Raw genomic sequence first — 144,179 nt, forward strand, 5'->3', positions numbered from 1 at the left:
TAAATATCGTAAATTAACGCATATATGTGGAACCTAGAAAAATGGTCAGATGAACTGGTTTGCAGGGCAGAAATTGAGACATAGATGTAGGGAACAAATGTATGGACACCAAGGGGGGAAAGCAGTAGGGGTTGGGGTGGTGGTGTGATGAATTGGGGGATTGGGATTGATATGTATACACTGATGTGTATAAAATGGATGACTAATAAGAACCTGCTGTATAAAAAAATAAATAAAATTCAGAAAAAAAAGCTGGATAAAGCCTTGGCTTGAGGGGCGGGGCTTAGGCAGGGGCTGGGTTTAGGGAGGGAACTATGCTTAGGCCCCACAGGGCCAGAAAAGCCCTGGCTGGGGAGTGGGTGTTGGGCTTAGGCTCAGTGCAGCAGGAGTGTCCCAGGAGTGCCTCTGCGCTTGGAGGTCAGAGGACCGGGTCCAGGACTGCAGCAGGCTCACTGGGCCTGAGTGGGTGGGGGAAATTCCCTCCATGCCTCCCCTGATCCTCCGATCCCGGAGGGACCCCCCGCCCCCCACATCAACCTCTCCTCTACTGACCCTGCCTCCCTCCTACACCCTTAGGACCAACATGGCATGAAGCGGGGCCTTGGAGGACAGGAGCCCCGCAGGCTTCCTGAGGCTAAGTGGGTGGGGGAAACACCTGCTGTGCCTCCCCTGATTCTCCGGTACTAGAGGGTCCCCTCTCCCTCTGTCTGCCTCTTCTCATACTCCCCTATCCTCCCTCCCTCCCACGTCCCTAGGACCCATGAGGTTGGAGGGGGTCCCAGAGAATGGAGGACCAGGCCCAGGAGCCCAGCAGGTTTCCCGGAGCCTGAGTGGGTGGGGGAAACACTAGGTGTGCTCCCCTGATCTTCCAAGTGCCCGAGGGTCCCTCCAGATGTGGGAATATTTCCCCACTCTCAGCCAACCCTCAGGGACACCGGTCCTATCTGGCCTCCACTTCTCCTCCCCCCTCACTCCCCCCACGTCCTACCCAGTCACTCAGGGGTTCCTCCTGTCTCCTCCATTTGGTATTAATTTGATGCCCATTTTGTGACTGATGCTAACCCCTCCCTGGAGGGGAAGGTATGGTCTGGTCTAGGAAAACCTCTAATACTTAGGCAATGCACGTGCTCTATAGTCAGTCTTTATAGAACAATCATTGCAGGTATTGTGCTAGCTGCTTTAAGTAGCTACATAGCATTTAAGCCTCATAGTTCATGGAAGCAGTTATTAGCATCCCCAATTTACAGATCAGAGAAGTAAAGCAACTTGCCTAAGATCACACAGCAAGCAGGTAAGTGGTACGGTGACAATTTGAAGCCAGGCCTAGTTGACACACTACATCACTGCCTGCCCTTGCAGGCTAAAGAAGATCCTGACCTAGAGAGGAAGCAGCAAGCCATACAAAGAAAGACTGCCACCTGCCCACACTAAATCTTTGCAGACAGATCTGGTTTTCTGGAAAAATATGATTGCTCAGAAACAGGGTCATATGTCATCACGGTTAAGGCCATCATCTAACTAATTTTGGTGCAAAAAGTGGAAAAAATCAAATTAAGTGTATTGTTTCAAATATGAAATATCTGGCTGTTTGATTTTTTTTTCGTCATCAATAAACCTAGCCACTTGCTTAAGTTTTTGACATATTTGTGGATGTTCCCGTTTGCACAGACCCTACATGCCTGTGCTTTCCCTTCTTTCTGGAGCTGTAACAGAAAGGAAAGATGAAAGTTATTTTTAATTTGGCCACTGAATGAACAGCCAAGTCTTCCCTTCCAGCAGCTAAGCCTATATGTTTTCTCAACAGGGTATTAATTACCTGGCTCTGGGAATGACCAGACAGGCTGTTCTGGAGGCTCTGGCTGCCCTGCTGGCCATAATGCAATTGCTTGTGGACACAGCAGGACTCAGAGGCTTCAGCAGGGAGTGCCCTCCTCCTCAATAAACTCAGACACGGTACTGGATAACTTGTTACACACATTTATTGATTTCTTGACAGTAACCAAACACAGTGAGTGACCATTATAAACAAGAAAAGAAAGGCATTCATTTGTACTTTGTGAGATCCAGCTGCACCTGGAGAAAAAAGACGCCCCTTTCCCAAGAATTTACAAGACAAAGTGCATTCCTTCAAGGGAGCATCACGGGGGTGGGGTGGGGTGGGCGGTGGCAGTTTTGAAGTGCAAGAAATCTGTCACCTACTATCTCAGGCTGAACCTCACCTCATATGAATGATCGAGCCATGGAGTGGAGTTAAAGTTATACTTGCTTAGCAAATGCATTCCCATTGCCACAAACTCAGTAAAAACTGGCTGCAAATGAGCAAAACATGTAGATGAAGGAACAAATGAAACCAAAGAATGCAGTTGCATGGAGCCAGGGCTTAGCCTGTAAGGAAGGAGAATAGACTATAGCCAGAAAAATGAAATTAACTTGTTAAACACATTTATTGAGCTCTTAACAATAACCAAACACAATGTATGACCTTTGGAAAATAAGAAACAGCAAATGGATCAATATGATCTTGGCAAATCCTACTACACATATATGACAAAGAGGGGTAATAATTCCATTTTTTAATAGTCTGTGGTGATATATATATATACAATGTGTATCTATTCAATGTCTGTCCTTTTTTCTTTTTAAATTGTTGAGTAAACAGAAGAATCACAATCTAGAAATGTGTCCTTGGCCAACTTTGTCTTGGCTCACCTGTCACCAGCACCCATAAAGGATCCTAGGACACTATTTGAGATTACTTGATGCAAAGAACAAAAGTCCACTTGATGCTGTCAGAGCTGTGTTTTCTCCTCTCTCTCTTTTGGAAGAATTTTGTAATATACAAGGCTGAAAGTTCTCATTCGGTAGATTTATTTGTTTCGGAAAACAGTGTCAAAATTGTAATCAGGTTAATTGGTTATTTTCTTCTAAGACCTCTTATGAATGAGCCTTTTGTTTCTAAAATTTAACTTCCCATCTTGGGGGCTGTATGAGTGTGTATGTGAGTAGATATATTTGCATGTGTGTGTATGTGTGTGTGAGTGCTTGTGTGTGTATTTGTGAGTGTGTGTAAGAGATATATTCCTCTGCCAAGGTTTTGCAGACAATTTTCATGAAGAAAGGGCCGATCCAAAGAGTGAATGAGGCTTGAGGGAGGAAAGAAAGAGAAGAAAGAAGGGGACAGTTTAGGTTACGTCAATTCACAGTTGTAGCATTTCACTGAGGTGGGATTCTTCTTGGCTTACTTTCCTATTTGAGGAGCCATTCATTTACTGGAAAGAGAGAGAAAAAAAACAAAACAAAACACACAAACAACATAAAACAAGGCATAATTGGATTAATTTACACACAGTTTGGGGGGCTTACTCCAAAGGGGAAGGGACAGTTTTCTAAATGTCTGCTTACTTGTATGTATCCCAACTACCCTCTCCACTTTCTTATGAACCTCTAGGCCTGAACTATCCAATAGGGTTGTCACTAGCTACATGTGGCTAATATAAATCTAAATTAATAAATAAAATTGAAAACGTAGTTGCGTTGTCACACTAGCCACACTTCAGACATTCAATAGCCACGTGTGGCTAGTAGCTACCCTATTGGACAATGCAGACACAGAACATTTCCATCCTTTCAGAAAGCCGTAGTGGATGGTGCTGCTTTAGACCAGGGGTGGGCAAATGACAGCCTGCAGGCCAAATCCAGCTGTGAACCGCTTTTGTAAATAAAGTTTTATTGGAACACAGCTACAACCATTTATTTACATATTGTCTATGGCTGCTTTCACCCTAAAACATCAGAGTGTGGCAGAGACCCTATGACTCACAAAGCCTGTATTTACCATCTGGCCCTTTGCAGAAAAAGTTGGCACTCTGGGTGTGTCCCTATTCCATCTACTTCATGATTGTCGTGAGGAGCACATGAGAGCCTGGATAGGGAAGCCCTTTTGAAACAATAATGTGCTGCCTAAATATGGGGACTATGGATGTTACCAGGCAACTTTAGAAGCAGCTACCACCTCTACCCTCCACTTTATCTCTCCAACTTCCTCCACATTTCTGTCTTTAATTTTCTCTCTCAGACACACCCAGAGCCCTGGGGTTAAATGATTTGGCTGGGTTTATATGGCTTGTTAGTGTCAGAACCATGGCAGCAACTTGGGTGTCCTAACTCCTGGTTGGGGGCATCTCCACGACACTGTCCTTCCTCCACCTTCCTTTCCATGTTGAGAGTTTATGACAATGATCAATAGGTACTTAGTGTGTAGAAGGGAAGAGCGAGGGCTGGGTGTGGACCAGAGGGTTATGGGAGGTGAGAGGCATCTTGAATGTCCCCTCTAGTAGGAATTATAGTCACTTCTAGGGACATAGCACTAGAAAGAGATGCATTCATACACACACCTCATTGGGTCCCAATGGCCTGGCATCCAGAATTATTTGCTCACCTTCTAGGGGAAAAGGGGATCTATTGTGTATATAACTAAAAGCACTAATGCTTCTAGCTGTCCTGTTTTAACACGTAACTTTGGGAACATCAGCCTCTCTGGGCTCTTCTGTAAAAAGGCAATGAAAATGCTGTCTTGCCTGAGCCAGACAAGATTTAAAGATTTGATCTCTGTCTCTGTTTATGAAATACAGAGTTTTTCAATAGAAAAGCACCATGTAAATGTCACTTATAATCATGACTCCTCCAATGGGAGATAGTGCCTGGCCTTTCAGTAGGTGTGAGCAGGAAGACTGGGCTTGACCTGTCTCCACTGCCCTCTGAGCCACTGAACCCACCTCTATACTGAAGCTTCTGGGCCCGGTTGTTTGGACAGTCCTTCCCCTGTAAACTGAAGTTGATGTTGGTGCGGATGCAACGGTTGTTGAGTGGCTGGACGGGCCTGAAGTTGTCACTCATGCTCAGAAAGATCTGAGATGGTTGATTCTGGCTGAGCAGGCGTAAGGAATGCATCTGAGGAGAGAGGAAACAGCTGTGAGATCCACCCATACCAGGAAAGAAGTAAGACCATGTAGACTGTGGCCAACCCGGGCAGTGCCAGCTGTGTGGGAAAGGGCACCTGAGGCTTCCACAGACCCTGATTCATGGGTTCAGTGGGAACAACCCACTGATGCCTCCATGCTTGGAGGGAGCCTTGCTTCAAGCTCCCTGGCTCCTGTGTGCCTCTGAACAAGTCAGTGATTCTCTTCTGTCCTATGACACACTGTCTGTCAAAGGAGGAAACCCAGCTGGGTGTTCTCCAGGGTCTCTTCTTTCTATCACACCTTGGGGTCCAGTAATTCAGGGAATTGTTCTCCCACACAGGTATTATTCAAACTACAGTGATTGGTCCAGGAGTCAGAGCTAAACTAAGCTGGATTAATTCAGTTCCTTTTCTGTGAATATCAGGATCTGGAGCTGGACTAAAATGTTTGCAGCCATGTTCCACCCAGGACTGTGAAGCTAAAGAATACTCTCTAGCAGTAGAGGAGAACGAAGCTACGGTGCAGGAGGGAGCAGGAGAGAACAGAGAGAAAGGGCTTCTGGGGTTCTGATTCCAGTGACTTCCTGACATCAATTTCTGATCTTAAATTCCATAAGATGACCCAGTATCTCATGGATAAATCCTTTTTCTAAGCTGAAGTTAGATGGAGGGGGTTGCTAGTCACTAAGAGTCCCAGTAAATACAGATAGCATCAGATACTTCAAATTGTTCAAATTGCTGTTGGGTTGTAAATACATATCCTGTAAAGGAGATTGGATTTGCTTCCTTTGCTTATCTTTCCTCTGAGTTTTTATAGACCCTTGCAATCATAGAATAGACTCATGTAATTTACCCCCTTCATTACAAAGAAGACAATTCACTTCAAAGAAGTGGGGCAACAGGCTTAGGCGCTCATAAGGAGCCATTAGTAAAGCTGGCCTCAGAGGCCAGATCTCCTAGTTCCCATTCAGTTCTGAGAAATGCTAGCCAGCCCAACTAGGAATACTGTGAGATGCTCTAAAAAATCCCACATTCAAATATGTTTATGAAATGTTACATATCATATTGCCTCTTCTTGGAGACTGACATGTATATCATTCTAAAGACCCTGAGAAACCTCCCAGCAATGAAATCGAATTAGCTCTTTTTATTTCTTTTTTCTCTTTTATTTCTACTTTTTAAAAAAAAATTTTTTAACATCTTTATTGGAGTATAATTGCTTTACAATGTTATGTTAGTTTCTGCTGTATAGTGAATCAGCTATACATATACATATATCCCCATATCTCCTCCCTCTTGCGTCTCCCTCCTACCCTCCCTATCCCACTCCTCTAGGTGGTCTCAAAGCACAAAGCTGATCTCCCTGTGCTATATGGCTGCTTCCCACTAGCTATCTATTTTACATTTGGTAGTGTCTATATGTCAATGCTTCGTCCCAGCTTACCCTTCCCCCTCCCCGTGTCCTCAAGTCCATTCTCTATGTCTGAGTCTTTATTCCTGTCTTGCCCCTAGGTTCATCAGAACCGTTTTTTTAACATTTAGATTCCATATATATGTGTTAGCATATAGTATTTTTTTTTCTCTTTCTGACTTACTTCCCTCTGTATGACAGTCTCTAGGTCCATCCACCTCATTACAAATAACTCAATTTCATTTCTTTTTATGGCTGAGTAATATTCCATTGTATATATGTGCCACATCTTCTTTATCCATTCATCTGTTGATGGACACTTAGGTTGCTTCCATATCCTGGCTATTGTAAATAGTGCTGCAGTGAATATTGTGGTACATGACTCTTTTTGAATTATGGCTTTCTCAGGGTACATGCCCAGTAGTGGGATTACTGGGTCATATGGTAGTTCTATTTTTAGTTTTTTAAGGAAGCTCCATAGTGTTCTCCATAGTGACTGTATCAATTTACATCCCCACTAACAGTGCAAGAGGGTTCCCTGATAAAGCTTTTTCAAACATATTTGACCAAACTACCCATTTTGCTCTGCCTTTTGAACACTAGAGCTGTAGAGCACACTTTGGGAACTAACCCTGCTGTCTTTTCTCACTCAAACAGGTAGGGTGCATCTATAATTAGTTCATGCTAAGCCTTTCCAGATGCTGATTCTTTTTATTTATTTATTTTTAAATATTTATTTATTTATTTTTGACTGTGTTGGGTCTTCGTTTCTGTGCGAGGGCTTTCTCTAGTTGCGGCAAGTGGGGACCACTCTTCATCGCGGTGCATAGGCCTCTCACTATCATGGCCTCTCTTTTATGGAGCACAGGCTCCAGACGCGCAGGCTCAGTAGTTGTGGCTCACGGGCCTTGTTGCTCCGCGGCATGTGGGATCTTCCCAGACCAGGGCTCGAACCCATGTCCCCTGCACTGGCAGGCAGATTTTCAACCACTGCGCCACCAGGGAAGCCCCAGATGCTGATTCTTTAAACATAAGTTTGATGAGCTGAATTGTGTACCCCTAGATTAAAAAGTTAAAGTCCTAACCCTCAGTACCTCAGAATGTGACCTAATTAGGAAATAGGGTAATTGCAGATATAATTAGCTAAGATGAGCTTACTGGGTTGGACCCTAATCTAATATGACTGATTGGGGTAGGTCGTAACCCCATTTGACTGATGTCCTTATTGTGGGGTGGGGGTGGGGGTTGGACAAAGAGACACAGACATTAAGAGAATGCCATATAAAGATGAAGGCAGACTGAGGTGATGCTCCTACAAGCCAAGGAACACCAAAGTTTTGCCAGAAAACCACCAGAAACCAGGGAAGAGGCATGGAACATATTCTTCCTCACTTCCTCAGAAGGAAACACCTCTGCAGACACCTTGATCTTGGACTTAGAACCTCCAGAACTGTGAGGCAATATGTTTCTGTTGTTTAAGTCACCAAATTTGTGGTACTTTGTTAAAGCAGTCCTAGCAAACTAATACAATAGGCACTCCACAAACCCAGCCAGTCTTCACATCATCTTCCCCATTAGCTAAAAGACCACAGAGAAGCTCACCTGCATCCTGGTTATATAGACAGGTTTGTTCATTATTATCCAGCTTGCCGTCTCATAGCAGGGTGGGATAGTCATTGACCCATCATAAGTAATGAAACTAGAGGTCTCTGGATATAGTTCCTCTATATTAAGTCCCTGTAGTAAATATGCATCATCTAGAGAAATAAAAAAGACTTAAGAATTAGATTTCTTGAGAAAGTGCTGGTGTTGCTGATAATTTTTTCTTTTCAGATTCCAGAAGACTATAACTCTCAGGATGGGCTACAGTAACAAACAGTTCCCCAAATCACAATCACTTTAAACAAAAAAATTTCTATTTCTTGCTCGGATACAAGTCCATTCTAGGTTGGCTGAGAGCTTCCTGCATGTCATTGTTGTCCATACTCTGGGACCCAGACTATCAGAGCAGCTGCTGTCTAGATCCTTGTGATTCACAATGATAGGAGGAAAAGTAAGCATGGTGGAACATATGTTGGCCCTTAAAACACTGGCACATGTTGGCACATGTCACTTCTGCTCACATTTTGTTAGCCAAAGAAATCATATGGCCAAGGCTGATGTTAGAGATTTAAGGAAGCACATTCCTCCCATAGGATGAGACAATGAATATTGGTGAACAGTAATGTGGTCTACCACAAGGAGAATAGGAAGAGCCAAGTCCTTGGTTATGGTCCCTGATACCTGGGCCCATAATATTATAGCCATAATGAAATACACAGTTAAAGGCTTTTAGGACCCGTTAAAACATTGCCTGGTCACCATCCTTATTTATTAGCATTGCTTAATTAAGAGAACATTAAGAAAATATTTTTAGAAAAGTAAGTCAGACCAAATCCTACCATGAGATTTAACTGTTAAATTCAACAACTGATTTCATTTTTGTGGCTCTCCTCTCCATAAGGCCCATACAGATAACTCTTTGTCCTATACCTATTCAAGGTATTCACACTCATATATCTTTTATTATTAAATATACTTTTTCAATTATAAAAGTAACATAAATACATATAAGACTATATGGAAAAAAGAAAGAGGAAAATAATAACTCTGATCACATAAAACAATTGCCATTAACATGTTGGTATATTTCGTTCTGATTTTTCAATTCAATGCATTGGTTGTATTTTTTTTTTTCATTGGTTGTATTTTTATAAAATTATAATGTACTGGAGTTTTCAAATGTCAATAAATTTCAATGAACTTCTCTCCTTCTCTTCTCATGATCCTTCCTCCCTTCTTTCTGCAGACTCTTTCTCTCTTCTCTTGGCTTCTAAAACACCATACTTGGGACTCCTATTTTTCTGGCCATTCCTTCCAGGATTCTGTTGCTGGATTCTTATTTTCTACCTGCTTTTCTCAATGTTGGCTTTTCCCAAGGATCAATCCAAGGCTCTTTCTTCCCTCAGTCCATATTCTCATCATAGCCCATCTACATTCATGGTTTCCACTGCTCTCTGTACCCCAGTGATCTCTAATCTATGTCTTCAGGAGTCTTGCACCCACTGGTTTGCCATGAGTGTCCACCACTGTGGCCGGCCCAAGGAGCCTGAAGAACACATGGCAGGGACCCAAAGCCTGGCTGGCAGAGGGATAAGACCTGCTCCTCCAGTCCTCCTAGGTTCACATACATTTTCTCATCCATGTGTTCAACTCCCAGTGGGAAAGGACTGACTCTTTGGTGGTTGATATAATGTCTCAAATTCAGTATTGTGTATGTATAATGGTAAAAAAGGACTTTCACATACAGCTGGAACCTCATACTGTCCTAGTAAGATTGGTCAGGCATATAATAACATCTTCATTGACAAGAAACTGAAGATCAGAGAGGCAGAGTGACCTGCCCAAGGTCAGAGTGCTAGATGGTAACTGCAGAGTGGAAAGTGGAATCCAGCTCACCTGACTTCCAGGCCAAAGTCATTCATTCATTCAAAAAATGTTCACTAGGTACCTCTTAGTGCTGGACACCGGGTTAGTCTCTGCGGGTAGAGCAGTGAACAAGAATAGATGCCTGCCCTCATTCTAGCTAAAGAGACAGATAACAAATTGCAAAAATATATATAATATGTTGACCTTAATATCAGGGTGGTGATGATAAATGCATCTTGGCCCAGGCTGTACCTACTTATCCTGAGCATTAATGCTGCTAATCCATTTTCCTGGGCAAAAATCCCTTACCTTCCCCATCTCTTCCTCCAGAAATTTCTCACTCAAGTTTCTCTGATAAGAAAGAACCATCTTTGCCAAGGAAATTTGGATTTCAGAGCTCCTTTGCTTGCCAACTGAGTTAAGGACAAGTCAACTGATCCAGTGGTTTGGAACAATGCAAATAAAACCAGTTAGCCTGCTTCATCCTAAACTGCCTCTGCTGGCCTCTGCCTACCCTTATAGGGTAAATGAACTTCTCCGGGGCTCTGTCCACAAAATGCCCATGAGAGAGATTGGTCAAGCTGGATTAGGACACCAACAGTAGGAGAATGGGCTTTCTTTCTCTTTCCATTTAAATGTTTCTACCTTTCTATCAAAGCACCAGGGAATCAAGACAAACCCAAGAGAGACATAGTGATTGGAATATAGCTGGGCTGGATCTGTACTCTGACTTGTGCAGTCAGATGGTTCCATGACAGAACTGTGGTGCCCAGAGTACACAATGATGTGATGGTCCTTGGAAGTTAGATCAGGTGTCAACACAACAAGCTTATGTTGAGTAGCCACCGTTTGGCTCTAACTATTTCTTAAGCCCCTAGTATGTGTCAGGCACTAAGCTAAGTATAGGCAAGCAGGATGTAATGTAAGTGAATACAGCAAGAAACCACAGAGATAGTGATATATATCTGCACTGGGTACATTGAGAGGCTGTCAGTTATGCCTGGGGGCGGGTGGGACTGCAGAGGATTAATTGAGGAGCTGACCTGAACTGTATCTTGAACAGCAGGAGGGAATCAGTGTGTGGCTGGTAAGGGTGGCTGTCAAGGGCACTGTAGATGGTCACAGTAAAGAAAGCTAAAGACACAGAGCAGCGCATACTCAGGACAGCTAGTACATGGGTAAGATGCAGGGGAAGGAGTGTTGTGAGGAATAAGGCGGGGGGGGGGGTTGGTCAGTACAGGCCACACCCAGAAGGTCCTTCTCTGTGCTGTTGGGAATTAGGGCTTCATCCTGTAGGCAATGTGGAGCCACGGAAATGTTTTAAGCTGAGGAGTAGCATGATCAAATTTGCACTTAATGATCTTTCCTCTGATGGTGGCTTGGCCTGAAGATTAACATATTGAATGAGAAAAGGAAGCATTTGGCACATGTTTATTAAAGGTCAATGTGATTTGTTTAACCAAGCTTGCACTTGGAGCATATTGGGTACTCTAGCATGCTGCTATTATTGTATTTTTTTTAAAACATCTTTATTGGAGTATAATTGCTTTACAATGGTGTGTTAATTTCTGCTTTATGACAAAGTGAATCAGTTATACATATACATATGTCCCCATATCTCTTCCCTCTTGCATCTCCCTCCCTCCACCTTCCCTATCCCACCCCTCTAGGTGGTCACAAAGCACCAAGCTGATCTCCCTGTGCTATGCGACTGCTTCCCATTTGCTATCTATTTTACGTCTGGTAGTGTATATATGTCCATGCCACTCTCTCACTTTGTCCCAGCTTACCCTTCCCCCTCCCCATATCTTCAAGTCCATTCTCTAGTAGGTCTGTGTCTGCTATTATTGTATTTTATTTTATTAGGGGTGGTGGGGAGGAGAGATGGAAGGAGACCGTAGAATAAGGGGCATTCCAGGCATGACTAGAGTAAAGAAAAACAACATTTATGTTTTTCTGAAACTATAATTAGCCTCTGTGTTTCATCTGTATTTGAGGACAGGGTTGGTGTGTGTGTGTGTGTGTGTGTGTGTGTGTGTGTGTGTGTGTGTTGGGGTCAGGGGGAAGGCCAGGAACAACAGGTTACATTCATGGATTTAACCCACATAGCAGGGGAAAAACCTGCTTCCAAAACACTCTTGTGCTGATATCCCAGGCTCTGCTGCTGTGGTCCTGCCAGGAAATTCCTCTTCACCCATGTCACCTGTGAGATGTGCAATGGTTGCCACAGAACATGGCAGCTTCTACCCTCCCACAGTCCTCATTCACCACTTTGTTCTTCCCATGAATCTGCTAATATGCATACTTCATCTTTGCCCTTTTAATTTCCTCACACTACAGAACTTGGAAAAACCCCTGTGTGAAGAATGTGAACTTTGGTCTCAGACTGGAGTTTCAGTGCTGGCTTTGCTGTTCACCATTTGCATGACCTTGGGCATGCAGGTAACCATCTGAGCCTCAGTTTCTCAGTATGCAGATGGTTGGAGTGGAGAGTGGACTGAATGGTTGTGTCTCCCTCAAATTCATAGATTGAAATCCTAATCCCCAATGTGATGATATTATGAGGCAGAGCCTTTGAGAGGTGATTAGGTCATGAGGGTGGAACCCTCATGAATGGGATTAGTGTCCTTTTAAAAACAACCCCAGAGGGCTCTCTCACTCTCTTTCTGCTATGCGAAAATCCAACAAGAATTCTGCAACACAGAAGAGGGATTTCACCAGAACCCAGTCATGCTGGCACCGTCATCTCATATTTTCATCCTTACTTAACTATAAGAAGTAAATTCTGTTGTTTATAAGCCACCCAGTCTATGCTGCTTTATTATAGCAGGCTGACCTGCCTAAGACAGAGTACTTGCCTCACAGAGTTGTTTGAGGAACAAATGAGATCACACTTTTCAAGTACTTGGCACAGGGCCTGCCTGGCCCATGGCAAGTACTCACCAATACTAATATCCTTGCCCAGCTTCCCTGAGATAACCATTGCTTGGCCTCCCCGAGCCTTCCTGGCTCTCCTGCACTGGGTTAGTGCCTTCCTTTTACACCATATTTACTGAATTAGCTTGCCAATAATTAACTAACCTATTTGAATGTCCCAGTAAACTGTGAGATCCTTTGGGAGAAGGGCTTCCATCTTTTATCTCCGATTCCCTAAGCCCTACCATGGGGTCCACTACATGGTGGGTGCTCATTAAACATTGGCTGCATGCATGAATGAAATGGTTTCTGCCCAGCAGCTTCACCTGCTGGTGGTTCTGGACAGACAATAAAGGAGGAAGAGGCAACATCATCTGTCAGATTATGGGAGAAAATCTCTGAGGCTTCAGTCTATACCATTAGCTTAAATACATGCTGCTCACCACTACTCCCAAATATGTCATACCCCAGATCTCAGAATGAGATGGAGACTGTTGCCTGTCTCCATGTGGTGTTACTGTTTCTGCACCAAACACACCTTTGCGTTTACATTGCTGAAACTGTAATGTGTGCATTTAACATATAACACTTGTCCTCATGACTCACCATTCTGCCTCAAAGGCTGACATTAAATCACTGTTTTATCTTTTAGGGATTGGAATTTGAGAACTACTGACTACCTTTTTATATCTTCTTTTCTCCCCACAATGACTTGCTTGATGTATTTGGCAGGAAAGAGGCAGTGGGACCCAAGAAAGTTTTCAGCCCTAGTGTCAAGGAACACTGGGGTGTCTTCCATGGCTTACCAGGTCAGGAAGTAATTATTACCCACAGACTACCTTGTCCATGCAGCAGCCAGCAGAAAACCAACAGTTTGTGCGTGTCAGTGTTATCCTCTGGTCATGGTAGACAGAAAGGAGCCCAAGAACTAATGTCCTGAAAGGTGGATTCTGCTCTCCAAATTCTCAAGGCTCTATTCATTAGTAAGGATGCCAAAGATCTAGAGGTCAGAGCTGTTTATAAACAGAGAGATAAAAATTTGGGGTGAAGCTCAGAGGCCAATAGGCTTATCATGCATGCCTCTGCTTGTTTTAAGGATATTTACTGAAAGGAAGTGATGGCATGAAATAAATTTTCATGAGTAGTTTTATAGAGAGGTTTCCTATCATCTATCTATCTATATCTATTTATCTATCTATCTATCTATCTATCTATCTATCATCTATTTATCTTCTATCTATCATCATCATCATCATATAGAGGGCAAAGCCCTGGACTTCAAGTAGGAGTCTTAATTCAAGTCTAAGTTCCAACTGTGGCTTTGCCAGTAACTTACTCTTTCTTCATGGATAAGTCATGTAACCTCTTACTTGTGGGCACAAGAACATTCTGGATAATTGCTAAAGTCATCTTTAAGTTAAAAAATAATCTATAGACCCCCAAATATCCTTCAATATAAACAAGCTTACATAGATAAATTTTTCTTCTGTAGGTCAAATTTTTGATATGACAGTGTTGTAACTTTTTCAATATGTTGGATATACCTCTACATCACAGGAAGACCCCTTGGATAACCAGTAGGTAGAGAATATTTATACACAGTTGATAGCCCCATTTTATCCTTTCAAATGATTGGAGAAGTTAACAGCTGTGCTTTTGATTTTATGACATGCTCTTGCTGAATCTATGCCTTATCTTATACTGAGTTCTTAATTTTGGACACAACTCCTAAAGCTGACTCTTTCTTTCCTTCCTTTCTTTCTTCCTTCCTTCCCTCCTCCCTCCCTCCCTCCCTCCCTCCCTCCTTCTCTCTCTCTCTTTCTTTCTTTGAAACACACCATGATGAAATGCCTAGTATCACATAGCGGGGAAACCTTTCCCTTAGTCTGAACTTTGATGGCAGCCTCTGGTAAATGCATTGTGTTAACTTATGTGACATTGATGAGATTTAACATCACCCGGCTTCCTGATTATGAAGTTCCCATTCAAAGAGAATGGTGTCAGTGAGAAAAAGGCACAGCAGTTCCAGAAATCAATACTGGACTAACTTCTGATTAATATGGAACTCTTTGGCAATTTTCTCATATGGAATGACATTTCCTCTTGTAATCTGAGGCAAATTCAACTGAAATGAAAAAAGGCAATTGCTAAAGAATAAAGTAATATGATTTTTCATTTTATACAAATGAAAAATGAAAAAGAGGGCCTCCGAGAACTGGATTCAATGGAGGTAAGATGTTCCTTTTCCTTGCTGACTATAGTTACTACTTGGATTGCAACGTGGGGAGTGGAATGCTGCATTTTGCATTCTGTGAAAACATTTCCAAATCCATTCATTTGAAATGAAAGCACAAGTTCAATTAAGCATAGAGAAAGTCACCAGGAGTAACATGCTTAAGCTCCCTGCTGATATTTCATCACATTTAACACTGTGTTCCTCTGAGGAGTGAGTGCACAGAACACTTCCCAAGGAACTGAGAAGTATAAGGCAGTTACAGGTTGGTCTATCCTTGCCTACACATTCATGTTTTAGTCAGGGTTGGGGTAGGGGGGGCTAAAGCAAAGTTATAAACAGGCAAGTTTGAAAAAAGATTTTTAAAGGGCTCAAAACACCATGTTTAAAAGCTTTCCTCAAAACAACTTGAGTTGTGTGCCTTTATTTCCTTGCTGGAAATATGTATTAAGACAATAATCAGACCCTTTCAAATTTGGAATCTATAATCTTTTGGATTCTTATTGGACTGAAGTTCACCATTGTATTTACTGTCTATGAAATGAATGGAGTATATGAAACTGAAAGAGAATGAAGCTACTAAAATACTCCACTGTCCTAAGACCCTGGAAGAAAGCATTCATTTATGTGTACTGTTCCCTCTTACCCATTTAAGAAGGTTCTTTGCTCCACTTGAAAATATAAATATTCTTTAAAAAAAAATAATGCTGGCCCCATGAAATCAGGTGGATAATCAAATGATAAGAATGTCACCTTTTATGTAATTGGGGCTCTGTGCCTACTTATTAATTAACACAAGGAAAATGGAGGGATATTGGCATTGTTCCAATACATTACACTAAACAATTAAAATACTTCAAGTAAATTACGAATATCTCCTCCAGAAAATCCATTTTTCAATGCCATGATTTCAGTCTCGACCCTTAATCTGTTGAAGACGAATTTAACTTTAATAAAATGGATTTTCTTTAGAAGACTTTCTAAATTCAGCCTGAAATTAATTCAGGCTGGTCTTTTCCATCGTCAGTCTGGGTTAGTGAGAGTGTTTTATAAGATTTGCTCAGACATATGAAATCCAAGCTTTCAAAGAGAGTGGAAGCTCACTAGGCTATTGCCATCCAATGTACGGGTCCCATGCAGGAGCTGGGTTTCATTAGAGTAAACAAGCTCTGTTGTTTGTGTGCCCTGTATTACATTCACCTTGACAATAACTTTTATTTAGTTTTATAGTGACCTGCCTCCCACTCTCCAGGAAGCTGGATTTGACCACAACATACCTAGGATAATTTAGAAACACATGTTATTAAGCACCTGGTTTATACCAGTCAACGTCCAGGCAACTGACTCATTGCCTTGTTTAATCCTCATCCCAACACTCTCAATGTCAGTATTAGTATCCTCATTTTATTGATGAGGAAATTATCTCAGAGAGGTTAAGAAACTTGCCAGAATCCACACAGAAAAGAGTGGTAGAGCCAGGAGCCCAGGTCTGCTTAGTTCTATATCTCTTCACTAGAACACATTGCATCCCATAATTATAGTGGCTTTTACCAGAATGTTGGCTTCCAAAATTCCCAGTCCTTTTGGCAAGATTCTCCTTCTTTCCTTCTTTTATGGATTACCTGGCATTGATTTTTCTCAACTGGCTCAATAGAATGATTTTGCACAATTCATTTTTTTCTCCCTAGTCATCTAATATATGTTCAAATCAAGCAAATGGATTGTGTGCCTACTGGCTGCCATTTTGTAGCGATTTCACCCCATGCTTCCATGCTTACCCCTGCCTCTTTGTACCTCCTGAGCCAGTTGATGAGACAGACATACCAGAGCCTCTTCCAGGGTAGGATTTAAAAGATATCTTTAGAAATTATTTACAATCTTAAGTCATGGGGATCTTTCAAAAGTGAGGATATGTCCGCCTCTCTTCTCTATTTATTCTCTCCCATGATCTCACCCAGGTTTAAATGCCATCTGAATCCCAATGACTTCCACATTTATATCTGTAATTCTGTATCCTGAAATCCAGACTCATATATCCACCTGCCTATACTCCACACCTCTTCTTTGATGCCCATCTTGAGTTTAACATATTTGAAATTCTGATTCCCTTCCTACCCATGAATATGCTTCATCCATAACCTTCCCCATCTCAGATGATGGAAAAGTCTTCCTTCCATTTACTCAGGCTAAAAACCTTAGTTATACTTGACTCCTCTCTCTCATATCACACACCCAATCTGTCAGTAAATCTCTTGGCTCTTCCTTCAAAATATACCCAATCATTTCTCATCACCTCCCCTAAGTTGGCCTGATCACGATCAACATTGCTGCAATCATCTCCCAACTTTTGTTCATGCCCCTATAGTCTATCCAAGCAAACAGAGAGATCCTTTTGTCAGGAGATCATGTCACTCTCTGCTCAGAGTCTTAGATTGACTTTTCATTACAAATGGCCTCCAAGGGAAAGACTGATGGAGAAGATTGACCCATCTAGTACCAACCTCTATGCCTTCTCTGGTTTCTGTATGTGCCTAATAATGGCAGTGCCACTGTGTTCCCTTGAATGACAGTGGTTTCCACTGGTAGTCCCATGCCAAGGGACAGACAGGAGCTGCAGGGGGCTTAGGATGGTATGAGCCTGAACTTTTAAAGTACCCACAAGTTCTGTGCATAATTTATGTCCCTTCCAGAGTGGAAACAAGTGCAAAAAGCAAAGAGATGGCTCTTCAAACTGAACTAAGGTTGGAATTAAGAGAAGAACATGCCGATAAGCTTCATGTAATGTGAAAGTATCAGCATTACAACTAGTTTTAAGACCTCAGAGCTTAGCTTTCCTTGCTCCTTAGGGAGGAAGACAGTAGGAAAGTAAGAGCATAGAAAAGTCCCCGGGAGGACCTATGATGGAATGCTTGCTCTCTCACTATGGATGAGTAAATTATTGTTCAGGAAATGTTCACTCCCTCCTCAGCCCCAACTCCATGGGAGTATTTTGATGTTGGGCTTGGCCATGTGACTTGCTTTGACCAGTGGAAAGTGGATAGAAGTGACAGTGTGTGAGTTTCAAGCCTAGGTCTTAAGGAACATCACACATTTCTGACCCCCAGCATAAGAAGTACTTGATCCCAGAAAAATGAGAGCTTTGTGGAGCCAAGTTGCCCTAACTGACCTGCAGACGTATGGAGCCACTCTAACCAACCCACAGATGCAGTAGTGAGAAATCAATGCCTATTGCGGAATGCTTGTTTATTATGCAGATGTTACTGACTAATAGAGCCACTCACTAGGTGTGTGTCCTTGACAAATGGCTTCACTTCTTAGAGCCTTGCTTTCCTCATCTATAAACTGGTATAACAATTGTATCTATTTTGAGGATGGGACTTTGTGAGCACCAGGTAAGGTGCTGCACATAAAGCTCTAGCACAGAGCCTAGAGTGCAGAAAGAGTTTGGTTAGCATCTCTTCCTTGTTCCTGATGATGAGCACTTTGCAGAGTGGGTACCACAGCTGCGTGAGTATGGCAGACTGAAGCTATGCTGGGGTGCAGTTCTGGGTAGCATCAGAAGAACGGGCTGGTTGGGAGAGTGGGTGGGGGCCAAAGTCAGTTGTCCCTGGGTAGTGTGTTTGGGTGGCAGCTGTGGGGACCCATCTCTTTCTTGCTTGCTTAAAAGTATGAAAGCAGGATACTCTGATAGTTGCCCCTGAGCAAGTGGTGTTGTCTTTGTCTCTACCAGAATTCATGGGCCAATGAATAACCTGCTGCTTCCTGTAGAGCCTCCGGGGGGGACTTCCAGGCTTGTGTTTCCTACCCACTGGCTGTGTCCGTGTGCATGACTCCTGTTTCAGGAAACTCCCCTTCTTGCCATCTGCTGACCAACCTTCCAAGAGCTGGCTGCCCTGGGGCGTTCAGCTGGAGGGAAGAGTGCTAGTGCTTTCCTTCTGAGAAAATCAATCCCTTTCAGCCACAGTGTCCTGGGCATCACAGTGTCTAGGCCATTCCCACATGTCAGGCCAATAATTATCCCTGCAGTGTTACTTCCTTCAGGTATGTGATAAGTGCTCCTGGGAATACCTCCATTATTCCCCAACAGTGTAAAAGCACAAAATACCTGTGATTAGGGATGTAAAGCAGTTACCTTTCCCCATACTGGGTCTCTTTATCTTGCTTTAGTTCCCTTTGGCCCTGACAGATAGATGATGGGACAAGAGAAGGGGGCGCTCCTGCTCTCTCTTAGTCCCACTTCTAGGAGCCTATGTCTAGGGCAGTGAGGGCATTTCTTCAAATATGCTTCTGCATAAACTCCTTAGCCTGTTCTCAAGACCCTTCAAGATCTGACTCCAGACCATCTTTCCTGCCATTCCCTCTGCCCCCATAGGGGGCCATTCGTTTCTCCATTTATTCAGGCCATAATGAATGTTTATTGGATGTGCTGTGGGCAGAGAGGAAGAGCTGATGAAAGCAAAGTTCCTTCCTTTGAATTATTGAGTCCTTTAAATGCTCTTCTTGCTTTTGTATATGCTGCTTGGAATCTCCCTCCCTCCCTCCCTCCCTCCCTCCCTCTTTTCTTGCTGTCTTTTCTTACCAAATGTTTACTCATCTATTCAGTGCTTATTTGAAGTGCAATTGCTATGTATTACCTTGCCATGAATTTTAGGCAGATTTTCTATGATCCCAAAGAGCTCTGTTCCTATTTTTAATACATTGTAATTGTTACCCAAAGTTTTTAAATTTTTTTAGACATGTATTTATTTATTTGGCTGCGTCGGGTCTTAGTTGCGGCATGCAGGATCTTTCATTGTGGTGCTTGGGCTCTTCTTTGTGGCGCGCGGGCTTCTCTCTAGTTGTGGCATGTGGGCTCCAGAGTGCATGGGCTCAGTAGTTGTGGTGCACAGGCTCTTTAGTTGTGGCATGAGGGCTCTGCTCTCTAGTTGTGGCGTACAGGCTCTAGAGTGGTGTGTTCAGTAGTTGCAGTGTGCAGGCTCTCTAGCTGTGGTACACGGGCCCAAGAGCTCGCAGGCTCAGTAGTTGTGGCATGTGGGCTCTCTAGTTGTGGCACACGGGCCCTAGAGTGCGCGGGCTCAGTAGTTGTGGTGCATGGGCTTAGTTACCACATGGCACGTGGGGTCTTAGTTCCCACAAGCAGGGATTGAACCCGCATCCCCTGCTTTGGAAAGTGAATTCTTAACCACTGGACCACCTGGGAAATCCCCTGCTATACAAATCTTTATGAAACACTATGATATGTTTGTCTCTCTGACTAGAGAGTGAGGGGCTCATGGACGGGAAACATGTTCTATTGATCTCTCTATTCCCTGGCACGCAGGACCACTTAATAAATACTTGTAGCAAATATTTAGTGAACAAATGAATGAAGGTCTTTGGTCTTAACTTTGCTATCCTCTTCAGCTATTGCCAAAGTCTGTCCTTTTCAGTTCCTACAGACCCAATGGGGATGAGTCATCAGGAACATCTCACTTGAAGTAGATGAAGTTGAAGTTCCCCTCAGCCACATAACTGCTATTCATCATTGTTTCCAAGAAGATCTGTCATCCTGGCTCTCTAGCCCCTATTTGCATCAGAATTGATACCTGTTCATAAGAAAGGTCATCTTCCCATAGCACAAACCCATATGGATGCTTTCATCTTTGGCAGCAGCCACATCACTTAATATTAATCAGACCAGAGCTAGGGGGTGGGGCAGGGAGGGAAGTCCCATTAATGATTGACTCTGTAGCTGGCAATCTCTTAGATTGTGTGTTGAGGCTTAATGTATGATTTCATGGCTTTTCATGGTCTCTAAACTGCAAATTCAAGATTATTTGAAAACATTTTATTTAATTTTTATGCTCTTTTAATCAAAAAAGTTAAAAAAACTAATAATCCTTTATGGGCAGTTATAAAAACTATTTGCACACAAGACAGAAATGTCTCCCTTTGCTGATCAATCTAAGTTTGAACTTAGAGAGGACTCCATAGGGGTACTGATGAGGCAGGGTGGTATGGTTTTGGAGATAACTTAATTCTTCTAGGTGATTCTCCAGGTTCATTCATCACCGCCAGCGTCCCCAACCCCAACCTCTTCATATGGAAGTGACTTCATATGGAAGCAAGTGCCTGTGGGGAGGGCTGGTGTCTGGCCCATCTTTTTATTCCAGGAGCCTCACTTGGTGCCTGTCATGAGGCAGGTGTGCAGGAAATGCTTGCTGAATGGATGAATAATTGAACGAGAAGGTTTCTCCATACTCTCCTTCTAGCAGTCTGAGGTGAGATCTGTAAGCATTCACTCTGTCTTTCCACGTCACCATTGGAGGTAGAAGCACCAGTGGCCTCCACCAAGTGAGGATATGCAAAGGGGATGTGAGGTGTTAGAATGTTTGTGTGTTGCTTTTTACATTTGCAAAAATCATATTCAGAATCCTAGATTTAGAAAGACCTTAGAAATCTGAAGTTCAACTTCTTCACTTAACAAACGAGGAAACAGAGTCAAAGTGAGGAAGTTCCTTGATTAAGTACAAAATTGGCACATGAATTCCACTTTTCTGGTCACCCTTAATTAGTTAAATGTTTTTTTTCCTATACTGTTTTATTTCATTCCCTTGGTGTGTGCTGTTTCCCATAACCATCCCCAAATCTTGCAAACTCTGGGATTGCTGTGGAAGACAGTAGCATCCTTTCCCCTCTACTCCCTTCAACTTTGCACTGTTCTCTCATTTTTGCTTAAGGATTCTGGGGATAAAACACTCTAGAAACCCAAGGAAACTGGACAGAGTTCTCTAGGTCATCGTATCACACATGTAAATGAAGAAAAATGCCACCCTGCCTCCACCTGAAAGGGAGACCCAATGACACAGAGAGGGAGATGTGGTCTCGCTGAGGGCTTCTGGATGTTTTGAAGTTGGATCCAAACCACCTGGTGAATGCTTTTTCAATCACATAATTGGCAAAGCCCCAAATGTGGCCAGCTGACATGGTAGAGTCTGTCAGCTAGCAGAGTCCCCCAGCTCTTTACCAATCCATGGGATAATGATGACCATCATCATAATAATCATTATTGCCTTAGACAGGCGTGGATGACAAAGGCACTCTGGGAGCTTCTGTTTGAAATGAGCTGCTTCTTAGCCTACCTTCACTCTCCAGAGTGACTTTCTACAGAATTAAAGGATCATGAAGCTGAAAGAGTCCCTTGGAGATCATCAGTTCTGCCTTTCTGACTTCAGACAGGACTAACCTTTATAGAATAGTTGCTATATAGGAAATTGAACCAAACTTACTTTTATATGTTATTCTTGTGATAGTGTCTCTGTTGAGCATTCGATTAAGAAATGGGTTTGATGAATCAGAAACCTAGGGGAGAAAAGAAAATATTAATAACTTGGCAGTACTATTTCAAGATAAACATCGCCTCCATGCATTTACTTATTCACTCATATTTATTGAGTCTCTACCATGCTATAAACACTATGATGGCTGGAAATTCAGAGATTAAATATATAGAATCTACTTTCCAGAATCCACAGTCTAGAGAAAGAAGACAGGTAAGTAACCTAATGGTTAAAATTTAGTGTGAAGAGTGCTATGATAGAGTTACAGGTATGATGATATTAGAGGAAGACCGTCCACCTGGGGAATCTTAGGCACTAAGGCCTGAGCTAAGTCTTGAAGGATCGGGGGAAGTTAACAAAGTGCTTTGGTGGTAGAGTGTGGAAAAGGAGGAAAGGTGAAGAAAAACATGACATACAGAGGATTGTGCACACATGGACATGGGAGAACTAGTCATGCCCAGGGAAGTATTTCAGTGTAGGTGAAGGTGAGAGTATGGGGGAAGGATGCGAGGTAAGGATAGAGAGGTAGGCAAGTGCTAGGTCATGTCAGGCTTTGAGTGTCATGTTAGGGAATTTAAACTTTATCCTGTAGGGATGGGGAAATATCAGAGGGTTTTAAGTAAGGAGTAGGGAGTGACATATCAGGAAGGGGATAGTTTTCCAAGTAGAGAGTGAGAGAAAGAGTACTCAGAGCAGTGATATCAGGAGATGAAAAAGATCTCTAGGATATAATATAGAATCTTATACCACTGCTCAGTATTACATGAATCAAATATATCATAAGCCATGTCATTCAGTCAATCAATCAATCATCCATCAATCTGTCCTTTCATCCATCCAAAAAATATTTACCAAATTCCTATTATGGGTGACACATTTTACTAGATGTTCAGAGATCAGTTCCCATTTTATGCCCATGCTGTTACGTCTCCAAATTCCTTGTTTGGAGAACAAGCCAAGTTTCCAGGGGCTTAAGCCAGAGAACCACAATTTGGAGACTGTGATGGGCTCCCACAAGACTGTGTATACTGTTTTCTTAACAACTCCCTTTTTACTCAGCCTTTTTCTAGGGACCATTGTTCATCCTAGTTATTTTTCTCCTACCTTGCTCAGCTGTGCTCTGTAATTTACACCTCAGCTGCTAATCGGATGTTGTGACACATCAATATTTTAAATCTGATTTATTCTGAGGGTTGGGAAAATTGCAGCAGATGGTTATTATTATTAGATAAGCAACAGGTAATTTTTAGTTTGCAGAAAGCACAGACTGTTTATTTTCCCTCCATCTGCCTTTCCTTTCCCACGCAGTTTCCTGTGTGTGTTGTGGCAGTGAGACATACACCAAGGGGAGCTTGGTGAGTGACAATGTTCAACGGAGGTAAAATCCCACTCCAAATGGAGAAAAGTCCCAAATTAAACACTGCTGATCCCTGGAAGCTTTAGTGCTGAATCCAATTTCTACTTTGACATCCTCTTCAGCTATTTAAAAGATAGCCTGAAGCTGCCTGTTTGTGTTGATGCAGCCCATGAAAGGAGAGCCAAAAATAGATTGTCGTGGCGAATCTGCCATGTCCCTTAATCGGGTGCCTTGGTTTCCTGGTACCCGGTGAGTCTGGGCAGAGCTAACATTGGGATTAGACATTTTTGTGCTGATTAAAAATAATTGAAAAATTTCCAAAGTGCACACAGATGATTTGTGGGCTCTAGCACGTTGGCTGTGTGGGTGAGAGGATAAAATATGTACTTGGTATAAGTGAGCTTAAGTGGGAAGTTAATGGTATGTGATTGAGCAGCAATTATAGCCAAATCTCAGTTCCCTGTGGTCATAGGAAGGGTGGGGGATTAGGAAGGGACAGAGATAGGTAAAACCCAGAGATAAACAAATCTCTTGTTTTAACAAACAATTCCAGTGCTTTTATGGCTCAGCTTTTGGGCCAGGGTGACATCTTGAGGGCTCAGCTGACCTAGATACAGGGTCTCTCATTTTCTGTTCCTGCCTACCTTGAGGCAGGAACTGGGGAGGAGAGGCAGAAAGATCAGCAGGAGGGGAGGGGTACCGGAGGTTTTGTTCACGTCATTTCTAGGTACCAGTGTCCAGAACAAGGCTGGACTGTGTCCCATGCTCAGTCAGTGTTTGGGGATGAGTGAATGACAAGCCACAGCTTGGATAACTCACTGTGGAGCATCTGGGAGTTGATTATGTCGGACAAAGATAGAAGTGCTGTGGCTTATTTTGAGATCTAGCCAGAAAGCTTCAGGTTTGCTCAGGGAAAGAACAGAAGCATCCCTAAGAGCCAAACTGGCCTGAGAAGATGCAGGAGCTAGTCACCATCCTTTCACTGACCTCAGGGTCTGGGGCATATGTTCCACTCAACAACCCGCAGGGAAGCAGCAGGACCTGCATCAGTAATCTCGGTGGAAAGAGTGTTTCTGCAGGAGCTTGTGAAACACACCAGGAGTTTGCAGTTAGGATGCTGACTTCCTGGTGAATCAATCACAGTGTCAGCTGTAATGTGCCTGCACTTCCAGGATGACATACACTGACTTAGGAGCTTTAAGCAAAGTGAGGCAATGCCAGTGGCAGGGGCTGAGGCACTCACCAAAGGTCAGGAGCTGTTGGGCAGTCCATGTTGGCCGTGAGAATTACTCATGGAAGGCCTGGCATTGGGAAAGCCACAGGGGATGTGAGCCCCTGGACATGCATGGCACAATTTTGTGAAATATCTTTAGGCTTCATAACAATAAGCTTGACCCAGGTTGAATGCATCAGTTGGTTATCAATATCATAATTGGGGCTGGTTGAGGGATATAGTTATCTGCCCCATGTTTGTGGGCAGCATGGGGATGTGGGGGAAAAGTTTTTAAATGTTGTTTTCTCTTTTCCCCCTCCCAGCTCTGTGAATAAGGTCATTAGTAAGGTCATTGACTTGCCTTAAAGTCAAGCAAGACTTGGGTTCCATTCCTTTATGGGCTGTTACGAACTACATGAATTAGGATGGAATGTCAAAGATTCTCTGAACCATTTTCCTCATCTGCAAGATAGGGACATGATGCCCACTCCACAGGTTTATTATTAGGGTTAAATGATAAAATATATGTAAAGCACATATCTCAGTGCCTGGCATTCAGGAACCCATTGTGTATTATAACAGGGTCTGTGATGATGTCAAGATGTGCAGAGCAGGGACTGGCAGGATCAGTCTGTACCAGGACCAGTTTCCTTTGGGAAGTCACATCAGGTATTAAGAAGGCACGACAGCTTAAAAATGTACTTCCTCTATCAAAAGCCCCTTCCTATCTTTGCCAATGACAAGCTAGATGAGGTGGGGTTGGTGGCCAGTGGCAGCAATATGTCACTAATGCCTCTGTCCAATGTTCAGCTCTACTGGGGCCACAAAAAGGTGAGGTGAGGGAGAGTAAGTTAGGAGGTGGTGCAGCCAGGCAGGGCAAAGTGCTTATTGAAAAGGGTGATGCTCTCAAGGAGGGAGGGGGAGTAGTGACTGGGGTTGCCCCTGCACTCATCCTTCTGAGTGATGATGATGCCACCACGAAAGCTCTGTTAAAACTCACTAGTGCCAAATGCTGAATTTCTATTGACCGTCATCAGATTCCAAGTTCTGATTGGAGCACTTCCTCTAATGGTCTGGTTAAAACTTCCCAAGGGGCTAGCACACTGACTGCCAACTTTTAGAACTGCCACCCTTTGCTTTTGTTTTTTTTTCCCTTTTGGAAAGACAGTTTCTTTTGTTTTCTTTCTTTCTTTCTTTTTTTTAATTTGCAAACTTGTTTCACTCAACAACTGTCAAAATGTTAAAGGTAATTATTTTTTAACAAATTAGAATTTGCTTGCTTGGAGGTTTGTTGTTGATGATGACTGTAAGAAGATGTAGAGCCTCCCTAGTATGTCATAAAGTCAGCATTGGTGACCTTTGCTTAATTATTCACAAGGATGCTTACAAAGGAGAGGGACAGTGGAAGGGAAAGATGATACTCAGAGCAATTGTGGGAAGCTGGAGGGAGCTGTTTAGTGCAGTGCCTGGAGGGGAGAGATATCTCACATTTTCCTTTCATCTCTTTTTCCAAGAGTTATCTGATGGACAGGTCTTTAATCCAGTGGGGTGTCAGTGAGAAACCATCTCCCCTTATATTGCTTCCTTCTGATGGTTCTGCATGAGTGGGACCTAAAGCCTGCACCTGGATCCAGCACACTTTTTCTCTCTAGGACAAAAGCTACCTGAATCCTCAGGCCCCAGTGCTCTGAAATGGAACTCATTGTTTTTGCATCTCACTGAAAGGGGCTTTATTTATCATGAATCTCATGGAAATAAAAGTCACCCCCTGCAGCTTTTCTTGGGCATAGATATTACCTCTGTTGCTATTTCTAAGATCCAACAGGACCGCAAACTGATATTCTTATTGGGGTGGGAATGGCAAGAAGAGAAGAATGAAGGAATGCAATACACTTACTTTTATAAATATAGAAACTACCACCAATCCATTTGGGCTCTTTGCAGCTTCTGTGACATTGGTATATAACTCGTGGTTATAGTGGATGAGCTGCACCTGGCAGGAGTGAAAAACAATAATAAGAACAACAATCTAGCATTAAAAGATGTGAGGTACGGCATATCCACCCTACATAAGGGTAAACTGTAAAGTACATTGTAGAACAATTGGAAAGATAATCCTATAATTGAAGAGATTTCAGGGGTATGATCTGTGTGTGTGTGTGCATGTATTTTATACATGCACACACACATACACACACATACAAAATACCCATACATATTTGCAAAAGTTTTCTGGTAACAATCATGCATTTAATAAGCTTGGTGCCCATCTGGCTCTGGCTCCATCTCAGGACATTTCCCCTAAAGTGTGTGTAAAGTGAATTTCCCTTATTAGGAGCAGAACTGCCCTACAGGGGTGGACATGTTTCCAGGCTGTACCAGCAGCTGCCATTGGCAGCAAGTAAATCTTCCTCATGGCCATGGACAAGCAGGGAATTGCTAGGTCCTGAGTCAGCTCAGTGACACTGAGAGGAGACTGGCCAGCCTGCAAGACGCAGTGCTCCTGATGGAGAGAGAGCTGTTGGCTTAGGCTCCTGATGCACCAGCCTGCACCAGTCACCTGATTGTGTAGGACTTAACTTGCTCTTCATTGAATGAAGATCAGCAATCTGCCTGTTGAGCCCTTGTTCATTCATTTCAGGCTGTGGCTTTAAAATAGCTTTTTATGTCCATGCCACTCTCTCACTTTGTCACAACTTACCCTTCCCCCTCCCCATATCCTCAAGTCCATATATACACTACCAAATGTAAAATAGATAGCTAGTGGGAAGAAGCCACATAGTACAGGGAGATCAGCTCGGTGGTTTGTGACCACCTTCGGGGGTGGGATAGGGAGGGTGGGAGGGAGGGAGACACAAGATGGAAGAGATATGGGAATATATGTATATGTATAACTGATTCACTTTGTTATAAAGCAGAAACTAACACACCATTGTAAAGCAATTATACTCCAATAAAAATGTTAAAAAATAAATAAATAAAATAGCTTTTATTTTTTAACAGTATGGAAGTATAATTTTGTAACAAACTAAAAGAAATTAAAAAAACAAAAGTTCCCCTTCCCCACCTCTTTCTAATCCCAGTCCAAGCAATATGATTATTAAGAGTTTAGTATTTATTCCAGATTTTTTTTGTGCTTATTAATCACACACACATATACATGTAGAGTTAAAAAAAACACTAAATGGATAAATTCCTAGAAACATACAACCTACCAAGACTGAATCAAGAAGAAATACACACCTGAACAGACGAGTACAAATAAGGTGATTGAAGTAGTAATCAAAAATCTCTCAACAAAGAAAATCCCTGGACCAGATGACTTTGTGGATGAATTCCACCAAACATTCAAGGAAGAATCCATACCAATCCTTCTTAAACTCTTCCAAAAAATAGAAGAAGAGAGAACACTTCCAAACTCATTTTATGAGGCCAGCATCACCCTGATACTAAAGCCAGACAAAGACACTGCAAGAACAGAGAACTAAAGGCCAATAACCCTTATGTACATAGATGCAAAAATCTTTAATAAAATAATAGCAAATCAAACTCAACAACACATTAAAAGGATTATACACCATGACCAAGTAGGATTTATTCCTGGGATGCAAAGATTGTTCAACACATACAAATCAATCAGTGTGATATACCACATTAATGTAATAAAAGATAAAATCCACCTGACCATTTCAATAGATTCAGAAAAAGCATTTGACAAAATTCACCATCCATTCATGATAAAAAATCTCAGAAAAACAGAAGGAACTTACCTCAATACAATAAAGGACATATATGAAAAGCCCACAGCTAACATCATAATTAATGGAGAAACACTGAAAATTTCTCCTCTAAGATCCAGTACAAGGCAAGGATGCTCACTCTTGCCACTTTTATTCAACAAAGTCTAGGCAAAGCAATTAGACAAGAAGAAATAAAAGACATCCAAATCAGAAAGGAAGAAATAAAATTGCCTCTTTTTGCAGATGAAATGATCATATATGTAGAACACAATAAAGACTCAACCACACAAAAATCTCTTGGCATTGATAAATGAATTCAGTAAAATTGCCGGATACAAATTCAGTATACAAAAATTAGTGGCATTTCTGTACACTAACAATGGACTATCCAAAAAGGAAATTCAAAAAACAATCTCATTTATAGTAGCAACAACAAAAATAAGATACTTAGGAATAAGCTCAACCAAAGAGGTGAACAACTTGCACACTGAAAACTATAAAATACTGGTGAGGGAAATTAAATAAAATAAATGGAAAGACAGGCCCATGTTTGTGGGCTGGAAGAATTAATATTGTTAAAATGTTCATGCTACTATAAGTGATCTACAGATTCAATCCAATCCCTATCAAAATTCCAAAGGCATCCTTTACATAAATAGGAAAAAAATCCTAAAATTCATATGGAACCACAAAAGACCCTGAGTAGTCAAAGCAATCTTGAGCAAGAAAAACGAAGTTAGAACGAAGCTAGAGGAATTACATTTCTTGGTTCCAAAATGTATTTCAAAGCTATAGTAATTAAAACAGTATAAATACATATGCATAGCCCAGTGGAACAGAACAGAAGGCCTTGAAATAAATCCACACACTTATGGCCAACTGATTTTTGACAAGGGTTCCAAGAACACATAATGGAGAAAGGACAGACTCTTCAATAAATGATGTTGGGAAAATTGGATATCCCATGAAAAATAATGAAATTGGAACCTTATCTCATACCACATACAGAAGCCAACTAAAAATGGATTAAGGACTTATATGTTAGATCTGAAACTATAAAACTACTAGAGGAAAACATAGGAAAAAATTTCTTGACATTGGTCTTGACAGTGTTTTTTTGGTTATGACAGCAAAAAGCACAGGCAAGAAAAGCAAAACCAGACAAGTGGGGTTGTACCAAACTAGAAAGCTTCTGCACAGCAAAGGAAACAATCAAAATAGTAAAATGGTAACCTACAGAATGGGGGAAAATATTTGCAAACAATGTATCTGATAAGGGTTAATATTCTAAATATCCAAGTAACTCATAACAAAAAACCCAAATAACCTGATTAAAAAATGGGGAAATAATTTGAATTGACATTTCTCAAAAGAAAACATACAAATGACCAATAGGTACACGAAATAATGCACAACATCACCAATAATTGGGGAAATGCAAATCAAAACCACAATGAGATATAACCTCACACTTGTTAGAATGGCTATTACAAAAAAGACAAGCAATAACAAGTGTTGGTGAAGTTGTGGACAAAAGAGAACACTTGTGCACTGTTGGTGGGAATGTAAATTGGTGCAGCCACTATGGAAAACTGGATGGAGTTTCCTCAAAAAATGAAAAATAGAACTATCATAAGATCCAGAAACCCCATCTGTGTATATGTCCAAAAGAAATGAAATCTGTCTCTTAAAGAGATATCTACACTCCCATGTTCACTGTAACATTGTTCACAGTAGCTAAGATATGGAAACAACCTGAGTGTCCACTGAGGGATGAATGGATAAGGAAAATGTGATACATACCTCTCCCCACACACTGGAATATTATTCAACAATAAAAATAACTGAAATCCTGTCATTTGTGACAACATAGATGAACCAGATGAGCCAGAAGGACATTATGCTAAGTGAAATATGCCAGACACAGAAAGTCAAATACTGTATGAATTCATTTATAGGTAGAATCTAAAATAGTCAACTCATAGAAGGAGAGAATAGAATGATGGTTGTCAGGGGTCGAGCAGAGAGGGAAATGAGATGTTTGTCAAAGGGTACAAAGTTTCACTTATGAAGGTGAATGAGTTCTGGAGCTCTAATGTACAGCATGCTGGTGATAGTTAACAATATTGTATCACACACTTGAAATTTGCTAAAAGTATAGATCCTAAATTAAATCTTTTTTTCTAACATCTTTATTGGAGTATAATTGCTTTACAATGGTGTGCTAGTTTCTGCCCTACAACAAAGTGAATCAGTTATACACACACATACATCCCCACATCTCCTCCCTCCCGCATCTCCCTCCCACCTTCCCCATCCTACCCCTATAGGTGGTCACAAAGCACCGATCTCATCTCCCTGTGCTATGCGGCTGCTTCCCACTAGCTATCTATTTTACATTTGGTAGTATATATAAGTCCATGCCACTCTCTCTCTTTGTCCCAGCTTACCCATCCCCCTCCCCGTATCCTCAAGACCATTCTCTACATCTGTGTCTTTATTCCTGTCCTGCCCCTATGTTCTTCATAACCACTTTTTTTTTTTAGATTATATATATATATACATATATATGTGTGTGTGTGTGTGTGTGTTAGCATACGGTATTTGTTTTTCTCTTTTTGACTTACTTCAATCTGTATGACAGACTCTAAGTCTATCCACCTCACTACAAATAACTCAGTTTAGTTTCTTTTTATGGCTGAGTAATATTCCATTGTATATATGTGCCACATCTTCTTTATGACCCAGCAATCCCTCTACTGGTCATATACCCTGAGAAAACCATAATTCAAGAAGAGTCATGTACCACAATGTTCATTGCAGCTCTATTTACAATAGCCACAACACGGAAGCAACCTAAGTGTCCATTGACAGATGAATGGATAAAGAAGATGTGGCATGAAATTAAATCTTATCACACACACCACACACACACACGCATATATCTATGAATTGGTGATGGATATGTTATTTAGTTCGATTGTGGTGACCTTTTCACAATGTATACATATATCAAAATATCAGTTGTACACCTAAAATGTATACAATTTTGATATGTCAAAGATATCTCAATAAAAATAAAAAATGAAAAGTGAAAAAACAATGGAAATGGAATCATTTATAAGTAACTGTGAACTTGATTAAAAAAAATTTTTTTTTAAATTAAAAGTAGTCTGTGGCTATCTTTCTAAGTCAATGTGTATGGATCTACCTAAATCTTTCTAATAGCCATATAATTCTCCATCACATAAATGCCCCATAACATATTTAACCATTCTTTCACTAGTTTTTAGGTTGTTTCCATTTTTTTTTGTCTCTCGGAAACAGTGTCACAGCAAGCCTAGCATTATCTTTCTATAATGGTATTAGCATTTTCCACAAGCTGATTTGAGAATCTAAAAAGATGGTGCATGTAAAAGTGATTTATGACTCTGAAAGTATAAAGAGTATTCATTATTCCCAACATCCTATGTTGAATTTAAAAAGGTGGTGTAGTTTTAGAAGCTGAGAAAGTCAATGATCAAAAAAGCTACTTGATCTTTGAATAAAACATCTCTAACAGAGTGAATTGCAACCTTCACTGTGCATCCAGTTCACCTGGGTGCTTTTAAAATCCACCTATGCCTGCCCCCCAAATTCTGATTTGATTCTTTTAGGGTGGGAACAAGGCACTGATGTTTGTTAAAAGCTCTTCAGCTAGAGGGCAGCTGGAGTGGAGAACCAGTGCAACATAATCAATGAGCATCAGTATCCCATCACTGTCCACTCAGATGGATGGTCCCTTGAGTCTGATAATATCCTGAACATCTTGAATCAGTAGAGCTTCTCATGGAGGGAGCACATATTATTTCTGCTCTTGAAATATCCTATTTGTTTATTGCTACTTCACTTCTGGTGTGTTTTGCCAATGGTGGCAGATGGTTATACAGCAGCTACTCTGTCATCAAAAAGGCAACTGCAGTCAGGGGCTAGTGAATCTTCTCTGCCTGTGCAGGACTCAGGCCAGGCAGGCTTACAGGTCTGTGCTCATCAATCTCCTCCCTCCCTACCTCCCACCCACACAGCCAGGACTTTCTGTAGGTGGAGAACCAGGAGCTATAGGGGGACCTGCCACATCTCCTTTCAGTGTTGAGTAAGCTTCTTAATGAGAATCAAAACACATCCTGCCAACTGCTAAGATCTTCCCAACAGGTGACCTAGAAAACCACCTGGGACCGTGCCAGTTCTTCAAGGCATGCCTTGAAATTTCAGTATATTCTGAGAACTAGGCTTGGAGAGCAGAGAAGTGGAAGGCAATCAAGTGGAGTGATTATTCTCTCCAACTTATAAGACTGAAAAAGGTAGGAAGACGTCTCTTGGATGCCCCATAGGGTAGGATCCCGTAGGGGCCAGGGTTGTGGCAAGTATAGGGATGAGGCTGTGCTCTGCTCTAAGCTCAGGTTAACACATTTGGGATTTTGATCTGAAGTCTTGCCTCCTCTATGTTCCAAGGTAAGTTGGCTAGGATTCTGAGATCACGGTGAACCATATGAAATTTACTTTTTGATTTGCAAAAATGGTGATTTTATAGAGTTAACATAATCTTAAAATAAAGCTATTTTGAATACAGCATACCCCCACATGCCCACACACGAATTACACGTTAAAAAGATGACATAGTACTTTCCTACTCAATGTGCAGTGCAGGGACCAGCAACAGCCTCAGGATCTGGGAACTTGTTAGAAAAATGCAGAATCTTGAGCCCTACTCTAGACCTCCTGAATCACAATCTGCATTTTAACAAACCCCAGTGATTTGAATGAATGTACGTTATTAGTAGTTGAGAAGTACTGGTTTAGCAGATACTGCTGGCTGGTTAGCAGGGCCCTATTTTGTCTGGTTGTTCACCCTTCCTCTGGTTCACTTCAGCTGAATTTAGCAGTACATACATCATGTATGTTGGAAGATAGGCTGAGTTCAGATCATAGGAGGCTTAGACTAGGAGCCAGGGAAGGGATTTGAACAGGAGATACTATAATCACTATGGGTTGTAAGAGGGAGACTGGAGCAGGGAAAGACCAGAGGTAAGGAGGATATAATTTCAGGTGGTGGTCTTTAAGGTGGAGAATGTTCCATAGGACTTTGTAGTTCATAGGATGTGCGTGTGTGTGGTGAGTGGGCACCAAGTGATCCCCCAGGCCTCAGACCAGTCAGGACCACCAGAAGACCCCAGGAGGCAGCTTGGCGATGGCCAGCCTTCTTGTTCCCACCTGTCAGAACACAATTTTGGCATCAAAGGCAAGAGGGACATTCATGAATCAACAGCAGGGCTTAACTGTGAAAAAGCATTGCTTCCCTTTCACCTACCTCCCAAGGTCCTTGTCAGTAGCAATTATAATTCCTGCAGCTGTTGATTTTTTTTTCTCCAGGCAGGCACAGTGGGCCCAATCAAATACACACTAACCACATACACGGTGCATAGGTGTGGGTGGGTCTGGGGGAAGGGGGTCTGCTGCTTCTCCTGCTATTAATTTGGGGTTGGGGAGCAGCTATGTGCAAATCATATCCTGCTAGGAAGAGAGTATAAGATTGGCAAGTTGGTTCTGAAAGTGATGCCTGTGCATTGCCTTTTGCCATTTATGGGTAATATTTTTAAATCCAAACCCTACTAAGTCAGAATTTTGAATAATTTGGATGAGCACTTAAGCTGTAGTTTGAACACCAACTTTGGTGCTTAGTCAAGGTAATCAAAGTGTCTGACGTGACATAGGAGATTTATAAGTGAATGCTTGACCTTCTGAGCAAGTGTGTGAGGCAACTAGAACTGCAGGGACAATGTTGAAACTGCTTACAAGAACAAACTCTTTGGGGGTTAATGATGACATTCTAATTAAACACCGCTTTTAGCTATTCATTAAAGAGGCAACCCAAGGGCTTCTGCTAGCTTAGTTGGAATTACCATGTGAAAGAGCTAAGCCTGGATTACTGGACATTATTTTATAATCTTGACTTTTTAATTAGTTTAGACAGGTGTCTGAACTTTAGAGAAGCTTTCTGGAAATGCAAGACTGAGAAATGGCTGTCTTAGAGGAAGAAATAAGATATTGTTGGACTTTTCATGATGCTCAGACATGGTACACGCTGTGATCCAGAGCATTTTCTAAGTTCTCTGAGATCTGATGTGATTCTTCATTGTGTGACACTAGCTTTAATCTTGTGTTCTCATCCCAGAACATGCTGTCTCACCTCAGTCTTTTACAAGGAGCTGGAATTTGTTCATTCAAAATATTTTTGAGGGTCAACCATGTGTTGAGGTCAGTGGGAGTGAGACTGATAAAATGCTTGTCCTCCTAGAGATAATTTCAGATGGTGGTAAGAGCTTTGAAGGAAACAAAACAAGGTTTTGGCTTGCAAAATGAATGACAGTAGTGGAAATATTGGGGGGTGGCATGCAGGGGTGGGGACAATGTCAGGTAGTGTAGCTAGTGAAGATCTCTCTACAGAGGTGACATTGGAGCTGAGTTCTGCTGATGAAGAGGAGCCAGGCATGGGAGGACTGGAGGGAGGTACATTGTTGGCAGAGAGTGCAGCCAATGCAAAGAGCCTGAGGTAGGGATAAATAGCTGACTATGGTTGGGAAGGGTGAAGGTGGCTCAAGATGGGACTAGCTCATACAGGGCTTTGTAAACCATGGTGAGGAGCTTTGATTTTATTCCAAGTGCAGCACGTAGCCATTGGTTTTAAGAAAGAAATCAATTGATCTCTTGTGCATCATTTTGTTTGTTTGTTTTTTCTGATGTGCACTTTTGAAAGATTCCTCTGGTCACTGTTGGAGGGCATAGTTGACAGAAGAGGCTTTGTCTACCCTTCTTTACATTACAGCTCAGCTTTGGCCTCATCTTCCCCAGGACACCTTCCATGAACCACTGACACTGAGCATCAACTGCAGCTCCTCTCTGCTACCATGTACTTTCATTCAGTGGGCAAGATCAAAATACCTTACAACCAGGATGGCATTGTTAGTAGGTAATCAGAACAGATGTAAGCCACTGGCAACTGGCATAGTCATATGGGTGCCGAATATCCTGTTGATGTTAGTCATCATCATCACTTACTGATGATCGTCACCAACATTTGTTGAGCACTGCTTTGTTCCAGAGACAATGCCAGCAATAACATCATCTCACTTAAATCTCGCAAAATTCCATGAGTTAGTGACATTATCTCCATTGAAGTCATAGGCCACTGGGCACTGGGCCACTGAGAGATTACTTGCTCAAGAAAGAGGTAGCGTTAGGATTGTGCCTAGTTCCTATGACTATAGAGTTCACATTCATGCCCCCTGTGATTTTGAACCTGTTTTCTTTATGTTTGTATCTATTTTTGAATAAACATCTCAAGGGCAGGGTATCCCTGGTGCCTGTCATGGGACATGGCTTAGAGGATATGTTGGCAAGTGTTTGCTGAACGACTCCCAATTCTGCATCTCATAGAGATGGGACCTTAAAAAAAACCCAGGTTAGCCCACTTTTAAAAATGAAGAAACTGAGATCAGAGAGGAGCTATGTCTTGTCCAAGATCATACAGTCATTTGTAAATCCATTTGTTCAACAAGGATTTTTTGAGCAACTAATAAGTGAGGGAGAGTGATATGAGAGGACGAATAGGGAAGCAGGACGAGACTGTGGAGAGCCTGGCAGGCCAAGCTAGGGGGTCTGGATTCCATTCTAAGGGTGATGGAAAATTATGTTTATGTCCTAGAATTCTCTTAGGCTCAAAAGCAAAGCTTCTTCTCTGCCCCTTAACTGAAGTGAGGAGCCAGGCAAACATTGGCCTTTGGTGACAAGTAACCCAGCTTTCAAGCTAATCAACAAGTACTTATTTTTACTAAATGAGAAGACCTGCTGCAAGCAGGATTCCAAGTTGACAGCAAGCTATCCTTGTCATTGGTTAGGCTGGGCGCAGCCTCTGGTGTAAAGGTCTCAGATCGAGTCTTCACTTCTCAGAAGTGAGCTGACTCACCATTGTACTCAGGGCTGTGGCTCACTCATCCCTCAGGCCACGGCAGAGTGACCAGCTGTGTTTTCCGATCATGATGTATACACCTTAGTTCGTCTCAGTGTGTTGCTGCATTAGCAGAAGTCCCTTACTGAACTGAGGAAAGAGCAGCCTTGTAATGGAGGAGGGTCACACACAGCATTTGGAGTGATAACACCACCACTCTGATTACCCCTGCTCAAACACCTCAGTGGCTTGCCATTGCTTTTAAGACAAAGACCCAAATCTGAGCACAGGTCTTGTGTAGCCCCTGACTTTTCCATCCATGTCCCCTTGTTGGATGTGCTCTGGCCACAGAGACCTTCTTTTCGTCTCCCTTACACACCATGCTTCCTCCTTCCCTAGAGCCTGTGCACATACCATCCCTCTGTTTAGAACACACTTCCCTCCCCTCTGTGCCTGACTCCTGTTTATGAACAACTTTAGTTCTCAACTCAAGGGTCATCTCTTGAGAGAGGTCTCTATAATCCACTCTCGTGGCATCCTGTGCCTTTCCCCTTTGAAACACATATGATAGTTTTATTTAAATATTTATTGTGCGATTGATTAATGTCCATCATTTTCACTGGAACTTAAGCTTCATCGAGGCAAGGACGGTGTCTGACTGGTTCTTGTGATGTCCCCATTACCCAGCACAGTACCTGGCACATATGAGTAGTAGTAAGTTTGAAATAATTGTTAAATGAATAAAGAAAGCCATGCAGGCTGGCAATAATGCAACCAAATGTGATGTCCCAAGGGACAGGGAAAGCAAGGTGCTTGGCTGAGATGGTAAAGGAACAGCCCAGAATCCTAAAGGGTATCTCTAATGGGAGCCCAGAAACTAAATACCACATTGGGTTATGTGGATTTCAAAGCCTAGCTTTGCTACTGGGTACCCTTGGGCAAGGCAGGCCTCTCATATAAAAACTGGGATAATGCAGATGGCCAACAAGCACATGAAAAGATGCTCAACAGCACTAATCACCAGGGAAATGCAAATCAAAACCACAATGAGATATCACCTCACACCTGTCAGAATGGCTATCATCAAAAAGAACACAAATAACAAATGCTGGTGAGGATATGAAGAAAAGGGAACCCTCCTACACTGTTGGTGGAAATGTAAATGGTACAGCCACAGTGGAAAACAGTATGGAGGTTTCTCAAAAAAACTAAAAATGGAGTTACCATATGATCCAGCAATTCCACTCCCTGGTATATATCCAAAAAAAAACAAAGACACTAATTCAAAAAGATACATGCACCCCGATGTTCATAGCAGCATTATTTACAATGGCCAAGATATGGAAACAACCTAAGTGTCAATCAACAGATGAATGGATAAAGAAGATATGGTATATATACACAATGGAACACTACTCAGCCATTAAAAACAAATGAAATTCTGCCATTTACATCAACATGGATGGACTTGGAGGACATTATGCTAAGTGAAATTCATCAGACGGAGAAAGACAAATACTGTGTGATATCACTTATATGAGTAGTCTAAAAAGTACAACAAACTAATGAATACAACAAAAAAGAAACAGAGTCACAGATGTAGAGAACAAACTAGTGGCTACCAGTGGAGAGAGGGAAAGGGGGAGGGGCAACATAAGGAGGGTAAGGGGAGTAAGTGGTACAAATTATTAGGTATAAAATAAGCTACAAGGATATATTGTACAACACAGGGAATATAGTCAATATTTTATAATAACTATAAATGGAATATAACCTTTAAAAATTGTGACACTATATTGCACACCTGTAACATATATAATACTGTACAGCAACTATACTTCAATAAGAAAAATAAAAAATAGAAACAGGGATAATACTACTAACTACTTCATAGAACTGTGGTGATGATTTTTTGTGTGTGTGTGTGTGGTACGCGGGCCTCTCACTGTTGTGGCCTCTCCCGTTGCAGAGCACAGGCTACAGACGCGCAGGCTCAGCGGCCATGGCTCACGGGCCCAGTTGCTCTGCGGCATGTGGAATCTTCCCAGGCCGGGGCACGAACCCGTGTCCCCTGCATCGGCAGGCAGACTCTCAACCACTGCGCCACCAGGCAAGCCCTGTGGTGATGATTTTATGACACAGAGTATATAAATCTAGTAAGCACTCAATAATTAGCTACTGTTGTCGTTGTTACACTATAATTATTATATAAGCTATAGATAATAGAGCCTTCAGCTCCTGAAGAAACAGGGTGTGTACAGTCCCCTCTTCTGGATTCTCACTTTGAGGTGTTACCTATTCATGACCTGGATCATTTTCCAACATATCTTGTCCCATTTAGACATATATGGAGCAGCTACTATGAGGTGAGAGCTTTTAAAGAGAAATGTATCCCCAGTGGCTGATACTATAATTTTCAGGTAGTGGGAGACTCTTTCTCTGTAAAGAGTCATAAATATGGTCATATTAACTATATGGTCTCCATCACAGCCATGCAATCCTGCTTTTATATGAAAGCAGCTATAGACAAAATATAAAAGAATGGGCATGGCTGGGTTCCAATAAATCTTTATTTACAAAAACAGGTGGTAGGCTATAGTTTGCTAACCCTGCTAGTTTAAATTTCAGAGATGAATAAAAAACTTTAGGAGCATACATTTTCCAGAAAGTATTCTTAGAGATAGGAAGAAAATACATATTTAAAGAATATAAATATTAATCTCTCCCTTCCCTTTAAATGATAATGATTACCATTTCATATTTCTATAGCCCTTTAAACCTTTCAAGGCATATTCAACTCAAGTGAGTATAATTCTAGTCAGTGAACAAGTCCCAAGCACCCATCCTATGTCAGACCCCAGAAGTCAGAGGTAAATGCTATATGTTACCCCACTTTTTCCTAAAATAGGCAAAGGATATAACAAAGTCACAGAGAGGATAAGCAACTCTTCTGAGGTCACACAAACAGTGGTCCTGGTCGACTTTGCTTTCGAGTGTATGACATTTTCTTTCCACAAGAAAGGAAAAGTGTTTAGTATTTGAGGGGAGATCACATTTTAGCAGCTGTTGCTGGAACAAAAATTATAAGCTAGAATTTATTTATAAAAAGTCATTAACAAGTTTTTCTTTCTGTATAAGAGTACACACAGTCTGCAGAGAAAAACACAGTTTGAGATTTACCAACTGCCACATTCTCACCCTCGGTTTGGCAGTTACCACTGGTCTGCCTGGTGACCGATGGTTTCCTGCATTTTAAGACATGGAATACAATTCTGGCTAAAAATTTTTAAAAAGTGCCTATAGTTTCTTTGACTGAAGACCTCCAAATGTGGTCCAGCTATCACAGCAGCCTATAAAACTAGAGTGAAATATGGGTTTTTTTCCCCCCAGAAGATAGCAAAACTTGGATTTTAAAGCATGATGTTTTTCACAGAGTTGCACTGTTTGCACAAGTGCAGAGTGATATGTTTGAGAGCAGGATGATGCTGGAAAAGGCAATGCTTTCGGCCTCCTCAGATACCTCTTCTGTCTAATAGCCTCAGGCTAGTGGCTTAGCTCCTCTGTGCCTTAGTTACTTCATCTGTAATATGGGGATGCATCTAAGGATTGTCGTGAGAATGAAACAAGGTAATCTACTACACAGCCTTTCAGGAACTAGGCAGAGTATAATCAAACAAGCAAAATAAATGAGGTGACACATACAAAGGACCACACATATAAAAGGCCGTTATCAAGGGACTTCCCTGGTGACGGTGGTTAAGAATCTGCCTGCCAATACAGGGGACATGGGTTCAAGCCCTGGTCTGGGAAGATCCCATATGCCGTGGAGCAACTAAGCCTGTGCACCACAACTACTGAAGCACAAGTGCCTAGAGCCCCTGCTCTGCAATGAGAAGCCACCACAATGAGAAACCTGCTCACCGCAACGAAGAGTAGCCCCTGCTCGCCACAACTAGAGAAAGCTCATGCGCAACAATGAAGACCCAACGCAGCCATAGATAAATAAATAAATAAATTTATAGATATATAAAAAGGCAGTTATCAAATGCTCCTTCTTTTTCTTTCCACGATGCAAAGATTGGACATACTTTCCTTCTTATTGGTTTCTGGACTTCAAATTTGTTGTCACAAAACAAATTGCACACCAAGGATCTTCTAGAGAGTTTTCACACCCTTTTCACAACCTTCTCAAGAACCATTCAATTAGGGTGTTTTCTGATGCTTTTTTTCCCCCTGAAGTATTCTGAAATAGCTGTTTCTAGAAACCGATCTTTCCTTCTATGATCCTTTTTCTGAAGAAGCCATATCCCTTCCACTTCTCGTAAAAGAAACTGCTGAAAGCCAGAGCAGGATGGACCTCCTAAAATGAGGTCTAGATCATCCCAGAAGAGACCTACAGGGAGTGGTTGTTACCTGCCAGGATCTAAAGGTGGGGTCTGCAGATACTTTTGGAACCTTAGCTGATTTTAATTAAGGCTCTGCCTCAACTGCTTCCTGCAACCCAGACTTCATTGCTCCCATCCTTTTTCTCTGCAACTGCCTACTTCCCGTCTATACTCTCATTACCTTAAACACATATCAGCAAAGAGCATGAATGAAGATCATTTATTGGCTCTGGAGTCAAACATCTTAGGTTCAAGTTCTGGGTTAGTCTTTTTGAGCCTCAATTTCTTCACATGTAAAAATGTGATTACAATATAACCACTCAAAGAGTTGTTGGGTTGATTAAATGAGTCAAAGCATGTAAATGAGCTGAAGTGTGTAAATGAGATAAATTAGGCTTTACATGCAATGCCTGGCATATTCTAAGTACTTAATTACTTCAATGAACAAATGCATGTATGAAAATCCATCATGCTTGATCATTATAATGCAACATATGTCTAACTAAATACATATATTTTCCTTTTTTTTCTGAAAATTGACGTACTCAATACTCAGTCTTTTCAGGACACCAACAAATAATTCCTACAGGTATCCTGATCGGAGTAACTGGGGTTGGGGTTGAGAGGATACTTGGATGACCTCTTCAGAAGAAAAGGAAAACAAGTCATCTGAGGAATAGTGAGACTCCTCTGGGGGCAAAAACAGAGGTTAAATCAGACAAATTACAGGGGCAGAACCTGTCACTCCAGGGTCTCATACCAGAGACAATTTTTTCTTAGATCCCAACTCTTTAAGCAAGTAACTCTATCAAGACTTTTATGATATATTGTTCAGTCACTTCTGCTTTCTACAGAGGCCATAAACACCTATCATGGAGGAAGAAAAGATTAAATCCTCACAAACCACTTGCCAAAGCCGCTATATTCATTTGGTGTTAATTCAGAAGAGTCACTTTTGATGAGTATTCTCCTAACTGTTGTTATTAATGGAAATAGAAATACAACATCTATTAGATAAAGAGAGGAGGGTTTTCTTTCCTTTTGTAAATCAAGCTTCAGAGCAATTTGGATAAGAAGTTCATAAAACTAGGCTTGATTTTGAACACATTAATTGCATAAAGTGTGATACTTAATAACTAGAAGTACATTCAAGGCCATTAAATATACGTAAACAACATCCAGGATGGATTGATTCTGGGGATGAGGAACGGAAAGAGCCTTGAACCAGGCATCAAGGGGACTTTGTTTTAAAGGACAGTTGGCCACTCAGTAGCTGGGTGAGTCCCTGCTTCCTTTTAGATCTCGGATCTTTATCTGGAAAACACGGAGTTTTCAAGGATAGGATTTTGTGATTTTTCTAAAGGAGTTATAGGCTGTTGCCTTCTGAGTTTCCATCAAAGTCAATTAAATGACATGATTCAGAAACCAAATATTTAAATAAAAGTTTCAATAGACAGCATGTTTAAGCCTATGGTTGCAAATGGAGTGACTACAGGGGCCAGGAAGGTTGCATAGGTAAGAGAAGGGGGCTGGGTAGGACTGCAGCCAAGAACATGTGTGCAGGTCAGGAACAGTCACTGGGCCTCCTAGCTGCCAGTTTGTGACCTCTGGTTTCTCCATTTGATAGTATTTAGGCCAAATCAAGTCAACCCAAAGAAAAGAAAATATCCCAAACCTGAGAATTGACTCTCAAGTCTTCGTTCATTTATTCTTTCAATAAACACTTATTTGTGTCTCCTATACACTTGGCACTATGCTGGGCATGAGATGATAAAAAGAGGGGAGATCTTAGAGGCAGAAGGAAGCACATGTGCATAGGCCCTGTGGCATGTGTAAAAGGTAGAGGCTGGAGCCCAGAAGTTAAGTGGGGGATGAAGGTAAGATGACATAGAAGTAAAAAGTAGGGACCAGGCCATATCTAGTCTTGGAGACCCTGGTAAGAATTTTGCCTTTATCTTAAAACAATGAAAAGTCATCAAAATTCTAAGATGAAAGGGAGCATGTGTGTAGAGGGGTAGGAATGGTGATAAGGTCAGATTTAATTTTTGGTGCAAATCACTCAACCAAAGACTGTAGGGGGAAGTCTGTAACTATAGAGACTCTTCACTATAGCACATTTTCTCACTGTGGTGTCTGACTCTACCAGGAATCACACTGCCAACTGTCTGCCAACTTTCCCCTATTCTTGCCCTTCCAGAATCTACCCAGCTTCTCAGTGAGCTGTGCATTCCAAATCCTGGAATCAGATCACCTATATTCAATAACATACCTCATAAGAAAACAACATATCAATCCACTTTACAGGAAATGGAATACTCTCAAACAGGTTTTGAAAAATCAGGAAAAATATTCAGGAAGATTATGAAAGATGCGTAGTGAGTACAAAACAACTTTTGGCAAATACAGAAAATTATTAGTTTATCGCAAAAAATAAGATACAGGTTATCCAATTATTAGAAAGTAAATGGCAAAAAATACCAAGAAAGCCTCAATATTTGTGTGGAAAAGTACAAAAGCAATAATTCAGGAACTAATTTGAGCAATCCAGGGAAGGCCACAGTGGTTCTGGCCTGTTATTGCAATTTAAAATGAAGCCAAATGCCAGAGGATAATGGGAACTGTTTTTGGGGTACTTAAATGCCATATAGGAGAGAGGGAGCCACAAAGACAGACCTCATTGTAGAAGAAGGAGGGGACTGTGATAAATGTTGTTGAATGGGCTTGCTGCCAACTTAATATAGTCTTAGAATCCAGCCCTCCTTCTGCTATCCAGGCAGTGTTTTATAATCAGGGAGAGGTGGACAGTTGTGTCTGGACAAGTCTTTACTGTATGCGACTGTCCCATGCATTGCAGGGCCTTTAGAACCTTTGTTTCCCCTCCCACTAATTGCTTCTTGTATCCCCCTCCCCCAATCACGGTGAAAATCCTAAAATCCTAAAAGTCTCCCATACATTTCCAAACAAACTCTCCAGTACAAACAGCAGGAGTGTGGTGGGGATGGTGGTGGTGGTGGTGGTATGGATTGTTGGTACTGCACAGACTGAGGGTTATGACTGGGAAAACCAGTTTCCTATCAAACTGGAGGTGATGGTGAGGTTCTCATGATACACATCTGTGCTGTACGTCTTCATGAAGGTTGCAGTGTCTCTGGAGTCAAGTGGAAATGACCTTCGGTTGTAATGTCTTTCCTGTTGTATCCATGTGTGGTCTGATTGTCATTCAGATCTTTGCAGATTGCAGCTAGTTCCTTTCTCTCCCAGGGGATTTTGTTTTATAGAAAGGTCCTTTGATTTTGCTACTGAGGGGTGGGTCTGGGCCAGTTGTGGGTAAAAGGAGACAAAAGAAGGGAAAGCTGAATTACTCTCACTGTATGACAGGGGAGCCCAGATGGTGCCCTTGTCCCAGACTCCCAAAATATACTCTGGGAGGGAAACAGAGACAGCGTTTTGCTGACAGCATTTGGGAACAGGCATGAGGGCAGTCTATATTAAGACTTCAACATCCATTCTGAGCATATCTTTGTGTATGTGAGAGCACCAGGGCTTTACTTGGAAACCACTGGGCCTAATCGCTCTGGGGCAAATGACATTTTTATTCTTTCCCACCTATCCAACATAAGCCAGGCCCAACCGTGTTGCTCTTATGATACTGGGTATAGCTCAATATCATGGTTCCACCTGGGACACTTGTCACTTGCCAGAGCAGTTTCTTTCCAATAAAATTCGGTTAGCCAGAGGGGAAGTTCTTAGTGTCTTGTACAGCCAGAGTCTGAGGTATTCCCAAGAGTGCATGGGGACAGTGAGGTTCACATCTACAGAGAGGTAGCACCCACTCTGCCTGGAGCTGTGCTGGGGGAGGGGGAACAATTCTAAGATGGAGACCTGGTCTTGGACTTGAGCAGTTCTCAGTCCATGGAGGTAGAAAGCCAACTCATATATGGAGAGCTTAATAATTTACATCTTCACATCCATTTCCTCAGCAGACGAAAACAACAGCCCTGATGTGAATTAGGTCAGGAAACCTTGAAATCCACTTTGGGACAGGAGAAACTGAGGACCTAAAGTCACTCAGCTGGTAAATGGTAGATTCTAGGCTTGAATCCAGGTCTCTTATTTTTCCGAACACAAGTCTATTTCCCATCTCTAGGCATTTGTTCAAGCTGCTACTTTTGCCTGGTGTACTTTTCTACTTTTACCCACCCATCCTATCTTGCCTGATCTTTAATTAAAAAAATATTAAAGGAACTACTATATACTGAGAGTTTTCCACAAGCCAGCAGGGTCCTGAATGCCCTACAGCCATGCTCTCTTTCAATTCTTGTAACAGATAGACCAGCAGGAATTGTCCCCACTTAACAGATGTGGAAACTGAGGTCAGAGAGGTGGAATGACTTGCCTGAAGTCCCCCACCTAGTGAAAAGTGGAGCCAAAAATCAAACCTGCTCCGTGGCCTTAGGCACAGCCTCTGCTTCCACGGGGTTAGCATGATTGCCCCGCCTGCTTAGAGCCTCCCTGATCATTCTGGTCTGCATTCCTTTTACTTCCCCAAGCCTCTGGGACACCAACTCATGCGTGAACCTGGGGAAGTCACCTTCCCTTGTTGAGCCCTAGCTGAGAGATTGAATGATCTCTGAACCCCATTCCACCTCTGCCTTTCTCTGGCTGTATCTGGACTGTTCATTCTACTCTGAAGTTTCCATATGTTTATCTCATATCCACAATGAGTAATGACAACAACACTTGTGTATATTATTGAGCCTGTAGTTGATCCAGGACTGTGTTAGCTAGTTCACATTCATTATCTCATTTAATCCTCACAAAAACTTTATGCATGAGAAACTTATCATTACCTCCAATTTATAGATAAGGAAACCGAGGCATAGGGATGTTAAGTAATGTGTCCAAGTCAGACAGTTATTAATGGATAGAACAAGATGCCAAAGACAACATGTTAACTGTTAAGCTATGTGGCCCCCAAATGGATGAAAATGCTTTGGGACTAGGGATGGTCACTCAGACTTGAGGGACTGGCTAAAGAAATGACTCTTATGTAACGAAGGCCTCTGGTACTGGAGTGTTACTTAGTGTCAGCTGTGGAGAAAAAGTCCCAGAGGTCCATTGTCCAGTGTGCTCCTTCCTCATCCCCCAGCCTCAGCTCCAGCTGCCGGAATCCTGTCTCTAAGGTTGGAGGGAGCAGCTCAGTGTGATCAGCTGTGAGTCTCAGGCTCTGTTTCTCCCAGGTAGGAGCTACTCCAGACACACTGCCAGCCCTTCCTCTGCAAGTTCTGTCTGGGGGACAGCCTCTTGGCTTTTCCCAACTGCTAATGCTGTCTCCTTCTTCCTACCTCCAAGCCACCCTGACCTTGGTTGGCCCTCAAGGTCTCCACATCCCCATCCCAATTTCTCTAGCCTTCTCTCACCCTCTTCTCTATACCCCCCACAAGCCACATAAGGGGCTGCTGGCTGCTCCCTCCACGTGCCCCATAGTTTCACACAGCTTGGCCTTTGCCCATGCTATTTGTTTCCACCTGGAAAGGCCACTTTCTTAAGCTATCTTTTCTGCCAATTGAAAGTCCCTCCTGCCACCTTCTCCATGCTAGCTTTCCGGATTTCCCTGTCTGAATTTGTACTCTTTCTCTTTTTGAATTTTCACAGTACTAAAATGTAGCTTTTACTCTGCTTTAAATGATAACTTTTGTATGTTTGTAGCAATTCCCCCATAGCCTCTAAGTAATGGAAAGAATTGGAAATCTTATCCTGGACCTGGTACTAACTCTGTGACTTAGGGCCAGCAAGTTAACCTCTCTGAACTTGAGTTTCTTCATCTTTAAGGTAGGGATGATACTACTTATTTCTCTAGTTGTTCAATTTATTAGCAAAGGATTATATAAACTAATGTACATAAAACACCCAGCACATGCTACCAGCACATATACCAGGCATTCAAGAATCTTAATTTACCCTTCCTCAAAATACACATATATCTACATACACACACACTACCTACACCACCACCACCACCGCCACAGCCACCATGAAGATGGTTCTAGGGTACAGGGATCATAACATGTCCAAGCTGTAAGGTTCATTAACAGTCCATTGTATTAGTCATTGTTTTATATATAAGTAACCAGCACCTGGGTTAAAGGGGTCAGTTGCCCTAAGTTAGTGCAGTAATATAACTAACACTTATTGGTGTCCTACTATATGCTGGACATTGTACTTGGTGGTTCACAAGCATTATCTTGTTCGATCCTTCCAACGAATCCCCTATGAGGTTAGGTAATAACTTTTCATCATTCCCATTTTATAGAGTTGTGGGGGGAACTAAGGCTTAAAGAAGTTAAGTAGCTTGTCCAATATCTCACTTGGCTAATACACTAAAGAGCTAGAATTTGAACCCCAGAGCCTAATTCCAGAGCCCAGCTCTTAACCAGAAGCCAAAGTAAAACTGGACCTCAGATATCCTGCAGAGATCCTACGTTCTTTCCAGAATCCTCTCCAGTGCTTCAGGAAGGGCTGCAGGAATTCAGACAAAGCTCATGTCCTAATTCCTCTGCCAGAGCTCTTTGCCCAGCTCTATCCAGTAGACCTGAATTGAACAGAAATTAATTCCACCTGTTTGGATCCCTTGCCCTTCCGTCGCCTCCTTCAATAGCTAAAATAAGATCCCCCAAGGGTTGGTTGCTTTCTGTGGGGAGTTCCAGTAATCTCTGCAGGAGAGGAAGCCTGGAAGGAGAACTCCAACAACTTAGGTTGCTCTGAGGCACACCCTTAGGCCGGCCCAAGAGACAAGACCCTTAACTCTACCTTGGGCTGACACAAAGCACACACCTCTCTTGCTGGTCATTTTGTATTGAACATGCTTGGGGTCTTAAGGCCTGTTGAATTGGATAGGTACCAGAAAGGGCCATTCTTTGCTTTCTAGGTCAGCCGATGTAGATTTAGGTAGAGCAGAGATGAGCAAACGCAGCCTCCCAGTCCCAGCCCTGGAGCCTCTTATGCCCATTCTCATTTTTTTGGCATTTGGAAAGCAGGACCCCTAAAGCCCCAGATGACAAAGATGCAGGGCTAACCTAAGGCAATCCCACACAGCTGCCCCACCTGGCTGTGGCAAATTGTTGCATCTAAGCAAGGGAGGCTTCTGAGCACTCATGGGGAATTTATGCTCCAGGTCTCAGCTTATACTAAACCACACTCATGATCCCACCACCTGGACTTCTCTCAGATCTGCTCCTCTTGCATCCCCTCTAACAAGGCCATTGTCTACCCAGCACTGCACTGATAAACTTGAGTGCTTAGGAAGACTTGTTTTCCTTATTCCTGGGAGTCCATTAGTCACTAAGTCCTGTAGATTTCAGGAATATTTCTAATAGTTCTTTCAACTATCCCCATCCTCTTTATTCCCAGTGCCACTACTTCAGGTCCTTGCCTAATCTTACCCAGATTATTTCATAACTTCCTAACTAGCCTTGTTGCTTCCAACCTTATGTCCCTCCAATCCAGTCTCTGCCCAGTGGGCATTGTGATGCTCTAAGTCTAAACATTTTACTCCCCTGCTTAGGGAACTCGTCTAGGCTCTTTTGCATCATCTGAAAGGCCCTTCACAACCTCCAACCTTTCACTCTCCCTCCAAACCACATATGCCAGTCATACTAAACCTATGCAGCTTCCTGGGCAGACCCAACTGCACATCTGTACCTTTGAAGATGCCTTCCCTCCACTGGATATGTCCTTCACTCCTGTGTTCATCTGACAAACTCTTACTCATCCTTCAAAACCCTGCCTAGGCTTCACCTTCCAGGTGGGAATGCTCACGTGTGCCTCTGTGCCAACTTTATTCCTACAACATACCCCTACTAGGGCATTTACCACTCCAAGTTACAATTATTGTTTATAGGAGAAGAATGAGAGTTGCCGGAAAGCAGGACCATGACTTATAGAAACTTTTTCCCCAGGTTCTAGCACAGCTCCTTTTGCATCACAGGCACTAAATACACTTTGTTGATTTTCTTGAGTTGATCAAGTTGATTCTTCTCACAAAGCACAACCACCACAGGGAAGAAAAAATGTCCTCTTACTTAGGAAAAAATTACTTGACATGTCTTAGAACTGTGAAACCTTTGAACAAGTATTTTATTCTTCTTTTGCAGTTACTTTTTCTTTTTTATTATGTGACTATGGTCTGGATTAGTTGCCTGAGTTTTATTCATTTCTAAACTCTGATCATTATCTTGGGGGGTGGGGTGAGACGAAACAACAAACAATACATTTAGCTTTTTTTATTCCCAGAGACATATAGAGCAGCTTCTGAAGGAGTCTTAATATTGGGAAAGATGCTATTATCTGCATTTTATTAATTAATCCATACACCTACCCTTCATTCTTTCTTTTCTATGGCCTTCCTCACAGCAGTGGCATACACTTTTGCTGTTGGTAAATTGGCACAATGAATCTGGTGAGCCCACCTCTATTTCCAGCAGTTAACATTTTATCACACGGCTATGATCTGAGGATTGAAGTCAGTTAAAATGATTAATACCATTTAATACCACCCAGAAGGAACATGCCAGAAATCTGTTTAAGGTCTTGTTATTCATGCCTTCATTGTGCATGTATTGTGATAAGCATAACCATCTTTTTTAGGCTACTGCTAATAACTACTTAAAATGATTAAGTTAACTAGTTATTTTCTGTAAGAAAATTGCTCTGTTGTCATTAACATGAACTTAACACGGCTCCCCTTTCATCTTCAGCTTAGCACACAGCCTTTTGCCTCCCAGTTGCCTTAAATAAACGGAGAACCATCTCAAGAAGGTTGCTCCTTCATAAAAGATGAGCTCTGAAGAGGTAAGGAGGTAAGAAATTGTAGCTTTGCAGAGGACACTGAAATGGAGGCAGCTGCTGGTAGGGAATACCTGGCTTCTGCCTGGTAAGCACATCCCCCTGAGCTGCCATGGGGTTTGCGGGAGTATAACTGACATAATTAGCATAATTTTATTATTCTTGTGTGGCCTGAGCAATGTGAATGGGATCTGTGACTCTTTAAATCTCCCAGTTCTCTGCACCAGTGGTTCTAAAATTTTCTTTCACCTGAACATACGCATGATATTCTTGTGATACATACTCCCATGGGAATATGCTGCTTTTGAGAAAGAGACACAGATATCTTGTAGAGACATAAAGCACTATCAGTAATGACTGGTTGTTGGGGGTTTCAGCACAATTAAGATTGGTCAGTGCTACTTGAAGAGGAGTCTGTGAACATGTGCATACAAGTTTTTGTTTAAGTACCTGTTTTCAATTCTTTTTTTTTTGCAGTACGCGGGCCTCTCACTGTTGTGGCCTCTCCCGTTGCGGAGCACAGGCTCCGGAAGCGCAGGCTCAGCGGCCATGGCTCACGGGCCCAGCCGCTCCGCGGCACGTGGGATCTTCCCGGACCGGGGCATGAACCCGTGTCCCCTGCATCGGCAGGCGGACTCTCAACCACTGCGCCACCAGGGAAGCCCTCTTTTCCCTTTTTAATAATAATAAAGAGAAATACATGGAAAGAAGAAGATGATCAAAGTGAGGTAGAGAGAACAAGAGAGACACAACTGTCATGGATTTCTAAAGACTGCTTGGACTACTTCAGCCCTCTGGTCTCCTCCTGTTTCTAGATGTTTTGTATCTAAGTGCACTGTTTTGTGAACTCTTTAACTCAATGCCTGGCACAGGATAAGTGCTCCATAAAAAAAAAATATAAGAAAACAGCTTGGCAGTTCCTCAAAAAGTTAAACATACAATTACCATATTACCCAGCAATTTCACTCTTAGGTATACATCCAAAATAATTAAAGGTGGGTACTCAAACAGAAATCTGTATCTGAATATTTATAGCCACACTATTCATAATAGACAAAATGTGTAAACAACCCAATGTCCCTTAACAGATGAATGCATAAACAAACTGTGGTCTATCCATATCATGGAATATCATTCAGTCATAAAGAGGAATAAAATATTGATACATGCTACAACAGGGATGAACACTGAAAACATTATGTTAAGTGAAAGAAGCTGGCTGTCTGGACACAAAAGGTCATATGTTGTATGATTCCATTTATATGAAATATTCAGAATAGGTAAGTCCACATCAGAAAGCAGATTGGTGGTAGCCAGGGGTTGGGGGGAGGGGAGAATAGGGAGTAAATATTTAGTAAGTACAGGCTTTCCTTTTGGGGTGATGGAAGTGTTTCGAAACTAAATAAATGTGGTGTTTGCACAGCATTGTCAATGTACTAAGAGCCATGGAACTGTTCATTTTAATATGGTTATTTTAATATTACTAGAATTGAAAAATATATGTAAAATATATATGTATGTATATTTAAAGAACAAAACAAGATGAAAGGTTGAGACTGCATGATTTATTTAGTTATTCCTGAAAAACAACCATTTAAAAAGATCTTGCTTCTGTTGCTTCCTATAACTAAAAATCCCTTTGTTCATGTGGGGAAGTCGGTGAAGGATGAGAGGCTCTCTAGCATGTGCCCATGGCCACATATTTGATCTTGCTTGTCCAGAATTTCAGGTAAAATCAGGAACTATGAAAGTTGTTAACAACTCAGCTGCTTCTAAAAGAGGTGAACATCTAAAACAGGGTCAGAGGAATGGTTTAATGCAGCCAAGAGAAAAATGTGAAGGAAAAGCATGTAGGTAAGCCCTCCTGAGAGACAAATCAGGAGCATAAAATTGGCAGTTCTTCTCCATGACACAATTTGACATGATCTGAAGTCTCCTCCAAATTTCTGCCTCTCTCTTTATCTTAATTAGCAAAGCAAAGTCTTAGTCTCCTTCCCTAATGGATTATCCAGAAAATAGAAAACTAAGCTTTTGGGAGAGACTTAAAGTAAAAGAGTGAAGGAAAAGAGAGAAAAGGATGGCTTGAAGACCAAGAGGTATGTGAATCAAGCTTTCTCAATCCATTAATTCATTTACTCTCAAAGACAATTATATTCCTTTTTTCATGTACTGTAAGGAATCAAAGATATATATGACAGACATTTTCTGCCTTCAAAGAGTTTACCATCTGCCGTGGGGAGGTGGGGGGTGGGAATGTGGACACAAACAATTATTAAACAAACTATGGCAGTGCATGTAGACTGTATTGTATACATGAATCACTTGGGAATCTCATTAAAATGCAGATTCTGATTCATTGTATCTGGGGCGGGGTATGAGTTTCTGAATTTCTCAAAGGACTGAGGTGAAATCCATGCTGCTGGTGAGGACACCACTTAGCATGGAGCTAGAATGTCATAAACACAAAAACAAAATGATGATATAAAGCAGGTTTCAGCAAATGATGGCCTGTGAGCCACACATGGCTTGTTGCCTGTTTTTGTATGGCTTATGAACTAAGGATGGTTTTACATATTTAAATGGTTAAATGGAAAAAAAGAAGCATGCTATCTCATGACAACTAAAAATATATATAAAATTCAAATTTTAATGTCATAAGTAATACTTCAGCAGAACATGGGCACACCCATTCCTTTACATATTGGCCGTGACTGCTTTCTTACTACAAAGGCAACATTGAGTAGTTGCAACTGAAATCATATGGCTTGCAAAACCTACAGTGTTTACTCTTTGACCCTTTACATGAAGACTTTGTTTACCCCTGGTATAATATAATAAGGGATTTCAAGAGAGAAGGAGAGACCAGTTCCTGCTGGATTAATCAGGGGAGACCTCAAGAAGGAAGTGCATCTGAGTGGGTAGGATAGTGCATCTGAGTGAGAAGAAGTGCATCTGAGTGGGTAGGGTAGATAGACTAGTGGGTAAGGACCTGAACAGCAGTATTTAGGGAATAAATAATTCCAGTAGGTACAAAGTCTCGGGAATAGGAAAAGCAGGGGATGTGATTGCAGATCTCAGTGTCAAAAGCATGAACAAACCAGGCCACTGTCAATGTGAAAGCATCCTTAAAACTTCCCTTTGAATGAGAAAGAGAAATGGTCTGACACAATGAAACCCCATTCCCAACTCTGGGAAGATGAAGCCAGCTGGGCAAGTGTATAATGAGCTATGTGTGTATCTGAGAGCAACGATGAAGTGCAGGCATAACACTGGAGTGAGAACTTGGGAACAAGTGTTCCTCAAAGTTGGGTAGTGACACTGCCCCCAAGGGAGTGTTTGGGTATCTGTCAGCATGTTTTGGGTTGTCACAATAAGTTGGGAATATCTATTGACATTTGCTGCCCAGGGGCTAAAAGGAACTGTAGTGAGACACAGAGGACTGCAATTCTGGGCAACAACAAATGGTTTCTTCTAAATGCCAGTAGCACTCCCATGAACAATTTCAGGCTGGGACTCTGCTGTGGTGTGGAATGGCCATGGATTGAGGAATGAAAAACTGGATGAAGGGAATGCCACTCACTTGGATATTGATGATTATGCTTGGCAGTTAGACTGAAAGTCTTCTGTTTTTTCCCTCAGATTCCAAGGAGAGCCAGAATGCCAGGTAATGCACAAATCCAAAGGGAAATTATGTTTTAGGGGATATTTATAGTGTCCATGAAGGACAAGATTTTGGTGGGGATGAAGTTCTCTCACTGTCATTTACTGACAATCACTCTTTCAGCCTCAATCTGCACAGTGGCTAGATTGTTGGCTTTAAAATCAGAAAGAGCTAGGTATGATTTCAGTTTTGTCTTTTCCTAGTTGGGTGCCCCTTGGCAAGCTATTTAAATTTTCTTAACCTTAGTTTCCTGACCTGTAAAATAGGTATGGTGAAGGATTGATGTAAAGATTGATTGAGATACTCTTTAGGGCAGGCTTAGCACAACATTAGGGCCCATAGTGGTGCCCAGCAAATATGTTTCCCTCTCTCTTTGCTTTGATGACCACAAACAGATTGCTTCTGCCAACAGTGTTGCTCTTATAGGCTGGTTGGCAAAATTAGGGGGGAACCAATTTTAGCATGGCAATGATTGATGTAAGGCGGGGTTTCTTTACCTCAGCACTATTGACAATTTAGGCTGAATAATTCTTTGTTGTGTGGCTGTACTCTGCATTGGAGGATGTTTAGCAGCATCCTTGGCATCTACCTAGTAGTTGCTAGTAGCATCCCCCAGTCATGACAAGCAAAATTATCTCTAGACATTGCTAAATGTCCTCTGGGGGACCAAAATTGTGCATGGTTGAGAACCACTGGTTAAGGTGAGTGAAAAATAAGTTATAGCTGTTTCGGATGAAAGGAAAAACATGGATTGCTTTGTTTTTTTGTCGAAGCCAAAATTCTGACCATAAATCTCAAAACTCTGTGGCCTGTAAATACCACAACATATCCCATTTTCACTATTGCCAGCCACTGTCCTTGGTCCTGAGGACAGATAGAAACAAGACATGGCCACTGTACTCTAGGCAAAGACAACCTGCTTTGCAGAGTCCCATCTGGAAAAGAAAGTTCTTGAAACTCTTACCACCAAGCAGCCATTCATTTTCCAGTTAAGGCCTGTCATTAGGTCTCTGGAAAACATTTGGATGAACAGCTGAACTGATAAGATGGGAGCCTGGGTGGATTTATGCTCCTGTTTAATCTGAAAGCTGGGCCCAGGTCCAGGCTGAATCCTCTGGCAAAATGAAAGTTCCCCTTGCCACTGTGAGTCTGGATTTGTCTCAGAGGACATGGTTTGGTGGACAAGACAGATTATGTGGGGTGTATTTATACAAGTGTAATGTACTCAGGGCTCAAGGCAGAAGGTGGGTTTTATAAATCAGCAGATAAGTAAAATAAATGGATTAGGCTAGATATTCCTGTTCCTTGTATAAGGGTGAAAGGGAATGGTGAAATACAGTTATTCAAGGGAATTATATAAACAGTGGATTCTCCCTTAAACCACCCAACCTCCACCCCCACCCACCCAACCATGTTCTCTACGAGAAAGTTCCAGAACTTGGGCACTGGAAGCAGGAGGTTGTCTTCTTAACACCAATAATCAAAAGTAAAGAAATGGAAAAACAGAACACCGCCTTGATGAAGGCATGGAGAAGAAATACAATGTTTAGAAAGGGCTTCCCTGTGCCACGTGCTTGATGCATACATCATCTTATTTAATTCACACAAAAATCCTGTGGGCCAATTATTTCCAAACTTCTCTGCTTACAAGAAACATCAATTATGCTTATTACAAATCCAGATTTGAGTCCTACCCTCAGACCTTCTGAATCTGACTTTCTGTGGAAAAAGGAAAATCTGCATTTTTAACTATCACCTCAGGGGTTTCTAATGATCAAGGGTTTCCAGTGATCAGGCTGGTTTGGAAAGCACTGCAGTAAGACGTAATTTATTATCCCTAGTTATAGACGTGGAAACTGGGCTTTGCCTGGCGTCTAATTCTAAATCATTTTCATGGCTTCATGCTGCTTCCTTAGAAATGATAGGTCCAATCAAGGTTCAAAGAAGATGGCCTTAAAATTTGTCACTGTTTTGCATATCAGGTCCTTAGAGCTTTGAGAGCCAGTGTGGTAGAGAGGACAGAACCTGTGACTGGAGTCCAAGGACTTAAGCTCCAGCCCTGCAGTTTATTAGCTCTGTGACCTTGGGTGGGTTACTAAAGTTCTCCTGGTCACAGTGTTTTCATCTGTAAAATGGTGATAAAAAATAATACTTGCTCCAACTGCCTCCAGATTCATTGTGTGGATTGAATGAGATAATGGATCTGAAAGAGTTTTGCAAATGGCAGAGTGGTCTGTAATGTCTTAACATTACAGAATCCTGATTAGATCAATGCCCAATTATCCACATAACAAGTTCCTGTTTTGTGCAAAGCTTTTGTAAAGTTCTGAACTTTCCTTCTTACCTTTGGATCACTTCCCATTGTGTGGTCAGTATGAGAAAAAGGAACTCATACTTATTGACAGATTAAATAAAGCATGGTTGGTGCTTCCCATTGAAGGCTGTTACTCAACATAGGAAACCCCAGGGTAGCCATTTGCAGCAACATGGATAGGTCTAGAGATTGTCATACTGAGTGAAGTAAGTCAGATAGAGAAAGACAAATATCGTATGATATTGCTTGCATGTGGAATCTAAAAACATGGTATAAATGAATTTATCTATAAAACAGAAATAGAGTCACAGATGTAGAAAACAAACCTAAGGTTACCAGGGGGTGGGGGGAAGGGATAAACTGGGAGGTTGGGACTGACCTATACACCCTACTATATATAAAATAGATAACTAATAAGGACCTTCTGTATAGCACAGGGAACTCTACTCAATACTCTGTAATAGCCTATATGGGAAAAGAATCTTAAAAAGAGTGGATATATGTATATGCGTAGCTGATTCACTTTGCTATACACCTGAAACTAACACAGCATTGTAAATCAACTATACTCCAATAAAAATTAAAAAAAAAAAAAAGAAACACCAGGGTAGGTCACCCTCCAAAGCCATCTGTGCCTCGTTCTGAAACTCCTGATATTTGACAGCAAAAGCTCCACTGGATTAATCTGCATAGCTGAATATTAACCAGGCCTCTGCTTCAGCAAGGATAATTGAGTGTTGCCCGCATCCTCCAGGGGCTGAGGCTGTCAGTGCTGAGGCTGTCATTGAACCTTCAGACACTTAGACTTTTGTCCCCCTTGTTGCAGGAAGAAAAGTGGCCCCCCAGAGATGTCCATGTCTGATCTCTGGAACATGATCTGTTACCTTACATGGAAAAAGGGACTTTGCAGATGTGATTAAGTTAAAGATCTTGAGATGGAGAGATTATCCTGGATTATTCCAGCGAACTCAATTAAATCACAAAGGTCCTTGTAAGTGAAAGAGCGAGGCAGGGAGGAGAATAGAGAAGGAGATGTGATGTTGGGGGCTCAAACTGTAGTCATCCAGTGTGAGAAACACTCAACAGGCCACTGCTGGCTTTGAAGACAGATCCTCCCCTAGAGCCTCCAGAGGGAACACAGCCCTATCAATATCTGAATTTTAGCCCAGTGAATCCGTTTGGGACTTCTGACCTCCAGAATGGTAGATAATAAATGCACGTTGTTTAAAACCACTAAGTTTGTGGTCACGTGTTACAGCAGCCATAGGAAACAAATGCATGCTTTCTCAGTGGTTATCAGTGGAGTGCTGTTGGCAAGTTAGTGAAGGCTGGTCCTGAGCATTGCAGGGCACCTAGAGTCCTGCAGACAGTTAATGCCAGCTTCCCTCCCAAGTTATTCCCACCCAAAACATACCCATGCATTGCCAAGTACTCCATGGCAGAGGCTGGCATTGCCTAGGTTGAAAACAACAATGTATATAGCTGAGGCATCTGGGGAGGAAAGGTGCATGTGGGAGCGGGCTTCAGAAAAGCAGAATTAAAAAAAAAATACATTTAAAGCTCAACAATCCTCATTAACACTGTTGGTTCACCACTCTGCTGGAGATCTACTTCATGCCTACATGCCCCCTGCACATCAGGGCCCACCACCTGGCTGAGAGTAGGTGCTCTATAAGTGTTTGTGAAGAAAATAAATGGGTTATTTGATTAATTATTTCTCAGGCCTCAAAGAAGGATTTACTGTGCCTTAAAAATACTAAAAAGTGTAAGCCAAAAATAATGAAATAAAATCTCATTAAAAGGAGCAGAGAAAGAGATGTCCAGGCACCTGGGGTGGGAGGTAGGAAGGATGGGGTGTTGAGGTTCTGTTTCTGAGCACCTTCTTTGGCCCTGAATTCCTGATTGCAAAAGTTAGACAGGCAACAGCCACTTAAACTTCCTTTTAGGTCTCACGTGCAGGTCAAAGGCGAATCACAGGGGGTGTCAGGAGTGACACATTGTTTACCAGCTATGGCACATGAAAACCCAAATGCTAGAAATGCAAATATATGTTTGATTTCCAGAAACTTTCCTTACAGTTAGGGGAGAGATGGTTGGAAAATGCATCCAGCTTGATAAGAGATAGCCAGAGGCATGCTGATATGAGTGGTTTATTAAATTATTAAGATTTCTGGAGGCTGCGGATGCCAGAGAGGATGGCATGAAGAGTCGGAGTTGCAGTCTGTGGATCGTTGGAGACACTCTGAGTGTTGGTGCAGGACAGGAGGAAAGCCCTGGATGGGGTGGGGTGGGGGAGGGCTGGGGTGTCACTGAGTTTTCCAGGCAAAGAGAACAAACCAATCCATGTCCAATGTGTTGCTTCCTGCCTCTGCAAAGCTGCCAGGTACAGCCTCTCTGTGTTATTGATGCTAATGACCCACCTAATGGCCCTGCAAGAAGGATTTTAAATCTGCAAATGACAGCTTTTGCAGGCACCACAAATCACCAAGCCTTGTAATCAAACACAGAGGGGCCCAGATCATTGAAGGACTTGGGATAATGGGTGATAAAATACAGTTTAATGTGGACAAATGTGGAATAATATGTCTTGGAACAAACAATCAGAAGGAGGAATGGCTGCTAAATGAATTGGTTTGCATTACACTGACCAGGAAATAGAAATGGCCCTGAGCAGCAAGCATCCAAAGAGATGACAGAGGGGAAGGCTGGAGAGGCCAGTCTCCTTTGCTGGAAAATAACCCCAGAAAAGTCAAAGGGAGGAGAATGACCAGGTTAATGCCTGCCTCCCAGGCACCTGATTCTCCACAAAGACAAATGAAAATGGCCTGCCGACCGTTCTATGGGTTATGTCCTGACTGCAGCTTCTCAGGCTCCTTTGCCAGCTCCTCTGGTCAACCTCCAAACATTGAGGTGCCCCATGCTTTGGGGTACCCCAGGGCGTGGACCTTGGCTTTCTCTTCTCCTGTCTCACTGTCTCTCCAGAGAATCTCAATTAGTTCTTTGGCTTTAAGTATCATCTATAATCTGTTGACACTCAAAGTTAAATCTTCAATTAACCTTTCTCTCAAACTCTAGGTCAGTGGGTCTCAAAGTTTCCTACACACTGGAATCACCTGGGGGATAGTTTCAAAAATCCCAACATGCAGACCACACCCTAGACCAATTAGTCAGAATCTCTAAGCGTGGGATTCAAGCATCACTTTTAACTCTACAGGTGATTCCAATGTAAAGGCAAGTTTGAGAACCACTGCTCTTGACTTCTTTACTCAATTGCCTACTTCACTTCTCCACTGGGATATATAATTGGTGTCTCACAGCCGCTTCAATAAGTGGTGCTGGGAAAACTGGACAGCTACATGTAAAAGAATGAAATTAAAACACTCCCTAACACCATACACACAAACTCAAAATGGATTAAAGACCTAAATGTAAGGCCAGACACTATAAAACTCTTAGAGGAAAACATAAGCAGAACAGTCTATGATATAAATCACAGCAAGATTCTTTTTGACCCATCTCCTAGAGAAATGAAAATAAAAACAAAAATAAACAAATGGGATCTAATGAAACTTAAAAGCTTTTGCATGGCAAAGGAAACCATAAACAAGACAAAAAGACAGCCTGCAGAATGGGAGAAAATATTTTCAAACAAAGCAATTGACAAAGGATTAATCTCCAAAATATACAAGCAGCTCATGCAACTCAATGTCAAAAAAAAAAAAAAAAAAGAACCCAATCCAAAAATCCGCAGAAGACCTAAATAGACATTTCTCCAAAGAAGATATACAGATTGCCAACAAACACATGAAAGGATGCTAAACATCACTAATCATTAGAGAAATGCAAATCAAAACTACAATGAGATATCATCTCACACCAGTCAGAATGGCCATCATCAAAAAATCTACAAACAATAAATGCTGGAGAGGGTGTGGAGAAAAGGGAACCCTCTTGCACTGTTGGTGGGAATGTAAATTGATACAGCCACTATGGAGAACAGTATGGAGGTTCCTTAAAAAACTACAAATAGAACTGCCATACGACCCAGCAATCCCACTACTGGGCATATACCCTGAGAAAACCATAATTCAAAAAGACACATGCATAATAAGAACCTGCTGTATAAAATAAATAAATAAAATAAAATTCAAAACTTAAAAAAAAAAAATGACACATGCACCCTAATGTTCATTGCAGCACTATTTACAATACCCAGGACATGGAAGCAATCTAAGTGTCCATCGACAGATGAATGGATAAGGAAGATGTGGCACATATATACAATGGAATATTTCTCAGCCATAAAAGAAACAAAATTGAGTTATTTGTAGTGAGGTGGATGGACCTAGAGTCTGTCATACAGAGTGAAGTAAGTCAGAAAGAGAAAAACAAATACCGTATGCTAACACATATATATGGAACCTAAAAAAAAAAAAAATGGTCATGAAGAACCTAGGGGCAGGATGGGAATAAAGACAGAGACCTACTAGAGAATGGACTTGAGGACATGGGGAGAGGGAAGGGTGAGCTGGGACAAAGTGAGACAGTGACATGTACATATATGCACTACCAAATGTAAAATAGCTAGTGGGAAGCAGCCACATAGCACAGGGAGATCAGCTTGGTGCTTTGTGAGCACCTAGAGGGGTGGGATCGGGAGAGTGGGAGGGAGACCCAAGAGGGAGGGGGTATGGGAATATATGTATACATATAGATGATTCACTTTGTTATACAGCAGAAACTAACACAACAATGTAAAGTAATTATACTCCAATAAAGATGTTAAAAAAAATTGGTGTCTCAAACTTAACATGACCGAACACAATTATTACCCCCACTCCATGCCTTGTCCTCTCCAATCCTCCCCATCCACTGATTACTCAAGCCTGAAATCAAAACTTTATTCTTGTTTTTGCTCTTTCTTTGAGTACCTACATCTAAGCCACCAGCAAATTCTTCAACACTAACTCGAAAACAACATCCTCCCACCATCTAGTCTAACCTGGACCATTGCAGGTCTGCTTATGTTTGGCTTCTCTCTATTTTCCCTCTGGTATCCAAAGTGATCTTAACATTAAAACCAGGCCATGTCATACTCTGCTTAGGAACCTCTGATGGCTTCCATTCCATGTAGAATAAAATCCAAGCTAATTATCCTGACTTTTGAAGCCCTCCATGACCTTTTCCATCCTATCTTTATAACTTCATTTTGTATCTTTCCTTCCTTATCCATCAGGCCTAGACACTGACCTCAAACATCAAGCTCATTCCCATCTTTGGAATCTTACACCAACGGTTTCATCCACATAGAATGTACTTTTCTTGATCTTCACATGGCTCACTTGCTCTCATGGTTTATAGACGCTTAGCTCTGTGGCCTATACCAGTGGTTTTCAGACCCTTGTCCAGGGTCTATTTCAATTTTATTGTGAGGATTAAATGTGTAAAAAGTCCTACCTGACCTGGACCTCCCATTCCTCTCTGAGCTTATATTCTATGATATCCTCCCATTGCATACTCCTCTCCAGCTGCATTGACTTCTTGGCTATTCCTCAAATTCATCAGAAAAGTGCCCACCTCTGGAACTTTACACCAGCTCTTCCCTTTGCTCCAACATGTCTCCTTCAGATACCCAGTGTCTCACCACTTCAAGTGTTGGCTTGCATGTTTCCTCCTCCATGAGGTCTGTCTTGACTACACTAATTAGTTCTGTGCCCTCCTCCAGCCACTCCTGAGACCACTTGCTTTTCTTTTCCTCACTGATGTGTCCCTGGCAACTATAAGAAAGCCTGGCACATAGTAGTCACACCATAAATATCTACTGAATGAATGAATAAATAAATTAATGAATATATACAGGAATGAAATCATTCACTGACTGCAACAAAGTTAGCTATTATTGTTGTAAACTGGATACCCTCGGTTTTCTTCATCCTGGGATTATGAACAATTTTAATGCCCTAATTTTACTACTTACACCCTTGCACAGCAGCAGGACCTCAACCCCCTCCCCTGCCACTCCTATGTCTTCTGCAGTCATTTTTAAGACCGTAAAGGGGCCCCGGTGACCAGTCTTCTCCAGCTCCAGGCTTGCGGTGGTATCAGATACTTGAAGTCATGAGGAGTCCTCCATGTGATGCTGCTTCCCTGCCTCCCACCTGACCCAGCAGGCGGCCCTGCCGCTGCTTTCTCATTTCCCTACCAGCACAACAGATGCTGCTACTGCTGGTCCATAATTGGCTCTGACTACTGTTGCTGTGTTCTCCCCAGAATGCGAAAAAACATTCCCCTCCTCTACCCTCTGTTGCCAAGGCTCACCTGGACCCTGAAGTAAAACAGCTTGTGCTCCAAACCTTTCAAAGTTTCATGACAAAATGGTCCCTTTCAGTTTTTACTTAGGACTTAGGATGAACACCTGACAGACACGAACCTGCTCTCCATTGTCACCTTTCCTTTGGTCTTTGCTCCAAGCTTCCTTGGAACCTTCCTCTTCCTTCAATCAGAGACGGGTGCAGCTGCCAGGGCTCCCAATTCATGTGAGTATCTATCTGCCAGTAGGTGTCCGCTGACCTCACACCCAACCTTCACTTAGTTTCAGCCAAGATATCTCTCCAGAGCATCAAGAACAGAACTAGTCATCATTAAAAATACAATTTTAAATAGCCTTATAGAAGAACCCAATGCCTTAATTACTATATGTTGGTAAACTGCTGTCCCCTCTGAAGGTCCAGTTCTGCATGAAAAGGATACTTTCTCATCCCAACAGTTTTCCCATGGTAACAGAATATCACTGATCTTTTTAAAATGACTTCTATTAAATGAAAAATCATCCCCAGCAGATGCGTATACCAGTTTCATCTGCACACGGGAATCAATTTCTTCATTTAGACGTTATTTTGGCAGTATTTATAGGCTGGTGGTTGCAGGGTAAAAAGGGGTGACTATTATCAGTATTAATTACAATCACTTGCATTTATCTAGTGCTTTACGCTGTTTAATGCTTCCACAGCTGTTTCCTCGTTTGATTCTTGCAAAATCCCTATGAGGCAGCCATTGGAGTTGAGGTCAATGAAACCCAGGAAGGCATGCAATGTATCTCCCTTCCTTCTTTGCCAGGTCCCAGAGCCAGTTTGCATCAAGGCTGTGACTAGAAACCTGACCTTTGGGTGGTAGGCCTGCAGGCTCTGCCCGCCTAACCAGCAGGGTGTTATTGGGGAAACTGGTAAAGGCCTCTGTTCAGGGAGTACTCTTAGCTGGGTCACTGTGGTGGTCTCCTAACAGGTCCCCTGCTTCTGTCCTTCCCCTGCTTCCATCTGTTCTCAATGCAGCAGCCAAAGTGAGCATTTTCAGTCCTATTTCAGAATATGTGACTGTAACACTCAAAACCATCCCACAAAGCACCGAGCTGATCTCCCTGTGCTATGCGGCTGCTTCCCACTAGCTATCCACCTTACGTTTGGTAGTGTATATATGTCCATGCCTCTCTCTTGCTTTGTCACAGCTTACCCTTCCCCCTCCCCATATCCTCAAGTCCATTCTCCAGTAGGCCTGTGTCCTTATTCCTGTCTTACCCCTAGGTTCTTCATGACATTTTTTTTAGGGGTGGGATAGGGAGGGTGGGAGGGAGGGAGATGCAAGAGGCAAGAGATATGGGAACATATGTATATGTATAACTGATTCACTTTGTTATAAAGCAGAAACTAACACACCATTATAAAGCAATTATACTCCAATAAAGATGTAAAAAAATAAATTAATTAATTAAAAAAAAAAACATCCCACAGCTCCCTACTCCACTCTGAGTGAGAGCAGAACTCCTGGCAATGGCCAACAAGGCCCCACCATGGTCTTGTCTCATGGTCACCTCTGCTTGCTCACACTCCTGCTACGTTGGCCTCCTTGATTTTCTTCAACTGTGGCACACTCCACCTCAAGGCCTCCACTGCATCTGCTTCCTCCGCCTGGCACGCTCGTCCCCCATCTCTGCTTTGCTCACCTCGTGGCTCCAAACTTTGTTCACTTCTCCCCTTCTCCATGCTGCCTGCCCCAATTTCTCTAGACCTCCTTTGCCTGCCCACCTGCCTCCTTCCTTCCTCATCCTCCTCGCCCTGCTCTGTGTATTTCTTTCTCTATAGCACTTACCATCTTCCAATATACTACATGTGTTAGTTTTCCCAGGCTGCCATACAAATTACCATAAACTGGTAGCTTAAAACAACAAAAATTTATTGCAGCAATATTTTTTTTGATCTGTCTCTTAAAGTAAAGGAAATAAAAGCAAAAATTAACAAATGGGACCTAATTACACTTAAAGCTTTTGCACAGCAAAGCTGTGCAAAACCATTGACAAAACAAAAAGACAACCTACTGAAAGGTAGAATGTATTTGCAAATGATATGGCCAATAAGGGATTATATCCAACATGTATAAACAGCTTGTACAACTCAACATCAAAAAACAACCTAATTAAAAAATGGCAGAAGAACTGAGTAGACATTTTTCCAAAGAGGAAATGCATATGGCCAACAGGCACATGAAAAGATGCTCAACATCGTTAATCACCAGGGAAATGCAAATCAAACCACAATGAGATACCACCTCACATGTGTCAGAATGGCTATCATCAGAAAGAACACAAATAGCAAATGTTGTTGAGGATGCGGAGAAAAGGGAACCCTCATACACTGTTGGTGGGAATGTAAACTGGTGCAGCCACTGTGGAAAGCAGTATGGAGGTTTCTCAAAAAACTAAAAATAGAACTACCATATAGCCCAGCAATTCCACTCCTGGATGTATATCAAAAAAAGAAAAAATCCACTAATGGGAAAGGATACACATATCCCAATGTTCATAGCAGCATTATTTACAATTTCCAAGATATGGGGCAACCTAAGTGTCCATCATCAGAAGAATGGATAAAGAAAATGTGGTATATATATACAGTGGAACACTACTCAGCCATGAAAAAGAATGAAATTTTGCCATTTGCAGTGGCATGGATGGACTTGGAGGACATTATACTAAGTGAAATAAGTCAGACAAAGACAAAGACTGTATGATATCACTTATATGTGGAGTCTAAAACATACAACAGACTATTGAATATAACAAAAAAGAAGCAGACCCACAGATATAGAGAAAAACTAGTGATTACCATTGGGAAAGGGAAGGGGGAGGGGCAATATAGGGATAGGAGGTTAAGGGGTACAAACTATTAGGTATAAAATAAGCTACCAGAATATATTGTACAACATGGGGAATATAGCCAATATTTTGTAATAACTATAAATGGAGTATAACCTTTAAAATTTTGAATCACTATACTGTACACCCATAACATATATAATATTGTACAGCAACTGTATTCAAATTAAAAAAAACACCAAAATTTATTTCTTCACAGATCTGGAGGCTAGAAGTCCAAAATCCAGGTGTTGGCAGGCTTGATTCCTTCTGGCGGCTTTGAGGAAGAATCTGTCTCATGCCTCTCTCCTAGCTTCTGGTGGCTGCCAGCAATCTTTGGCATTCCTTGGCCTGTGGCAGCATAATTCCAGTCTCTGCCTCTGTCTTCATGTGGCTGCCTTCTGTTTGTGTGTGTTCAAATTTCTTATAAGGACACCAGTCATTGGATGAAGGCTCACCCTAATGATATCATCTTAACTTGATTGAATAAATCTGCAAAGATCTTGTTTCTAAATAAGGTCATATTCATAGGTACTGGGGTTTAGATCTTGAACATAACGTTTTGGAATTCAACGTATAATAATAATTAAATTTTTTTAATGTTTCTTGTTTATTGTCTGTTTCATAAGCTCTGTGAAGACTGGGGCCTTCATTATGTGCACTGGTTGAATCCTAAGATACTTAACAAATGTCAGCTTCCTTCCCTCAAGTTCTTCATCTTTTAAATTTTACGTCCCCAAAAGAAATTTTCATAATAACTAATTCTCAGTTATCCACCCATATTTGGGAACTGGCCAAGAAAGGTAATTTCACAGTTATTTTTCTAATGTATTGCCAGAAGAATCCTACTTTGACAAATTGGGCATTCTATCAGTTTCTACCTTATATTCAAATTTCACTTACATAGAGGCAGCCACAGCCTGCTGAAGGCTGTATGACAAGGGATAGAGTTTTTAGATGTGGTGTCTCCATTCAGAACCCCTTCTTTCTGCAGAGCTTGCAGTCACTGTGCTCACCCCCACCGTGCTCACCCCCACTGTGCTCACCACCTGTTCTGCCATAGTTTTGCCCTCAGTTTAGTACCTTGCTCAGATGACCTTTCTCAGAATTTGCCAACCAGTCTGGTGAATCAGACTCCTATCATCTAAGAGCCCGAAGGGATCCTGGAAATCATTCATTTATTCACTTACCTAGTAATATATTTCTTGAGCACCTACTATGTGCCAGGCATTATGAGCTTCCCTTTCTATCCCCTTAAAATCTCACAGCACCCTGTAAGGTAGGCATTATGTTCCTTGGCATCATAGAGGGCACAGAGGCAGAGAGAGATTAAGGGAATCTCTGTGATGACTCATCTGGTAATTGGTAGATACAGGTTCAAACCAGGATGCTCAGGTTCTAAACCCTTTGAATGACACTGCCTTGAAATCCAGCTCCTTATCATTCAGCTTGAAGAGGAGAAAAGCAGAAATTACTCTGCCTCTTCTTTTAGATCACTCTCTTTTAGATCACCCCTTTCTTGGGGGCACACTAAATAGCCTATAAAGAGCTGGTGAAACTTAGTTCTCATTCCCAAGTTAGTAAATAATTTTGTTACTAGTTTGGTTTTCTTTACAGGGCACCCTTCCCTCCATGGACACATTTCATTTCCATACAGGTAGAGCAGGTGCCATGTGCCATTGGCTTCACTTGTGCCCCAGAATCCCTCTCCCTCCTTCTCCACTCTGCCTGGGGAGCCCAACTTGTGTGCTGCACTAAGTTGTGCCTCACATGCCCTCTGGCTATCCTGGGGTTCTGCCAATGGCATCCCTGGAAGGAAATCAGGTCCTCATGCCCCTGCTTCCTGCCCTGTGAAGTTGTCTTGGCTGGCGGTGTCCCAAAGGTCACTGCCTCTCTCAGAGCTTCCAAACTTACAAGAATTTCTCTCCTTCCAGCTTCTGGTAACTTCTCCCTCCCTTTGTCCCTTTGTGCCTCAGGGTAGTAACAAACAGGGTGTTTTATCCCTAGGTTAGTGTATTATTCCACGAGGCTCCCTCACATTCATGCCTTTATGAATGGCCCTTTTATAATACACTTTCCTAAAATAATCCAATTTTGAGTGTGCCATATATATCCTACTGGGAATTTTTGTATACAAATTACTGTGTCCCTTTGATAGAAGAGAAGACTGAGGCTTATGTGGAGAAAGTAGCTGACTAGGGGCTGGAAGTAAGTCTCCAGTTTAGTGCTATGAGGATAAAGAAGAATGTCCAATTGGCCTGAGAAAAACCTCTGGTAGGATACCCTGTTTATAGTAGGTGATCAATTAATGTTGGCTGATGACAAATAAGTTTTCTTTGTATATTAGTTATAATGATTATGTTCTAAATAACTAAACATAGGAAGTCAGCCTATTTGGAATGTCATTATCATGGAAAGAAAACTGGGAGTGCCCCTAGTAGAGCTGAGTTTAAATATTAGCCTATCGGTGAGCAAGCCCCTTAGACCCTACCGTCTCACCTTCCTCATCTGTAAAACTGAGACAAGGCTTCATTCTCCAGTACTGTTGCCAGGATTAAATGAGAGCATAATTTTAGCAATAGCCCCTGAGCCATTTTCTGAGCACCCCATGTTATTGTCATTCACGATACCATTCCTTCAGCATTCCCTTCACAGTCCTCCCTTAGTGTGGTGTGAGCTGAACAGGAGTAGTGGGGTGGCAAAGAATGAGCTCCTGAGTTAACATGTAGGAAACTGGGCTTTCTGTCACTGAAAGAGGCAAATCTTCATGGCGACCCAATTAAAGTTTTAAACATTCAATTTGGACAGTTAGCAAGCTAGGCTCCTTTCCAGGAGGAATAAGAAGTCAGTGTAATGACCTAACTGATCCTGGACAGCTTTCTATCTCAAACAGTTGGAGTGGGTTTACCAGCTTCTTTCAGGGATCCAGCATTCCTGGGCACAGTCTTGGGTAAAGAAGGGTGTCCTGAGGAGTCACACTGATGTCATGGCCCAACAGTGGTTGCCATGACTAGAGGACATGCTTTTTGAGAAGGAAGGTCATGAAGTATGGTTCTCACTAAGGGAAAAATGACTTCTCTTTCAATTGTTGCTATGGAAGTTTTTGGAGTGTAGAATAAAGAACATCCTTCTAAAACCATCCATGTATCCTTCCATCCTTCCATTCATCCATCCATCCATCCATCCATCCATCCATTTACCTCTCTGTTAATCCATCCGACATATACTGAGTACTTACTCCTGTCAAACATGGGAGATACAACACTAAATATGGCACAATTAATATTCAGTCAACTAAAACAATGCTTACAAACTCAAGGCTCAAAGTCAGAAGACCTGTGTTTGAGTGTTTATTCTGTGATTTAAGTGGCCATGTGGTCTTGGGCAAGTCATTTCTCTGCAGACCAATTTTATCATCCATAAACTAATGTAGCTGGACTAGAGGAATACTCTCTGAGGTCTTTTCCAGGTCAGACATGGTGAGATTCTATGTTCAGGCAAATTCAGTGTAAAGTAAGCTCATTGCACAAGTGCAGATACTGCAATAATGTAGTAAGTGGTCTCCTCTGTATACTTAGCCCCTCCAATCTACCTCCAATAATGTAGGCAGAGTGGGCCTTTCCAAAGAAAATCTATCTTGTTTCTCTTTTCATTTGTCCTCTAAGGGTGGATTCTTATTCCTCTTAGGCTGAAGATCAACATGCTTAAGGAGGCCTTTGTGGCCTTTTCTAACTCTTCACTTCATTTTACATCAAGCCTTGACTTGCCTTCTTTGCCCCTTAAACTCTTGTTCCTTTTATTACAAGGCCTCTGTCTGAACCACTTTTTTTTTTTCCCCATCCTTTGCCCAGGGAGAATCACTCATCTTTCAGAGAGCAGCTTACACACCATTTCTTCAGGGATACCTTCTCTCACCTCCTAGGCAAGACCTGGCTCCTTTGTTGTATATACACATAGAACCATGTTTCTTCCCTTTAGAGCACAAACCCTACCCATGTCCTAAGCCTTGACGAAAGGGTATTTTGTTTAACCTTTGGCTCCCCTACCAGCCTCTCAGTCTCATGAGAGCAGGAACAGTGGTTGGGAGCATGAGTCTGGAAGTCAGACAGGGGTGATTAGAGTCATGTTTCCAGCTTTGGGCAAGTCACTTTGCTCTAAGCCTCAACTTCCTCATCCATGAAGACAATGGTATGTTTATCCCTTAGTGAGAACATGGGTTGTTGGAAAGCAGAAAATTGAGTTATGAAGGCCAAGAGCTTAATATAAGGCCTGGCATGTATTCGGTGCTCCATACATGGAAGTTGTTACCAATGAGATCAATTCTCCCTTTGCTGTGATTTTTGCTCACTTACAGATCCATCTGGTCTGCATTTGATTCCATTTGTCAGAAGTGGGTTCCTGTGGGAACTGGTCCCCTTCACAGTTGCAAAACTTGACTCCTCTCCTCTCTCCATAGCACACCAAGTCCATCAGCTACCAGCGTTGGCCTTCCTTTCAAAATGTATCCAGAATCCAACTGCTTCTCTACCCTTCTACTGCTAACACTCTCATCTAAGGTGCTGTTAGCTCTCACCCGGATGATTGCATTGGTCTCCTGACTGGTCTCCCTGCCTCTGCCTTTATCCTCTATTCTTTTCTTGGTACAATAGTCAGAAGAAGTGTGCTAAAGTCTAAATTGGATCATGCCACTCCTCTGCTGAAAGACTTCTGATGGTCCCCATCACACTTAGAATGAAAGCCAAATCCTGCCCTTCAAAACCTTCCTGATCAGCCTCAGCCAACTTTTCTGATCCTATCCACTCCTCTGACACATAGGCTCCTGCTACAGTGGCCTCTGTGTCACATGCTGGAAGCACCTCCATCTGGAAATCTGCAATCTGGCCTCCCCATCTCCTTTAGGTCTTTGTTCACAGGTCACATTCTCAATAAGGGCTTCCCGGACCACCTTGTTTAATATTGTGATCCCCACCCTACAATAGGCACTTTTTCCTGTTATCCATCTCCTATTTTATTTTCCCCACAGCACTTGACATCATTCGATGTACTATACATTTTACATATTTGTCTATTGTTTGTTTTTTCCATTGTGAGTTCCATTATGAAGGAGTTTTTATTCTTTTTCTCCCCCCTGTTGTACCCTTGGTGCATAGATCTTTATAGAAGAAACATGCTAGGTGCTTAATAAATATCTATTGGATGAATGTATGAATGACTGAGTTGTCACCTCATGGATGCATTTCTGTGCAAACTCAGAAACTGTCCTGGATTTTATGCTTGGTGTGAATCAGGCTCCCTGAACCTCTTCTTTATAGGGAGACACTACTACAATTAAATTTCCAAATTCCCTGAGCTGCAGAGTCAATCCCAGATGTTAGATGTCCCTGACACCCAGGTCTAACTTCAGGCACTGTGACACATTTTCACAAGAGTGAAGAATGAGTCAGATTTTGATATGGTATAAATATTTGTCTACTTACCTCCTCCTGAAGGTGAATTAGTTCTCTCAGGTCACCAGAAATATCTCTCAGTTCCCTGAAGCAGAAACACACTTACTGATGTACATAAATAGCCAAGACAGAAAGAAGAAGCAGTCTTATGCTCACCATCTTGGTCACCAGGCATTATGCTTAATGGGCAGAGAAAGAAAATTGATGAATATACATATTTGTTTCTCATGTTCCTAGCCTTAAACAGAAAAATGGAATCCCTTTTGGAAGACTGGCTGGGCAAATTTGGGGCTGTAACTTCTTTCTGTTTTGGAAAATAGTGGTTTAGTTTTTAAAGGAAATGTTGAGGCAGCTCTGAGGAAGAAAGTGGTCAATGGTGGTGGTGCTCCAAAGAACTCATCAGGCTTATTCATGTTGGGACACGTGTTTGTCAAAGGATGAGCACCGGGGAGATTCATGACAAAGGCATTTGCTGGGGTAAGACATTTATAGATATATGTACAGCAAGACATCAACCCAGGAAAGATCTGGGAGTGGAGATGAGCAGAAGATGGCACTAAAAGTAGTGAAGGATCCCTGAAGACATGATCACTCCTTGCTGCTTCAGTGATCATAATTGGTCTCCAGTAATTATTTTGATCAGATTCTACTGATGACCAGTATATTATCAGAGTGGCCCTCTGGGGCGCCTAGATGGGAGGGAGGGGGAACAGGGAGGAAAAGAGAATTCTGATGCCTCCATTGTGGCATGGCACTGGAGTGGGGAGGGCACAGGTGCAGAATGGTAGAGTATTGACTTGCTGTTCTGATGGCCATCTGTGGGATATATGGAAGGAGAGGGCATTAAAAACATGGAATTTCACAGAACTTCCAATACGGATATGCAACTTGTGGTATGTTGTGGTTATATAAATGTGTTGTTGTTAGGAAGACCACAAAACAGAAAATGATGACTGTAGAGAAATATTTTCCCCAGAGGTACTGAAAATGGGGGCTCTTATCAGATGAAGTATCAATATGCTATCAAAAATAGTAACTTGGATTCTAAGGACTGAAGCCCATTCATTCACTCACTCATCTACTCATTTATTTATTTATTCATATATCCATTAATTCACTTATTCACTCACCCAACAAATAAGTTTTGAGTACCTACTATGTATTAGGTATATGTCTTAATGATATAGAAGTCAACAAGATGAACCATATCCCTGCTACCCTAGAGCTTGAACTATAGTGGAGAAGACAGATAATAAACTAATAAACAAAAAATAGAAGAGAGAACTTTAGACAGTGATGAGTATTATAAAGGTAATAAAGTCAGTGAATGATGCAGAGTTCTGTGGGTGAGTGTTCAGGCTACGTTAGATGGGATGGTTAGGGAATGCTTCTTTGGGAAAGGATGTTAGAACTGAGACCTAAATGATGGGAAGACCCAGTCACATGCAGATCTAAGGGAGCTTTTAAACAATACTGGTGATGGACCCCCATCTTCAGAGGTTCTTATTTAATTGATCTAAAGATGAGGCATAAGGTAATTCTAATGTATAGCCAGGGTTGCAAATCATGTATCTAGACTAGAAGAAAAACACACTAGATAGAGTAGCATGTGCAAAGGTCCTGAGGTAGAGAAAAGCTCAGAGTGTTCCCAAAGCAGAAAGAAGGTGGATGTGGCTGGAAGAGAGTGACTGAAACTGAGGGAGGAAAGAGACAGTTGGAGAAGGAAGCAGGCTAAGGTGAGCTGCTGAGCTTGCCATAGCTCTAGAACTGCACCCCTGGAGTATGCAGGAAAGAAGGGTTCCTGGCTACACACAGAGAAGGGTATTGTCTTAGAGGCAGTCAGGGAGGCAGGATGAATAGCATGGAGAAAACCCCACACGTTTCACTTCTTCAGTGTCATCACAGAGCAAACTAATCTTAACTGAAGAATTTCTCTGGTGATCAGCTGCCTGTTTTCCTGGGGTGATCAATCTATGAAAAGTTTCCAAATTGTGTTAAAACTGCTGTTTTCTTGCAAATAGCACAGAGAGCACTTTCCAGAGAGAGAAGTTCAATAATTAAAATGAGTCAGCTCTGAAGAACTGGAGGGCAGTTTGATCTAGTTTAGCAGCTGACATTTTCTTAGCAGAGAAATGCAATATCCATAATACATTATTTTGTGCTGAACAGAAGTCAACTAAAACAGAATTGTCTCAGGAGAGACCAAGGGCAATTTGCCAAAAAATCTTTTGGACGGTAACAGGAAACCTGGTTTTCAAAAGCTGAAGTTGAGGAGTGGTCTTGGGGCCACATCTCAGGTGCCTGCAGTTTGGAGGCACTCCCCAGAGCTGTTCTGACACACCTCTCCCCTCTGCTTCCCCTGGTGGAACTCTAAAGGGCAGATAAACACAACTCCTGGGCTGTCTGAGCACCTGGAGTTTAGAAGTCTGGCTTCCATCCTCACCACCAACTGAAAGACCCCATCAATGTTGGGCAGCTCTTATCCTAGGGGTTAGGTTTACATTTGCCTAGTGTGTTACTATAGGAGGTGGGAGGTTGGGGCGACTCTTTATTTTTCAGAAAAGAAGAGGTTTTAAAAGAGAAAATCGCTTTCTCTGGATGTCAAGTGTCCCTGCAAAACATCCCCCACTGAGCTTCCATGAAGAGTGAAATCTTCCAAACCTGAAAGTGGCTTGGCTTCAAGTCTAAGTCCCAGGGAGAGGTTGTAAGAATTTCCTCCCCATGCCTTCTACACAGTCTCTCTTCTTGGGGCTGGCTCTCCAACTTCAAAGGATGCAGAAATTGGCTCTATTCTGTCCTCCCAAGTTTATGCTATCATGGGCCAAACAAAATTCATGTTAGATTATGCCAAAGACTAAACAACATTTTGCTTTTTTTCTACTTTTTGCTTCACCGACAATAGTCCAAGAGAGGAAGGCTTCAATTAGAGTAGCAGAAAATACTGATTAGAATCAATCAACACCTCTAGAAGTTTAAACACTTAAGTTAATTAAATGGTTCTGTAAACTTGAAGCTAAACTTGCAAACAGAAATTGCAGTGTATGAAAGGATGCTTAGATTTTTTAAAAAACAGATAATTATCCAACAAGCTCAACATCAACATCACCAAGGCTCTGTGGAAATGATCAGGGAGTGCATCAATTTTCTTTTCTTTTCTTTTCTTTTTTTAATAAATTTATTTATTCATTTATTTATTTATTTTTGGTTGCATTGGGTCTTCGTTGCTGCACGCGGGCTTTCTCTAGTTGTGGCCAGCAGGGACTACTCTTCGTTGTGGTGCATGGGCTTCTCACTGTGGTGGCTTCTCATTGCAGAGCATGCACTCTAGGTGTGCGGGCTTCAGTAGTTGTGGTGTGTGGGCTCTAGAGCGCAGGCTTAGTAGTTGTGGTGCATGGGCTTAGTTGCTCTGCAGCATCTTCCCGGCCCAGGGCTCGAACCCGTGTCCCCTGCATTGGCAGGCGGGTTCTTAACCACTGCACCACCAGGGGAGCTCAGTGCATCAATTTTCGATGCAGCTCACACTAACATCATTCAAAGGCCAAAATCTGTGACCCCTATCAGTAGATGAGATATTCTCACAAAGAACTGGTTTAGAGATAGATTTGGGGGAAATTGGAAATGATCATGTGGTTTTTAAATAGTCCTGAACATTATAAGAGACCACCATTTCCTTACCCTCAATACAAATGAAACCATGCAAATGCAAATAGATCTTGCTGATTTTGTTTAATTTTAGGAGAAGGCCCAGTCTGAAGGAGTGAAAAAATCATATATGGATTCTTTTCAAAGACCCATATTTTCTAGCTCTTCAGCTACAAAATGAAGTCAAACTAGTTGACTTTGGTTGGGTTCCCTTAGAAAAAGCCTGAGATGAGGAATATAGTTCAAGTGATTTACTGAGGATGTGTTCCCTAGACAAGGGGAGGAAGGAAAGCAGGACAAAGCAGGAGCAAATATCTAAGCAAGGATGGTGACTCAGCTGGAGATTTCTTCTCTCTGAGCCTTATAGAAGTGCTGGAGTGTGGATTACACAACAGAATTAGTCCCACCTGAGGCAGGGAGGTCAGCCTATTATGCCCCTGCCCTGCATACCTCAGTCATTGGCTGTGGGCTTCTGCTGGGGATGGGTGGGGAAGTGTTGGGCATGGTCTCCTGGGCAATAGTAGGTGGCAATTTCCCAGGAACAGGGCCAGCTTTCAGGTGTGATCAGACCATCACAACCACTGGGGGATAGGCTCAGAAGCTACCAGATGGGATTTGGGCAGGGGGTCTGCTCTGCTGGACCAAGGACCTTCTGTCTCATAGAGGTTATTGGGTGATCTTAGGTAAAGGCAGGGCTGAAAGTTAACTTTGATGACAAGCTCATTCTAAAGTGTGAGCTACTCCAGGCTCCAGACACTGTCTTGTTCACCTATGAACATATGAGTCACTTAACAAATGTGTGTGTGTTAAGTGAATGGTGAACAGATCACTTATAGTGTCAACTGGAGATGGAGCAGTTTCCATGCCCTTTCCAAACATTTCACAAACACCCATGGGAGATAAAACAATAAAACCATAATATACTACTTGAAATTCAGTCTCATCAGAAGATATGCATTGGAGCTCTAGTGTAGCTTCTCATTAGTTATGTGGCTTTGGACCTCAGTTGTCCAATCTTTAAAATAGGGAAAATACAACTTCACAGGCCTCTTGTGAGGATTAAGAGAAATGGCACATGGAAATGCTTAGTAATTTGGCTTTTTCTCATAAAACACTTTCCTTTGACAGATTGGCTAGAGTGAAGGAGTACAGACACATAAAGCTAAAGGATTATAATGCTTTAATAATAAAAAATTACTGTGTAAAGGTAAAGCAAGGCTGGAACTGTGCTATAAGTTGATAGGCACCATGGATTGATGTTAATCTATAGAACACTTTTAGGAATGAAGCTACTACGTAAAGCTAGGTAGAGACCTAGAGTAAGTGTCTCATTGTTTTATTTCCCAACATAGTTTACAGCTAAGGCCCTGGACTCCTCTTAACTAGAGAAATGGTGAGTAGCAAGCTGAACATGTGTTTCCCATGTGTTGATACTTGTGGGGTCTCTATGCACAACACTTACTACACCCTCTCAGAGTATCTGGTGTGACTTTTTTGGGGTTGCCAAAAACAAACACTCCCTTCCATCATCCAGGAAAGCAAAAGGAAAGCAAGTGGGCTTGTCAGGTTAGGATGCAGTACTGCAGGCACTCTGTGCCCTGGTGCTCCAGCTGTCTCTCTGACCTCTGCATATTCTCCTTTTCTGCCCCTGCTGGACAGCTGTTCATCGGTCTAGAACAGAAGGCCATTACAGAGACTCAGCCACACTCTAAGTCAGAGTTTGGATTTTTAATTATTTGGGAACATGAAGGTGTCAGTTGTCCAACTGGCTGACTGCAGAAAGTGTTTTCCTAGTTTAGAGTTCCTGAAGAATTGTGAGCTGCTACTCAGAATAACCTCTCTCACATTCATTGAATGGTCTGAACATTATTCTTCTTGTCATTGACTAAGGGACAGATCTAATGGCTGGACTTCAGGTATGGTCAGAAGGAGGAAGGAACCTATGACTGGCCATTTCTTGACTTGGTAATGACCACAGTGAGGAAACAGAGGCCTAACAGGCAAGTGTAAGAGGACAATGAGAATCCTGCGCTGACTGAACCCATCAAAGATGGGGACAAGGGGGAACACCTGAAGACAATTGTAATGGTAAGTCATATGAAAAGAGTAGAGTCTGAAAGAATATAAAGTTGCTGAATATAGCTCCTTAGCTATCACTCAAACCTAGAGCCTAGGGCTAGATTCCCTGACCACTAGGCTTACTTAGACCAGAGCAAAGAACAGAGTATGGGTAATGAATATTTGTTGTTATCCTGCCCAGAATCTATCTATTCCCCCCTTCTCTTGATAACAGCATCCTCTCTTTCCTTTGAAGAACTGCCCCTATCTCATTCCATATGGCAACTGGGAAAATACCAATCCTGGTCCATGACCTCACAAGTTAGGCCGGATTCAATCTCCTAGGAATTTGAATTTTAAGTGGAGTGATAGATGGATGGGGCATGACTGAAAACAAGGAAATTTGATGGCAGTACTCAAAAACAGCAAGTCTGAGATCTGTGGTGCTGAGCTTACATTCCTGACATTCTTGTGGCCCTTGATTATCATTTTAGAAAGTTAATTTAATCCTTAAATTAACTAGAGTGGCTTTCTGATGATTATAACCAAGGAACGAGTGTTCCAGTATAGAGGGTGGTGGTGTGCCTAAGGAGAGAAATGCCAGTCTCTCCCTCTCTCTTCGCTCTCTCTGAATATGCATGTAGTTGTGCTGGTGTAAGCACTGACAAATTTCTTACACCTCCACAAAGTTTACTTCAGACTTCTTGTCAGTTTGAAAGGTAAGGTGCTTACGTGCTGCCATCCATTTCCGTCTCAAAGAGGTATAGTCCCATAGTGGAATGAGTACATATTTTGCAATCAAAGAAAACTGGGTTTGACTGCCAGTTCCATCACCTGCAATTTGTGTAACCCTCGGCAAGTTACATAACTTGTGTCCTTTTAATTTCCTCACCTGTGAAATGGGACCCATAACAGCTATCTTCTCAATGGGTGGTGTGAAAGTTAAATAAGGCAACGCTTATAAAGGACCAAGTATTGTGACTTTCACTAGAGCAAATAATTCCCTTCCTCCCTCTGGAGCTCTCTGGGAGGTGGGTTGGGATCTTCACCATCATAGTCATGTTATTCTGCAGTGTTGAATCTTGTCAGTATACTAGATGAGGCCACACTCAGGTGGATGAGCCGTGACTCTCTGTGGTTTCAAACATAGGAGATACGATCGGAAAGGTGATACGTACTCTCACTAAGATAATGCACTTAAATGGTGATGGGAGGGGCTTAGTTGGATGTAAGCAAGAGTGTGCTCAGATGGAGAGGGAAAAGGGGGTCTGTAGACAAAAGACGTCTGCAGAAAGTAGATTTGCATCTATATCTGTGTGGGACAGTTTCAGTTAGTAGCCTGAGAAGAGAGTGGCCAGGGAGGAATGAGAATTCACAGATCCCTTTCTGCTTTGTGATCCTGGCTAAATAGGTGCTCATTATCCAGAGAATGGAAAAGCAAATAGTCTGTCAGCACAAGAGCACTTCTCTCAAATTTTCACTATTTTATAAGAGTTCTAGTTTCTCAGCAATCATAGTTCTTCTAGCTTTACATTCTCACACTGTAAGTTTATTTGTAGGGAAAAGGACAAAGTAATGGGGTGGGGAAAACTATTTAGGGGGGCAGTTTCCAAGTAATTTCATTCAGAGTTTTGTGTTTTCCTGAATCAATAAATACAATACACAACAATATAAAAATGGTCCTGTTTCCTTTCTCCTGCTCCTCACCTGAGGACAGTCCCCTGGGCCACCTCACTCAGGGGTCTTCCCTCCAGATTTGATCCAGCCATTGAGGTTGAGTGACACATGACAGCTCCTTGAATCATTTTCAGAGGAATTTGGTTGGGGTGGGGAGTCCTGGGCCTGAAGGTGACTGGGTTAACAAAATATATTAGTGTATTTTTGGAAGAAGAAATGCACCTGGGGTAAGAAACTTCCCCCAAAGAAAGGATGTCTAAAATGTTCACAGTTCCCTCTTTTGCATCAAAAAAAGGGACATATATTCAGAGAAAAAAAAAGACAAAAAGAAAAAAATGCCAAGATGTTATTCCCTTGGGTCCTTTACCTGTCCCCTCCTCCTTCCCCTCAGCCCTCCAGGATTGAACCCTGGCTGGCAAACATAATAGGGCTGACCGCTCAGGTGATGTCAGTACCATGGTTTAAGTAATACCTCACCACTTACTAAATGTGTAAAGTTGGGAACTTCATTTTGCCACACTCAGCTGCAATTCCCTCCATCTTATTTGTAGAGGAGTTATTTAAGCATATGCTATCTCCCCCACTGAATTTTAGGCCTCAACACATGTTGAACTTAGTATAAAATCCTTTCCCCTATACACCCTTCAACCTTAAGGCTTGCTGCTGAAAAATTGGATTTGCATGTGACAGAAAGCCCAAGGTTCACCAGGTTCATGGTAGGCCTAGCACTTGATTATCAAGTCTGTGGTCTTTCAAGCTTTGACTGTGTAGGCACGGGGATCTTAAGTAGGAGGCAGACATGGAGAAATGAATTACAGTGTTATGTGAGTAATCTATGAAATCTAAGCTGCCATCTTTGGAAATTTACTCAGTGAGGAAGGCTTCTGTATCTCCGTTTTTTGCACAGCATTGTTAACTGGAAGCCATGAGCAGTTCCCAGAAAGGTCACACCTTTTCCTCTGATCTCACTCCAGTCCCTTTTTTCCTTCTGAGAGCTCATCTAAGCATATCACACATCAGCATGTATGCAAAACTACATTATGGAGAAGAGGGATTTGATGAATCATAAAATCTCACACAGCACTGGAGAAAGTCCAGGATAAACGGGCTTTGAATAAAGTAAATGCCACCAAAACCCCCATATAAATGATGCATGACATCGCCTGCAAATTGAGGCCCCAAAGCCGTGAAATTTTAAACTCCCAGATGGCTCCCCTCTGTTTCTTTTCAGCTTGTCCTCACAACACTTGTGCAATAGCTGCATCACTCACCACTGAACTTAGATAACACCTATTGCTGAAAACCAGACTGGGGGTTTAAAGGCAAGATCTATGTTGTATTTCTCCCTGTAGTCCCAGAACCTAATAAAGGATTGGAACACAGTAGGTCGCAGTAATTGTTTCTTGCATGTTTCTAAATGGGAAGGAGAGCTGTCTCTGTGTAAGAGAGGTTAAGACCCATCAGCAGACATCTATACTTCATGATTTAAGGAGTTAAGTATGTGCAGATAGAGATGAACCTGGATTTTTCCAGCCTTTTAAGGAGGAAATGAAGTGGGTGTTGAGACCAGGTAGACTGGGGTTTGGTTCTCAGCTTTGGAATAGAATAAGTATGTGATCTCTGAGCTCTGGTTTTCCACCACTGAGATGAATGTAATAATAGTGATAGTAATAGTAATAAACAATTACACCTTCACAGCATTATTTCAAAGACTGAGCTAATAATAATGCACCCAGAGTGATCAGAACACACCAGACACTATCTATGCAAATCCTTGTTCGTGCTCCTGCTGCCCCAACTCTTTCAGTAATTCGGCTGGATTCCACTAGTCCAACTTTTTTCTCCAACATCAAGGCCAATTCCAACCTTGTGGGTATGCAACATTTTTTCCTTTACAAGTACCTTTCCAACCGGGCAGATGTGGGTATCCTTTCAATCATGGTCTATTTTGTATGATTTGAAAGTTTAATTGAAGAAATGAGGAAAAGGGATGCATACTCACCATCACAGTTCATGTAAGTAACTCTGCTAAATCTTAGGCTGGGGGATGGCATCAGGCTTTCTGTCTCTCTGCCCACTTACCCAAATTTACAGTGAATATTGATCTTTCATCCATTTTCTTATTTGACACTCACAATAGCCCTGGGAGGAAGTTTGGACGAGGCATTATCATTATTTTCCAGATGAGAAAATGGAATCTCAGAAAGACAGACTTGTAATAAAAGAATCAAAGCATATTAAACCTGGAGGGTGTCTTGGAAACCATGTGGCACAACCCTTTCAGCTTATGATTGGAAAACAAAGCCTGGATCAGGAAGCGAGTGACTTGCCCAATGCCACACGGTCATTGGTAGATTGAAACCCATCTGTCTTGATCCTTACTTTGGTACATCTCTCCGTTGGTTACAGCAGTTATGTCTCTTTCTTTATAACAAAGGGCTTATCCTTACCACCACCCATTTATACCACCATCTATGAAATATAGGCTCCTCATGAAGTTAGTTTCCCACCTGCTGATACAAAGAGTGAATAGTTGATTGAAAAAATAAAATTAGACCAACAACAGTAACTCAGCTTTATCAATAAGCCTTGAAAGATGGTTCCTGGTTCCTACTTATAAGACTGGGCCAAATGGGAAAGTTGCCCATCGGTTAGGTTCATGGAAGAAGAATGCCAGGATGAGTCAAACTTGGGCATGTATTTATTCAGGCTATCCTAGAATATGTCATTGGTTGGAGAATTTGAATTGTGATAAGCAAGATCAGGGTTGTAGCTAAAAAATTAGTACCAGATGTCAAGTTCAAAGAGTGAAGCTAGGGATGAAATTGGAGGATGAACCATGAAGGTGGTGCCAAGAAGTTCAAGAGCAGGATGGATTTAGAATGAAGAACAATGTTCAGAACCAAGGATGTGCATGGCCACTAAGTGCTATTGGTGCCTGGGATGTGATGTGGGGACAAGCAGGCTGCCTGGAGTTACCACGCAGGACTGGACATGATGTCCACTGAGAGACCCTTCAGGTGTCGTCTATAGGAAAAACATCATTTTAGGGAAGTAACTAGTCATAATCTCAAAGAATTGCATGTTTTTAAGTCTCTGGGGAAGTTTTTGAAACTCACTCAGTTCTTCTCCCTTTGATGTGAGAAAAGCAGAATCAGACTGAAATCTTTTTCTAACCTACTTGCCATTCATATGGGGTGCTTGCTGACCCTTTTATCTTTGCTGAAATCAAAATCCTTTATGTCTGATGAGTGTGCTAGTATGATGCTATTTGGGCTTCTGTGTAAGGCTGTTTTTCCCCTCTGCCCCCTTCCCCCATCTGTCTTCACATTTCCGAGTACAGATAAAAAGGTTGATACTCATTAGCTGGGCACCGTTGCAGCCAGCCAGCCATCGTCCTGGGCATCTGCATGAAAAGCCAACAGCCCTGACCTCCTCTGCCCTGAATCCTGGCTCCCAACAGCACCGCAGGGCTATGTGGGTTTAGGGCACAGCAGCAGCAGACCCACAGGCCTGGCGAAAAGTAATCTGGAGTATGAGGCAGCCTGGGAGTTTGGAATTTTGAGGGGGCAGGAGAGGAATGAGGCTTTGGTGGATAGAATTCAAAAGTGTGAGAGATTTTATAAACAGCCACTCGAAAGGAGAGAAAGAGCTTCCGGTAATGCAGTGTACATTGTCCTTGCAGGGTGGCAGGCATACCCACTCCCACGCATTCTGTAATGATACAATATGAAAGCATGTTGTTGTAATCAAGGACATCCCAAGTTAAGAGTTGTGCTCAGATTCTCTGGGTCTGCCCACTTTTTTCTACTTAAGGAAACTGTTTTCCCTATACACGTTTAGGAGGGCCTAGTTAGGGGATGCACTTTTAAATAATGTGAACATCCAGAATGAGTTTTTCTTAGTAAACACTGACCATTGCCAGAAACAAGTGTAGGATGGGCTAACTTCCCCACTTTTATGGATGAAGCAAAAGAGGTCCAATGTCCTCTGAATAAAATGACTTTACCCACTTCTGTATTTGCCTAATGCAATTTCACTCACCCTGAACTTGGGAAAAAAAAACACAATGTGATTTCTTGGGGTGGAGGATTATGGGTAAAATTTTCCTTTTATTTTATTTTCTCAGAATATTATTATGACATTTTGTAATGGAGAAAAACAATTACATGCTCTCTCAATGAACAAAGGTTTGCAATTGAAAATACAGTGCGAGAGATACTTATTTCCTTTCCTAATTTGAGAATGAAAGAAAACTGTGCTTATCCCAGATGACCCAGGGAAAATTCCATCTCCTCCATGAAGTTCCTCTCTTAAACATCTCTGTGCCTCCCCAGGACCCAGCACACTGGTGTTAGCCTACTGGTCACTCAGGAAATATCATTGGAGATGAAGGGCATGGTAATAGCTAGTAATAATGATGGCAGTTTCCACTGTGGAGTGTCTACCAGGAGCCTGCACTGACGGGAGCAGCACTATAGTCATCATCTCTAGTCCCCATGAAAAACCAGCAAGGAGGGAGCTATATTCCATTTTACAAATGGTAAGGCTAGACTCAAAGAGTGAATCCTTGTCTAAGGCCACAGAGTTAGCCCCTGCTTTGTGTAGATGCCTTGGTAGCTTCTGTGTGGAGCAAGACACATGTTAGGAGCTGGCTGGCATGCTCCTCTCTATTTCCATCTAGACAGGCCAAACATTCATAAGTATGCCCGAGCCCCTTTGAAAACAGCTTTTGAATAATCCACATGAGAAGGGCAGAGTAAATCAACCTACTTTCTTGGGTTTCTCAATGCTCTAGCTTGAACTTTAATAGAATGCATATCTTCCCTCTTTCTAGTTTCACTGTCAAATTTTCCTCTGCATGAGCCATGCTTCTTGGAGTGGGAAGTGTGCACTGCTGCCGAGCACATCAACAAGGTGAGGGAACTTTTCTAGTAACCCTCTCCTTGGCAAGGCCAGTAGTAAGCCTTCTTGTGTGTCCCCACGCAACTGCAGCAAGTGGGAGTGGACACATGGGAGGTAACCTATAGCCACTTGCTGGCTGATAAGTGAAGGATGATTTTTAGTTTCTCTCTCCTTCCCCAGAATCAAAGAAGCTATGTTTGCTCATTGAGAGGGATCTTTTCTTTCTCTTGCAATTTCTCTGTGTTTTCTCTCTATTCATCCTGATGCCTGTCCTCAGGTTTGAGAAGGCAGGTGCAGATGGTCAGCTGTATCTGGTTCAGAGCTCGTTCCTGCAGTCTTTGTTCATATATTTGTTCATTCATTCATTCATTTATTATCTATACAGTGTCCACCTTCTGCTGGGCATCGCGTCTTTTGCTGGAGATAGAGAGATAAGAAAGACAGAGACCTTGGAGGTGGAAAGACCCTCTGGGTGTAAAAAACTGTGATGTGCAATAAGGACATGTTTACAGATCCTGTGGGACCCCGAGGAGATTAAGCCTGTCCAGGAGTGGAAGTGGTGATGCTGACAGGGCAGGGGCACAGGGAGATCTTCAGAGATGAGGTGGACTTCTGAACTGAATCTTGAAGGAGAAGTGAGATTTGACAGGCAGACGAGTAAGGCAAGAGAGTTGAGTGTCCTGGGCAGAGGAATTGTCTATGCAAAAGCCTGGAGATGCAAAGGAACATGTTGTTGTTGGAGAAGTGACTGAAAAACTACTCTTTTTTTCTCTGTTTATATAAATGTGATGCATCCTTTCAGGTCCCACTTTATGTAAGAAGCTGACCTAGACCACCTTAGGGAACACCCGGCCTCCTTTTAAAATAATTCTATAGAATTATTTGTTGACAATTATTCATCTAATGCCTTGTATTGTTACTTAACTTCTTAATGTATGTCTATTTTTTTTCCTGACTATATTGGTAGATTTTGGAAAGCACAGAGAATATCCTGTACATATTCTATTGCCCTACTATGACAAGCATAACACAGAGTCCTTAGAAATATAATATTTAATGTGAACTTTGAACGAGCTAGAAAAGGACTTATGAGATTTTCCAGAGATCTGCCCTCATTTGACAGATGAGAGGCACAGAAAGATGAAATGGATTGCCCACATTTATGAAACCATTTGGTGGGATTACAACCCAGGTCTTCTGGTTCTCAGGCAGTGGTCTGTCTGTTCTGTCAGCTGCTTCCCTAGTTATTGAATAGCTGGGTGGATGTATGAATGGATGGATGGGTGGATGGATGGATGGATATCATGGTGCGTGATGAGTGTCAACTGCACCCTTGTCTTAATGTTGCCCACTCTTCAGACATTTGCTGAGCCCCTTCACCTTTCCTCCTGGTGCTCCCACTGTAACTGAACTTTTCATAAAATAATGAATCACTATGCTGCATACCTGTAACTAACACATTATTGTAAATCAAAATACTTCAATAAATTTTTTAAGAGCTACAACTAATTTAAGATCATATGCAAAGAGCAATAATGTTATACATTATACTAAGACAAAACGAAAATGGGATTAAAAATAAATTCACTTTGACACTTTGAGTGGAAGTTTCCAGTATTTCTAAAGGAGATAGAATCCAGGATTTATAAACTTTCCTTTAGAGTCATCTTTTTGGTCCACTTTTTACAACCCAATAAATACCCAACCCCTGCAGCCCTCACTGGAGGCATTCCAGCAGGATAGACAAAGCTGACCTGTTAGTAGCTATGCCATGATGGTAGAGAAACGATAACCAGAAAGACCACGAAAGCAGCCTGAGGACTTCAGCTGGCATGTGTTGTACAGTATCATTTCATTTCTGTTAAAAGTCTCACAAATATGTTTTCTCTAATGATGTGGATATTGAGGTAACATTTATTTTTAGAAAACACAAAAGTCAAGTTAACCCACATGGTCAGATAAGGGGAAATAAGTCCTGAATAGACATCTCTCTCAAATGGCCAATGAATCAGGACAGAAGAAGAATCAGTAAGGTATAAGTTGGTACCATTATCATTCCCATTTTACAGGTGAGGAAACTAAGGCAGAGATTGATAAATAACTCCCCCAAGGCGAGTACCAGAAGTAGAGCCAAGAGTCAAGTTCAAGCAATCTAGATGTGCTCATAACCCCATGCCATTGACTTTAGTGCAGAGAATAGCAAGCTTTCCTCTGTTTTCCCACTATAGGCAGTGCCTTTTCTTAACACAGAACTAACTCACCAAGGACTGTAAATGTCTCCTTACTAAAATGGAATCTCCCTGAGGGCATGGGTTGTGCATTATTCATATTTGAACATAGATACTGGCAAAATAATTCACACAGTAGAAACTCAAATATGTGTCTATGAGGAATAAATATAATTTATTATACAGAGTTTTTGGATTATTCATTATTTTGGATTAGTCATTCTTCTGTTTGCTTGATGAAGAAGTTATTAGACACACCAGTCAGATTTTGTCAAGTCCTGTGATGCAAGAATATATTCTCCTGAGTCAAATTCTCTTTCTGAACTTGTTGGCCATTTATTTCCTAGTATAAATGTTTTGTAAATCTGGGCATAAAAATCAACAGGGACTTAAGCAAGGTTAAAGGGATTAATGTGTATCTGCAGTGAAGCAAATCATACTACAGCTAAGGAAGTAGCTGGTTTTGCAAATTTAACCCTGATTCCCCAGCTCTTAACACAAGCAAGCTTTCTTTTTCCTTTTGAAAAAGAAATTGAATACATGCCAATATGAAAAAAATGTATCTTCAATATTAAAGGTCCACTGTAACTGAACTTTTCATAAAATACTGAATCACTATGCTGCATACCTGTAACTAACACAATATTGTAAATCAAAATACTTCAATAACTCTTTAAGAGCTACAACTAATTTAAGATCATATGTAAAGAGCAATAATGTTACACATTATACTAAGACAAAATGAAAATGGGATTAAAAATAAATTCATTGATTTACCAACACAAAAGTGAGCACCAAAGTTAAATAAGATAACCTGCAATGTTGATCAAACTCAGCTTCTGCCCAAGAAAGCTGCGTGCTTCTAAACTGTTGGCATTTTTCAGAACATTAATAATGAGAAAACTCCCAATGGGGATATCCTGGACTTCGATGTTCAAACAATTTTTGGAGAGCATCCTACATCTGAGGCTCAAAAAGTGAAGTCAATGCCAGGCACATAATAAGTTCTTGGGTTGTTGCAGTGCCTTGGAAGGGACAGATACTAGATAATAGTGAAGCAAGAGGTAAGGATACGTCTCAAGGGCCATTGATTATGTTAGTAATCTTCCTTTTTTTGGGGGGGTGGGTCTTATTTTAACTATTCTGTTCCAATTTAGCCCACATGTCTATCCCCAACTCTGCATTTTTTAAATTAAAGATGCTCATCAGCCCACTACAGGAGAAGAAAACAGAGAGGGAAGGGGCTAAAAACAAACATTCTTGACGTCTACTCTGTGCCAGACACAGTGCTAAGGTTCTTTACCTTGCACTTTCTTGTTCTATCCAAACAACAACCCTCTGAGATTGACATTGTTATTACTATTTTTTCTCATTTAGGAGGAGCCTACATAACTTGTTAAAGGGCACACAATTAGGAGGCAGGGCTGGCATTCCAACATGTTTGCTTGATGCTAACCCCTAGGCAACTTATTTGAGCCCACGCTGTGGTTTGTGCATTGGCAGAAAAGAAGGAGAGGTAGAGCCATGTTAGCAACCAGGCAGGCGAGTGACACGGTTGTGATGTGCTCCTGAGGTCCCTGTGATGAATAAGGCTGTTGTGACTCTAAATCACAAGATGCAAAATTCTTTGAGTGTACATTATGGATTGACTACAGTTATTTTTTCTCTTTATAAGTAATATTCCTATTTGTCTGGGACGCTTGCATCCTATTTCTGCCACACTCATACTATTCCTTCAAGATCCTGCTCATGTCAGAAAGCTTTGTCCAACCCTCAGATTTGAGTCAACTGTGTCAACAGCACTTTAGCATGTAGATTTTCTTGGGCTGAACAGAAAAGAACTGTTTATGTTTCCCACAACAGTAGACATTTTGGGGGATGTCTACGTAGCATACAATGCCTGTCTTCTCCATATAATTGCTCTCCCCACCACAGGGGTAGGTCTCCCAAGACCTGTTTATCTACATAACCTCACTCCCATACACTTAGCTGATTGGGCCAGAGAGAACTTCAGGTCTAAGTTGGGAAAATCAAATCTCTTCTTCAGAGAATTTGAAATTGGGATAAAGAGCCAGCCAGCCAGCCAATCCAGGAAGGTCTTGATCCAGTGGGACATAAACTTGGGAGCTTAAGTGGGGGGGGGGCACTTATGACCTCCATGTGCTCAGCAAATCAGAAAAAGGGCAACTTACGGAGAGAATAAGAATAAAGCAGCCATGCAAATGTAAGAAATGGAGTAGGAGTAGTTCCTGGGTCATGGCCTTGTTTCAGTCCTGGATTCCAGTCTCTTCACTGGGTCAGTGACCCTTGGGTCGTATGACATATCCTAGAAGCCTTCCAGTAAATTGTTCTCGTACCTTAACCTAGCTTGAGTGAGTTTCTGTTATTTGTACACCAAAGCACCATACCTAAGATGACCTCCGGAATTTCAACTCTATGTGGACAGTGGCCGGGTTTGTTCATCTGTGCAGCCTTAGGCTAGCACAGTTCTTGGCTCAACTCCACAAATCTTTGTCGAATTGTACTTACTGAATACAGCTTTTTTATCTAAGAGATAGAGATAACACTACCTGATCCTCCCCCAGATTGTCTTATGCTTCAGGAAATTAAATGAATTGAAATCAGAGGATAGTCGATTCCACTAAAAGGGCTTGGTGTCGCTTCACCTCATTTGCAGCTGGAAGCAGGTGCAGTGAAAACTGACAAGCACTTGGAAGAGAGACAACAGCAGGAGAGAGTGACGAGCGAGGCAGGGTATGAAAGGGGCTTGTTTTGGTCTATGTGCTTTGGAATTAACTTATCCTTTAATTACAGGGAAAAAATTACCCTCCAGCTAGTAAAGACAGCCCTAAGAAAATTTTAAAAATGTAAATCAAGCTAAATGAATACTGCAGGAGCAGCTCTACAGCTTGGTGGGATGGAGTATTTGGATGTCCCTGAGGTTTTAAAAGCAACCCCTGCAACTAATTTTTGGAGCAGAAACACTCTCCCTTTTGTTTGATGGCAAAGGAGGCTAAATGCTGACACTAACAGGGATTTACCGAGGAGTTTAGGGTGACAGAATCTTCTTGCTGTTCTGGCTCTCTAAAGACCAGAATTCAAACAAAGCCTAAGTGGATGATGATGACAATTCCTGGGGTTTCTTCTCAGGAGTGCTCAATGTAGAGAAATCACTTAAATTGTAATTAACGTATACAAAACAAATGGTTCAAGGGGAACCACTAGTTTCTAGTAAAATACCTTATTAACCTCAGGAGCATTTAAACTGGGAAGCAGTTGAATGAGTGATGTGTGACTGTGTGTGTGTGTGTGTGTGTGTGTGTGTGTGTGTGTGTGTGTGTGTGTGTGTGTGTGTGTGTGTACTGGTAGCCTTGTGATGGCAGGGGCATGAGTAAGAAGTTCAATTTTTTTTTTTAAATTTATTTTATTGAAGAATAGTTGGTTTACAATGTTGTTTCCAATGTTTCTTTTGTATGGCAAAGTGATTCCGTTATACATATATGTACATTCTGTTTCATATTCTCTTCCATTATGATTTATCACAGGATATTGAATATAGTTCCCTGTGCTATACAGGACTTTTTTTAATTTTTTAATTTAATTTTATTTATTTTATCATACAGCAGGTTCTTATTAGTCATCAATTTTATACATATCAGTCCCAATCACCCAATTCATCCCACCACCAACACACCCCTCCTCCACTTTCCCCACTTGGTGTCCATACATTTGTTTACTACATCTGTGTCTCAGTTTCTGCTCTGCAAACCGGTTCATCTGTACCATGTTTCTAGTTTCCACATATATGCGTTAATACACGATATTTGTTTTTCTCTTTCTGACTTACTTCACTCTGTATGACAGTCTCTAGGTCCATCCACGTCTCAAAACAAATGACTCAAATTCGTTCTTTAATGGCTGAATAATATTCCATTGTATATATGTACCACATTGTCTTTATCCATTCATCTGTCGATGGGCATTTAGGTTGCTCCCATGACCTGGCTATTGTAAATAGTGCTGCAATGAATATTGGGGTGCATGTGTCTTTTTGAATTATGGTTTTCTCTGGGTATATGCCCAGTAGTGGGATTGCTGGGTCGTGTGGTAGTTTTATTTTTAATTTTTTAAGGAACCTCCATACTGTTCTCCATAGTGGCTGTATCAATTTACATTCCCACCAACAGTGCAAGAGGGCTCCCTTTTCTCCACACCCTCTCCAGCATTTATTGTTTGTAGATTTTCTGATGATACCCATTCTAACTGGTGTGAGGTGATACCTCATTGTAGTTTTGATTTGCATTTCTCTAATAATTAGTGATGTTGAGCAGCTTTTCATGTGCTTCTTGGCCATCTGTATGTCTTCTTTGGAGAAATGTCTCTTTAGGTCTTCAGCCCATTTTTGGTTTGGGTTGTTTGTTTTTTTAATATTGAGGTGCATGAGCTGTTTATATATTTTGGAGAATAATCCTTTGTCCGTTGATTCGTTTGCAAATATATTCTCCCATTTTGAGGGTGGTCTTTTCGTCTTGTTTATGGTTTCCTTTGCTGTGCAAAAGATTTGAAGTTTCATTAAGTCTCACATGTTTTTTTCTGTTTTTATTTCCATTACTCTAGGAGGTGGATAAAAAAAGATCTTGCCATGATTTATGTCAAAGAGTATTCTTCCTATGTTTTCATCTAAGAGTTTTATAGGGTCGGGTATTACATTCAGGTCTGTAATCCATTTTGAGTTTATTTTTGTGTATGGTGTTAGGGTGTGTTCTAATTTCATTCTTTTACAGATAGCTGTCCAGTTTTCCCAGCACCACTTATTGAAGAGACTGTCTTTTCTCCATTGTATATCCTTTGTCATAGATCAGCTGACGATAGGTGCATGGGTTTATCCCTCGGCTTTCTATCTTGTTCCATAGATCTATATTTCTGTTTTTGTGCCAGTACCACATTGTCTTGATTACTGTAGCTTTGTAGTATACTCTGAAGTCAGGGAGTCTAATTCCTCCAGCTCTGCTTTTTTCCTTCAAGACTGCTTTGACTATTTGGAGTCTTTTGTGTCTCAATACAAATTTTAAGATTTTTTGTTCTAGTTGTGTAAAAAATGCCATTGGTAATTTGATAGGAATTGCACTGAATCTGTAGATTGCTTTGGGTAGTATAGTCATTTTCACAATATTGATTCTTCCGATCCAAGAACATGGTATATCTCTCCATCTGTTGGTATCATCTTTAATTTCTTTCATCAGTGTCTTATAGTTTTCTGCATACAGGTCTTTTTTCTCCCTAGGTAGGTTTATTCCTAGGTATTTTATTCTTTTTGTTGCAATGGTAAATTGGAGTGTTTCCTTAATTTCCCTTTCAGATTTCAAATCATTAGTATATAGGAATGCAAGAGATTTCTGTGCATTAATTTTGTATCCTGCAACTTTACCAAATTCATTGATTAGCTCTAGTAGTTCTCTGGTGGCCTCTTTAGGATTCTCTATGTATAGTATAATGTCATCTGCTAACAGTGACAGTTTTACCTCTTCTTTTCCAATTTGTATTCCTTTTATTTCTTTTTCTTCTCTGATTGCCATGGCTAGGACTTCCGAAACTATGTTGAATAACAGTGGTGAGAGTGGACATCCTTGTCTTGTTCCTGATCTTACAGGAAATGCTTTCAGTTTTTCACCATTAGGAATGATGTTTGCTGTGGGTTTGTCATATATGGCCTTTATTATGTTGAGGTAGGTTCCCTCTCTGGCCACTTTCTGGAGAGTTTTTATCATAAATTGGTGTTGAATTTTGTCAAAAGCTTTTTCTGCATCTATTGAGATGATCATATGGTTTTTCTTCTTCAGTTTGTTAATATGGTGTATCACATTGATTGATTTGCATATATTGAAGAATCCCTGCATCCCTGGGATAAATCCCACTTGATCATGGTGTATGATCCTTTTAATGTGTTGTTGGATTCTGTTTGCTAGTATTTTCTTGAGGATTTCTGCATCCATATTCATCAGTGATATTGGTCTATAATTTTCTTTTTTCTTTTTTCTTTTTTTTTTTTTTTCAGTACGCGGGCCTCTTGCTGTTGTGGCCTCTCCTGTTGCGGAGCACAGGCTCCGGACGCGCAGGCTCAGCGGCCATGGCTCACGGGCCTAGACGCTCTGTGGCATGTGGGATCTTCCCGGACCGGGGCATGAACCCATGTCCCCTGCATTGGCAGATGGACTCTCAACCACTCTGCCACCAGGGAAGCACTATAATTTTCTTTTTTTGTAGTATCTTTGTCTGATTTTGGTATCGGGGTGATGGTGGCCTCATAGAATGAGTTTGAGACTGTTCCTTCCTCCACAATTTTTTGGAAGAGTTTGAGATGGATGGGTGTTAGCTCTTAACTAAATGTTTGATAGAATTCACCTGTGGAGTCATCTGGTCTTGGGCTTTTGTTTGTTGGAAGACTTTTAATCACAGTTTCAATTTCATTACTTGTGATTGGTCTGTTCATATTATCTATTTCTTCCTGGTTAGTCTTGGAAGGTTATACCTTTCTAAGGATTTGTCCATTTCTTCCAGGTCGTCCATTTTATTGGCATAAAGTTGCTTGTAGTAGTCTCTTAGGATGCTTTGTATTTCTGTGGTGTCTGTTGTAGCTTCTCCATATTCATTTCCAATTTGAGTCCTCTCCCTCTTTTTCTTGATGAGTCTGGCTAATGTTTTATCAATTTTGTTTATCTCCTCAAAGAACCAGCTTTTAGTTTTATTGATCTTTGCTATTGTTTCTTTGTTTCTATTTCACTTATTTCTGCTCTGATCTTTATGATTTCTTTCCTTCTGCTAATTTTGGGTTTTGTTTGTTCTTCTTTCTCTAGTTCCTTTAGGTGTAAGGTTAGATTGTTTATTTGAGATTTTTCTTGTTTCTTGAGGTAGGCTTGTATAGCTAAAAACTTCGCTCTTAGAACTTCTTTTGCTGCATCCCATAGGTTTTGGGCCATAATGTTTTCATTGTCATTTTTCTCTAGGTATTTTTTGATTTCCTCTTTGATTTCTTCAGTGATCTCTTGGTTATTTAGTAACATATTGTTTAGCTTCCATGTGTTTGTATTTTTTACTTCTTTTTCCCTGTATGTAATTCATTTGTAATCTCATAGCGTTGTGGTCAGAACAGGTGCTTGATATGATTTCAATTTTCTTAAGTATACTGAGGCTTGATTTGTGACCCAAGATGTGATCTATCCTGAAGAATGTTCTGTGTGCACTTGAGAAGCAAGTGCAACTTGCTGTTTTTGGATGGAATGTCTTGTTAATATCAATAAAATCTATCTGGTCTATTGTGTCATTTAAAGCTTCTGTTTCTTAGTTATTTTCATTTCGGATGATCTGTCCATTGGTGTAAGTGAGGTGTTAAAGTCCCCCAATATTATTGTGTTACTGTCGATTTCCTTTTTTATAGCTGTTAGCAGTTGCCTTATGTATTGAGGTGCTCCTATGTTGGGTGCCTATATATTTATAATTGTTATATCTTCTTCTTGGATTGATCCCTTGATCAGTATGCAGTGCCCTCCTTGTCTGTTGTAACATTCTTTTAAAGTCTATTTTTTCTGATATGTGTATTACTACTCCAGCTTTCTTTTGATTTCCATTTGCATGGAATAACTTTTTCTATCCTCTCACTTTCAGTCTGTATGTGACCCTAGGTCTGAAGTGGGTCTCTTGTAGACAGCATACAGATGGGTCACTTTTTGGTATCCATTCAGTAAGCCTGTGTCTTTTGGTTGGAGCATTTAAGCCATTCACCTCTAAGGTAATTATCGATATGTATGTTCCTATTACCATTTTCTTAATTGTTTTGGGTTTGTTTTTGTAGGTATTTTTCTTCTCTAGTGTTTCCTACTTAGAGAAGTTCCTTTAGCATTTGTTGTAGAGCTGGTTTGGTGGTGCTGAATTCTCTTAGGTACTGCTTGTCTGTAAAGCTTTTGATTTCTCCATCGACTCTGAATGAGATCCTTGCTGGGTAGAGTAATATTGGTTGTAGGTTTTTCCCTTTAATCACTTTAAGTACACCATGCCACTCCCTTCTGGTTTGTAGACTTTCTGCTGAGAAATCAGCTCTTAACCTTATGGGAGTTCCCTTGTATGTTATTTGTTGTTTTTCCCTTGTTGCTTTCAATAATTTCTCTTTGGCCTTAATATTTGCCAGTTTGATTATTATGTGTCTCGGTGTGTTTCTCCTTGGGATTATCCTGTATGAGACTCTCTGTGCTTCCTGGACTTGGGTGGCTATTTCCTTTCCCATTTTAGGGAACTTTTTGTCTATAATCTATTCAAATATTTTCCTGGGTCCTTTCTCTCTCCTCCTTCTGGTACCCCTATAATGCTAATGTTGTGGCGTTTAACGTTGTCCCAGAGGTCTCTTACACTGCCTTCATTTCTTTTCATTTCATTCTTTTTTCTTTATTCTCTTCCGCAGCAGTGAATTCCACCATTCTCTCTTCCAGGTCACTTATCTGTTCTTTTGCCTCAGTTATTCTGCTATTGATTCCTTCTAGTGTAGTTTTCATTCCAGTTATTGTATTGTTCATCTCTGTTTGTTTCTTCTTTAATTCTTCTAGGTCTTTGTTAAACATTTATTGCATCTTCTTGATCTTTGCCTCCATTCTTTTTCCAAGGTCCTGGATCATCTTCACTCTCATTTTTCTGAATTCTTTTTCAGGAAGGTTGCCTATCTCCACTTCATTTAGTTGTTTTTCTGGGGTTTTATATTGTTCCTTCATCTGGTACATAGGCTTCTGCCTTTTCATCTTGTCTATCTTTCTGTGAATGTGGTTTTTGTTCCACAGGCTGCAGGATTGTAGTTCTTCTTGCTTCTGCTGTCTGCCCTCTGGTGGATGAGGCTATCTAAGAGGCTTGTGCAAGTTTCCTGATGGGAGTGACTGGTGGTTGGTAGAGCTGGCTGTTGCTCTGGTGAGCAGAGCTCAGTAAAACTTTAGTCTGCTTGACTGCTGATGGGTGGAGCTGGGCTCCCTCCCTGTTGGTTGTTTGGCCTGAAGCGACCCAACACTGGAGCTTACCTGGGCTCATTGTTGGAGCTAATGGCTGACTCTGGGAGGGCTCACACCAAGGAGAACTTCCCAGAACTTCTGTGGCCGGTGTCCTTGTCCTCACGGTGAAACACAGCCACCCACCACCTCTGCAGGAGACCCTCCAACACTAGAAGGTAGGTCTGGTTCAGTCTCCTATGGGGTCACTGCTACTTCCCCTGGGTTCTAATGTGCACACTACTTTGTGTGTGCCCTCCAAGAATGGAGTCTCTGTTTCCCCCAGTGCTGTCAGAGTCCTGCAATCAAATCCCACTAACCTTCAAAGTCTGATTCTCTAGGAATTCCTCCTCCCATTGCCAGATCCCCAGGTTGGGAAGCCTGACGTGGGACTCAGAACCTTCACTCCAGTGGGTGGACTTCTGTGGTATAAGTGTTCTCCAGTTTGTGAGTCACCCACCCAGCAGTTATGGGATTTGATTTTATTGTGATTGCACCCCTCCTACCATCTCATTGTGGCTTCTTCTTCTTTGCCTTTGGATGTGGGGTATATTTTTTGGTGAGTTCCAGTGTCTTCCTATAGATGATTGTTCAGCAGTTATTTGTGATTCTGGTGTTCTCACAAGAGGGAGTCGGAAGTTCAATATTTCAAGCATCATAACAAGTAAAGTTGACATACCCAAGTGAGCAGAACAATCTGAGCTTTAATTCTTGGTGTTACATCAAATGACTTAATTTTCCAAGCTCTTACCTTAAAGGATGTATGATGACGGCTATTTTTAAAGTGTATACTTAATCTTTGGGAGAACCTCTCAAATATAACATAAAGTTTTTTATTACAGAGAAATGTTTCTGACTCTCCAGACAGCACAATGACCCCCTCAATCAATGTTTATATGTGATGATAAAATTCTGCAGTAAGATTTTACTTCCATTGGCCTTTTGGTGCTAGAAGGGCCCTGATAGAGCAAATCTAATACTTTCATTTTCTTGATGAGGGAAAGGAGATTCAGAGAGGTTAGTTGCTTGCCTAACTAAGGTCATCTAGACAGAGGCTGACCATATGACTGATTCACTGTGCAAACTGGAACACTTTTGTGAGTAAAAGGAGGTGCTGTTGGAGGACAAACTGGTGTCAGCCTGGACTGTCCCAGACAAACCAGGGCATGTGATCATCCTATCTAGACACCTCAAAGCTTTGCCTGAAACTCACAGGGAATGAGAAAACGTGCCACCTGCTTGTACCCTTTGCAAGAATGAGTTATTATCTGGGAATGGGAAAGGTGCTACTAGGAGGCCAGGATGGGGGAGTGTACTTCCTTGTATGTGTTCAATCTGATGAGTTTTCCCCACAATTCTAAGCTGGTGTTAGTAGGGGATTGATTGGTCTGTAGAGGGCCTTTGTGAGTATTAGAAAAAGGTGCAAATCTGCCAAGGACAAACACACTATCTAGGGGATGGTGTCCTTTGCAAAGATATAGGGAGTTATAACACTCCAGTATATGTCAATATTCCAGAGAATATTAACGCTGACAAGAAATTGGCAATCAGAAAGGGCCTAAGACCCATCTTCTTAGAGTAAGGGATTTGGAACCAACTCACAATGGCTGATGGAATTTTCAGGAATTTTACCTCCTACACAGATGCCACTCTGGATTTTTGTTAGATATGGATGGAGGATGGGAAATAACTCTAGCATGAGCATTGCTGTTAGTCTCATTAACAAGGAAAATGAGACACAAGGAGGTTGAATAAGTTTTCCAAGGTCACAGGTGATAAGTGACAGAGCCAGGATTAAAACACAGGAATGAACAATGACAGCAATCTTAACCTCTGCAGTTAACTGCTGCTCACATAAGTAGGTCACATCTCCTCACCTGGGGCAGGGAAACCCATCAGCCCTAGAGAGGCAGATGCAACAGGGAGGAAATGTATCCTCCACAGAGGACCTTATGGAAACAGTAGCTGTTCTGGGGTGGCCATGTGGGTCCACCACAATGAGTCTTTCCTGAAGTAGAGAGCTATTTGCTTTGAAAAAACTGGTATAGGGAAACTGAGTCCTGATGCAGGAATCTGGTCCCTGGGCCTCTCCCTTCTTCTGGTTTGTAAAGTGTTGGGGTTTTTTAAAAATAAATTTATTTATTTTATTTTATTTATTTTTGGCTGCATTGTGTCTTCATTGCTGCATGAGGGCTTTCTCTATTTGCAGCGAGTGGGGGCTACTCTTTGTTGCGGTGCACAGGCTTCTCATTGCAGTGGCTTCTCTTGCTGCGGAGCATGGGCTCTGTGTGCGGGCTTCAGTAGTTGTAGCACTTGAGCTCAGTAGTTATGGCTCACGTGCTCTAGAGTGCAGGATCAGTAATTGTGCTGCATGGGCTTAGTTGCTTTGCCGCATGTGGGATCTTCCCAGAACAGGATTTGAACCCATGTCCCCTGCGTTGGCAGGCAGATTCTTTTTTCTTTTTTTTTAACATCTTTATTGGAGTATAATTGCTTTACAATGGTGTGTTAGTTTCTGCTTTAAAACAAAGTGAATCAGTTATACATATACATATGTCCCCATATCTCTTCCCTCTTGCATCTCGCTCTCTCCCACCCTTCTAGGTGGTCACAAAGCACTGAGCTGATCTCCCTGTGCTATGTGGCTGCTTCCCACTAGCTATCTATTTTACGTTTGGTAGTGTATGGTACTGTATATATATCCATGCCACTTTCTCACTTTGTCCCAGCTTACCCTGCCCCTTCCCCGTATCCTCAAGTCCATTCTCTAGTAGGTCTGCATCTTTATTCCCGTCTTGACCCTAGGTTCTTCATGAATTTTTTTTTTTTTTTTAGATTCCATATATATGTGTTAGCATACGGAATTTGTTTTTCCCTTTCTCACTTACTTCACTCTGTATGAAAGACTCTAGGTCCATCCATCTCGCTACAAATAACTCAATTTCATTTCTTTTTATGGCTGAGTAATATTCCACTGTATATATGTGCCACATCTTCTTTATCCATTCATCTGTTGACAGACACTTAGGTTGCTTCCATATCCTGGCTACTGTAAATAGAGCTGCAATGTATATTTTGGTACATGACGTTTTTTGAATTATGGTTTTCTCAAGGTATATGCCCAATAGTGGGGTTGCTGTGTCGTATGGTAGTTTTATTTTTAGTTTTTTAAGGAACGCCATACTGTTCTCCATCATGGCTGTATCAATTTACATTCCCACCAACAGTGCAAGGGGGTTCCCTTTCCTCCACACCCTCTCCAGCATTTATTGTTTGTAGATTTTTTGATGATGGCCATTCTGACTGGTGTGAGATGATATCTCATTGTAGTTTTGATTTGCATTTCTCTAATGATTAATGATATTGAGCATTCTTTCATGTGTTTGTTGGCAGTCTGTATATCTTCTTTGTAGAAATGTCTATTTAGGTCTTCTGCCCATTTTTGGATTGGGTTGTTTGTTGTTTTGCTATTGAGCTGCATGAGCTGCTTATAAATTTTGGAGATTAATCCTTTGTCAGTTGCTTCATTAGCAAATATTTTCTCCCATTCAGAAGGTTGTCTTTTCGTCTTGTTTATGATTTCCTTTGCTGTGCAAAAGCTTTGAAGTTTCATTAGGTCCCATTTATTTATTTTTGTTTTTATTTGCATTTCTCTAGGAGGTGGGTCAAAAATTATCTTGCTGAGATTTATGTCATGGCGTGTTCTGCCTATGTGTTCCTCTAAGAGTTTGATAGTGTCTGGCCTTATATTTAGGTCCTTAATCCATTTTGAGTTTATATTTCTGTATGGTGTTAGGGAGTGTCCTAATTTCATTCTTTTACATGTAGCTGTCCAGTTTTCCCAGCATGACTTATTGAAGAGGCTGTCTTTTCTCCACTGTATATTCTTGCCTCTTTTATCAAAGATAAGGTGACCATATGTGCGTGAGATTATCTCTGGGCTTTCTATCGTGTTCCATTGATCTATATTTCTGTTTTTGTGTCAGTACCATACTGTCTTGATTATTGTAGCTTTGTAGTATAACCTGAAGACAGGGAGCCTGATTCCTCCAGCTTCATTTTTCTTTCTCAAGATTGCTTTGGCTATTCAGGGTCTTTTTGTGTTTCCATACAAATTGTGAAATTTTTTGCTCTAGTTCTGTGATAAATGCCATTGGTAATTTGATATGGATTGTATTGAATCTGTAGATTGCTTTTGGTAGTAGAGTCTTTATCACAATGTTGATTTTTCCAATCCAAGAACATGGTATATCTCCCCATCTATTTGTATCATCTTTAATTTCTTTCATCATTGTTTTATAATTTTCTGCATACAGGTCTTTTGTCTCCTTAGGTAGGTTTATTCCTAGATATTTTATTCTTTTTGTTGCATTGGTTAATGGGAGTGTTTTCTTATTTTCTCTTTCAGAGTTTTCATCATTAGTGTATAGGAATGCAAGAGATTTCTGTGCATTAATTTTTTATCCGGCTACTTTACCAAATTCATTGATTAGTTCTAGTGGTTTTCTGGTAGCATCTTTAGGATTCTCTATGTAGAGTATCATGTGATCTACAAACAGTGACAGCTTTACTTCTTCTTTTCTGATTTGGATGCTTTTTATTTCTTTTTCTTCTCTGATTGCTGTGGCTAAAACTTCCAAATCTATGTTGAATAATAGTGGTGAGAGTGGGCAACCTTGTCTTGCTCCTGATCTTAGTGGAAATGGTTTCAGTTTTTCACCATTGAGGATGATGCTGGTTGTGGGTTTGTCATATATGACCTTTATTATGTTGAGGAAAGTTCTCTCTATTCCTACTGCCTGGAGGGTTTTTATCATAAATGGGTTGAATTTTGTCAAAAGCTTTTTCTGCATCTATTGAGATGATCATTTGGTTTTTCTCCTTCAATTTGTTAATATGATGTATCACATTGATTGATTTGCGTATTTTGAAGGATGCTTGCATTCTTGATTTTGTTTTATGATCCTTTTAATGTGCTGTTGGATTCTGTTTGCTAGTATTTTGTTGACGATTTTGGCATCTATGTTCATCAGTGATATTGGCCTGTAGTTTTCTTTCCTTGTGACATCTTTGTCTGGTTTTGGTATCAGGGTGATGGTGGCCTCATAGAATGAGTTTCGGAGTGTCCCTCCCTCTGCTATGTTTTGGAAGAGTTTGAGAAGGATAGTTGTTATCTCTTCTCTAAATGTTTGATAGAATTCGCCTGTGAATGGAAGGCAGATTCTTAACCACTGTGCCACCAGCGAAGTGCCTGGCAAAGTGATTTAAAACCTCCTGACTAAGCTCATTTTGTCAAATAGTTCCTGTCGGGTTCACTTTCAAGGCTCAATCCAGAAATTCCTAGTTCAGCAAATAGATCCAAAGCAAGAAAATGTATTCACTCAAGCTACCTCTGAGACTAAGGACTATGGTTCCTCATGTTTTGCAGAGGGAAACAGATGTGTTTATATACAAACATATCCACAGATATACAATCTCTTGCTTATCATATTTCAAAGAAGTGAGAGAAAAAATGTAACTGTGCATCTATATGAAACTTCCTGGTTGCTGTCCATCTGAGAGGGGAAGTTGAATAAAGCTACAGTTCTCAGCAGGCCACGGTATGATGCTGTGTCATATTTTACATACCAATTGTGCCACTTGGAGAAATAGGCTCCTGTCTCACTTTACAGTCAGAAAAAGTTCAGGCTATTCTTAAGGCTGATGCAGAACTGGGAAGGGCTAAAATATCATTTCAGGTAACAGAGAGGGCACTTATGATGAAAGAGAACAGCATGATCAAGAAGTTACTTAGGGGCATAACTAGAGAAGTGACCTGACTTGTCTAAGGTCATTCAGTGCATAGCTGGAGTAAGAGACCTGGGTTCAAATCCTAGCTCTTCTCCATATCAACCAAGTGATTGAAGGCAGGTTCTTTGACCTTTCCGACTTTCCTTTCCTCTTTGTAAAATGATGCTAATGAGTGCTACCTCACAAGAAACTTGTGAGGATTGGATGCAATAAGGCACTGAGCACAATGCTTGGAACATAGTACATGCTCAGTAAATGAAAGCTGATGGTAGTACTAATATTAGTACATTGTATCTTTATGTTTTATCTGCAAGTAGTTTGGACTAGATGAGCTCTAAGTGTTAAGCTGGCTAATAACTGACTTGTACAGCACCTGTACAGCACAACTGCTGTACAAGTCAGTTTTGTACTATAAAAGCAGTATCTCAGAAGTGCCTTTTTTTCTTTTTTGGACTGCACATCACTCTATAGTGTGTATACAGCTGGCATTATTACCCCTTATCACAGCTTAAAAGGTTAAGGAAGGCTAAGTGACTTGCCTATTTCTGCCCTTACTGAGATCACACAGCTAGTAATTGACAGAATAGGATCTTGAAGTCAGATCTGCTAAGTCAAAATGTTGCCCTCTGTCTGGTGGCCCTAGTGTCCATCTCCTAGGCCAATGTCCTTTCCCATGATGTGTTTGTCTCTGCTTCCCTGAAGCCCTCTTCCAGGCCAAGGCAATGACTGCTCTTGGAGACTGCTTCTAACAAGCTGATCCAATGAATTATCATGAAAGCAATCCTAGTCTTACCCTTTTACTGCTGATATAGGGATAGATTTATAGAGACTGACTCTGGCTGGTATTTGGTAATGGATAATTACCTTCACTTAATATATCTTAGGCTGCTTTGGCTAAATATTAACTGCCCAGAATTCTGCCCTTTCCAACCAATTCTGAGCATGAGCATGCCACAGGCAACTAAGTGACATAATTCATTTGAGGTGACCATAAATCTAAGATTTCCACTAGAAATGATGCAAAGAATTAATGGAACATGAAATCAAGTAAATGGAATTGAGTACAGTAATTAGTTCATATTTTAATCCTCAGTTCTGTTTATTATCCATTAACTGGTAAGCAATTAAGTTGGCACCATTGAAATGATTAGCTTTGTTTCAGCAAAAGTTTATCGATATGTCAGTGCAAATGAATCTGGTGGTTTTAAACGGCTTTATTTTGAATTGCATAGCAGCACATCCATGGAGCGGCTAGACATCTAATGATTTAATTTTGCAATATTGTTATCCAGATTACTTATATTTAATATTGCTGAGCTGTTCTGGATTGTTATTGGGAAGAGTTTGTGAGAGGACGGATTCAAACTGTAGAAAAGTATGGCTTATATCCTTGGGTTCTTAATGCAATAGTATGATTGCATTTTCCTATTGAGACCAAATGAAGGATCTTTAAGGCATTTCACTTTCTATTTTGGTCTTCCAAACTTTAATTTCCATACTTCTTGGAATTAGGCACTATAAAGGTTCTCACATCAGTGGTGTTCTTTTTGGACATTCAAGATTGCTCATGTTTGTGAAATAATCTGTTAATGTCTTTGCCTTTTTGAGGCTGATTGTCTAAATGCCCTTGTGATGGGGTTCTGCTCACTAAGGCAGGAAACCTGAATATCAGACTACACCTGCTCTACTGGGCAACAAAAACCAGATGACGTAAACTGGTCTTTTGAGTGTTGGGATTTGATATAATTACAATTTTTATTTAGAAAATTTTAAATCCCAAAGTAAGAGTCAGGAAACTTGGGTTCTGGTCCTAATTCTGCCACTGAATCTCGGTGACTCCAGGAAGGTCTCTTGTCCTTCCTGGCTCTAATTTTCCCTTTGTATGTAAGTGGGTGGGAAGAAATGACCTCAGTGGGGCCTCTAACACTGATACTTTAGATGGGGGCTTTGCCCAGGCTTCTTTCTAATAGCAGGTCTGTATCTTGAAGTGGGGATGTGATCTTTGGAGGAAACTCTACAAAAATTTTTTTAATTAAGTTTTTTTTTAAGATCTTATTTTATTATTTATTTCTTTATTATGTTTATTTTTGGCTGCGTCTGGTCTTAGTTGCGGCACATGGGATCTTCACTGAGACATGCGGGATCTTTTGATGCGGCGCGGGCTCTTTGTTGCAGTGTGTGGGCTTCTCTCTAGTTGTGGCCTGTGGGCTTCAGGGTGCGTGGGCTCTGTAGCTGTGTCACGTGGGTTTCAGAGCATGTGGGCTCTGTAGTTTGCAGCACGTATGCTCTCTAGTTGAGGACCACAAGCCAGTAGTTCTGGTGAGCAAGCTTATTTGCCCGGCGGCATGTGGGATCTTAGTTCCCTGACCAGGGATCAAACCTGCATCCCCTGCATTGTAATGCGGATTCTTTACCACTGGACCACAAGTGAAGTCCCGGAAATTCTAGAAATTTTAATGAACATTGACGTGGTCAGATTAGTAGTGAACAAGTCATTTTTTACTTTACATTTTCTTTTCCAATTGACTTTATTCCGGTAGCTTTGGAAATTGATAAAAAAATGTACCGCTAATCATTTCAACGGTACCAGCTTAACTGTTCACCAGTTGCTGGTTCACAGAAGTCTTAGAAGCAGTACCCATCCTCTAACTGCAGTGTCACTGGTTATTAAATAAAAGAAGATGCCATTCAACATTTGTAGAGTCATAACAGTGATGATCTCTATGATGACAGTTAGGTTCTACTGAACCCTGATCAAGTCCCAGTTAATGACTGTCTTTAATATTTTGTTTGTAATATAACACCTCCTTCCCTGCTTTAGACGGACACCAAGGGGGGAGATAAAAATCAAGTAAAGGAAGATGGTGGCTGTTATAATGCCACCCTAGCAGGACCAGATCAGAGTTATGATACAGGTTGGGATGGAATCAATGGGATAATGAGCTGATCTCAACAATTTGTCTTCAAATGCAATGACTTCTCTCTTAGGCAGCCCCAAAGTGTTCATCTAAAATGGTAATCCAGGAAGCTGCTGACTGGACTGGGCTGTCCTTTTCCAGAAGAAAATATAAAAATGTCCAAAGGGAAAAGTGCCTATCCTTAGACCAGAGTCATCATCTCTTTGCTGGTATCATCATAATCTGCTCTACCACTAGGCTTCTGACCTCTGTTTGCTTTACTTCTTAAAGGTCAGTTTGTTCACTCTGAGTGGGACTGGCTCCTGGATTCCAGAGCTTTGGCTTCTAGTATTGGCAAAGACAAGTTCCCTGATCTGATCCTGGGAGTAATTCCAGGGTTAAAATGAGGAATCTAAATGAATTTTTCTAGCACACCACTTATCAATTGTTCCATTACTCCTCCCAGGTACACTGAAAATTCACTTACCTTATATTTGTAAATAATTTGACATTAACACTTAGAAATTCTGTTAATAATGCCATCAACTTTATTAGGTTTGTCATTATGACAACCGAATTTAGTTTATGACATACTGGGCATAATTTAGACTCTCTGAAAGCTACAGTCTTTTAAATGATATTCATTTACTCATTCAATCTACCAAGTGCCTATCACATGTATGTTATATTAAAAAACACAACCTACTCTGTGGCTGCAGGGAGTTAACAGTCTGTTTGGGAAGATGGGATCTTCCACTAGATTGAAGGCTCCTTAAAGGCGGGCTCTGCAGCCTACAGGTCTTCGAATTTCCCCACTGGACTAGGGCCCAGAGTAGGTAAACAATGATTATTGTGGGGTTTATGGATAAACATTAGCCTGTGGTAAGCAATGTTATGTATCAGAAGACCTGAATTAAATCCAGCCTCAATCACTTATTGTCAGGATGGTCTTGGGCCTTAGTTTCCCCAGGTATAAAGGGGATAATATTAAGGGTAACCTCACTGAGCTAGTGTTTAGTGATTAAATCAGAGAATTTATGTCAATGTGCTTTGGAATTCATTCAAAGTAAAAGCCAAAGTCCGTACAAAATCCATGCAAAGGGATAATGATCTGCAGCAGCTCCCGGCCCTACTCTTCTGTCTCTGACCTCTCACACTTGATCACTTACACATGAGCTCCTGGTCTTCCTAGAACACTCAAGCTTTCTCCCACTTCAAAGCTATGGAATTGGTTGTTGCCTCTGCCTAGAATGTCCTTTCCCTAGACATCCCCATGGCAACCTCACAAATGTCATGCTCTCAACAAGGTCTACACTGACCACCATATTTATACTTGTAACTCACTACCTCCACTCCTCATCCTCTGATCTCCCTTACTCTGATCTATTTCTTTTCCCATAGCATTTATCATACTCTAACTTAACATAGAAATTTACTCATTTATTATGTTATTTATTATTTGTCTACCCCCACTAGAGTTAATTACCTTACAGGTAGGATTTTTACCAATTTAATTCACTGTAGCACATGGTAGACTCTCAATTAATATTTGTTAACTAAATGAATGAATGAAAGAAAATCACAAAGCATGTAAACAGTGACTGGGTATTAGCAGTGAAATTCTGTAGCCACCTATGGGTGTGACTGAATAAGTTCTGGATTGCACTGCACAGTAATTGATTTGAGTCCGTGCCTTGTCCCTCCAATGGAAATACAATTCCTCCAAGGTGACACTTAACTGTTCAATCCCTTTCTGTTCTTTACCACATTTAGAATAGGGCTAGGTTAGTACCTCGCCTCAAAGCATACCTCTTTCTCAGAGAAAGCCCAGAACTTCTCTTAGTGGTTACTGTGAACTAAATCACTCTTTCTTTCTTCCAGTTTCTAATGGAATTTGATGGTTTGGACAGCCTTTATTAAAACACTTCAATTTAAATGAGGCTATATATATAATAATCCCTATATAGTCAATGAATGCAACACACCCAAAATTCCAGGGAAAAAAGCCTATAAATTTCCAATTACTAAAACACCAATAGTAGATTAAGTTATTTATTCAGTGATTGAATGATTAATTCCACAAACATCAATTAAGAAGCACCTACTGTATGTTAGGCACTGTGCTAGTTGCATGATGTAGAAAGATGAATAGCAAAAAGTCTCTGTCCTTGAAGGGATTACCAAGATTATTTATTCCTTAATTCAGCAAACATTTATTGACTCTGCTGTCATGTGCCAATGTACAAGGTTCTGGGAATACAGTAATGATCAAGATAAAATTCCTATCAACAAGAAATGTGGTTCCAGAAGTGAGAGTAAACAGTTATAAAATCTATAGCAATGGGTAATTTAATCGATTGGGGTCAGCAAAATTTTTCTCTAAAAGGCCAGGTAGTAAATATTTTGGCTTTTGCAAGCCACATGTGGTCTCTGTTGCATATTCTTCTCTTTAAAAAACAATCCTTTAAAAATGTAATCCATCCTTAGCTCCTTGGCTGAATTTGGCCTACAGTCTACAGTTTGTGGACTCCTGTAGTAGATGAATATACAGGATTCTCTGGAAGTCAAAAGGAGGCAGCAACACTTTACTGGCTGGGAGGAGGGAAGAGGACTTGGAAAGAAAAACCAAGTGGGCTGTGCTGGATATATGGGGAGGAAGGTGGAGCTAGTATTCAGGGTACAGGGAACAGCATTCCCATGGCACTCAAGTAGCTCTTCTATGTGTATTACTCATGTATCTGTTATTTTTGAATATCCCAATTCTCATTCCCCCTCAAATCCCCAATTGTGCCAACAGAGCATCTCTACCAGGAGGTCCCAGCCTCCTGCAAGGTGCTAATTAGATTTCCGGAGTACCTCCCCCCAAAACTATTCAGTGCCTCATGGGGCCCTGGTTCTCAGTCATGTGTTCCTCAGCACTTTCATACCCTTGCACACTTCAGGACGATTTGGTGTTAGTTGCTTATTCCTACAAATTTGTGTTACTTTGGTGAAACCGGTCTCTCAGAGATGCAAATAACTGATTCCTTGAAGAGGACGAGGCCTGCAGTTTCTGTTGTTTAGTCTCAGTTGTTTGCGCTGAGATAACTGTTTTCTCTTCTGATTTAGAGCCACTAAAAATACATATATTCTACATGGGACTTTTATTTCCCCTTTTAATTAAACAAATATTATCTACATAGCAACAGCTATGGACTTTTTCCTCCCTCAAATGTGTTTAAACAGAATCAAGATTCAAGAGGCTGAGACTTGAGAAGTTGATGTATTTCTACCCAACCTTCATAGGGAGCAGCAATTGTGTCAGGTCACACAGCTATTCATCCATCCTCTCCTTAATACAATCCAGAGAGAGTTATTTCATAGTTCCCTTTCCAGAACAATCCTCAAGTATAACCCATATTATGTTGTATTATAAACATATGTAAACCTCAATAGACTGTATGCTTCTCTGGACAGGAGCTGGGTTTTGAGCTCAGCACACAGCAGAAGCACACTAGCCATGTGAAGAGTGGGTAAAATAAACAGGAGAATCTGGCCACAGGTATTCCATGAAGTAGCTGGTGCAATTCTCAGTGTACCCCCTTAACCCTTTGAAGTGAAGAACTTAAGGAAGGTTTTCAAAATGAATACTTCCAATTTCCCCAAATAAGAAAGATTCTTCTTATCTAGACTCACTACTGCAACTTAATCCATGGGCATGATTCTTTTCAAATATTATCTTTTTCCTGGTTAATATATTTTTTTCTTTTCATTAATACCCTACTTTGTATTGGACATTAATCTAACCACTCAGACACGATTAGCAAGCTAAATATCTTACTTATTAAAAACGGTTAATTTTCCCATCTTAAAAAAATCGAGATGTTTGAATCTCTGAATATGCTCATTTATCACCAATCCCTGACAATGCATCCAGGAGTTCTTATGTAGGACATGAATAATTTTTATAAAAACACAGTTGCTGACTGTGTCGTACATCCACACAGCTTTATAAAACAAAGCAAATAATGACCATCAATTACAATAACCTCACTAGACAAGACTGCAATTAATCTACAGCTCTTCAGATAACGACTGCTGCCCTGTGCCAAGGAAAATGCCCGGCATTAACTGGCTTATTGTGATCAGCAATGATAGATGGGGCAGATGGCAATGTGATTATTCATTGTCAACACAATAAACAAATGCTTTGCAGCTGAAATGTTTACCTAGGTCCTCTCAGAGGATAGCTCAAAATAGAGAACAAAGGCAGCTCTGAAAATAGCTCAAAATAAAAATAAACAGTTAATCTATGGATGAAATATACTTACTTAACTGGGGCTAACCCTTAGTAGAATCTATCTGGAAAATATTTTCCCTAAGGAGATCATGGGTTGAGTAGAGTTTTGGCATTAGAAGGTACAATAAAGCCCATAGCTCACTTGCTTGTTAGGATGAGTCACTTTTATGAAGTCCTCAAATTCCATTCCATGCTTAATAATTCCAGTGATGAGAATTCATTGTTTTCAGAGGCAGACACATTCCATAGATAGATAACGCTCATTGTTAGAACATATATTTAGCTGACTGCCATCTCTCTGGAATTTTGGACAATTGACCCTAGGTTTTCCTCTCATCCCACATAGAAGATATTAAACTCTTCTTGCTCACTAAAGCCCTTTATTTATTTTTATTAATTAATTATTTTAAAACATCTTTATTGGAGTATAATTGCTTTTCAATGTTGCGTTAGTTTCTGCTGTATAATAAAGTGAATCAGCTATATGTATACATATAGCCCCATATCCTCTCCCTCTTGCATCTCCCTCCCACCTTCCCTATCCCACCCCTCTGGGTGGTCACAGAGCATCACCGAATTGATCTCCCAGGGCTAAATGCAAGCATACCTTGTTTTGTTGCACTTTCTTGTACTGTGCAGATACTGTGTTCTTCACAAATTAAAGTTTTGCAGCCACCCTGCATTGAGCAAGTCTCTTAGTGCCATTTTTCCAATAGCATTTTCTTGCTTGTGTCTCTGTGTCATATTTTGGTAATTCTCACAATATTTCAAATTTTTCATTATTATTATATTTGTAAAGGTGATCTGTGATCAGTTCTTTGATGTTACTACTGTGAGTCACTGAAGACTCAGATGATGGTTAGCATTTTTTAGCAATAAAGTATTTTTAAATTAAGGTATGCACAATGTTCTTTTAGATATAGTTATAGCTATTAGTTATAGCTATTGCACACTTACTGTAGTATAGTATAAACATAACTTTGATATGCACTGGGAAATAAAATTCACGTGACTTGCTTTATTGTGATATTCGCTTTATTACAGTGGCCTGGAACCTGCAATATCTTTGAGGTATCTCAAAAATCAATGCCTATCCAACTCTTTCCGCATGACATGTTTTGGTGCTTTTTTTGCACCTAAACCCACACCAGTTTTTAGACCACTCATACTCAGGGGCTCAGAAAGAAATGTGATATATCTGATGTGGTGTACTCAGAGCAAAGTGTAACTATTTGTGCTGAGGCTGAATGTCAATTTTTCCTTGGAGCAGGGGACGTGTGTGTGGCTGCTCTGCTTGGGAAGCTGTTCTCCAAACACCATTAGTCTAGATAGCACCCCAGCTTTGCCATGTCCAGGGGGCAATTACTTCCGGTGCGCCTTTTAAAATTTTGTGCAGGATGGCTTTGTTGATTAAGTCCTCCTTCTTTAGAAAACTGGGATAATTCAGGCAGAAACTGAGCTGAAATTGACACAGTGGTCACTAACCAAATTCTCTCGCAAAAGTTTTTACAAATGCACGTTCCTGGACCACTTCTCTGCAGACTAATTCAGCTGCTTCCGGAGGATTCAAATGTAAATATTTTGGCAATTTTCCCCAGTTAATTCTAATTCGCAACTCTGTTTAAATGCTTTTTTCAATGAGAACACTTAATAATGTACTACGGAGGGAGTGCTTCACAAACCTAATATTCATACTCTCCTGGGAGCTTTAAAAATGCAGGTTCTTTGGAGCAGCTGATACCTGTGGTCTGGGGTAGGTCTAGGAAAATTAATACATCAAGATCAAATTGTTATATGTTTCCCTTAAGGGTTTTGGAAGCCCTCATTTACTCCAAAATTGTAGTTTATATACAAGTTACAAAGCACCCTTATTACATATTGAAGAAACAAGCAACTTTAGGAAATTCTACAAGGTAAACGTTTTAGCCTGGTGACCATCTATATTTTTTCACTCATTCATTTAATAAATTCATTCATAAATTCATTTTTATTCTGAGACAATATTGTGATAGGCACTGGAATTTAATAGTTCAGTAGGGGAGAAAAACAAAGAAATAACAGCAAATAAACGTCAGTCAACAAAGAAAATTAATACAAATCTTAAAATAACGTATTTAAAAAGGAAGAGTTTATCTAATTTTAAATAGTCTCTAATTCAGACTGGCAGTCCCCCAGTCATTCTCAGTTCATGAGTTTTTGCCCTGCTTTCATCATATTCCCTGCTATATGTTAGTTCAGGATCTGTAACTCTTTAGAATTTCCCATTACATTCTCATGTCTCTTTGGCAGACATCCCTAATCATCCCCAGCTTTTTTTTCCCTACAGATTCAGGAAGGAGACTCATATGCCTGCTCAACCCGGTCCTCTATGCAGCCATTACTAATAGACCACAGATGAAATCCACGTGCAGCTTCCCCCATGCACAGTGCCTTGACACACCTTGGTGACTTTGCTGTTCCTCATTTCCAGCTTTATCTTTGTTGCCTATCAAATATTGAGTACTTCTAGTGATCCTTACATCTTTAATCCCACTTAATTTTCAAAACAACCTGGAGAGGTATATAAACTCAGCCTTAGAAGGATCAAGTAACCATCTCAAGGTCACACAGTTACTGTGTATCACAGCAGGAGGTACAAACTCAGGTTCTTTGATGCCAAAGCTGATGTTCTGAAACTTGTTCTGCATTGCTTCTCTTCTCAGCCCAGTTCAAAGGGCACCTCCTCTGTGAAACTTCTCCTGCACGCTTCAAGGAAAATTTGTCACTTCTTCCTTAGAGTTGGCCAAGGCCTTTGTACATCTCCATTACAGCATGGCATTATACTTTAATGATTTGAATATAGTATTCTTTGAGCTCCTCTGTGGTAGGAACTATGTCTTTATATATATATATATATATATATATATATATATATATATATATATATATATATATATATATATCCGTATCCCTGGTAACTAGCACAGTGCCTAGGTAGGTTCTCAGTTGATGCATTTTGAATGATCATTAAAATCTGGCCACTGGACTCATTCAGCTGTGGATCTCTTTCTCAGTGTGTGGCCTTACTATATTAAAAACAATGCCAGGTTTAAACATGATCTTGATTAAAAATATTAAAAAGACCAAGCCAATAGTGAAATACATACTTCTGTTATTTGAAGGCCTTCTTGACATCAGTTATTGAGGACTCTTAAACAGAAACCTAGTTACAAGATATTTAGCATATAAGGACACCTGACCTTTAGTTGATAACCACCCTCAAGTATAAGGGAGGTAGAAGAGGTCAAATTAACTACACCCTGCTTATCAAGTGTCATATGTCATAGCACACATGATATTTGTTTAAATTGTGGCTCTTGTCCTATAACTGAAGGTGTGGTTTGGCTCACTGATGTGGCCTGAGTTCTGTCTGGGCTGATGATAGACACAGTGACACTCACCATTAATGGCGGCACATTCTGCAGAAACTCAGACTATTTAGTTCCCTGACATTTATTTCGCTATACGTAATAGTTTTGTGCAAATAAGACCCATTCTGCCAGAAAGGAGAATTATGGAATCTATGCAAACATATGTGACATATAGGGGGCTGATTGCATAGATTGCATAGATAGGTGTAAATGAAGATGTACATGTAAGGTGAGGGTTTAGGGTTGAAATAATGATCTGGCGATATCTTAGGGCATTAGTCACAATAGAGCTGTCTCTCAATGTCTCAGGAGGAAATATCAAGTTTCACTGTGGTCTTCCCTGGAAAACACTGGAAGCTCATTATAAACTTCTATGTCAACTTGCAAAAGACAGATGGAGAAAGGAGGCACAGACCTCCTTATTTCATAGATACAAGAGCAGTCTTTCCATCTGTCATCACAACTTGGATATAAATAAGCACCAAATCTTATTAATTGGCACTTACCCGTAGTACTTCAATAACCTCACATACCTCCCCAGAGAAGGCTTGTCCGTTGAGGAGGTGCTCTGACCCTTGGCTATCCTCACTACCAAAGTGTAGCCGGACCTCCTCCAGCCGGTGGCTGTATGTCATGGGCCCTCCTGATACGTTGACCAAGTGCTCCTTGTCCAGGCGCAGGGACACATGTCTTCCAGTGTTGTACATGGTCCCACTGACCTGCAAGGCAATGAGCAACAGGTCAAACAAGGCTCTCCTCCTTCCATTTCTCACAATTTCTCACTCAACCCAGCATGGTGCTTAGACCAATGCCTTTTGCTTCCTTTTGATAGGAAGACACTAGGCTAATTCCACATGTGGAGTAGGGAGTGACGGCCTCCCCAGAGAGCATTTCTGCCCTACCTGGCATCTATGGTACTTTCTGTGAGTCATAAGCCACATTATCATTTAGGAATCTGAGGTAGGAACTCAAAGGAAACCTCATCAACTGTGACTAATATTTTGGACATTGCACTTATAAAGAATTAACTTGTCTTCTTACCATAAATATTTGGAATGTAAAGATGCTGCAAAAGTTAAAATCTCAGGTGTGAGAAATTGGAGAAAGCAGTTAGTAAGGATGAGATGCTACAAAGGCCCAAAGAGAGACAAGTAAGCTAAAATGAGTGAATAGGAGCAAACGTTAGGGGGAGACTGAGGCTTAGGTTTGTAGTCTCAAGCATTCAGTATGGTGTGTGTTGGTTTAGGTCCTTCTCTAACTCCTACAACCAGACACTGCAAAGAGTCAGAGCTCTGATACTTTCTTGCAGTTTGTGGCCTCAGTGCTGAGCTAAAGAGATTCATATAAGTTTCCCATTTCACAGACTTCCTATTCCATCTTGCTTCAGCCCCTGCCAGCTGAACCTTACTGCTTGGGGTTTCTTTCCCTCCTTTTCTCTTGAACTTGATGCTCAGCTTCATTTTGTTGATTATGGCCTTAGCACTTCTAAACACTTGATTCTAGAACACTGATTCCTACCTGTGAGTCTATTGCCTTAGTCTTCTGGGTTGACTTAGCTCTAGGAGCAGATTGAAAACTTAAGGGAGACTTTGAGTGGGTCTGGATGGAATGCTTCTGGGCTATGGGTTGCTGAGCTACTTGGATTTTCTGCCTGCTTACTCTGACTCCTTTGGGCCCAGCCCTAGGGATTCTTTAAGGCAGCGGTCCCCAAAATTTTGGCACCAGGGACTGGTTTCGTGGAAGACAATTTTTCCCATGGACTGGGGGGGTGAATGTTTCAGGATGATTCAAGTGCATTACATTTATCGTGCAGTTTATTTTTATTATTATTACATTGTAACATATAATGAAATAATTATACAACTAACCATAATGCAGAATCAGTGGGAGTCCTGAGCTTGTTTTCACTTACCACTCACAGATAGGGTTTTGATATGAGTCTGCAAGCAACTGATTTATTATGGTCCCTGTGCAATCAAACCTCTCTACTAATGATAATCTGTATTTGCAACCACTCCCCAGAGCTAGCATCACTGCCTCAGCTCTACCTCAGATCATCAGGCATTAGATTCTCATAAGCAGTGCACAACCTAGATCCCTCACATGTGCAGTTCACAGTAGGGTTTGCACTCCTATGAGAATCTAATGCAGTGCTGATCTGACAGGAGGCAGAGCTCAGGTAATGTGAGCTCAGGTAATGTGAGTGATGGGGAGCAGCTGTAAATACAGATGAAGCTTTGCTCGCTCGCCTGCTGCTCACCTCCAGTTCTGCAGCCTGGTTCCTAACAGGACACAGACTGGTACCGGTCCATGGCCCAGGGGTTGGGGACCCATGCTTTAAGGGATTCATGTAACTTCTGACAACTTCATTAGATATGGTTTTCATATATTTGCTCTATAGCGTTAACCTTACCCACCCTTCCACCTTTCTGGTACTAGTCTTGTGAATGATCAGTTAGTTTAGTTCTGTAGATTTCTCACTGTGACAGAGACAGCATTGCTTACCAAAATACTCCACTGACTCACTATAGCACCATCTTGCTATAAGGTGGAGCCCATGTGCTGCTGTTGGCCATGTTCTGTGAGGGGACATGACAAATGAAACAGTGAAAAGCTTATGTAAGATTCTCCAGTCTCTTTCTTCCCCTGCTTCATCAATCAAGGGGCAATGTGGAAAGTTGTAAATGTGGTATAGCTACAAGATGGAGGCTGTGTCAGCCTGAGTCGCTGGCAGATTATGTGCAGATTGCAAAAATGGCTAGAATTCTTCCACTCCTTGTAACTACACTAACAATGTGACCTTGTAGCTGTTCCCATCAAGATAGGGCCGTCTGTTTCTCCACCCCTTGAATCTGTACTGGCCTTGTCACTTGCTTTGGTCAATAGCACGTAGTGGATACAACATGCTTATTCTGAGAGTAGGCCTGTAGAGGACTTGCACGTGTCCTTACTCCTTTTTGGAAACTCGAGACCACCATGCAAACAAGCCTGGGCTAGCCTGCTGGAGGATGATCCAGAGTGAGGAGAACCATCCCAGGAGAAGCCATCCTAGGCTGGCCATTCCACGACTGATCCACCAGTTGACTGTCTTAGTCTGGCCTGGACCAGAAGAATTTCCCACAGACCATAGCTTCCCATATACTGGGGAGCTAAAAATTTGGTTGTTTTCAGTCCCTAAGCTTTGAGATAGTTTGTTATAGAGCAAAAACTAACTGATATACACTAAGTCAATCATCTTCTCTGTCATGTGACTCTGGAACTATCAACAGAAACTCTGGACAGTCTTTGTTGAGTACCTGAACTAGAAAGTCACTTGGGGCTCAGACAGTCAGTCTGTTAATCAGCTGGAAAGTCATACCAGAACAAGAGAAGAAAGCAGCAGATATGCCAAGAGTGGCCGAGGAAACCATGTAGAGAGAGAATTAGAGAGAATATCTACTTCACCTTCAGAAACCCTTTGTATCTCTTTGTTCCAGTTCCTTCATGAGGCCTGGGCTGTACTTTCTCTGATACTTTACATCTTACAAAGGGATTTCTTTTTTTCTTAAATTATCTATTCCTTGCAACCAAATGATCCCTATCAAAGACTCTATGCCTGTTCTCCAGTCTGAAATAAATGTATATTTAGTCAGTATGACATAATGAGAGTTTGTTTTCTTTTCTTGTCCCAATTTATGACTTTCTTTGCAGTAAAATGATAGAGATAGATTTGTGTTTGACACTGCATTCATCTTTAAGCAAAATTTATTTTTTCTACTTATTAAGATAATATACAGGTATTATACATGGGTAGGAAGACCCAGAACAGCTCAATGAAATAAAAATTAGCCAAAATTCTACAGTAAACCAATAATCACCACTAATATTTTGGTGTATAACTTTTCACACTCATAACCATATATATCTATATTTTAATGGGATCATTTTATATGTGTGATAATAAATGCTTTTCACATACAAGGGTGTATGATTTTATATATATATATTATTATATATAATAATTTAATATATATAAATTTATATATTTAATATATTATACACAACACACATATAATATATTACATATACATTTATACATTTATATATATAGTAAATATATATATTATTTTTAGTCACATGAATATTTCTAGGTTATTAACTGTTCTTTTGCAATATCACTTTGAAATAGCCTCATAATATTCCACTGTAAACATATATGACTTATTATTGAATCTTTACAGCCCTTTCACTTTTTCACTATTGTTAAAAAATATTGCAATGAGATATAGAGAGCAAACTAGTGGTTACCAGTGGGGAGCGGGAAGGAGGGAGGAGTAATTTAGGTGTAGTAGAAAAAAAGGGTTAACATGGGATTATATGAAATCATCTTTGTCAAACTTTTGAAAATTGTAAAGTACTACACAATTTAAAGAATCTTTCACTCAATAAAAAAAAATACTGCAATGAACATCCTTATGGATAAACATTTTTACTAGTGCAGATATTTCATTAGGCAAACTCTGGGTCAGACTGTGTACACATTATTACAGTGCTTATTATCTAATGCAAAATCCATTTGCTGTGGAGTGTAGATCCCACAGAGCAGGGCTGGATCTCAAATTCTCTTCAAATTGCATTAATTCAACAAGCAACATCCATGGGCCCCTATAGTATGCAAGGCTGCATAACAGGAGCTGCTTCAAATTCTTATAGGATATGTGCTCTGTTCCAATGAGCAAGTATATCAGGCTTCCCCATACTTCTAAAAATCCTCTCAATGTGTCTGTCTAATGTTCCTAAGAAAATTGTTGCCCATTGAAGCAAGGCAGGGACCATGTCCTATGCTTGTCTGCATTTTCCCAGTAATTAACACAATGGCACACAGTAGAGAGAAGAATAAAGGACTCTTGAGTCAAAAGATTCCCAGTCTGCCTCTTGGTGACCTTGAGTAGTTCAGTTAATTACTTGAAGCCTCAGTTTTCTTAACTGTAAAATAGAGATAAGACAATTTCTCCTATGAAAATGAGGGATAAAAAACTATAAGGCTTATAGAGAATGAATATGAGAATGATAGAGATAAATCCCTCCTTATCAGCAATTACTTATTGATTCCACTTACATGAAGTCCTAGAGTAGTCAAAATCATAAAGATAGAAAGTGGAACGGTAGTTGCCAGGGGTGGGGTGCAGAGAGGAATGGGAGTTATTGTTTAATGGGCATAGAGTTACAGTTTTGCAAGATGAAAAAAATTCTGGAGATGGACAGTGGTTGTACTTAATACTGCTGAACTGTGTAAGTAAAAATGGTTAAGATGTGTACTTTACACACATAAAAATTGGAAAAAAAATCCCTCATGAGTTTGTTGTGAGAATTAATACATTTAATGGTCAAACATTTTCATTCTTTTTCTTCATTTACTTTTGAAAATGGGTGCCTAGCTGACCTTGGAGGACCTGTGTTGATCTTACCCACTTCCCATAGCCCAGTGGAATATAGTGTTGCTTTCAAAAAGTCACAATGAAGAACTTTTACCGACTTCTGCATTGTGATGATTCACTTGTCTCTCATTTTGGATTTTAAAGCTCCAGTTGTGGGAAGCATCCAAGATCATTTTGAAGGCCATGAAGCAAACATGAAACCAGGGTAATCAGGAATAAACCAGTGTGCTTTCTAGTTCTTCCACTCCATACTTCCATACTCCTTCTACTTCCATGGCTCTATCTTCATTCATTCATCTGACTGTGTGCTAGGAGCTGAGGATAGTGTGGTGAGTAAAACCAGGCATGGTCCCTGCCCTCATGGAGCTTACAATCTCCATTATGAAGACAACAGAGTGGGAGAAGGAAGTTATGGGGAATCCATATGAAATTCTACCATTTGCGTATGTGTTCTCACAATTAGAGGCAACACACCTATTCCCCCACCCTTCCCCCAGACATTGAAATAACATTAATTTATATTAATCAAAAAAAGCTGTGTAACCAGGGTATGGTTTGTTGCACTTTAAATTTTTTTATAAAAGGCTTGACAATATTATGTATGATATCTGATGGTACACCTGCACTGAAGTAATTAACACTGCAGCAGTGTCATTTTACCTGTAATGCTAATTACAGTGTTTCCAATGAACTACTTTGGTGTGCAGCATGTTGGAAAAAGTTGTATTATGTAGACCAGGAAACAGAACTGAATGGAGACGATGAAGCTGCAGGGGATATCCAGGTTGCCTATGGCTGCCTCACACTTGTCCTTTTTGTTTTATTTAATTCACTACAAAATGAGATGAGAGATACGATGCCCATGTAAGCGAGAGAAGTAAGAGTGGTCTGTGAATGCTCAGTGACTTGTCTAGAATCATACAGCTAGCAGTTGTGGCAAACCCAGGTCTCCTGATTCCAAGTCTGATGATTTTTTTTTTCCCCCCACGGAAAATAATTTTGTTCATTGGTTTTCATTTATTTTAACATCTTTATTGGAGTATAATTGTTTTACAATGGTGTGTTAGTTTCTGTTTCATAACAAAGTGAATCAGCTATACATATACATATATCCTCAAATTTCCTCCCTCTTGCTTCTCCCTCCCACCCTCCCTATCCCACCCCTCTAGGTGGTCACAAAGCACTACCGAGCTGATCTCCCTGTGCTATGCGGCTGTTTCCCATTAGCTACCTATTTTACATTTGGTAGTATATATAAGTCCATGCCACTCTCTAACTTTGTCCCAGCTTACCCATCACCCTCCCCGTGTCTTCAAGTCAATTCTCTATTTATTCCTGTCCTGCCTCTAGGTTCTTCATAACTATTTTTTTTTCTTTTTTAGATTCCATATATATGTGTTAGGATACAGTATTTGTTTTTCTCTTTCTGACTTACTTCACTCTGTATGACAGATTCTGGGTCCATCCACCTCACTAAAAATAACTCAATTTCATTTCTTTTTATGGCTAAGTAATATTCCATTGTATATATGTGACACACTTTCTTTATCCATTCATCTGTCGATGGACACTTAGGTTGTTTCCATGTCCTGGCTATTGTAAATAGAGCTGCAAAGAACATTTTGCTACATGACTCTTTTTGAATTATGGTTTTCTCAGGGTATATGCCCAGTAGTGGGATTGCTGGGTCATAAGGTAGTTTTATTTTTAGTTTTTTAAGGAACCATCATACTGTTCTCCAGAGTGGCTGCATCAATTTACATTCCCACCAACAGTGCAAAAAGGTTCCCTTTTCTCCACACCCTCTGAAGCAATTATTGTTTGTAGATTTTTTGATGATGGCCATTCTGACAGGTGAGAGGTGATACCTCATTGTAGTTTTCATTTGCATTTCGCAAATGATTAGTGATGTTGAGCAATCTTTCATGTGTTTGTTGGCAATCTATATATCTTCTTTAGAGAAATGTCTGTTTAGGTCTGTTGCCCATTTTTCGATTGGGTTGTTTGTTTTATTGATATTGAGTTGCATGAGCTGCTTGTAAATTTTGGAGATTAATCCTTTGTCCATTGCTTCATTTGCAAATATTTTCTCCCATTCTAAGGGTTGTCTTTTCATCTTGTTTATGATTTCCTTTGCTGTGCAAAAGCTTTTAATTTTCATTAGGTCCCATTTGTTTATTTTTGTTTTTATTTCCATTTCTCTAGGAGGTGGGTCAAAAAGGACATTGCTGTGATTTATGTCATAGAGAGTTCTGCCTATGCTTTCCTCTAAGAGTTTGATAGTGTCTGGCATTACATTCAGGTCTTTAATCCATTTTGAGTTTATTTTTGTGTATGGTGTTAGGGAATGTTCTGATTTCATTCTTTTACCTGTAGCTGTCCAGATTTCCTAGCACCACTTATTGAAGAGGCTGTCTTTTCTCAACTGTATATTCTTGCCTCCTTTATCAAAAATAAGGGGACCATATGTGCATGGGTTCATGTCTGGGCTTTCTATCCTGTTCCATTGATCTATATTCCTGTTTTTGTGCAAGTACCATACTGTCTTGATTACTGTAGCTTTGTAATATAGTCTGAGGTCAGGGAGCCTGTTTCCTCCAGCTCCGTTTCTCTTTCTCAAGATTTCTTTGGCTATTTGGGGTCTTTTGTGTTTCCATACAAATTGTGAAATTTTTGTTCTAGTTCTGTGAAAAATGCCAGTGGTATATAGATTGGGATTGCATTGAATTTGTAGATTGCTTTCGATAGTAGAGTCATTTTCACAATGTTGATTCTTCCAATCCAAAAACACAGTATATCTCTTCATCGGTTTGTATCATCTTTAATTTCATTCATCAGTGTCTTATAATTTTCTGCATACAGGTCTTTTGTCTCCTTAGGTAGGTTTATTCCTAGGTATTTTATTCTTTCTGTTGGAATGGTAAATGTGAGTGTTTCCTTAATTTCTCTTTCAGATTTTTCATCATTAGTGTATACGAATGCAAGAGATTTCTATGCATTAATTTTGTATCCTGCTATTTTACCAAATTCATTGATTAGCTCTAGTAGTTTTCTGTTACTATCTTTAGGATTCTCTATGTAGAGTATCATGTCATCTGCAAACAGTGACAGCTTTATTTCTTCTTTTCTGATTTGGATTCCTTTTATTTCTTTTTCTTTGCGATTGCTGTGGCTAAAACTTCCAAAACTATGTTGAATAATAGTGGTGAGAGTGGGCAACCTTGTCTTGTTCCTGATCTTAGTGGAAATGGTTTCAGTTTTTCACCATTGAGGATGATGTTGGCTGTGGGTTTGTCATACATGGCCTTTATTACATTGAGGAACCTTCCCTCCATGCCTACTGTCTTGAGGGTTTTTATCATAAATGGGTGTTGAATTTTGTCAAAAGCTTTTTCTGCATGTATTGAGATGATCATATGTTTTTTCTCCTTCAGTTTGTTAATATGGTGTATCACATTGATTGAGTTGCGTATGTTGAAGAATGCTTCGATTCCTGGGATAAACTCCACTTGATCATGGTGTATAATCCTTTTAATGTGCTGTTGGATTCTGTTTGCTAGTATTTTGTTGAGGATTTTTGCATCTATGTTCATCAGTGATATTGGCCTGTAGTTTTCTTTCTTTGTGACATCTTTGTCTGGTTTTGGTATCAGGGTGATGGTGGCCTCATAGAATGAGTTTGAGACTGTTCCTCCCTCTGCTATATTTTGTAAGTTTGAGAAGGATAGGTGTTATCTCTTCTCTAAATGTTTGATAGAATTCACCTGTGAAGCCATCTGGTCCTAGGCTTTTGTGTGTTGGAAGATTTTTAATCACAGTTCCAATTTCAGTGCTTGGATTGGTCTCTTTATATTTTCTATTTCTTCCTGGTTCAGTCTTGGAATGTTGTGCTTTTCTAAGAAGTTGTCTGTTTCTTCCAGGTTGTCCATTTTATTGGCATATAGCTGCTTGTAGTAAACTCTCATGATTCTTTGTATTTCTGCAGTGTCAGTTGTTCCTTCTCCTTTTTCATTTCTAATTCTATTGATTTGTGTCTTCTCTCTTTTTTTTCTTGATGAGTCTGGCTAACGGTTTATCAATTTTGTTTATCTTCTCAAAGAACCATTAGTTTTATTGATCTTTGTTATCGTTTTCTGCAATTCTTTTTCATTTATTTTTGATCTGATCTTTATGATTTCTTTCCTTCTGCTAAATTTGGGGTTTTTCTCTTCTTTGTTTTCTAATTGCTTTAGGTGTAAGGTTAGGTGTTTTATTTTAGATTTTTCTTGATCTTGAGGAAGGATTGTACTGCTGTAAACTTCCCACTTAGAACTGCTTTTGCTGCATCTCATAAGTTTTAGGTTGTCGTGTTTTCAATTGTCATTTGTTTCTAGGTATTTTCTGATTTCCTCTTTGATTTCTTCACTGATCTCTTGGTTATTAAGTAGTGTATTTTTTAGCCTCTATGTATTTTTATTTTTTGCAGATTTTTTCCTGTAATTGATATCTAGTCTCAAAGTGTCGTGGTCAGAAAAGACACTTGATACAATTTCATTTTTTTAAATTTTACCAAGATTTGATTTGTGAGCCAAGACATGATCTGTCCTGCAGGATGTTCCATGAGCTCTTGAGAAGAAAGCATATCCTGTTGTTTTTGGATGGAATGTCCTATAAATATCAATTAAGTCTACCTTGTTTAATGTATCATTTAAAGATTGTGTTTCCTGGGGCTTCCCTGATGGCGCAGTGGTTGAGAGTTTGCCTGCCGATGCAGGGGACATGGGTTTGTGCCCCGATGCAGGGAACACGGGTTTGTGCCCCGGTCCGGGAATATCCCACATGCTGCAGAGCAGCTGGGCCCATGAGCCATGGCTGCTGAGCCTGCGCGTCCAGATCCTGTGCTCTGCAATGGGAGAGGCCACAACAGTGAGAGGCCCGCATAGTGCAAACAAAACAAAACAAAACAAAACAAAACAAACAAACAAACAAACAAAAAAGCTTGTGTTTCCTTATTTATTTTCATTTTGGGTGATCTGTCAACTGGTGAACGTGGGGTTTTAAAGTCCCCTACTATGATTTTGTTACTGTAGATTTCCCCTTTTATGGCTGTTAGCATTTGCCTTATGTATTGAGGTGCTCCTATTTTGGGTGCATAAATGTTTATAATTGTTATATGTTCTTCTTGGATTGATCCCTTGATCATTATGTAGTGTCCTTCTTTGTCTCTTGTAACAGTCTTTGTTTTAAAGTCTATTTTGTATGGTATGAGAATTGCTACTCCAGCTTTCTCTTGATTTCCATTTGCATGGAATATCTTTTTCTATCCCCTCACTTTCAGTCTGTATGTGTCCCTAGGTCTGAAATGGGTCTCTTGTAGACAGCATATATATGATTCTGGTTTTTCTATCCATTCAGCCGGTCTATGTCTTTTGGTTGGAGCATTTAATCCATTTACATTTAAGGTCATTATCAATATGTGTGTTCCTATTACCATTTTCTTAATTGTTTGGGGTTTGTTATTGTGGGTCTTTTCCTTCTCTTGTGTTTCCTGCCTAGAGAAGTTCCTTTAGCATTTGTTGTAAAGCTGGTTTGGTGATGCTGAATTCTCTAAGCTTTTGCTTGTCTGTAAAGCTTTTAATTTCTCCATCAAATCTGAATGAGATCCTTGCTGGGTAGAGTAATCTTGGTTGTAGGTTTTTCCATTTCATCACTTTAAATATGGCCTGCCACTTCCTTCTGGCTTGCAGAGTTTCTGCTGAAAGATCAGCTGTTAACCTTATGGGGATTCCTTTGTGTGCTATTTGTTGTTTTTCCCTTGTTGCTTTTAATATTTTTTCTTTGTATTTAATTTTTGATAGTTTGAATAATATGTGTCTTGGCCTGTTTCTCCTTGGATTTATCCTATATCAGATATACATTATTACAAACTGGCTCTCCTTCCATATGATTGACATTTGGAGAACAATTTTAGTATTACTGGCTTTTTAAATTATATAATATAGAAAAAAATATATATATATATACTATATAATTACATATATCAACCTGTTATGTGTGGTGTCAACACAACTGGTTAAGAGCTGTTTGAACAAGATGTAGTAAAGAAATAAAATGGGATTTGAAGGTAAATTTGATGGTTAATTTTATGTGTTAACTCGTCTCAGCCATGGTGCCTGGATAATTGACCAAACATTATTTTGGATATTTCTGTGAGGGTAGTTTTGTATGAGATAAACGTTTAATTCAGTGGGCTTTGAATAAAGCAGAGTTCCCCTCATAATATGGGTGGGCCTCATTCAGTCAGTTGCAAATCTGAATAGAACAAAAAGAATGGCCTCTGCAGAGCAAGAAGTAGTTCTGCAGTAATTGACGTTAGGACCTGAACTACAGTATCAACTGTTTCTTGGATCTCCAGCCTGCCAGCACACCCTACAGATTACGGACGTTCAGCCTCCATAATCAAATGAGCCAATTCCTTAAATAAATCTCTTTCTATATGTATATACTCATTGTATTAATTCTGTGTCTCTGGAGAACCCTGACTAATATAAGTAATCCCAAGCACTCTGGGGGGTTACTAGGCTATCAACTCATATTTGAAGAAAGCATTGTTAGGTAATTGGTTGTGCAATCAAATAATTCCCAGTGGTTAAAAGTACAGGCTTTAGAGTCAGAGACATGTGGGATCAAGCCCTGGCTCCCTCATTCATGGGATGCTTGCCTCAAGCATGTGACAAAAGCTAAAAGTAAGAAAATTGAAATTGTATCAAGTATTTTTTCTGACCACAACACTTTGAGACTAGATATCAATTGCAGGAAAATATATGTAAAAAATACAAACACATGGAAGCTAAAGAATACACTACTTAATAAACAAGAGATCAGTGAAGAAATCAAAGAGGAAATCAGAAAATACCTAGAAACAAATGACAATGAAAACACAATGACCCAAAACCTATGGGATGCAGCAAAAGCAGTTCTAAGAGGGAAGTTTATATCAATACAATCCTTCCTCAAGAAACAAGAAACATCTAAAATAAAAAACCTAACCTTACACCTAAAGCAATTAGAGAATGAAGAATAGAAAAAACCCAAAGTTACTGGAAGGAAAGAAATCATAAAGATCACTGCAGAAATAAATGAAAAATAAATAAAGGAAAGAATAGCAAAGATCAATAAAACTAAAAACTGGTTCTTTGAGAAGATAAACAAAATTGAAAAACCATTAGCCAGACTCATCAAGAAAAAAAGGTAGAAGACTCAAATCAATAGAATTAGAAATGAAAAAGGAGAAGGAACAACTGACACTGCAGAAATATAAAGGATGATGAGAGATTACTACAAGCAACTATATGCCAATAAAATGGAAAACTTGGAAGAAATGGACACAGTCTTAGAAAAGCACAACCATCCAAGACTGAACCAGGAAGAAAGAGAAAATATAAACAGACCAATCACAAGCACTGAAATTGGAACTGTGATCAAAAATCTTCCAACAAACAAAAGCCCAGGACCAGATGGCTTCACAGGCGAATTCTATCAAACATTTAGAGAAGAGATAACACCTATCCTTCTCAAACTCTTCCAATTATAGCAGAGGGAGGAACACTCCCAAACTCAATCTATGAGGCCACCATCACCCTGATACCAAAACCAGACAAAGATGTCACAAAGAAAGAAAACTACAGGCCAATATCACTGATGAACATAGATGCAAAAATCCTCAACAAAATACTAGCAAACAGAGTCCAACAGCACATTAAAAGGATTATACACCATGATCAAGTGGAGTTTATCCCAGGAATCGAAGCATTCTTCAACATACGCAACTCAATCAATGTGATACACCATATTAACAAACTGAAGGAGAAAAAACATATGATCATCTCAATACATGCAGAAAAAGCTTTTGACAAAATTCAACACCCATTTATGATAAAAACCCTCAAGACAGTAGGCATGGAGGGAAGGTTCCTCAATGTAATAAAGGCCATGTATGACAAACCCACAGCCAACATCATCCTCAATGGTGAAAAACTGAAACCATTTCCACTAAGATCAGGAACAAGACAAGGTTGCCCACTCTCACCACTATTATTCAACATAGTTTTGGAAGTTTTAGCCACAGCAATCGCAAAGAAAAAGAAATAAAAGGAATCCAAATCGGAAAAGAAGAAATAAAGCTGTCACTGTTTGCAGATGACATGATACTATACATAGAGAATCCTAAAGATGCTACCAGAAAATTACTAGAGCTAATCAATGAGTTTGGTAAAGTATCAGGATACAAAATTAATGCACAGAAATCTCTGGCATTCCTATATGCTAATGATGAAAAATCTGAAAATGAAATTAAGAAAACACTCCTATTTACCATTGCAACAAAAAGAATAAATTATCTAGGAATAAACCTACCTAAGGAGACAAAAGACCTGTATGCAGAAAATTATAAGACACTGATGAACGAAATTAAAGATGATACAAATAGATGGAGAGATATACTGTGTTTTTGGATTGGAAGAATCAACATTGTGAAAATTACTCTACTACCCAAAGAAATCTACAGATTCAATATAATCTGTATCAAACTACCAATGGCATTTTTCACAGAACTAGAACAAAAAACACTCACGATTTTTATGGAAACACAAAAGACCCTGAGTAGCCAAAGCAATCTTGAGATAGAAAAATGGAGTTCGAGGAATCAGGGTCCCTGATGTCAGACTATACTACAAAGCTACAGTAATCAAGACAGTATGGTACTGGAACAAAAACAGAAATATAGATCAATGGAACAGGATAGAAAGCCCAGACGTAAACCCAGGCACTTATGGTCACCTTATCTTTGATAAAGGAGGGAAGAATATACAGTGGAGAGAAGACAGTCTCTTCAGTAAGTGGTGCAGGGAAAACTGGACATGTACATGTAAAATAATGAAATTACAACACTCCCTAACACCATACACAAAACTAAACTCAAAATAGATTAAAGACCTAAATGTAACGCCAGACACTATCAAACCCTTAGAGGAAAACATAGGCAGAACACTCTATGACATAAATCACAGCAAGAACCTTTCTGACCCACCTCCTAGAGAAATGGAAATAAAAACAAAAATAAACAAATTGTACCAAATGAAACTTAAAAGCTTTTGCACAGCAGAGGAAACCATAAACAAGACGAAAAGACAACCCTCCGAATTGGAGAAAATATTTGCAAATGAAGCAACTGACAAAGGATGAATCTCCAAAATTTACAAGCAGCTCATGCAGCTCAATATCAAAAAAACAAACAACTCAATCCAAAAATGGGCAGAAGATCTAAATAGACATTTCTCCAAAGAAGATATAGGGATTGCCAACAAACACATGAAAGAATGCTCAACCTCATTAATCGTTAGAGAAATGCAAATCAAAACTACAATGAGATATCATCTCACACCGGTCAGAATGGCCATCATCAAAAAATCTACAAACAGTAAATGCTGGAGAGGGTGTGGAGAAAAGAGGACCCTCTTGTACTGTTGTTGGGAATGTAAATTGATACAGCCACTATGGAGAACCCTATGGATGTTCCTTAAAGAACTAAAAGTAGAACTACTATACGACCCAGTAATCCCACTACTGGGCATATACTCTGAGAAAACCATAATTCAAAAAGAGTCATGTACCAAAATGTTTATTGCAGCCCTATTTACAATAGCCAGGACATGGAAGCAACCTAAGTGTCCAACAACAGATGAAAGGATAAAGAAGATGTGGTACATATATACAATGGAAAATTACTCAGCCATAAAAAGAAACAAAATTGAATTATTTGTAGTGAGGTGGATGGACCTAGAGTCTGTCATACAGAGTGAAATAAGTCAGAAAGAGAAAATAGATACTGTATGCTAACACATATATATGGACTTTAAAAAATTGTCTTGTAGAACCTAGGGGCAAGACGGGAATAAAGATGCAGACCTACTAGAGAATGGACTTGAGGATACAGGGAGGGGGAAGGGTAAGCTGGGACAAAGTGAGAGAGTGGCATGGATATATATACACTACCAAACGTAAAATAGATAGCTAGTGGGAAGCAGCCACATAGCACAGGGAGATCAGCTCAGTGCTTTGTGACCACCTAGAGGGGTGAGATAGGGATGGTGGCAGGGAAGAAGATGCCAGAGGGAAGAGATATGGGGACATATGTATATGTATAACTGATTCACTTTGTATAAAGCAGAAACTAACACACCATTGTAAAGCAATTATACTCCAATAAAGATGTTAAAAAAATAATGTATGTCTGAGTTATAGAACAATTGTAAAGAAATAATTTAACTTATTTTTTCCATCAAAAGATATATGCACAACAAGGTAGATTTATCCTTGAGTTTGCATGGGGTATCAGATGTGGTTCTGGAACAAGTCCCTCAGGTTGTCAAACTCCCTGTTACCAGATTGGAAAAAAAAAAGAGGAGGAGTATCTTTTTTAAAAAACTCAACTTTTTAGAAAGACTCAATTCACAAAATAAACACATTGACTTTTTTTTTTTTTTAATGGAGATAGCACTTGTAGGGTTGATGTTTATTGTGGACAGCTAAGCTTGAGTAAACCTTACCTTCAGAAATTACAAAAGAGTCAATAAGTAGTTATTTGTTTGGTGTATTACAAAGCTTTTGTGACATTTCCATTTCATTCTCTCTCAAGGCAGTCTGACTGAAATCTCTGAATACTCAGAAATAATTCCCCACAGCTTATACAGAAATGTAACACTACAAATGGAGTATCAGGCAGGAAACAGAATTTCAACTGTGTAAAAGAGAGAGATGGCTATCTGACGTGCACAAGGCTACTTGCATTCAGTTGGTTGGGAGAGACAGGGTGGAGGGCACCCACAAATTTTGAGGACTTACTATGTGTTAGATGCTGTGTCAATTTATGGATCAGAAAACTATGTACAGATAGGCTAAAGACTCTACTCAAGGTTATAGGAGGAGCAAGCGAGGGCACTAGCACTCAAAAGAAGACTTTATGACCCAAAACTCGTGGTCTTCCCACTGTCTCAAACAACACCTTCAAAGCTACCATAGAGATGCTGCACTCCATTTCTCACTGACTCTGTAAACTTTAGAAATTTGTTAATGGTCCCAATTTATTTTTCTATATAAAGCTGGCAGAGGCTCTGCTCTCTCCTAACAGAGAAGTGCTGGCACTCTTGCCTTTAGGGTACAGTCTTCTCTAGCAGATTGTCTTTTACTGTAATTTGGGTGAATACATTGGGCTGATGGCTGTAACCCTAACATCGATGACAGCAGCAGTGATTGTGGTGCGTGCTAGGCCTTGCACTAGTATCTCCATTTAATCCCTACACTGCCCATGTGAGGAAGGCATTATTATCCGTGTTCTACAGAGGAGGAGATGGAGGCTCAAAGGGGTTACATGACTTTAGCTAAAGCTGCAGAGTTAGAAATTAGCGGAACCAGAATCCAGCCATGGCCTGTTTGATTCCAAATTCTACAGCTCTTAAAAGAGAATAGGTCAGAAGTTGGCAGAAAGAGTGTTTGGGAAATCATTTAGATTATAAGTAGCTTTTGGGATTGGGGACAAACTCTTAAAGCCCAACTATGATTCCCCACAGATATGCCAGACTGGGTTTAATTTGTTTTGCCAGGCCTGGCCTGAATATCTTTGGGGATTTCTAGGCCCCCAGGTGGCAGGTGAAATCCCAGTCCACAACTTGCTGGTTGTTGAGAAATGGATCATACCTGACTATCCTAGTGTTGGCTTAGCAACTGGGTGACCAAGCTCATAGTGTTGGCTTAGTGCCTAACGGAATTAGTGAAGAAGGTCCGACAATCATGTCATATAAATTAGGTGTCCTTTCTTGGCAACAGAGGTTTCCTATCATGTGTCTCTGACCGCTCTGCTGAGGTGTGTAATAGGTCTTCTTTGAATGTAATTAGTGAGCCTAAGAGATTTAAGAACACCACTTAGTCTGGTTTCCTGCAGAGTAGCTCAAGATGCCAAAGGGCTGATTTGTAAATGCTGAATTCAAGAAGCCAGTAGGCTGCTTACTCATGTAGGCACTCTGGAGGCATCACTGAAAGAATAAACAATGTGGCAGAAACAACTGGAGTCAAATTATTGGCCTCACTACAGTGTGGCATATACATAAATTGGCAAAATTAGGGTAGTGTGGATTTTAGAGTTAAAAGGACTTCAGAGATAATCAAGCCCAACATTTTACTCAATAAACCTGGAAACTGGAACACAGGGAGGTTGAGAGACTTATCTAAGATTGTACAAGTGGCAGACTCGAGACTAGAAATCAACCAATTAACTCTGTCTCTTGCTCAGTACAGCACCTCTCCCCTTCCTCTTATTCTTTTGTTTATCCTTTACATTATTTAACACGGAGGGTATGCTAGCATACTGACTCAATTAGAAATGCTGGAGCACTAAGGCTGTGGATACACAAATACCAGAGCCCATAGAAAAATAGAAAAAAATCAGCCTGACATCTGGACATACCATTTACATGATATCATTCATCTGGATATGGAGCTCCTCTCAGTGTTTGCCCAGATGTTTTGTGCCATGTAGATTTTAGAGCACTGAGTAGAAATGGAGAGGATTAGGTGCTAAGAGGGGAGATGGAAACAAAGGATGTGGAGCATTAGGAGCAGGTATTTTTGCAACGTAGCTTTGAAAGAAAGAGAAGATAAATATTTGGAGCTCGTGAGTTGGAGCAGTTAGGCAGGAAGTGACTGAGATATAGTTGAAAAAGAAAATGGAACTGGACCAGAATGATTGGCTTTGAGTTGCCATAGATGAAGTTGCACAGGAGGGTTGAAATACTTTCAAGATCTCACTCACCACTCTTAACCCTGCAGGGAGGATAGATTCTTCCTTAGGAATGCTAAGTTTACTCATCTCTCTAGCCCATCCATCTGAGTCACTACTCTTCCTATGTGAAGAGACTAGGATTTTGGAGTCAGTATTGAAAAACCAGATGAAACGATCAAATGTGCTTCTTGTTATTATACTAATCCTATTATTGTTATTAAGATAAAAAATGAACCTATGTGTGGCAATATTGACTCTTCAAATAACCGATGGTATCTTTCAATTCGAACTCTTCAGGGATGCTAGGCAGCACCACTGCAGCAAAGCATGCATTGAACATGATTGGTGCTGGTGGTGATGACAGGAGGAATTGAGACCTGTGTGAAAAATGTTGCCTGATCTGCAAAGGTGTAGGCTACATAAAGAGAATGTTCTTTATCCTCCATCTCTCTCAAGGGTACCATGGGCAGGTGGCTGGCATTAGGCTGGGTATGTTCTTGCCTCACATAGTTGTTGGCACTGAAGCCCTTCAGCGATACCCCAGCATTGCCCAATATCTGACCAGGGAGGGGACAGCAGAGAGAGGTGTCTGGAGTGAGTTTTTCCACTATAGCTCTGGTGTGTAGGTTTCCAGGTGTGAGTCCTATATATTAATTGTTTATTGATCCACTGCTGCCAACCAATGATTTCATTAATTTACTATTATTTTAATAATTTAATCTTATGAATAAAATTTAAATTTAATAATTTGCCTCTGTGTCTTCTTACGTGCTTTATGAACATTTAAAATTCTTACACGAAATCTGCAAGGTAGGTGTGATCTTCCCATTTTCCGGATGAGGTAACTAACACACAGAGGGTTACGCAACTTGCTCAGTGTCACATAGCTCGTGAGTTAAAGAGTCAGAGTTTGGATGCAGACTGTCTGATTTCAAATTTTGTCTCTTTCTGCTTCACTGTGCTTCTCCTAACCCTCAGCAAGCAGGCCTCATCTGTATCACTGTGGTTCAGTTTTGGTTTCAGGATTAGTTCTCCAATTCCCTTAGCTGGACTAGAACTCTGCTTTAAATCTTAGCCTGCTAGGCCTTTGAGTGCTCCAGAGTTCTTGCCAAGCCTCTCATTGTTGGTTGTCTGTATCCAACTTTTTGGACTCTAATGAGTGACCAATTGGACAGAGTAACCAAAATCAAGGTGGTATTAGCTGATTGACCAGCATTACTGCCCCCATGGAAATACCTGCTTCTCTGCTCCTTTTGTGGGCTGGGAAAACACCTTAGTTACCTGTGCCAGCTCAAATCAAGCACAGGCTGAGTACACTCCTATAAATTTAAATATATTTTGGGGGGGTTGGGAAATAATATAGGCATGTTTGAATTTACCTTTCTTGTTTCCTGCTGTATCCCCAGTACCTGAACAATGCTTGGTTTCTATTTATTGCAAAGAAGTGTACAAGATGATATTCTGAGCACCATATCTGGATGCAGCCCCAGCTCTACCCCCAGACGGACCAGATAGGTCTGAGGTGGGACTCAGGAAATTGCCATCTTCTTTAACCAAGTCTGACATATTCTTTATCCTTTCCCCATCCTCCATGCTGTAAGGACTTGCTTCAATAATTATAAAGACGATAGCATAAAAGCTTTTTCTAAACATATATTGACTCATATTCAGGCCACCTTTTATCCTTAAACTGTGAAAATTCAAGGTTAGTCCACTTTAATTAACATATTAAAACTTGTCTTAGAAAAGTTATTTCTAGCTTAATGTCATTTAATTCAATCCCTGATTCACAAGGCTTTAAGCAAATAATTCTCCATCTCCAGTTATCTGGTCTCCAAAGAGGAAAATGCCTCCTAAGGGGAGCTTGGTGGGACACAATGGCACATAGGCACTAGCAGAGCATGCAGAGCACCTTCTTAACATTCCCCCATGTGGGTGTCCCGGGTCCCACTGGTCAGGTTAGAATCCTTGATGCCAGTTTTTCAAAGAAATTAGAAATAGCAAATGTTTGGAGGATAATTAGAGAATAAGTCCCACTGCTCATTCCTCACGTCACTGTACACAAGTTAATTAACATTTATCTCTCACCGTGTTCTTGTCCCTATGGACTCGTTTATCACAAGCTGCTGCCCTCTAGGCTATACTCAAATGCTCACAGTGGTCAGCAGGCAACATAAATGAGATAGGTGAGGCGTGAGACAACAGGGAGTGATGGAAGCAGTGGGGGCGCTGGGGAGCAATGTGTCCTGGTATCTCTGGCAGAGTGTACAAGAAACTGGAGTGATGCTTACTTCTTGGGGAGAAACCAAGAGGAATCAGGAAAAGGAGGGGCAGGGGGTACAAGACTCATTTTTCATCTTGTGCCCTTTGGTATTGTTTGAATTTTAAAAGTAAACAAAATAATTTTTTTAAGTGAAATAAGATACTCTGTGGACAGTCACATCTGATGCTAAATCTTGGCTGTGGTACAATGGTTATGATGTGGGCCCAAGAGCTAGTCTAGAGCAGCTGCCCATAGAAATAGAAAGCAAAGCTACATTTGCAATTTTAAACTTTATAGTAGTTACATGTAAAAAAGTAAGACAGTAAAATTAACTTTAAGAACATATTTCATTTAACCCAATGTATCCAAAAGGTTACTTCAACATGCAACCTATACAAAAAGTATTAATGAGATGTTTTACATTACTTTTTCATAGTAAGTCTTTGAAATTCAGTATGTATTTTGCACTCAAAGCACATACCAATTCAGACTCACCACATTTCAACTGCTCAATAGCCACATATGGTTAGCAGCTACCACATTGGACAGTGTAGCCTAATCAGTCTTCTTTCCCAATCTGTTCTCTCTCATACTCCTGTATTAGGGACTGAGCCAACTGGGCAGCTGCTGGAGATGCTAGACTCTGAGGAGCACTAAACACCCCAGGAATAAATTAGGAGTATAGTATCAGTAACTTGTATCTCTTTCCCATCCATGCACACAGCTCCCTACCTGTTCAGGATTTTCTTTTCTCTTTTCCTCTCCTCTCCTCTTTTTTTTTTTTTTTTTTTTTTTTTGTGATTCATATAGTAAATTTTATGGGGCAACCATGCATGAGAGCCTACAAATGACAGTTGCCTAGGTTGGTGTTTAGAATCTACTGACCTTGAAACCCAGTAATGCATGGCCTAGTGCTATTTACTAAGAATGTATAATGTCCTATTATCTAAATTATAAATCTTTTAATATTCATCCTAAGCAGTTGGTTGAATCTGAAAACCATGGAATAAGCTGAGAAGATAAATGACATAAAAGTGGGAATGCTATTGCTCACAGGTGTATTTGTTGAGAGATCATGGAAGAGTTCCCAAGTGCTGCCAGCCCACTGCTTCTTCTCCTCCCAGGATTAGACAGCCTCTGTTCCCAACATGAAGGTCATTTATTCTATATTCATCAAAGCTTTTTGTCTTGTCATTTAACAACTGTGCATTTGAGATTTCATATCATTGCCCAGTTTTCATGTGCTTTGCATTTTTCAGTGGCTCTGCAAGTATAATGAGCATTTCCTGTGCCATGGAAGGAAAACTTAGGGTCTTTGGCTGATGAGTAAATATAATTCACAACGAAATTCAAAGAGGACTCCACCCCGGATGCACTTATTTTATTGGTTTCATCACTGCTGCCATTGACTACTGTAGCCCCTAACAAGTGAAGGGTGACTGTGAAAAGACACCGATTTCTAGAAACAACATGTGTCCTTTCTAGAAGCATGCAGCCAAGGAAATTACACTTTCTAACTAGAGGTCACACCTAGATCTACTATGACGACGACATCAGCATCACTACCGTCTGTCGAGTCTGTGTGTCTGCCGCTGTGCTTGCATTAGCAACTTGATCCTGGCTGCTGCCCCAGGAGGCAGATATTTTTATTATCACAATTTTGATGAAGAAACGGAAACTCAGCGAGGGCAAATAGGTTACAGAGCTGTGAGTGTCAGAGGTGGTAAATGTGAAAGAGCCCATGTGGACTGCATACTGAGCTGTTACATTGGCTTTGAGGAGGGACAGATGACTTTTGTTCAGGAGTGCCAGAGACGTTTCCTAGAGGAGCTGGCATCTGAAATGGGCCTTGGAGATGAGTAGGATGTGGATGTCCAGAGATACTTAGGATAGCGAAGAGCTGAGGATGGGAAATATAAGAAGTGCAAAGGGGAATGGAAAAAGTGACTAGTCAGTGTTCCTGGAGTGATTGAGACAGGAGCGAGGGTGGGGGTGACACAGAATATCTGTGACCAAGGTGTGACAGACTCCCTGCTAGTGCTTTACACAGATCATCTCCTTTACTTGTTAGCAAAATCTGTGAGGTTCTCTGTGCTACAGATAAGGAAAACCGGGCTCTGAGAGGTTCAGGGGTTTGTCAAGGTTGCACAGCCAGCAAGCAAAGGAGGGAGGATTTGAATGCATGTCTGTCCCACTTTTTTCACTATAATGCGAAATTATGTTAGAAAAGCACACTTTTCTTAAAAAAAATAATTTTCTGCTGGCATGCTCTGTCCTACTATGCTGATTCTGTTGATTTGCCACATTTCTGTATCACAGAGAGCTTGGCTCTCACTCTCCTCTGTAATGCCTATCACCTCTACCACCACCATCACCAACCCTGTCAACCCTCCTCTCCCTCTTCCCCAGTCTTTGACTAGTAGGAATAAAATCTAAAAACCAACAACCAATAAAAGCCCAAAAGAAATGGTTAAGCAGCTGACAGCACCAGCTCGAATCTCACTTTAGGGATGAGAAGATAAATACTGCAATAACCAATATCTCAGAAATACATGGCTCAGTTTTATGCAACTGCTATTCTATTTCATGGCTCCGAAGTGACAGTTACATGAGCCAATTTGGGTCCTTACTATAGTCAAATGCCTACTGAAGGAAGACACTGTGGTGTGTGTGCTGTGGGGGTGGAGATTCTTTGTTGCGGATCCTAAAATCAGCTCTCTGGGTATTCAGGATGGGGGAAGCAAATGGTATTTTTCAATTTCATCCATGACAAAAATAGTGAATGGCTCAAAAGTGATTTGTACAGTTGATATCAGGAAAGCGTATTCAGGAAAGCATATTCGCCAGATGAATTAGAGCAAATTAAATGCTGTGCAATGCTGTGCTCCTGTTTCCTATAGGCAGAAGACCATCTCAAACCCAGACGGCCAAAAAGAAATATCATCCAGTTCTTTCCCACATGCCCTCCCTGTCCTGCTTCCATCATCCTACTCCGTTGAAAACCCGTGCATATTTCTATGTAATGACGTGATCTCAGAGCACCTTTCTGTCATGCAACTCCCTACCTCTTTTATAGTCAAAGAACCTGAAATACTCATAGTAAAACCTGTTTTTACTAGTTTCTTCCAATTGTTGCCACACACACCCCTCCCCCCTCGCCCACACTCCACAGAGGAACTCTCCTCGTCTTTGTCTCTGACATACAATCATTCAACAATTAAAAAAAAAAAAAATCCCACCTCCCCAAAGCCTCTATAATCTGTCGCCTTCTCTCTGTCTGCACACTACCTCTTGTTCTGTCCCTTTACTTTATGCTGTCCTTTCCACTCCCAGCCACTGCCTAATTTAAGCCCTTATTTTACTGTGTTTCCTCAAATCTCAGATGTCATAGATTTGTAAAATGCACCATGATTTTATGTCCCATCATGTTTATAAAATGATAAACACCATCATTATAGAAGGCATTCCAAAGAGATGTTAAAACATGAAAAGAAAATGTGCATTTTTAAAATTGATGATACACTCTCAACTAAACCCTTACAATTGTCTCCTAATTGCTCATACAACTTTGTAGTGGCACAGCAACGCCTACACAGTCAGGACCTGAGCTATGTCTCCTTTTCTTCTGTTTAGAAAGACACTTCTCATCCTTCCAGATGACCTCCTCAAAATCTTTTGAGACTTTACGTGCATGGTGATGATGCTGTCGCCTATGCATTTTCCCTCCAATGACTATGAGGAATTTTAGGACAGGCTGCATATCTTATTCACCTCAATATCCCTCATCCTTGGCACAGGGCAGGTCCTGGGTTAGATACTGCTGAATGTAGATAAGGACTGCATGATGCTCATAGCTTCTGGGAACAGTCACTAGAGGGCAGTGTGGAACCATTACGAACCTCTGTTCTTCAGAAATCTACGTTGCAGAGGTTGAAGTAAGCAGGCCTCTTGTGGGCAAACTGGCTGAGAGCCTAGCAGGCTGTACAGTTCCAAGGGTGCCGCACCATTCTGCAGAATCTACTTTGAGGATGCTTCTTCCATCTCCATATCCCTTGTCAGCCTGCCCACTAGGTGTTTTCGGGAGGCTGCCTCAGCACTTTGCTTTAATAAGAGCCAAACACTCTTCCCAGCTTTCCATCCAGGGCAGATGGGGGAGGCCATGAAGAGGGAAAGAAATGAATGCCTCCTTAACATCTCCATTCTCATTTCTAATAAAGACAGGCTTGCCGTGAAGGGCCTGCAGTATAATTGCTCCACTTTGAAGAACAACAGGTAGCAGCATCAATATTTGATTTTTAAAAGGCTGTGTGAACAGTTTTAAATATTAAAGATAAAGGCAAAGACTCAAATTGCCTTTTCATCTCAGCAGTTGATGGATTTTAAACGAAAAATGGTGCTAATGAGAATAAGACTGTGCCCATCAAATGGTTTTGGGTTGCAATAAAGCAAAATCATTTTGAGATGAGAGGGGGGAGCAAGGGGTGGGAAGCAACATCTGCACCAGTAAAGTTTTCTGTTCATTATCTCTGTAATGATATATATATATAAAGATATATAATGCAACTCTGATATATATATAATATATAATGATATATAATATATATAATGATATATAAATATATATCATTATATATATTATATATATATAATATATATAATGATATATTATATATATTATATATATATAATGATATATAATATATATATAATATATAATGATATATACATAAAGATATATAATGCAACTCTGCCAGAGTAACTTTCTTCCAGCTCATCGTGGGCTGTTTAGCTTCCTAAATGAGTGGTCTGGGACAGGATCTGAGGAAACCTCATAAATTAACTACCAAACTTCCTGGCTAATTAGCCCATATGTCAATTTCTAGTGATCAAAATGATGCAATTCAATAAAGCACAGTTCATTTTGTAAGGAAATATACTTTTAATAGGCAGAACTGCAGGGTCATGGTACTCCTGAGATAATTATGGGCCAGAGGAATTAGAGGCCTGGAGCTGTACTTACTGTCTGGAGATACCCCATGGGGTTTGTGTGGCAGACAGTGTCTTTCACGGACAATAAATTCCTTCATTACATTTCCATTACTGCATTAATGCAGCAATCTCTGATTTACTTGTAACAAGAAGGCTGGTTATTCCAAAAACTTGGCATTTAATGCTAATGAATGCTTGCAGTTCAGGCAGCTGTGTGTGTGTGTGTGTGTGTGTGCATGTGCGTGTGTGTGTGTGTGTGTGTGTGTGTGTGTGTGTGTGTTTGTGTATGTTTTGGGCTTAGGCAATCCAGCAGGAAAGTCAGGAACCTGGGAGGGCTCTGGGAAAGGCTTTGGAGGGCTGAGGTGACTCAGGCCAGGCAAACAAATGGTTACCTGGGAAAGTCAGGAGTATATAGTCTGAGAGCCCTGAGATCACACCTGAAAGAAGAAGCTGAGGTTAATACTAGGTAGGTAGTACCAAGTGTGAAATCCAGACTGAAAAGGCAGGGGATCCTTTAGGTAAGGTAAACAGGATTCCGTCAAAAAACAGGAGTGCTGGGCAGCAAAAGGGTACAGGACCAAGGCTTGGAAGCAAAAAATGGTGCTGGGAACTCATGCTGATTTGGGGTTGTCCATGTAGTGTAGGAAAAACTAGGCACTTTGTGATGATGGGGCTAAGGGCAACCCAGCCCAATGGGTGTCTCTTTAAGAGGCTCCACCTTGAATAGCTCCTTTAAGAGCAAGGACTCCATAGTCAGTCTTGCTTGATTCTATAATCTGCATCCAAGAGCAAAAAGGTACCTATTTGGTTTTAAATATAGAAATAGATGGAATTAATTTCACAAGTCTCTATGCAGGACTGGATGACCCTCTGACATGCTACCCAACCATGCTGGGAAGCCCTGCTTTGGATGGAAAAAACAGGCAGGAAAGGTCAGTTCCACTAGTATTCTTCAGCTTGACTGCAGTGGAGTGGTTGGGTGACATACAGGAGAGAGAACAGCTCTCAGAGTCAGGTTCAAGTTCTGACTCCTCTGCTCTTAGCTGGGTGGTGTTGGGCAGGTTGCTCAGCTTCTCTCAGCTGTACTTTCCTTAACTGACATTTAATTTGCTTGGAAATCTATTTCAGAGGAGATGGGATGATAAATAAATGTCAGTTTGCTTATTTTCTATTTATTTCTCCAAAACCAGAGATAAGAAAAAAATAAGTTACAAATGGAATCAGGATTCTTTCCCTTGAAGCAATTCTTATCTATAGAGGAACTTACCTAGAAAAGTAAGGTTGCTGTTAATTCAAATAACTTGGAAATAAACTGGTGAAAAAAGAATTTTTCCATGAGTCAGAGGACTGAAATACGAATACATTAATTGGGGTGTTTACTTAAGGTGAGAAATGGATTGTGCCAAATTCAACCTTATGCAGATTCTTGCCAGAGGTCCCTGATGGGCAACACTGGCAATGCCTGTCAACTTTTCCTGTCCTTGAAATGAGGCTTTCCTGGTTGTCCAGACGTTGCGGGAGGTGCCTTTGACAAAGATTTCCCACTATTAAAAAAAAAATCTCTTCTTTGGCTTTTGACACTTACCTTGTCTTGGTCTTTGACTAAATTCAACTGATGTGCACTGAATATTTACTATCTACAAGTTCATTTTGTATGTTTTGTCATTTAATCGTTATAATAATTACATGAAGAGGGTTTAATTATGACTGTTTTTAGAGATGAGAAAACTGAGGCTCAGGCTGGTTAAGAACTTAACCACAGGGACAGCTAATAACAGGAGAGGGGAGCTCCATATTCATGCCTTTGGATGGATTCCATGTCTCACATTCTTTTTCGTATTTCATGTCTCTTCCTCAGTGATTTGTCACAACTAAGAAATTAACGTTGGTACATCACTACTAACTGAACTATAGACATTATTTGGATTCCATCAGATTTTCCACTTGTGTCATTTTTCTGTTCCAGGATCCAATCCAGGATACCACACTGCATTTAGTTATTGTCAGTTTCCACCTATTTGTTTCAATTTCATTTGGATGAAGGTTGGCATAGGGATAAAGTTTAAAGGCTAATATTTTGTATGCTGTACTCAGTTGTAAAGATATGCTAGTTTTTTGTTTGTTTGTTTTTGATTTTGCTTTTGGTAAAAGCAGTTCTTAAAACTTGTTGCAAATGACACTTTCATTTTGATTTGGAATCTTGGCTCACTTCTACCATGGCTATGAGGTTTTGGGATTGAGATTCAGCTTTCAAAAGCAACTCTCCATCATTGTCTTCTTTCAAGGACACGAAATTTCAAATCACCTTTGGGCTTTAGTGTTCACTGCACCAAACATTCCTGAAGTTTCCATGATTGCCAATAAATAAGACATTCTATCATCTTTAAAGCGTCAAATCTTCTGATGAATTGAATTTCATAAAATATTGCTCTATTGATCTTAGTGCTTAGCTTTCTGTTGAAAATTGCTGGCCGGGACTTTTCTGTAAGGAGGATGTTGTGTACTTAACACGGGTAGGGACATTTATGAGGTCAGGGTCCCTGATTCTAAATTTCACTTTCTGGCACTATATCAAATCCAAACTGATCATAGTGACCTTCTCTTCACTGCTGCTGCCTTAACTTTAGAGTAAAATTTCATTAATACTTATAAAAGAATGTGGAGAGGATCCCTGTGGATCTACATTGTAGCTATTACATGGCACATAGTGGGTGTGTAATCTGTGCTTCTTTTTGTCTTAGAGCAAAATAAAATCAAACTTGTCTCAGAACTCAATTTTGAGAGTTCATCACATTTACAGAAAGGAAAGGGCCATTGAGGAAAACTGATGACAGGGCAAGACTGAACAGGAAAAAGCCAAAGCCCAGTGTTTCTCCCCATACCAGTTTTCCCATGGCTGCTCTCTAAATAGCCTGCAGTTATGTGCAGGTTCTTTTAAAATATATTTAAAAAACAAATAAGATGTTCATATTTTTATGATAACATGTCTTGAATGCCATCTGTTCTTGCCACTTGTTAAGGCAACTCAATGAGAAAATAATATTTGGATGACTAATATTTAGCTTGTTCATAGTCTTTTTAAATATGTGGATGGCTTCCTTTGAGATAATATCCCAGGCTCCATGGCAGGTTAGTGGGATGAGAGAGCTGAAGGCAGAGCTTTGCCACCATTAGTCAAATTGCATCCTTCATCCAACATTTCTTAAGGAACTATAATATGTGAAGCAGTGTGCTAGCACTGGAAATGTGAAGTTGAAAGTGAGAGTCTCTGTAGGCTGGTGAGGACTGAGCAGCAAATCCATAATTACTGTACATACAAGTTGTTAAGTTCCATGACAGGAGTTTGCAAAGGATGAAATCCATCTAATATACCTAACCTACTAAAGTTGAAATCCATCTAATATACCTACTATAACTAACGTACAAGTTGTTAAGTTCCATGACAGAGGTTTGCAAAGGATGAAATCCATCTAATATACCTAACCTACTAATTATCATAGCTTAGTCCAGCCTACCTTAAACATGCTCTGAACACTTAAATTAGCCTACATTTGGGCAAAATCAGCTAAGAAAAAGCCTGTTTTATAATCAAGTGTTGAATATCTCATGTAATTTATTGAATACTGTACTGAAAGTGAGAAACAGAATGGTTGTCTGGGTACACAATGGTTGTCAGTGGATAGGGTGTTTGTCCTGGTGACCTCGTGGCTGGCCGGGAGCTGTGGCTGCTGCCCTGCCCATCATCGCGAGAGGGTGTCGTCCCCCATATCACTAGCCTGGAAAAAAGCAAAACTCAAAGTATGGTTTCTTCTGAATGCACATCTCTCTTGCACCGTCATAAAGTTGAAAAATCATAAGTTGAACCATCGTAAGTCGGGGACCTTCTGTATATGAAAGAGTGCCTGTAACCCAGTCTGTGTGTATGTGTCCAAAGGTTTCCCTGAAGGAGATAAAGTCTGATCTGGATATAGCAGAATTGGTGGATAACAGCTACATGTGAAAGAGGGATGGGTGCAGGCTCAAATGAATCCTGAGTCATCAAGGATGCACATTTAATCTTTCATCTGTTATAATCAGACCAGAGAGCAAGAGTATTTGACTTACAGCTAATAAGTTAAACTCCATTTCCTGGGCACTCACTAGTGCATCCTAAGATAGTTGACCAAAAATAATTGATTGCTCCTCCCCAGACCAGGCAAAGTGGAGATACAAGAGAAGACAACATGGTCCAGTTGTGGCAGCCACAATTTCCCCTCAGGCAACAATCAAGTAGTAATGTGAAGCAATGAGTAAAACATGAGGGTTCTTTTGTGCTTAAGTAGCAGATCTATTCTATGTTAGTTTGATGTCATGAGTTGATACATTGCTATATTTTTGAGGTCAATTACTGAAGGATCTTGTACAGGAGGGCTAGACAGGGGATATTGGAGACTTCCTCCCAAATCTAAAGCTCTATTGCCACTGTTCTCTTAAAGGATTGAGGTTTGGGAGGACCTGTCTATTTTTAATGCATAGTAAAATGCAGTAGCTGCACATTGTAAAACTGCATTTTTCTCCCCATAAATGAAAAGCTCTGAAGGCATTACTTCCATGTTTTTTCAATCATAGTTACCTGTGGTGAGCAGCCAGTTACCAAGTGTGGCTATAACATCCTAAGTTCTTTCCTATACTATGGAGGGACAAAGAATGCTAAAACAACAAAACAGATAAGATACAAAGCCCCCCAAGAGCTTCGAGGGTCATAAAAATCTATGAACATGAATACTAATACTTATGCTAATCTAATGCAAATACTAATAAAAGTGTTAATACTAATACTTGCTAAACTGTATTGAATGCTTCCTGTGTGCCAGGCCTTGCACTGAACACAATATCCTGCTGACTCATCACGGCAATCCTATGAGCTTGTACTAATGTTATCATTACTTTATAGATATGAAAACTGAGGCTTGGAGAGGATCATTGACCTCTCCAAGATCACACAGCTAGAAGGTAACAAAACTAAGTCACCAACCCAGCCTTGTCCAGATGCAAAGCCTTTCCCCTATCATATCATTTCCCAGAAGTAAGACAAGGGAGCTTCCCCAGGCCTTACTAGGCAGTGCCTATTCTCTATAATGGCTACAGTGAATTTGGGGACCCTCTGACTTTTCATGAAACTCAATAGTCATACCCTTGGAATTCTTTGAAGTTCCAACTTTTCCGCTTTTGTCATGGGCAGCTGTCTCACCATGTCTCAGCCTTGTCACTTACTCTTTCTACACTCAAGAAAGTGAGAATCAGCTGGCTCTGGCCCTTTGCTGGTTCATTCAGTTAGCCCTGACTGAGCATGCACTGTGTCCAATGTTTTCCTATGTCCTGGGGTGGTGGAGGGAGAAACAGGGGAGGAAACCAGTAAGGTGAGACTTGACCAATACCAGCTGGCTAACATCACTACGGCTCCTTATCATTTACAGAGCACCCTAGGGTTCCCAGATAGAAAGCTCTGAAGTGGGAGCAGGCAGCCCATCTCACAAATGAGGACCAAGCCTCTCACAGAGTTTAAGCAGCTCGTCTATGGTCACACTGCTTGCAGAATCAGGGTTTGGTACCATTTCATGTGATACAACACAGAGTGCTCTGCATTGCTGCTACAGTTCTATCACTCCTCTTACTTTTTTTCCTCTTTTTCATTCTCATACACTACTTAACTACTGTGCCTCACTTTGTTCACCTGTAAAATGGGGAGAAGAGCAGTAGCTGTTGGTTTGTCATGAAGATTAAGTAAGGTAATACATGTAAAAATACTTAGAAGAGTGCCTGATATAGTAATTACTTAATAATCATTAGGTACTAGTATTAGTTACCGCTAATGGTTAGTTACCAGTATTACTCTTACTTCTACTACTATGATTCCCACATGACAAATAGAAAACAATTATAAATAAATCTGCAAATGAGCATAGGCACTTGCTTATTAAATGAAAGTGTTAAGTGATATGGGGTAAAAAAGTGATATAAAGTAAGGTTTCCCAAACTTTATTGTTTTTGATACACAGCTCTAACAGTTTATGTTTCAGTAATTAAAGCCACAAGGGGGACTAAAATATGGACTAAGCCTTTGAGAAATTCACAAATGGGAAAGATGGAGAGGCAGATACATACATAGGTAAGCAGGTTAGAATGAAGCAAGGGCTATAATTGTCATGGGACGAGGGAGGAGGAGGTAAGGGGAAAAGGGACAAGAGAAGTAATTTCTTCTTACTGAACCTGCTAACACAATCATGCAATTTAGTTCTAATAATTGTCATGTGAGATAACTGTTATTATCCCTATTTTACGAATGAGGACATTGGGACTCAAAGAAGTTAGACAACTTGGCACAGAATGGAATGGAATTTTAACAGAGGTTTTACTCCAAAGCCCATGATTTTTCTATCTCTCCAACAATAGCATCATAATCTGGGGAGCATCATGGGAGAGCAGCTTGTGATTTCTCCCCTCTCTGAACTCTTAGAGCATGTAGCACACACACACTTGTACACACCACACGCACACACAGCATCATTGTGTTATCGGTACACCCGAGTGATCTCTGCAATCAGGCTGTAAGTTCCTTGAAGGCAGGGTCAGTGCTGTAGTTGCACAGTGCTTAACATATGGCCTTGTACATAGTAAGTACCCGCTGAAAAACCTGGGGGAGGGGAGAAATTCCACAATGCGCAAGACTGGGGAGGCAGCAGTAAAGCCAGAACACCTGAGAAAGTTCTCAGTGTGTAAAGCCCTCTGGAAGCCACATTTAAGCTTCAAGTTGCCACCCTTGAGCATAGGTGATTTGATTAAATCTGGATCTCTTACTGAAGCTGGACTTTTGGATTCTTTTCTCAATAATTTGGGACAAGGACTAGGAGATTTAATCAGGGTTGGTCTCTTAGATAAAGGGGATGTAAACTCAGGAACTGTAGGCTAGTCATTTTCTGTGTGAGAAGCAGAGAGAAGGATGAAGCAGACATTTAGAGAGATGACATCCTCATGGCCTGCTGGAGAAGTCACTAGATTTCTGCAGAGTGATGCATAAGGAAGGAGCTCGCTGGGTCTTTGGAGCCAGATTGCTAGGGTACAAAACAGTTTCTGTCTCTTACAGTCAGTGACTGTGGGAATATTGTACAACCTTCCCAGGCCTCTGTTTCTGCCTCTACAAAACGACGATGGTCATACCTCCCTTAGGATACCATGTCACCTGCTTCGGCACAGTGTTGAACACATAATACACCCTCTTTGAATTGCAGCTATCGTTTTAAGGTTGTACCTCCATTTTCTTCTGCTGGGTTTCCCATCTGTATATTTCTAGCATCTTGGATACCTTTTCTTCCTCATTTAAGAACTCTCAGAGGCCCAATTGCTACTTTCACCATAAAGCAAATCAAAGTCCTCTCAGTTGCCTGTGGAGAGATGGGTCTCTCAGCAGCTTTTGCCTGAGCATATTGATCAGCTACAAGCCAGAGAAAAAAAACCTGTCTTTTAACAGGTGAAACCCCAGGCCCCAGCACATTTCAAAGCACAGACCTTCTCTTCTTCTATGGAGAAGGGGCTCTGCTTGTTTGTTCTCTCTGATTCTTGGGGCTTCTTATTAATTTGGTACAGGGCTGGGGATATTAATGTCTTCTTGTTGTCAAGAACATTCTCCAGAGTCATGAATAATCATGTTGTCATGCCTGTGTGACTTAAAATATAAAAGGTGCAATTTGTGCAAGTTTCAAAGTTGCTTTTTTTTTTAAAAACATCTTTATTGGAGTATAATTGCCTTACAATAGTGTGTTAATTTCTGTTTTATAACAAAGTGAATCAGCTATACATATACATATATCCCATATCCCCTCCCTCTTGCGTCTCCCTCCCTCCCACTCTCCCTATCCCACGCCTGTAGGTGGTCGCAAAGCACCGAGCTGGCCTCCCTGTGCTATGCGGCTGCTTCCCAGTGAAGCTGTCAGACTGTCAGAATATAAGCAATAGACTAGATCCTTAGCTGTTACTTCTGAATTTTCAAAGGACTTTAGCACATTTTTAATTGGAGTTTTTCCCCCAGCCTTCAAATCAATCTGTTGGCTATTACTTCATTTTGTGGGGTGGTCATATAATGCTGGGTTGGTGGGAGGGGTGGGTGGAAAGCTTGCTTCATTCAAGGCCACCTTCTAGGCTCAAGGCCATGGGCCAGAGTCCTGGTTTCTCAGACAATAAACAATTTAATGTTTTAAAGAAAGGTGAGGAAAGGAAGCAGGGTGCCAGTTAGCCTAGGTGTGTGTAAAGTTTCTTAATAACAGCTTATATTATCATAGCACTCTCAAAGCACTTACACGTCCCTCTATTCACTTGAC

General features: G+C 40.8%; 1 protein-coding gene across 1 annotated transcript; it reads right to left on the reverse strand.

Annotated features, from left to right (window-relative positions):
• Positions 1–3,246: 3,246 nt before the first annotated feature.
• On the reverse strand, positions 3,247–111,049 carry CA10 (carbonic anhydrase 10 (inactive)). The gene is made up of 3 exons (XM_089901818.1): positions 110,849–111,049; positions 4,776–4,950; positions 3,247–3,269 (listed from the first exon to the last, which is right to left on the reverse strand). Exons 1-3 carry the CDS (start codon positions 111,047–111,049, stop codon positions 3,247–3,249), a joined length of 399 nt encoding a protein of 132 aa, XP_089757944.1.
• Between the last annotated feature and the right edge of the window lie 33,130 nt (positions 111,050–144,179).

The sequence above is a fragment of the Delphinapterus leucas genome, chromosome 19 (genome assembly GCF_059928025.1).
Source record: "Delphinapterus leucas isolate spDelLeu-1000000601 "Yukka" chromosome 19, BTC_Dleu_Yukka2, whole genome shotgun sequence".
NCBI lineage: Eukaryota > Metazoa > Chordata > Mammalia > Artiodactyla > Monodontidae > Delphinapterus > Delphinapterus leucas.

What these genes read in the sequence shown, in the direction of transcription:
- CA10 (XM_089901818.1), bottom strand. Translation starts at nt 111,049, where the DNA reads ATGTACAACACTGGAAGACATGTGTCCCTGCGCCTGGACAAGGAGCAC. An exon ending in AGGTTATTGAAGTACTACGG is followed by an intron (nt 4,951 to 110,848) that starts GTAAGTGCCAAT and finishes CTCTCTCCTCAG; the next exon opens with ATGCATTCCTTACGCCTGCT. An exon ending in CCAGAAGCTTCAGTATAGAG is followed by an intron (nt 3,270 to 4,775) that starts GTGGGTTCAGTG and finishes CTCTCTTTCCAG; the next exon opens with TAAATGAATGGCTCCTCAAA.